Source organism: Quercus lobata, chromosome 2, assembly GCF_001633185.2.
Source record: "Quercus lobata isolate SW786 chromosome 2, ValleyOak3.0 Primary Assembly, whole genome shotgun sequence".
NCBI lineage: Eukaryota > Viridiplantae > Streptophyta > Magnoliopsida > Fagales > Fagaceae > Quercus > Quercus lobata.
The window spans coordinates 12,441,592-12,585,770 of NC_044905.1; the positions used below are offsets into that span (position 1 = coordinate 12,441,592).

At 34.8% G+C, this 144,179-nt stretch overlaps 9 protein-coding genes across 11 annotated transcripts; 3 read left to right on the top strand and 6 right to left on the bottom strand.

Moving 5' to 3' along the window:
* Positions 1-22,744: 22,744 nt before the first annotated feature.
* Positions 22,745-24,216, bottom strand: LOC115977967 (protein FD-like). The gene is made up of 3 exons (XM_031099998.1): positions 23,468-24,216; positions 23,167-23,244; positions 22,745-23,047 (listed from the first exon to the last, which is right to left on the bottom strand). The coding sequence occupies exons 1-3, from the start codon at positions 24,155-24,157 to the stop codon at positions 22,976-22,978; spliced, it is 840 nt and encodes a 279-aa protein (XP_030955858.1). The 5' UTR covers positions 24,158-24,216; the 3' UTR covers positions 22,745-22,975.
* Positions 24,217-32,026: 7,810 nt separating this feature from the next.
* On the bottom strand, positions 32,027-40,508 carry LOC115974534 (la-related protein 1C-like). The gene is made up of 6 exons (XM_031094934.1): positions 39,644-40,508; positions 38,627-39,233; positions 38,376-38,511; positions 38,142-38,232; positions 33,294-33,365; positions 32,027-33,045 (listed from the first exon to the last, which is right to left on the bottom strand). The coding sequence occupies exons 1-6, from the start codon at positions 40,106-40,108 to the stop codon at positions 32,758-32,760; spliced, it is 1,659 nt and encodes a 552-aa protein (XP_030950794.1). The 5' UTR covers positions 40,109-40,508; the 3' UTR covers positions 32,027-32,757.
* Positions 40,509-50,356: 9,848 nt separating this feature from the next.
* LOC115959503 lies at positions 50,357-50,872 on the bottom strand. Its single transcript, XM_031077925.1, has one exon. It carries the CDS (start codon positions 50,870-50,872, stop codon positions 50,357-50,359), a length of 516 nt encoding a protein of 171 aa, XP_030933785.1.
* Positions 50,873-65,022: 14,150 nt separating this feature from the next.
* On the top strand, positions 65,023-71,281 carry LOC115959513 (probable cinnamyl alcohol dehydrogenase 6). The gene is made up of 6 exons (XM_031077947.1): positions 65,023-65,117; positions 65,271-65,384; positions 65,492-65,719; positions 68,354-68,645; positions 70,840-70,993; positions 71,091-71,281. Exons 1-6 carry the CDS (start codon positions 65,023-65,025, stop codon positions 71,279-71,281), a joined length of 1,074 nt encoding a protein of 357 aa, XP_030933807.1.
* Positions 71,282-71,932: 651 nt separating this feature from the next.
* LOC115974535 (biotin carboxylase 1, chloroplastic) lies at positions 71,933-84,622 on the bottom strand. Its single transcript, XM_031094935.1, has 17 exons — positions 84,434-84,622; positions 84,284-84,355; positions 83,679-84,013; positions 82,576-82,717; positions 80,661-80,759; positions 80,493-80,549; positions 79,772-79,843; positions 78,242-78,331; positions 77,292-77,351; positions 76,779-76,964; positions 76,553-76,645; positions 76,294-76,375; positions 75,376-75,482; positions 74,539-74,614; positions 74,027-74,073; positions 73,800-73,862; positions 71,933-72,415 (listed from the first exon to the last, which is right to left on the bottom strand). The coding sequence occupies exons 2-17, from the start codon at positions 84,326-84,328 to the stop codon at positions 72,359-72,361; spliced, it is 1,611 nt and encodes a 536-aa protein (XP_030950795.1). The 5' UTR covers positions 84,329-84,355; positions 84,434-84,622; the 3' UTR covers positions 71,933-72,358.
* Positions 84,623-92,090: 7,468 nt separating this feature from the next.
* Positions 92,091-93,734, top strand: LOC115977783 (aquaporin PIP-type-like). Its single transcript, XM_031099801.1, has 4 exons — positions 92,091-92,530; positions 92,613-92,908; positions 93,113-93,253; positions 93,374-93,734. Exons 1-4 carry the CDS (start codon positions 92,242-92,244, stop codon positions 93,491-93,493), a joined length of 846 nt encoding a protein of 281 aa, XP_030955661.1. The 5' UTR covers positions 92,091-92,241; the 3' UTR covers positions 93,494-93,734.
* A 21,710-nt stretch (positions 93,735-115,444) lies between these two features.
* Positions 115,445-117,239, top strand: LOC115977945 (UPF0496 protein At1g20180). Of its 2 annotated transcripts, none has more exons than XM_031099979.1 (2): positions 115,445-115,562; positions 115,821-117,239. In XM_031099979.1, exons 1-2 carry the CDS (start codon positions 115,502-115,504, stop codon positions 116,879-116,881), a joined length of 1,122 nt encoding a protein of 373 aa, XP_030955839.1. In that variant the 5' UTR covers positions 115,445-115,501; the 3' UTR covers positions 116,882-117,239. The 2 variants fall into 2 exon arrangements, with proteins under 2 accessions (XP_030955839.1, XP_030955840.1); XM_031099980.1 differs by having other exon boundaries at positions 115,470-115,562; positions 115,825-117,239.
* An 829-nt stretch (positions 117,240-118,068) lies between these two features.
* On the bottom strand, positions 118,069-122,254 carry LOC115974536 (protein Abitram). 2 transcript variants are annotated; one of them, XM_031094937.1, is made up of 6 exons: positions 121,724-122,254; positions 121,531-121,579; positions 121,292-121,418; positions 120,680-120,750; positions 120,491-120,563; positions 118,069-118,386 (listed from the first exon to the last, which is right to left on the bottom strand). In XM_031094937.1, the coding sequence occupies exons 1-6, from the start codon at positions 121,878-121,880 to the stop codon at positions 118,291-118,293; spliced, it is 573 nt and encodes a 190-aa protein (XP_030950797.1). In that variant the 5' UTR covers positions 121,881-122,254; the 3' UTR covers positions 118,069-118,290. The 2 variants fall into 2 exon arrangements, with proteins under 2 accessions (XP_030950797.1, XP_030950796.1); XM_031094936.1 differs by having other exon boundaries at positions 118,069-118,390; positions 121,724-122,247.
* A 9,309-nt stretch (positions 122,255-131,563) lies between these two features.
* On the bottom strand, positions 131,564-134,117 carry LOC115974537 (peroxidase 64-like). The gene is made up of 4 exons (XM_031094938.1): positions 133,752-134,117; positions 132,896-133,084; positions 132,331-132,493; positions 131,564-132,210 (listed from the first exon to the last, which is right to left on the bottom strand). The coding sequence occupies exons 1-4, from the start codon at positions 133,950-133,952 to the stop codon at positions 131,816-131,818; spliced, it is 948 nt and encodes a 315-aa protein (XP_030950798.1). The 5' UTR covers positions 133,953-134,117; the 3' UTR covers positions 131,564-131,815.
* Between the last annotated feature and the right edge of the window lie 10,062 nt (positions 134,118-144,179).

Below are 144,179 nucleotides of genomic sequence, written 5' to 3' on the forward strand. Positions count from 1 at the left end.
TAAGTAAAATTCCAACCATAACTCCATTTTGAAGTTAGAAGGAAGATTCGTGATTTGTGAATAAGAAGACTAAGCATTATAAGGAGTCAATTCAACCTTCAAATCCACTGTTAAGTCGTTTTATGGAAGTTATGCATGCAAGTATAACGTATCAACGACTATAATATATAAAAGAACAACATATGTATCAAAACATGTTGATTGACAATATGGGATGATTACTTATTATCCATGCATTATGTGAGAGAGAGAGAGAGAGAGAGATCATGATAATGCATTAGATTAGTGAATTATCATTTTTTTTTTTTTTTTGCAAATTTATAATTATGTTTGTGCATTATAACATGTTGAGTGGATCAAGTGCATAACAAGTTCACTGTCATCAATTTCTTGAAGACCGATCTACAGTTTCGCGCAGGAGAAGGGGGGGGGGGGGGGTAGTTGATAGGTGCCTCCGCCTCTGTAACCTAGGCTGTGGATTCAAATTTCTAGTTTTGAAACCAATTCCTTATCATTTTTGCTTTATTTTCTAGATTGTTACTAGAAAATAAAACAGTTTAATTTTATGTTTTTTAGAATGTACTTAGGATCAAAAGCCTTGTGATTTTCTACTTTCTTAGAATGTTTCTAATAAAACCAAAGATTTTTTTTTTTTTTCCTTTTGATCCAATGATATACTTCAATTTAATATCAATAAATATGTATATTCAGTAATGGTGTTCTTATTTTTCCCTTAATAAAATAAGTCACATCTCCATCTACACAAACACATAACACACCCCTATGGATTTCCAAGACCATTTGGTTTAGCTTAAATTTAGTCAAACAATAGGATCCTTATAGTGATCCATAGGTTAACCCGACCCAACCGTTGTTACAGTGGGATGGGTTAGGAGCTGTTTGGATGGCCTATTTCCATAATTCAATTCTCAATTTCCATAACTCATAACTCAAAAATAGTGGGACCTATAACAAAAAGGTTGTTTGGGAAGTCCATAAATCTGTTTCTATCACTCAATTCTCTGTTTTTTGAGTTATGAGTTATGGAAACTGAAAACACATTTTGGCTGTTTTCAGTTTCCATAACTCATAACTCAATGACAATATTGTAATTACACACATATAAGGGACCCACAAACAATGCTCAACCGTACCTTTTGACTTTTTTTTTTCCTTTTTTCTCCTAGGTTGGCTGTTCGGTTCTTCTTCTCCTTTCACTCGTTCGGTCTATTCTGGGTTTCTTTTTTTTTTTTTTCTCTTTCACTGGTTCGATCTGTTTTGGGTTTTTTTTTTTTTTTTTTTCTTCTTCTTTCACTGGTTCGGTCTTCATGTTCTGGGTTTTTTTTTTTTTTTTTTTTTACTGGGTTCGGTGAGTTTGGGTACTGAAGAAAAAAAAATTGCACCGAGTGATAGGTATAGGACCCACAAATAGTGTGAAAAATATTGAGTGATGGAAAGTAAGTGATAGTGCCAAACAAACATGGTATTTTAGAGTAATAAATAATGAGTGATAAGTGATGACTAATGAATGATAAGTAACGAAAAATGAGTGACAAAAAAAAAATGCATCCAAACATGGGCTTAAGGTTGACATTTTTATTTTTTTTTTCATGCGTCTAAAAACAGTAAAAACGCTACCTGTACTCCTTTTTCTTTTTTTATATTTAATTATGACGTGTAAAAGGTCAATTATGGATCACTTGTCTTGTCATTTGTCAATACTAGAGGACTCTACCTTCAGTGCCGAAATTCAATCAAGACCATGTAGGTAGAGGTAGTCTCACAATTACAGGTAGAGGTAGTCTCATAATTATTAGGTAAAATTTCCACTTTCCAGGATAGTCTTACCATACGTTCATCAAAATAAAAAGGACAGTCTTACCATACTTCCATAAATAATATTATATAGTGAAGAGGATAAAATATGGGTTGATGGGCATAATGTAATGGGCCTGACGGATCCGATTCCATGGGTCAACGAGGAGCTGGCCCAATGTTCGCTAAAACCCATCGTTGGTAGATACAGTAAAAGCCCTGGATGCAGAGTCCTTGCTGCTTACGCCTGAGTCACCCTAAAATCCCAAAATAGGAATCATAGCACAAAGGGGATTCTAGGAGATATGCGCGCCGAAGGAAAATCTTCTCTACAAAGAAAGATCTTACTCACCACGTTTGAAAATATTTAAGTAGAGTCCTATAAGGAAAAGACTTCAACACCAAGGAAGAGAGGCTGACCTTCTACTACTATAAAATCCCCAATACCCTCACAAATCAAGGTACGCATAATTTACCCTCTCTAGCACTCTAGAGTTGTGAGAATAATTCTAACTTGACCTTCGGAGGGTATTTAGCCGGCACCACACCGGTGCTCTCTATGAGGTCTTCTATTATTTTGTTGTGCAGGTCTACTTTGAGCGTGCAAGTGCTGCGTGACCTATTGGTGATTTTTTCGGCATCATTATATAGTGTTTGTAATTGTATTCTCCAAGTTAATATGTTTTGATTAGAGAAATACAACTTAAATGAAAAATGCAAAAATCGGATCAGTTGCTAGAGTTGATTATAGTAGTTTGTTCTTTAGGTGTCATAATTTTAAAATTTTGGTGAGGTTATTGGATATAAGTCACTCGATCTCTCCGTACTTAGTGATATTTTTGCTTGAAACATATTTTTTTTATAATTATTTATATAGTTGTTTATGTCTAATTGTGAAATTTCAAGTTGTTTAGAGAAAAAAAAAATCAAATTTTAGAATACATATAAGAGATTGTTTTCTTTATTGAACAGTCATATATGATTTTACACATTAATATAGTAAAAGTGATTATATTTTGAGAATTGAATTGTTCTATTTTTTTTTTAATATAAGATAGAAATTTTACTTTAGTCTAATCTAAACGTACATGTGCGTGAAACTCCTTTTTAAAAACTTGAACCTTGGCTCTTACTCCCTACATCTAGCAAGCACTTATATTTTTGGAATGACCACCATAACAGAAGTGTGTGATAATATATTGTTCTAATTTAACTTTGCTTAAGTCACTGCAATGCCAAAAAAGTATACATTCACATATAAACTAGTTTTTTTTATAATAAAATAAATAAATTTACTGCTATCCTATGTATGGTTTTAGACTTAGGGTCTGTTTGGTTGAGAGGATGGAAATGTGAGAAGATAGAAAATTGTGGGAGGATAGAAAAGATTTAGTTTTCCCTCATTTGTGTTTGGTTGAAATGGTGGAAAAATGAAGAAATAGAAAACTTTTTTATTTGGTTGAGAAAAAAAATGAGAGGATGAAAAATAAAGTTGATATAAATTTGCTATTATGTCCTTACTAAATATATAAACAAAAAGTAACACATTTATTATTAAAAAAAAATTGTATGGACACTTTAATTTTTTAAAATATATAAAATAAGAAAATGCTAAAAGATTTAAAAAAAAAAACAAAAACAAAAAGAACCCACGTGTACTGTGCAAAATTTTATCCCAAAAAATAAAAAAAAATCCAAACCAATGCGAACGTACTGTGCAATGAAGAAGAAATTTTATCCAGGCAAAAAAAAAAAAAAAATAGGAAAGACAAAAAGTAGAAAAAGACAAAAGGTTGATTGTTGGATGGAGAAGGGCAATTTTGTCCAACACACATCTTCCTCATTTTCTCTCCTATTTTCTCTAGAAATTATAAGGTCCTTATGGTAGACAAGTGACGTGATCCACCATTCTACTAAAAGATTCACACTTGTTTAAAATTACTAAGTTAATTTTTTTTTTTTAAACAGAAATTGATTACTGATTCAGCAATTTTAAACAAATATAAGTTTTTTAGTAGAATGGTGGACAAATGACGTGGTCCACCAGAGGACTGTTTAATTTCTCCATTTTCTTCCCATTTTGAAGAGATTGAATTTTGGTGAGCCCAAAAATAAAACAGCTGGGCTCTACCACTTTTCTCTCCCACTCCCCTTCTCAACTAAACACCATTCCCACTCATTTTCTCTCGTATTTTCCACTATTTTTTTTCCATCCTCCCTAAAATCCACCCAACCAAACATACCCTTAGTCAGGGGTAAGGTTGGCCTTTCACTAGGCAACTTAGGTCATAACCTCAGGTCCTTAAGTGGAAGTAGCCCCCAGAAATTAGTTAATAAAATCTTTTTTTAAAACTTCAAAGTTCAAATATTAGCTAATAAAATCTTTAAAAAAATGCAATAGAAGATTAATTTGGGCTGTCAATTGCTAAGTCTAAAATATTTTCACAACAAATTCTATATGGCAAGTTGTTACAGTATTTAATCTGAATCCAACACTAAAATTACTATTTTACCCACTAGCAATAATTAATAACAATCTGTCATTTAGGATTTATTATGAAAGTAGTGAAAATATTGTGAACTTAACATTTCTTATTAATTATCTTGTAGGAGTATTATTATTAACTACATTCCAAAATTTAGCCAATCGATGAAATTCTCTATCTCACTAAGTTGTGCCTCCATTTGAATCTCTTCAAAATATTTGAATTCTTTTGTATGCGAGTGAATTTAAAAACTTAATCTTTGAGTCTACATACTAAAAATAAATAAAAATAGAACGTATTCTCTCTTTCTCTCTCCAAAAATTCAAATTTTAAATTAATTACCTAAATATTCTCTCTCTCTCTCTCTCTCTCTCTCTCCAAAATCCAAATTTTAAATTGATTACCTAAATATTCTCTCCTAACAACTCTCAATAGTCCCTTGTTTTTACTTCTACAAATTTTCTCTATTTGTTTGGAGATGGCATTATGGTGTGGAGGTCCCTTTTGTGTGTATGTGTGCACGCGCAGTCTTTTAACTTCAATTCTTACCTATAGAGTGGTTAGTGTTTACATTTTGATATCAGTAAAGTTAAAACTTGGAATTTACATTAACAAAGTAACGAAAGGACTCATTCTATTTGGTTTTATTAAACAAATATTATTTAATTTAAAAAATTAGAGACAAAATAAGAATGTCATAATAGGTTAATGGAATTTTACAAACAATACATGTTATAGTTGCTTTTGTGAACGGACAAAAAAAAAAAAAAAAAAAAAAAAAAGTTGAACTTGCACCTTTCAACAATGCTATCAATCTTTTTTTATAATATGAAAATCTCGAATTGTCGAGTTTCACCTTGACTGAAATCAACTTGTTGGAGCTAATTGTGGCATGCAATGATTTTTGTTGTCTTTTGTGAGATGTTTAGACAGAGGATTAGTTGATTTTTAGGTTGAGTTTAAGACCATGTTTGGTTTGACGAAAGAAAAGGGAAGGAAAGGGAAGAGAAGAGTAGAGAAGAGGAGAAATGTATAAGGGAATGGAAAGGAAAAATAAAATATGTGTTTGAATATAAAAGAGAAGAAAAGAGGAAAGAAAAAAATGAAATGTATTTTACACTTTTATCCTTTTAAATTATAAAGTAATTCCACAAAAAGTGTCAAAACTTTCCCATGGTATAACAGTAATTTTATGGATTTGGAAGGAAAGTAAAAAATAATATCCCCTTTTCCTTTCTCTTCTCGAGTCTATTCTCTTCTATTTCCTCTCATTCCATAGTGCAAGAGAAAGGAAGGGTAGAATATATTTTTTCCCCTTTTAAAAAAAAATTGACTTCTATAAGATAAGTTTCTCTATTCTTCTGGGAGTAGTTCTAGCATCATAAATTTTTTTAACTGCAACTCTAATGTGACAAGTTATAAGTGGTTGTATATTACTTTACCTACTATTTTTTCTTCATTACTCACAATCTTTCATATCATGGTCATGACAAAAATGTGGCAAAAAAATGGTGGTCCTAGATTTTCTATTTCTCTAAAGGCATTCCACATTCATTAATCATGTATTACTAGACTAATTTTAATATTATATGAAAAATCACAACTTTTTTTACGATTATAAACTATCTTACATGACAAGTGTAAGGACTCGATTCGTAAGGACCCCAAAATGATGTTAGGTTTGTACGTTAAAAGGCCCAAACAATATAATTTGTAGAGCGTGGGTTTGAAAGGCTAGGCTTTGGTCACCGGACGGTAGTTAATCAGGGTTTCCATAGCGATTTGTACAAGGATGAACCTGATGCGTTTAATAATAATCTATTCCGGTACGTCATGAGTAGCTCCGGTCCTTAGACCTCGTCCAAGGAGCCTCATGTCCTTCTTATTCTCCCTTTTTTAGGACTCCATGGTTTTGGAGCCCCCCTTCCTGGCGCATAAGTCTTCACATTATATAGTCTTTCTCGGTTGATCCTGACCCTCCACTTGTTTATCAGACAGGTACCTATTTAAATAGCTGTCCCATCAGCCGCCTCCCCCTGCCTTTTGTTAGTTACACTAACCGAAGCCACACTATTCAGGCGTCTTTTCTCATTAATATGGCTAGAACGTTTGTGGGCGCATTCAATACGGAGGTGACGTGTTTACCTTGAACCACTCCCACTACGTACCCCCATGCGAGTCCCATTATACTCGCTTCTTCCTCTGGGGGCGCCTCGGAGGTTGCCTTTGGCGACATGCCACTCTTCCTTTTGAAGTTTTGGGATGCCGAGGACAGGATCATCCTCGGCTACCTTTATAGGCTATTTGGTCTTTCCCTATTCGTCCTCGGCACGGGCCTTGGGCCCTAGTGGAAAGTGGGCCGGGTCGTAAGTTCTCTAGCCCCACAACAAGTTATAATTGGTTACTTATCAATTTCACATGGATCCATCATTTTTTCTTCACTACTTTCGATTTATCATGTGAACAGTTATAGCAAATTTTGTGATTTTTTTTTTTTAATGTTGTCCTGAATTTTCCTAACGAAGCTTTATATCGACCTACCACTGAAGTTTAGATAATGATGTAAAACGTTGTGATTTTTTATGTGATTTTATAGAATTTTTTGCCTCCTACTATTTTTAATACTGACCCATTAAATATTTTTAATAAAGATATAATTAAGCTGAGACAAAAGTTTTGTAATAAAGATATAATTAAGCTGAGACAAAAGTACAGACTGTTGTTATGTGTTATGTCTGGTTCAGCTAAAAACAAAGTAAATGTCTCTGTTTTTCTTTTTAATAATTAATTTAAATTTGACGTTGTTTTACAAAAGCCTTTAAAAAAAATAAAATTAAAAAAATTAACACATCACCGTGAGACATAGGATAATTGGGGGGGCCTGGGGAAATCGCTTCTGATTAGACATTGATTAGATTTGTAGAGATATGCGAGCTGCTAATTCACGTGGGTGGGCCCCATCCCACATCCTCGTACATGACCTTTTGACTTATAGGGCCCACAGATCAGTGGTGGCCCACGCGGATAGCAAGCACGCACAGGCACCCACGTTGGGCCCACCTTAGTTGAACTCAACCATCTGCACCCAAAAGATTGAAAGATTAGTTCGAAACTTCGAATACGACAAACAATTTTTTTTTCTATTTTTAAAATAATAATAATTTCGGATAAATTCTTTTTACTTGATTTGACTTCGGTTTATTTAGGTTTAAATATCATTTATGGTCCTAATTAGCTTAATTTATACTTTTATTTTGTACAAAAGAAGATTGCACTTAGCGCACTTATTAATGAACTATTTTAATAAAAAATAGATACAATTTTTATAGAAAATATAAAAAAAAATTTTAAAAAAAAGTCAGTTTTTTTTCTTTTTCTATAAAGAGTTTTTATAAATATTTTTTAAACTAATGCCCTTGGAACATTTGTTAACATTTCTTAAAAAGATTAAGTAGGTTTCAATTAGTAAAGTCTTCCGTAGATTCAAAATTTTCTTGCCTTCACTAAAAATCTACTGACTACTGGTATCTTGGACTAATGATTAATAGCAATCATAAGTTGAACTTCAAATCATACCTCCCTCTCTAAAGAAAAAAATCTTCAAATAAAAAACATTTATTTCATTTATGGCTTTATTTAAACTATTGCATATAATTTTTATAGAATTATTTTTGCACATGTGAAGAATATTCCAACTTTATTTTTTTAAATGGGTAACACTTTATCTAAAAATTTTCCTCAACATATACGTAGTCACGAAAATAATCAATAAGTAAATTTAGGCTTGTTTATCAAGTTTATTTGAAGCTTGTTTAATTTATTTAGGGATAATTACAATAAACTCACCTGTGGTATGACCCATTTTCACTTTACTTACCTGTGTTTCAATCATTTACACTTTACCCACCTAAACTTCAATCTGTTACCCACCTCACCATCAAACGTTAGAAAAACACATTTTTATTCAAAATCAGAACATAACACGGATAAAAAACACGAACCCATTCTTCTTTTCCTCATGAGCCCTAGAAACAAAAAAATCCTCGTAGACACCACATTCTACATCTGATATTGTAATAGTGCTACAAGTGTGAACTTAGATGAGCAACGAGTTGTTCGAGGGACTAAAATCCTGGTAAGAAATCAGTCACTGTTTGGGTTTTTACTTTGGGTTTGTGGTTGTTTATTGTTTTTTTAGTAATCAATCAATGGTCAATGTTACATGTAATGGAATGAGAATAGTGGTTGTGTTTGTTGATGTTTATGAAAAATGTGACCACCTATTCTTGGATTTGTGTTTGTTTATGGGCATTTTGTCTGTCGTGGTCATTGTGTCTCGCAGTGGACCCAAGTTTCTATTGGGTTTAAATTTTAATGTTTGCGTGTGCTATTTAGTAATACAGAATCAAAAGCAAAGTAGAAAATGTGGTCTTTGTGTGTGTGTTGCATCCTAAAAGCAAAACAGAAACATGCAAGTATTTACTCTTTTGTTGTTTATAATTCTTTAATTATTAATTGTATACGTGTTAAATGGTAATTTTTTATTGCAAATGGATGATGTGTAGAGGTACATTATGGAGGTGCTTTTCTGTGGAACCCTAGTTTAGAATACTTTAGTGGGAAAGTTGAAACAGTGTATAGGGATCCTGATAGGCTTAGTTATTTTGAAATACAAGGTATATGTTAGGAATTGGGGATTGATGAACTGTGTAGGGTTCATTATTTAGGTCCTGGGGGCAACTTGGAGCAAGACTTGAGGCTCATACAAGATGATCAAGATGTGGTGCCCATGTGCAAGCCTAATGAGGGAGGGCCAAGAGATACCATCATACTGTATGTGGAGAGTGGTAATGCTCCACTTGTAGTTGAAATTTCTGATGGTGCAGGGGTTGGTGCAGGAGCTGGTACAGGGGCTGCTATAGGGGGTGATGGTCTGAAGGAGGAGTTTGATTTGTTGAATGAAGGTCTAGAAGGAGAAGACTTTGCTGATGACATTTTTGGTGAGTCTTCTCCACCTTACACAATGCCATCTGAGCCTAATACTGTTCTAATCACTGATACACCTCATCCAACCACTGATACATCTCAGCCAAACACAGATACACCTGGCCCAAGCAATGTTCCTCCTCCAAACATAGATTTAGATGAAGAGTTTGCTAAACTAGCTTTAGAGGATGATATTGCAAGTGTGGATAGTTTTGATGATGAGCAGAGGCCTGGCAATTGGAGTTCAATGAGAGGACTGATATGGAATACGTTAGGTTGGTAAAAGGGATGAAGTTCCCAAACTCCAAGGTGTTTAGGAAGGTTTTAAGGGAGTATGTGATTTAGTATCACATTGATATCAAGTGGAAGTTAAATGAGAATAAGAAGATTTTTGTACATTGTAAGAACAATTGTGGATGGAGGTGTTATGCCTCAATGGTGACTAGAGAGTACACATTTGAGATCAAGACACTTTATACTGAGTGTGCCTGCCCCCTAACATTTTAAAAAGGACAAGTTACATCAGCCTATGTGGCAAACAAGTATTTGGAGGATTTTGGTAAGAATCCTAATTGTGAGGTCTTAGGTGTTAAGTACCATGTGATGCAGAAGATTTCAGTTGATTTAAGTATTAGTTAGGTGTATAGATCAAGGAAGGCAGCTAAAAGACTGATTACTGGGAATGAAGAGGCTCAGTATGGCCTACTTAGAGATTATGCAGAAATGATAAGGAGGACAAATGTAGGAAGCAAGGTTATTTTGCAAACAAAGATGGAAAATGAGGATGCAGAACCCAAGTTTAAAAGGAATTACATTAGGTACAATGCTCAGAAGGTTGGCTTTCTAGGTGGTTGTAGACCCTTTGTTGGGCTGGATGGATGCCACTTGAAGGGTAGGTTTGGTGGGCAATTATTGTCTGCCACTGCTAAGGATGGAAATGACAATATATTCCCAGTGGCAATGACTGTTGTTGAGCAAGAGAACAAGGACAATTGGATCTGGTTCTTGAAGCAGTTTGCAGATGACATTGGCAGGCTAGACGAGTTCAATCTGGTATTCATCAGTGACAGGCAAAAGGTATTATCATGCTTGTTTGCTTGCCTTACTTGAATGCTTACATGCTTACCTTTTTACATGTTTGTTTGCTGACATTGAATGCTTGCTTACTTGATTGCAGGGCCTTCTACCTACAATAAAGACTCTATTCCCAACTGTGGAGCACAAGTATTATGTGAAGCACATATACAACAACTTCAAGGTTAACCACAAGGGCATGGAGTTGAAGAGTGTACTGTGGATGTGTGCTAGCACAACATCAGCCAGAGAATTTGAGAGGGGGATGAACCATCTATAGAGTTTGGATGAAGAAGCTTGGAAGTACCTGGCTAATATAGAGTCTGCACAGTGGACCAGATCCCACTTCTCTACAAGAGTTTTGACAGATTGTCTGGTAAAAAATCTGAGTGAGAGTTTTAACTCTAATGATTGTGAAGGCTAGAGACAAGCCCATCTTATTAATGCTGGAGTGGATTAGAGTTAGGCTTATGACCAGGCTGTATACAAAGAAGATTGACATAGAAAAGTATCATGGCAAGTTGTGTCCAAGCATACAGGACAAGTTGGAGAAGTTAAAATTAGAGTCTAAGGGCTTCTGTACAATGCCATCTGGGAGGTTTGTGTATGAGGTTGACAATGAAAGGGAAAGGCATGTGGTGGACTTGGTAGGGAAGACATGCAATTGTAGAGCATGGGACTTAACAGGAATCCCCTGCAAGCATAGAGTTGCAGCCATTTTTGTGAATCGTGAGAAACTAGAAGACTACACTCATCTATGTTACTACAAGGATGTTTATGTGGAGACATACAAGACACCTATACCTCCCATACCTGGCTAGTCTGAGTGGATGTCAAGTGGCCAACCTAAGCCTGTTGCACATATTATCTATAAGCCACCAGGCAGGCCAACCATGAAGAGGAAGAGAGATGTTGATGAGCCAAGGAACCCCTATAAGGTGTCTAGAGCAAACAAGCTAGTGAGGTGTGGAAAGTGTCAAAAGGAAAGGCACAATGCAAGGGGATGCAAGGCTAATGTCACTAGTGAGACACCATGGGAGAGTAGGCAGAGATTGCAGAAAGGAAAATCTGTAAGTTTTTACAATTTTTTTTTTATTTAAAAGCAAAATGCCAATAACTAATACTGTAAAAAAACATGCTTATATATGGTTGCAAGGAAGTGGAAGGCCTTCTGCACGCAGACAAGGATTCCAGGCCCCAGCATCATCACAGCCCCCACCAACACATTAACCTTACATTAAGGCCTCATCCTCATCCAACTAGGCAGTAGGGTCACAGCCACCAGCTCCACAACCACAAGCTCCATGGTCACAGAACCCAAGTCAGTGGTACTCTTCAGACTTTAGGTACACAGTTAGAGGATCTCCTTGGTTCTCTTCAAGCCAGCCAGCACCACACACCCTTACAGAAACATAGGACAGTATAGCACCATCATCACAGGTACTGTCGTGTTAGGTTTGATGTTTTATTCATAAAACTGTGATACTTGTAGCAAACATGTAAATTCTTGTACTTTGTAGCCTACAAGACCACCTGCTACCAGAGGAGCTGCTTTGAGAGGAAGGGGTGATGCAGCTAGGACTAAAAAATGTAGAACAAGAGGTGGGAAGGTCAGCTGTGGTGGGAGAGGCAAGGGTAGGGGCAGTAAATGAAGACTAAGTCAAGACACTTTTGTTGCTATGTATTAGGGTTATGTAGTGTTAGGGTTATATGTTATTTGTAGACAATGGCATGACAGACAATGGCAAGACACTTTTTTGTATAGCTGTTCAAACACTTTTTGTATTTTTGTAAGTTTTGTAAACAATGGGCAGGTACAATTGTTTTGGTTGTTGTTGTACCAAATGCCTTATATTTACTGGTGGTTAATGAAAGGCTATTCAATACCACCTTACATATGTATACAATTTCCCAACTTAATGACAGGTGTTTAGAATTATTATTTTGATTATTGCAGTTGCCCATATATGAGTTTGTTTATGTGTGTAGGTGTATGTGTTGAATAGTAGGTTTGTGTGTGCATTTGTTGTCTTTTCTTGTAAGTTGACAGATAATTGTCATGCACTTTAAACTTTAATCAATTCACTTTCAGCGCATTTATCTTCACACAATGCACTTTATGCACAATCCAACACAGCTCATAACATCCAACAAAACACCAACACCAATAGCTCATAGCTCACAAGTAGCCAATTCACTTTAAACAAAACAAAAATACCAACAACATCTAACATAAATAACATTTTCTCTTAAAAAGACTTATATTATTAAGTGGCTTCAAGCCAACAACATCTACCATCTTACATAATTCTCATTCTTAAAAAAACCTTACATAGTTCTATTACAATACAATTGAGGACCAGCTTATATTACAACCCACTAGGCAGACTCAATCTCATCATTCCAACATTCTCACTTGAGCCAAAACATGAAAACAACATAACCAAAAAAAAAAAAAAAACCATGACAAAATTAGTGCAATTTTGTACTTTCTCTCTTACTCTAAAACTCTCACTACTATCTCTTTGACTTGAATAGAGGAAGCTCGAAACTTTCTCTCCCTCTCAGTGGTTTTTGCTGCCCTGTCTTGAGCAATTTCTGCCATTTGGGTAGCTTTTGCTGCTATCTGGGTAGCTGCTCTTTCCCTTTCATGTGCAAGTTGTAGCTCACTTCGCAGTAAATCCAACTTTTGTTGCACCAAATGGGTAGCTTCATTCCCACGCATACAAGTGGGATTATCAAGCCATTTAAAAAAATGGCACTTGGCACCAACCTGTTCATAAATTGAATTGAACACATCACATTCCAATCTCACATGAATCAACTAGATTAAGTAAAAAGTATACTTACCTTATATCGGCTACAACCCAGAAACCTTCTCCCCAAATTATCCATTGTCAGACTTGTTCTCAGCACACAAGTCTCATATGTATACATATGCCCACTTGAACCCGAATAATTTCCACTCGAAGAAGACATCGATTATCAACTTCTTGTGAATCAAAGCTACCATCAAAACTTTAAACCCCAAAACCCACATAAAGCAGAAATGTCGTACCCGGTGATGATCTATCTTCAAATATTCAATGCCTCAAGACAACCCAAAGTTAGAACCTCACCCTCACATGAAAGCATGATCAGAAAAATCAAAACCCCAGCTCAATACAAGGGATTTTCGTGTTTCTAGGGCTCGTAAGGAAAAGAAGAGTGGGTTCGTGTTTTTGATCCGTGTTGTGTTCTGATTTTGAATAAAAATGTGTTTTCCTAACGTCTAATGGTGAGGTGGGTAATGGATGGGTAACGAATTGAAGTTCAGGTGGGCAAAGTGTGAAACACAGGTAGGCAAAGTGAAAACAGGTCATATCATAGGTGGGTTTACTGTAATTATCCCATTTATTTAACTAATATATATATATATATATATATATTTTTTTTTTTAAAATTCACTTTGTCCAGGTTCAATTATATTTTTGTCAAACTTATTTTTTAAGCTCCATAAGCAATGAAATAAACTCTCCCAAAAGAGAAAAAATCAACTAGTATTATTATTATTAAATATGTTTGGATGAACTTATAATTCTTATTAGATAATATTTACGATTTAAAAAAAAAAAAAAATCCTTTTTTTCCCTCTTGCTTACAATAATTGAGGTTTGTGGGATTCAAGTCTAAATTCTTCCGATGACTAGAATTGGACAATGCCATTAAAGCGAAATATTTTTAACAATTTTTTTAATTGAACACTTGCATATTATATACCAAATATATTAAGGAAAATACAAATGTTACTACAAATTTTACTATAAAAGATTTACAAATTTACACGACAATGAATGTGATTTGTGTTACATCAAAATTCAATAATAGCTGTAGGGACACATTTTCCAGACCAAGCTCAGGATGCATGGATCCTTAGACTAGGGAGCCCGATACAATGAATTTGTAGAGAGTGGGCTAAAGAGTTGGGTTTGAATGTATGAACAACGACCAACACAGTATTTCTCATGGGCCGAGTTTAACAGAGAAAATCTGGTCCTCGGTAGGATCCAAGGAACTTTTTCTGGTACCTCCCCTCTGTTGGCCATCCCCCTCTTGTTCCTCTTTACTCCCCTTTTATAGTCGTTTTTCTCCTCCTGACTGGGGTCCCAAGGGTAGGTACTTATCCCATCCACCCTTATCTCCAGTTGTTGGGAGTGGTTGTAAGGACAAAGAAGTATGACTGTGTCAGGCACAAGGCGCTGAGTACAATCAAGGTTGCCTTCCCTTGTACGCTTTCGTTCTATCTGTCGTCTTTCTCCACTTTCGTGCTTTCCCTGCCCTGTGGAACAGTCTGGAGTTTTGCCATTGATGGTTTGTTACCTCTTTTGCCCTCGGCTTTATCCATCCGAGGAGGATTTTTCCATGGCCGAGGAGAGGTTTTTCCATGGACTGGGCCCCTGGCCCAGTATAGATATTCAAACGGGCTTATTAGTCTTTTTTCCCCCCACAATAGCCCCTCAAAATCCTGTTGTTCGGCTCCTTGGACGGACAGGAGGGTTTTGGTGACATTGAGCCCCTGTCACGGTTTCCCAAGCCTTGTCTTCCATTAATGCCAGAGTCTTTTCATTTGCTCGAGGCGCGTTCCTGACTATGAAACATTCTTTTAATCTATCCCCGACATATCCCTGTCGTTTCGGTACACGAGGCACGCTTTTAATTAGGGCTCTTTCACGAGGTGACATAAATTCAACGGCTGAAGATTACTTTGGAATTCGAGCGAGATTAATCTCGTTTGTAATTCCTTCCTGGGGTTTCGAAGAGAATTGATTGCTTCCAGATTCGTCCCCTATATAAGACGCGCGGTGGGAGATAGTCCATCTTTGTTAGCAGAGCCTTGAGTTTCTAGATTTCTAACTCCTCAAACGTTCCCAAAGTCCCTACTGTGAGAGTGACTGAGATCTTGGGAGTGGAATGATCATGGTTAGGATGAGGATGAAGGAACAACTCCCTATTTGGAAGCCTTGGGTATCTACGAGGTTCAGAATGGCCTAGTCAGGACAAGGGAGACACAGGCTCAAGGCCCTCCTTCTCCTGGACAGTGTAAGGGAGGAGCCTCTTTTTCCTTCAGCCAAAATCCGAAGCAGGTGGATGTCGCATCAGATTTTTGGTGCGACAACACTGAGATTTCCCATCGCCGGTACCATCTGCTCTCGCGCGGTTGTAGCTAATATGATACTTGCTCGACTGCCGTCGGAGCTGGTACTCTTCCCTCACTAGCGACACCTGGGTGCCTCTGCTTCTTCTTCTCTTCCATCACTAGTGCTGCCCAGACTTGCCCAGTCGTCGTTAGAGTAGAATTGAAGGGTCTGTCATCCCCGTGTATTTTTATGTTATAATTTTTTATTTCTAGTTAGCTTCTGATTTCGGGCTTGCCTAAGCTCCTTTATATATATTGTACAATCTCTTTATCTAATAAAAGATAATCTTACCGCATTTTACGTATCCTTTCTTTTTTGCAATAATTATCGTGTGAACGGATGTATTGGTGTTCTTCTCTTGAATCGTATTTAGAATCGATGACTTCAATGATATAGTTATTGACCAAAATCGACGAGCACAATAGTGCTGATTTTAAATAAGTTAACCATACAAGACTAACCGGGATAACAGCCGCACATTTCGTATTGCGAACAGAGTAACCGCCTAGGGATGTGTAATCTGAAATAAACTGTCCGAGAGGGTCGCCCGGCATTAGGGTCCTTCCTCTAGTTTCTGATGATATTCGTAACTTTAACTTGTTGTATATAGTCCGAGGACCATGCAAGGTCTTGATTCTGTCTAGTACTTAGGCTTTGTTTTCAGAGTGTCTAGTTTCCACATGAGCTTGAGTCCGAGGACCATGTAAGACCTTGGTTCTGTCTAGCATCTAGGCTTTGTTTTCAGAGTGTCTAGTTTCCCCATAGGCTTGAGTCCGAGGACCATGCAAGGCCTTGGTTCTGTCTAGCATCTAGGTTTTATTTTCAGAGTGTCTAGTTTCCCCATAGGCTTGAGTCCGAGGACCATGCAAGGCCTTGGTTCTGTCTAACCTCTAGGCTTTGTTTTCAAAGTGTTTCTCCGTAGGGGATTCAACAGACTGGACTACTAGGCCCACGAGAGTTAGTCTCTCGTCTGGTGTCCTGGGCAAATATCTGACGTCAGAAGCCCCTAGGATCACGTTTCACTCGACAATCTTTCTCGTGTAATCCACGCTTCGAAGTATGGGCCTAAGTGGAGGCTGAGTGACGACAACGACGATGTGTTTGAGGTAACAAGGGGGAGGCTTTCGTGCAGCTCGTACCACCGCCATGACGGTCTTTCTGATGGACTCCCAGTGGCAGGAGCTCGACCCCATCGTGATTGGTCGTTGCACTTGCTAACACACAAGCTCTTCCCACAGACGACGCCAATTGTAGGGACACATTTTCCAGGCCAAGCCCAGGATGCATGGATCCTTAGACCAGGGAGCCCAATACAATGAATTTGTAGAGAGTGGGCCAAAGAGTTGGGTTTGAATGTATGAACAACGACCAACACAGTATTTCTCATGGGCTGAGTTAACAGAGAAAATCTGGTCCTCGACAGGATCCAAGGAGCTTTTTCTGGTGCCTCCCCTCTGTTGGCCATCCCCCTCTTGTTCCTCTTTACTCCCCTTTTATAGTCGTTTTTCTCCTCCTGATTGGGGTCCCTAGGGTAGGTACTTGTCCCATCCGCCCTTATCTCCAGTTGTTGAGAATGGTTGTAAGGACAGAGAAGTATGGCTGTGTCAGGCACAAGACGCTGAGTACAATAAAGGTTGCCTTCCCTTGTACGCTTTCATTCTATTTGTCGTCTTTCTCCACTTTCGTGCTTTCCCTGCCTTGTGGAATGGTCTGGAGTTTTGCCATTGATGGTCTGTTACCTCTTTTGCCCTCAGCTTTATCCATCCAAGGAGGATTTTTCCGTGGCCGATAAGGGGTTTTTCCATGGACTGGACCCCTGACCCAGTATAAATATTCAAATTGGCCTATTAGTCTTTTTTCCCCCCCACAATAGCTTTTTTATGTTACTTTTATTTGTTTATTTGTGTTTAAACTTGACGCATCAGTTTGTCATATGTAATAAAATTTGTAAGATCTCCAGCATTATTTATATACAATTATGGAACCATGATTTGACTCCATGAACAATATATATATATATATATATATATATTCACACACATACACACATACAAGTGCACTCAAACACGTATTACTCGAGGCCAATATGAAGTATAAAAATCCATTCACCTATATATTTATGACATTTTAATGTAAAATTTTTACAAAATGATAGTATATCAATTATATTTTGTTTCTCTATTAGGAATTTTTTCCATGAATTAGTTGTTTTCTATATTTTTTTAAGTCAAAATTTCAATTATTAGTGAAAAGATTTTTTACACGAGATTAAATTCTATAAGGATGCAGTGTAAAATTCAAGTTTTACACCCACTAATCTAAATATACCACATCATTATATCACATATTAAACAATAGGTACAATCATATATAATCAATTTTAATACCCATTTGAAATCCAACCCAATTGGGAGTGTATTAAGATGTTATTAGGTGTGATAAGATGTATTGAGTTTTAAGTAAAAAAACTTATGTGACAATTTTTATTAGATGATGTAAAACATAGGTTTACAGTCACACCCCATACTTACTAAATTTGAACTCTTTTTATATTTAGATAAACAATAAGTACAAACTTGCGTAAATTTATATTGTTACGTATTTATCCCAAAATTAATTTTACTTATTATAGATATTTTTATAAAGGAGAATAAATTATGAGTAATGTTATAGACACAAATTATTTACAACATTTTTAAAAACTGCTGACATGGCTTTAGCATTTTTGAAATAATTATTGGTAAATAAAAATGTGATATTAGTAAGGATTTAGATTAGAACCAATAAGAATTTGTCACATCAATAGTTTGTAAAAATATTGTAAAATAATTTGTGACTGTAGCATTACTCATAAATTATTATATAAAAATATGAGATCTTATTAACATATTTTTTTTTTATATCACTTTATAACAATGATATTTTGAAGACATCTAAATTTATTATATTATATTTATTTTATTTCCTTAGTTTTCTTTTTATAATTTTTTAACCTTAAAAAGTTAAAAAGACATTGTTAAAATAGGAAATATTTCATTTTTATATTTTGAATAAATTTTAACATATAAAAGAGATAATACTCAAAATAGTGTGTAGTATGCTAAAAAATTACTCACTCTGTCTCAATTTATTTGCCTTTTTTCTCTATTCCATTTTAAGATGTCTCAAAATATAGTTCTCTGTGGAAGCATTAATAAATTAATTTTTTATTTAACGGGTGCCTTAAAACAATTGTTAATAAACTATTTTAGGAAAATTTTGACACAAATCTTATGAAAAATATAAAAAACTATCAAAAAAATTAATTATTATTTTTATTTTTCCATAAAAAATTTCTAAAAATATATCATAAATCAATACACTTAAATCATTCATTAAAATTTTTCCTTATTTATTTACTTTTATTATGTCTCAATGTAGTAGAATTGTCCTATTAAATTAGACTTTCAATAGTGTGTTAATTGCTATCCCTAATTCCCCCTATTCCCTATATAGTAGGACAAAAAGCGGCTTTCACTACCAAATAGATGCTAATTCATGTTTGCGTGTCGGGTTCGTGTTACGAATATCCGACTATATAAGTCAACACTAACCCGACATGTTTATTAAATGGGTCAATATTTTTCAAGCCTAACACGATCCATTTATTAAACTGGTTAATTGTATCGACCTGTTTATTAGATTTTATCAAAATGAAAAAAAAAATAATGAAAAAACAAACAAATATTTTTTTTAATATAAAATTCATAACTAACTAATAATTGCAACACAAATAATCATTTAAAACTATAACATATATCAATATCACAAATAATCAATCACAATATGTCAAAGAAAATAACCACAACAACTAATAAGTTTAAATACGTAGAGTTTGAAGGGTATATGTCAAACGAGTTTCATGGGTTGAATACTAACCCAACCTATTTATCAAACAAGTCAATTGTGTCAACCCAAATATGACACGAACTCATTAAACCTTAACCCATAACCTACTAATTTCATATTGTATCGTGTCGAGTTCGTAGGTTATGTCCAATTTTGCCAACCCCATTACCAAAGTAACCAGCCTAGCATTAATACTACCAACATGTAAAAATGTTTAAAATATTATAAAAATGTTTAAAATACTACCAACATGTAATACTAATTTCAAGTTTGAATCTCGTCTGCACAAAAATCTTATCATTTTAGACCTAATAATAAATAACAATCATTATAAAATAAATGTCATAAATTAAAAGTCTTATTTATTTATATATATATATATATAGGCTATATAAAATTAAATTTATAATATGATTAGCATTATCAACCGACCAATATTGGCTCAATTTATTATGGAATTGTAAAATTCGTAACCATTCACAATTATTGGTTTGCTTTAGGTTTTGTCATCTAAAGGAAATTAATTTTAAACAAATACTAAGAGCATTCTCATCAAGAATGCTATAAAATATAGCATTTAATATCTCAAAAAATTACTTTATTCATTTTAATATCTCACTTTACAATATACCCTACATCAAAGGTTCTATTATTTTACCACTTCATTTAAATATTCTTTTTTTTATTCTTTCTTTATGTTTTCAATCAACTACCATTAACTAACATGTTAATTGTGGGGTGGACTTGTCCCTAGCTAAAAATCTACATGCCCTGTTGTTCACATGCACCAAACTATACCCAGCAATAAACTGGACATTTTCAAACTCACACCCCCTAACAATAAATCAAACTTCAAAATAATAAAAATAAAAAAAAAGACATCAGTTTCAAAGTTCTGAACTCTTTCCTGGACTTTTCTCAGCAACCAAACAAGGCATGGCCATAAAAAAACCAATAAAAGAACAAATCTTTAATCCATCCAAATCAGTCCTAGAGCACCACAAACCAATCAAATTCACCTAAACCCAAATACAAACACACTGATTGTACTTCCAATATCACAGCAAAAAACATACACACAACTAAAAATTAAAAATTTCCTAGAAAACGAAAAACAAAATTGATCATAAAAGCATATATATTTATATAAATAAGCAAAAATCGAATAAAATTTTTGAATTTGGTGAAAGAAAAACACTGACCACTTCCAATGCTCTCCTTCTCTTCAACTTCATCTTTGAATCAAAAGCATTTCACGGCTCCAAAGCCTTTGTAGAAACCGATTAATTCCCCTAATATCCTGAGAATCGATCGCACAAATAGGAAAAGATGATGAAAAGGGTAGGGTTTTGAGTTGAAGTATTCACAATGATCGGATTGTACAAATAGAAATCTAATGGAATTCGAAGAAAGAGAGTGAGAATTTTCTTGAAATTTCAAGATTGGGAATTTTAGGGCTTTTGATTAGGATCAAATAGATAGAGAGATAGAGAGAGAAAGAAAGAGAGAGAGAGAGAGAGAGTTTTGGAGAAGAAACTTAGAGGAATGCTTGGGTTTGTTGTGGGTTCACTCAAAGGAAGAAGAGAAGAGGTTGTGTTTGTGATGGTGGGTTCGATCAGAGGGAGTAATGAAGTAGAGATGGGTTTGTCGGTGTGGGTTGAGGGAAGGGAAGCCCGGCATGGGTTGAGGAAAGGGAAGCGCGGCTTGGGTTGAGGGAGAACGAAGAAAATAAAAAAAGGAGTGGAGGCAGAGGCGCAGGCATGGGAGAGAAAAAAAAAAAAAGAAAAGAAAAAAGAGCCAAAACAAGAGGAGATAGGCGCGAAAAGGTAAAAAGGTGGAGCGTGTTAGAGGAAAAATGAAAAGGGAACACAAGTGTTTTATTAAACAAATCATTTATTTTTTACATCTTGCTACAGTGGGCTGCTATATGTCAAAATTAATAGCATTTAACATTTTTGATGAAGTGTATTTTTTACAAATTTGATATTAAAATTTAGCATTTATAGTATTTAGTATTCTTAATGAGAATGCTCTAACACTATTATTGATATTCATTAAAGATACGATGATGTGACAAAATCTGATCCATTAATAGTTATAAGTTTATCATCCACTTATTTTACCTCCTGTTTTACAGAATATCCACAAACCACAATTGATTAATTGTTTTCTTAAGAGCATTTTTATCAAGTGTGGGATAAATGCTAAAAGCTATTTTTAACAACAAAACCACTAAAAATGCTCCTATATCAATGGTGCTAAATTTTAAATTTTTTAGCCCCTTGATTACCTACTGATATTACTAACACTACTGTAGCCAGTTGCTACTTATTTTTTATTCCCCTTCTCTCTCTCCCCTCATATCTCACTCTTTGCTCTCTCAAAAAGAATAAAAAAGAATATATAAATAATATTCTAATGAAGTAATAAAAAAAATAGAAGTATTAATATTAGGTCTATTATATAAAATGATGTAATAAATGCTATAAAATTGGTTTTTTAGGTACTAAATGCTAAAGTTTTTATAACACTGGATGAAAATGCTCTAAAATTCACATTTTAAAAAGCGAAAAGAATCTACCCAAAAGATCAAAACAAAAAAAAAAAAAGGCAAAAAGAAAATACCTATATTCAAAACATGGATGTGAGAGAATCATTATGCTTTCAATAAACAGTCATATATAGAATTAGCCTTAAAGACCATTGGAGGATCTATTCTACAATTACATAAGAACCTAAAAAAACAAGTCCATAAAAGACTCACATAACTCATTAAAACATATTAGGAGGCGTTTGATACATGCACTTAAAAATATGTCTTATTATTTGAAAACATGTGTAAAATATGTCAGTAAAAATACGTGTAATGTAATTTAAAAACTAAAAATTGTTATTTGAAATGATGTATCAAAAATATATATTTTATTATTTGAAAACATGTGTAAAAATATATAGTTAAAAATACATGTAATGTTGTTTAAAAACTGAAAATTGTTATTTGAAATGATGTACCAAACACCTCCTAAATCGCGTAATAAGAGAAAGAAAGCTTTGGCCTTTAGACTGTAGGATGTGTTATCTTGTTGGCCAAACATGTCCCATCGTGTTCTTCTGCAGATCCTTTTATGGGCATGCAAATAAAATAGCTAATTAGGTTTTTCCTCCAGCGTTATCTCATACCCACCAACTTTTGTCCTCATTGGGCTAGAAAAAGTTATACGGACAAAATAGAAAGATTCATTCATGGAACGAAATATTAAAAGTAAAAGAATATCTACAATTGGTCCTGTAGCCGAGGATCCAAAGTTCCCGAACACCTTTTTTTTTTTTTTTTTTTTCCTTCTTTTTCCTCTTCTTTTTACACTTGATGGAATCTTGGAGATGAGTTTAACACAAACAATGAAACCCCATTTGACGCCTATTTTCAACCAATTCTCACTCTCTCTCTCACTCCATTTTCAAACAGAAATGTGGTAAAGCTTTGGTTATGGAAGAAAAGAAGGCATGAAAGATAACACTAGAATATTTAGCGCTTTTACATCATCATTCTTAAAAAGGTGCAGTTAAGGTTCTATAGATACCACGCTTTTTCGGGAGCTGAGCAGAGGCTGCCAAGCACAGCTGCAATCACCAAAACACCAAACATATATACATTATTGAATCCCCTTGATTTGGTATGCAACAAAAACCAGTTCTACAAACCCAAATAAGCAGAACAAAAACATAACTTTAATTTTTACCTTCTCTTGCTGCCTTCTTAGCTTAGCGTTCTCTTCCTGTAAATGTGCAACTTCAAGTTCCAACTCATTCGTGTAAGCCTGCAAAAGATTCAAAATAGGATGAGAGTGAGAGTGAAGATCACAGCTACACATCAGTCAATAAAAAAAAAAAAAAAGTTCACATACTGACTAAAAACGAAAATAGAAAAGTCAACAACACCACTTCATTCAGAAAATAAACCATATATGATATATACATGACTGTTTTAACTGTACCAAACACAGTGAGAGATAGAAAAAAGGTAAAAAGAGAGAGAGGTTCCTGTTTCCTTGCTCTAGAACGAGCGGCTGATTCTCTGTTTTTGATCATACGCTTATGTCTTCGATCGCTGGGACTATCATCATTCACTTGAGCCCTTTTGTTGCAATAAGAAGGGAATACTGAAGAAGAAGCTAAAACATCGAAGGTAGAGCTCATGAGTGAAGAAACAAACGAAGGTGTAGTAGCAGTGACAGTAGTACTGGCATGACTTTGAAATTGTGGGTTTGGCCTGATAGGAACAGTACAGGTTTCAAGGAAATCAGACCCTGAATTCAAGCTCAGTATAGTCGCTGGATGTGGAGCTAGAGAAGCCAAAAAAAGGGTCTTTTGGGCTGATGAAGGGTCATTGGGTAATGATGAGGGAGCTCTTGTTGGTGGGTCTTTGTTCAAAGGTTGAGCCAAGAAGTTTTGGAGGATCATACCACGATAAGAAGTGGTGGTGGAGGTGGTAGAATGGGAGAGGCTTTTGTTGTTATTGTTGTTGTTGTTGTTGGGATGGTTATGAAGAGAGGATAGGCCTATGTCTTTCCAAACCTCTTCCATACATTTTCTGGGTTGTGGGGTTGAAATAATGCTGGGTGAGGAAGGTGAAAAAGGTGAGGGAGAAGAGCATGTGGAGGATTTGGAGGGTGAGCTTGTAACTCTGTTGTTGTTGCTATTATGGTTGTTTCCCCCTGATGATGTCCACATGGTTCTGAGAGAGAGAGAGAGAGAGAGAGAGAGAGACGGAGAGATGGGAAACTGAGATGATAAAGACTACAGAGAGAGAGAGAGAGAGGCCTGTGTTTGTTTTGACTCTAAAGGGGTATGGTCTTTAATCTATGCAATGCTTAAGTCCCATGTGATTGTGTTTAGTTTTTTTTTTTTTTTTTTTGAGAATGATGTGATTGTGTCTATTTAATTATAAAATATTGACATTTTTGTGAGCTGCAACGTGTATGAACCGCCGTAGTGCTTTTACTCCCAAACACGTGTATGGAGAAGAAAAATATTTTTATTCTTTTTTGTTAAATATTACGTATATTTTTCTGCAAATAACTATAAATTGATGTAACTACTAACTACTAAAATGTTAAGTTACAACCAACAAAAGTTAGGAAAAAAAATGTCAAAAGGGCGCTCCTCCTCCTCGTAACCAGTTGATACCGAGTGGAGGTTCTCCTAAAGTTCCACCCGTTTCTCTCAAGTGGTGGGGGTTTATTGTGTCAGAGCACCTACACAGAATGCTAGTCGACGTTAAAATTTTATTGTATTACTGCGGTATCCTGCGTGATAGTCACTCCACAAATATAAGTATTTATGAAGTGTGAGAGGATAAGAAATGTGAGAAAATTTTCAAGAGGAAGTTTCACACATATATACACTTAGCTTAAATTAGAGTAAAATTTCTATATTGTACATATAAAAAAAAAAAATTCACTTGTATTCAGTAGCGGCTCCAGGAATATTTTGGGGCTCATTCAAATTCGTGTTAAAGAGGTTAATAAGGACCTCTTTGTAAATAATTTTTTTTTCATCTTGATCATTATGATAATATTAATGAGATCTTTTGTAACCTATGATCTAAAGGAAGACTTTTTTTTTTTTTTTTTTTAAGTCAACACGTGTTCTTTTAGATAATAAATATGAGGTAGGAGATAAATTTTGTGGTATATGTTTTCATAATATTAGCAAGAGAATTAAAAATAAATTATAAGTTCATTGGGTATATGTTTCCTTAGTATAATGAAGATATTAATTATTATTGCTAAGATTAAATCTTGTAAATTACATATTCTCTATTACTATAATAAAGTTATTAATTATTGTTATATTAAGTGAATTTTAATTATTATTACTTAGAATACTCTAATTCATTATTTATTAGTTTTTTTTTTACTCTTTTCAATTCTTTTTGTAAGGACTCGATTTATAACGATCCCAAACTGGTTTATTGGGTTCGAACGTAAATAGGCTCAAACAATATAATTTGTAAAGCGTGGGTGTTAAGAACTAGATTAACTTTTTTTTTTGGAATGAAAAGATTTACCCTCACGTATTTTGAAGGCTCAAAGCTGGCATAACAATCGGTTTTTTCCTGGTAATCGATACAGTTCTTTTGCTTTTCACGTTCTTCTTTTTCAGTCTATACTTTTTTCTTTCTCTTATGTTCCGATCCCCTTTCTGCATGTTCTTCTTTCAGTTTATATACTACCCTCTATGTTCCATTCTCATCACACACGTGTAGGTTGGGTTTGGAGGATTTCTTTCTGTCCTATCTAGCGCCTCCTGGAACTTCCTATGGGTAGCTGTAAGGCTGCTTCCTTACTGTTTAGGTATCACCTCCACATTAATGCGGCTCGAGAGTTGGTTGAGATGCAATTAATGCGGAGGCAACTGTAGTTATAGATATTTGTTTGCCTTTTCTTTCTTACCCTTGGTCTGTGATCCCATCTTTAATGGTGACATAATTCCAAGGCCCGGTTGTAACAAGACTGCATCCTGATCGTCCTCGGACACATACTGCCGAGGAGTATGGCATCCTCGGACGAATACGGAACTCTACCATCGTGATATTGACTACCACCCCCCCTCGGTAGTTACCCTTACGACCTGACTTAGGTCTCATCGGACGGATATGCATCCTCAGATGGGCCATAGGCCCAACGATCTTGACCTTAATGGGCCTGTTGATTAACTGGCCCCCACACTTTTATTTAACAATTCAACTCAATTGTGACAACTTACAGGTCTTTGTAATTCATTAAAGAGAATTTTGTTGTGTTTTTTTACATTATTCTATTAAGAATTCAACGCAACAATATAATCATTAAAAAAAAATGTCTTCATTCTCCAGTGTCTTACGCCCCACTTCCACTGCCTTACATTTACTTTTTTTTTAGTGTTTACACTTTGTAGGTCATTTAATTGTCTATTTCTGAGATTTAAGATCAACAAATTACTAATTTTTGTTGTTGGACTTACTATTTTTTTTTTCCTTAAATTGATTTGATGTTGGTTTTTTTTTTTTTTTTTGTTTAAGAACGCCAAGATAAATTTTAGTATTGAATTCATTTGTTCTTTGGACTTATTTTAGGGGGTTCAAAATTTTATTTTAAGGTATTCAAAACAAAAATATTTTAAAATTTTATATGTAAAAATAAATAAAAATCACAAGTCAGGGGGTTCATTTGAACCCCTGAAGTGGTGCCGCCATTGCTCATATCAATCATGCAAAGTTGTGTAAAAATGTATAGTTACAACAACAATTTTGTAAATTTATATTAACACTATTTATTTTGCATTTCATTTTTTTTATTCTTTTTTTACATGTTCTGAGAATTAAAAAAAAAAAAAAAAAAGAGTGAATGATAGTTATTGCTTGTGAAGAAAAATAAACAATTAAAAAAATTTGATAATTTAGTGAAATGTAGTGTAAAATAGATAATTTGATGTGAAGTGTTTTGAAAATGAGTATAAAAAAAAAAAAAAAAAAAATCTTATGTTAAAATGGATAGGAATTTTTGCACAAATTACTGCAAAAACTCTTAAACTCTTAGAGACTTACAATTGGGTCCGTTTGGATTGAACTTATTGTTGCTGAAACTGAAAACTGAAAATACTGTAGCAAAATAATTTTTAAATGTGTAAATAGTACTGTGGGATCATTTTTAATATTTTTTTTTAATGTGTAAACAGTGCAACTACAATGCATGAACAGTATTACTACAGTATGTGAACAGTGATTTTTGTCTCTATACAGTAACTTCATGTGATTTATGTGCTGAAAAAAAAAAAAAAAACGCTGAAACTGAAACGGGCAAAATGCGCAATCCAAACGGCCTCTACATATTGCTTCTCTTCCATTGAAACGGGTTTTGTGCATGTGAGGTCTACACCCATTGACAGTACCATTGGCATTATCTGAATCTGGTACACAAGATAATAAATCGAAAAATGGTGTGCACGCTTTTGAGCCTAGCTATACGTGGTAAGAATTGTAAACTGTTAAGTTGTGGCCTTCTTTATATAGATAAATAGTATGATATGCATTAGAGACTCTTGGCGTTTGCATCAGAGTCCATTTTGCAATTAAAATTGTGTTTTATTTTTAATCTAACAGAATATGGTGTTTAAGACATGATATTACATATTCTTTTAGATTTATAATATTTAATTTGAATCATGAAATAAATTCATTTTCAATAGAGAATATCATTTTTTTTCATTGGTGACTAAGGGACATTGCAACGACATAATGCTTAACCCAAGAGGTCATGACCAGGCTCCATTAGCACTGTCAAGAGCATTTCCCCAATAGTCTTTGCTTGTCTGTTAGGAAAATATGGCCCAATTTGTGTCAAATCAAATGTAACATTAAACTCCTTATGGGAACACCTAGGTGGTGGGTTTAATGTACTTGAAGTACATGTTGTAAATCCAAAGTTCGTAAATTTCATTTAGCACATTATTGGTCTATTGGGTTTTTTCAAGATCTCTCATGGTTAAGAGGTGGAATAATCTAACAACAAGTATGTGTATATATTTAAGTAACATTAGTATGTAAAGATTAAAGACCCAAAAATTGTGTACATCACATTGTTATTGTGTCACAAATCAAAATATCATAGTTCAATTTTAGGCTTTGTTTGTTTCGTTGTAAAAAATTGTTAAATTTTTTAGATATTTGTTTCATCATAAAGTCCGTCTAATTAAATATTTTTGGTTTACCAATAATGTAAAAGTTTGGAAAAATGTTTGGGTTTGATCATCAATTTTGGTAATGTTTTTTTGAGAAATTGAAAAAGCTGTTAAAACAGTTAATTAGTTTTTTTTTTTTTTCATAAAAAATTTTCAAAAATGATTTATTAATATATGTTCCAAGAGCACACCTTAGTAAAACCCAAAATGTTTTATGGCCAAATTTTTTGTAAAATATTCTCCAAAACATAAATGGACATAGAGCCCCCCGCTTCTTTCTTTCTCGCAGACAGAACTCCCCTCCCTTCCTTCTTTCTCACACACATGGATGTAAGTGGTGGTGAGCAATGGTTGTTGTTGCGATGGCATTGGTTTTGCGATCATTGACACGAGTAGAAATCATTGGCGCGTTGAGCTTCGTGGTCAAAGTTGAGGGATGGCATGAAGTATTCACAGTCAATGTTGCGAGGCGATGTGAAGGCTTGGTAGTTGACATAGAGTTTGCAGTCGATGGTGGTGGTATGGGGTGCTATCGCTACTAAAATTGATGGCAATTTGAGGATGGGTTTCTTAGTGTTGAGCCCAACTTGACTCAAGTTCAATCCTACAAGCCAGTTTTGCTTCAATCTACTGGGTTTCTGCTGGTGGATCTAGTGAGTTTTTGCCAATAATGGACTAGGTTGTGAGAAGAGATTTTTTTATTTTTTCATTTTACGTCACGCCAAACACTTGAATGTTTTTCTGAGCATTTTAAAGAATGCAATCAAACACCAACTAAAAACATTTTTACAAAGAAACAAGTAGAGCATTAGTTTTACTCATTCTGTCAATTGCATGCAGTGAAAACGTGGTGAAGAATGAAAGTGTTAGAATTATTGGTTGAATAATAAATTTACCATATCCTAACAGTTTAAACTCTTGAGACAATCGGTAATATAACATGGTATTAGAGCATGAGATCTTGAGTTCGATTCAAACATGTTGGATCTCACCTATTAAAATGTAGTTTCGGCCCATACATAAGAGAGAGTGTTAGAAGTATTCACGCTCACATAACCATTGTCAAAGGTTAGATAAAGTGCCAAATCAACGGTTCCTTGTAATATTTTTGTTTGAAATCTAGAACAAACGTACCAATCACTTTTGAAAGAATTTTGAGTATACGGATTTTGATCCCAATATAAGCATTCACAATTAGTTATGGCAAAATTCTCTATTTTAGACCACCAAAAATTCACATTTTCTACTTTACATAATCACTTGTACAACACATATTACATCTCATTCTTCAATTATTATTATTATTATTATTTTGAGTTCTATTACTTTGTTGGGTGAAAGATATTATATAAAAATGTTGCTTTATAAAAATTGCGAGGATAACTAAGAACACTGTTTATACCCACTTTTTATTTATTTATTGGAGCTTGATTTCTCCTTTTTACAAAACCGACTTTTCTCTCTTTTTCATATTTTGCTTGTTTTTGTTGACTCGAGATTTTCAACATGGCTACATATACCAAAATTGCTACCAACGACTAAGGTTTCTTCTTTTATTTTTATTTTTTCACTAAACATCAATGGCTAGGTTTCACTTTAAAAGTTAAGGGTTTCGTAACTGAATTGATACCTCCTCATGCACAAATAAGAATGGCAACAAATTGGGTTAGAGGCAGGTTTCTTTATGCCCAAACTTGACCCTTAAAACCCGAATTTGCCCCATTAACTAAACGAGTTTTTTTTTTTTTACCCCTTAAACTTGCCTCGTTAGGCCCCCGCGGGCCTTGCCATGCCACTTCAGGGCCTAATCTAAAGCCCCTAGTCCGTGGTCCAATCCATGACTCAATCTTTAAAAAAAAAAAAAAAAAAAAATCAATTTTATGTTTTCCTGATTTCTCTTCCAATAATTTCAGCTTTATGATTTTCACTTTCCAAATCACAAACACAAACATAAACAAAAACTCACATTTAACAATGAAATAAATTGTAAATAATAAACATTCATTAATGAAATTAAAATAAAAAAAGGTAAAACCTTGAGATTCATAGCCTTGAGAGAGGAAATGAACCCAATAAAAATAAAATAAAATGGAGAACTATTGGCCTAAGCTCTCCCTCTCTATTCTCCATCTCTTTCTCCTACTCGGCCTCTCTTTATCTCAGACCACCAAGTCTTTATCTTCGATCACTATCGCCATCATCGACGGTGATTGTAGCCATCAATCCAACCTTTAGGCCGAAGCCTAGGCCTAACCTCAATACGACCAAGAGCTCCTCTGATCATCATCAAAGTGTCTCTTATTGGCCTAAACCTCACACATCTCTCTCCGATCTAACCTCTGTGTTTCTTCGTGACAAACAGCAACCACCATGTGATGAGAATGGGGGTGAGGGTGGGTCGGTGAGTGAATGAAAGTGAGGGTAATTGGGTGAGGGGTGACTGAAAGAAAAAAATTGATAGAAAATAAGAGTGAGAGTGAGTTAGGGAAAGGTGAGGGGCAACTAAATGGGTTGAGAAAGAATTGATAAAGTTAGGGTTCGAGTTCAAGACAGGTATTACTAATACCCGCAACCTAATCCGAACCCACTTCAAGTTAGATAATTAAAACCCAAACTTGACCCTAATGTTTCGCAGGTCAAGTTTGGATGATTTTGACATCCCTACAAACAAAGTTCTTAGAGATTTAGGAGAGAAAAATATTTAAGTTGAAGGTTAATAGTATATTGTAATTATCTCTAACAAATGGTGCATTCATGAAAATAGAAGCACTTAGCTTATTCATAGCTAATTGCCCTCCATTACAAGAAGCCCGGACAGAAAGTACATTCATGGTCCACGTATCATTAAAGAGAAGCCATTTTCCTTGCTTATTTTTTGTTGTGCCCGCCTTCCATTATTTAAAAAATCCATTGGAGTCACCAAAGGAGTAATTTTGCATTTTATGCCTCTATCAAGTTATTTTCTGTTAACCATAGAAAAAGGGTTTTTGTTGAACAATGTCCAATAATTTTAGTTGCACCCAGCAATATTAAATACAAAAAGTTTCCATAAGAAACATAAGAAATTTCAATATTGAGAAGAAAAATTCTTAGATACTCCTGAAATATAATGAAATAACACTTATTCCTCTCACATTTATGATGAATCCCACAACGAATTTAATGAATAAACCCCACTATAAATGTAAAAGAAGAAAACATCATTCATCATACTCTAAGAGTACCTAAAAACACCTAAGAATTACTTTGTTGAGACTCGAGATACATGAGGACACACTAAACCAACCAACTTCATAAAAAATACATGAAGTGTGCATTTGCATAGTAAACGCGGCAAGCGTTTTGCTTTTTTTCCTGAGTCCCACATACGGACCAATAAGTCTGGAAAAATGCAAATATAACTTTAAAACTAAGTCCTATGAACACTATTCATAGTTTAAAAATTATTTTGCTATATATAGTGTTTTTAGTAATAAATTTTTAATTTTCAACAATAAGCAGTATTCAAACAGACTCAAAGTCCAAAACTTGTGAATTAGCTCTATATATCTCAAATGAGACTTTCCTGCTGAGAAAATTGTAATGTATTCAAAACCCACTGAATGCCTGTAACTTACCAGTAAAAAAAATTAATGCTCAAAACTTGAATAAAATACTCAAAGACCAGAGAACAAAACTACGCCTGAGCATAAGCATTATCACCTGCAAATACTTGATACGTTTTGTATACCAGAGAAGAAAAACGTGATAAGCTTTGACAATAATCATATAGCAACCATGGAACATAGGGCATGATACATCTAATTACTAATAAATACACTAAACAAACACGAATATTGCAGCCTGAAACAAACATCCAAGACCACTGACAATCACAACTTAAGCTAAAAAATTATCAAACCTTCCATGACAAATTTCAGCCTAAATGAAAAGCTTGGCAAAATTCCTAAAAAAAAAAAAAAAAAAAAAAAAGTTACATTAAAAAGGTAACAAAATGTAATTATGTATATGACAAGAAATAATAAATTAAAAAAAAAATGACAAAAAAAGAAGAAAAAAAAGAGTCAAAGTCTGGGAAAATACAGATAGGAGAAATTCAAGCAAGGTCCAACGACCCTGTTTCTGGCAACCAAAGTATGCACTGCAATTCAAATCCCCCCTTCCTCTGTTTCACTAGACAGTTGTTTTGATTGAATCCAGGACACGTTCATTGGGAAACATCTTAAATTTAGATATCCAGAATGTTTTACCCACCAATGCCACCGGAAAGCACCAGAAATTTAAAAGACAAACATCCACACCAAAACCAAGCTATACAACCCAGCAACCTCATCATTCTGCCTGAACCAATAATCTAAGTACTCTCTGTCTCACTCTCTTCTCATTCTTTATCTTTAGACAATAATTTATAGATAAATCTTATTCTGTATTCCTCTACTAGCCTCATCAAAATACTGCCAAAACCAGTCCAAGTGACTGAGTAACAAAAGAAAATATCCCACAACTTCATTAAAACCCTCACTCCCCATTTCCTCCCAAAGCTCTCCAAAAATAGAAGCGCACTACTCTGAAAAGATTTTTCTTGAATTTTTTTGGGGGACATATATTGATCAGTTCCCGCTTGAGTCGGTGTTTTGAGTATCCTCCCCATTGGGGAGTTGTGACTGGCCAATAGACTCTGTTATACAACTTCCTGCAACAGCGTCAGAGTTAGGGTCTGCTTTACCTGTCACACTACTTTGGTTTGTATCCACTTCCTCCACTGTGATCTTCTGCAAAGAAGTTGCCAGCATATCATAACTTGATTTATTAGGAGACACTGAGCCTGAGTCAGAGGGAATCCGAGAAGAAGCTGGTATCCATTTGTTCCACTCATTGAGCCTCCTCACCTTGTCATCCTACAGCAATTTCAATAAAGAGACAGAGCAGCAATTCAAAATGACTGTAATTCAGCAAATTGTTGCTTTTTGTTTGCCAAGATGGTGCAGTCTCTCTGTTGCATTGGTCCATATTCCAATAGATGAATTCTAGATTTTAATTGAATCAAAAACATGACTCCAACATTATTTTACAGACTGTAGAAATCCAATATGACAAATGGCAGAAGATGCAGTCAAAAGAAGTTTAAAATGATAAAGAAATTTACCTGTACTTCCACAATGGTTGAAGATCTCAAGGAATCCAATATTAACTGGACGTTAGTTGTCAAACTCCTTACCTGCATGAAGCCATAAAAACAAAATGTATCAATGCAAGGACAACTGAAACTGGGAAAAGAAATGGAAAGCCAAAGCTGGGAAATCTTTTTTTTTTCTTTTCTTTTTTTTTTGGGGGGGGGGGGGGGGTTGTTCCCCAAAACGGCAAGACTATCCATCTTTGAGACCATGGGCCTCAACGTTAACTACAATCAGAACCTTTTATTTCTGGCATAATGGCGGTGGACGGTAACAAAATATTACGGTCGTGTAACATGGGGGGGGGGGGGGTTTCAGGATGAGAGGCCTGCATGAAAAGTAGAAGGAAAGCATGACATTTCCTTCTATCTGATACAAAATCAACTTGTCCACTGGAAACTACATGGCCATTACCTAAAATAGGTCCTACCAAAAAGGGTCTTGGAAGATATCTAACTATGGCTGAATCTTTACTATCATCAATTAGATTTAAAATTTAAAAATTATTTGCAGTTAGGTCTAGCTTGAAACTTCTAATCCCTTACGTAGAGATATCATGTTAGGCCACATGAAAAGTTTGTCAAATGTAAGGGCAACTGATACTGGAAAAAAAACAATGTAAAGCCAAAGGTGGGAAATAAGTTGGATTCAAAGGTAAAACAGGAAGCATGGGAGAAATGTTACAATTTAGACTGAGAGGGCTGCATGAAAAGTAAAAGGAGAGCAAAAATAAAATTAATGACATTTCCTTATATCTGATATATGATCAGATCGTCCACTGGAAACTACATGGCCATTAGCAAAAATTGGTCCTGCCAAAAAGGGGCTTGGAAGATATCTAATCATGGCCCTGACTCCTTACCATCATCAATTAGATTTAAATTAAAAAATTATTTGCAGTTATATCTAGTTTAAAACCTCTAATCCCCTAAGTAGAGGATATCATGTGAGGCCACATGAAAAGTTCGTCAACAAGTGCAGGACACCATTACATAACCCTGCACAAGTTTATACACCAAATTTTCAAGATGCCTGCACAAATCTTCAACTTAGATCATTCAGACCAATACTAAAGTGTTCACAGAAACTAATATAGTGTCTGTCCTTTGGAAACCACCATCAAAGGGTTCAACTATAGGGATTGTCTAAGATCATCATCGCATAAAAGTTATCCTTTACAATATTGCCATCAAATCTACACATACAAAGCAAAACCACTGTAATTGATACAAAAACAAATTACAAGATAAATGGAGACATGACACAAGATTTTTTTTTTTTTTAAAAAAAAAAAAAGAGAGAGAACAAGAGATTATATCATGTAACTTGCTACCACCTCAGACAATTTTAAACAATTTTGGTACCCAGTAAGTGGTGTCAAGTCAAGAGTTCAAACTGTCAAATGAATTGTGGCCTGGTGGGAGGACTTTTGTTAATAAAGCTACTTTCTCTCATAATGGGCATGGCAAAATGTGCCATATATAACTGTAAAAAATGTCTCTTACGTTGAAACAAGCAATGATAAGAAAAATGCCAAATTCATACAGTTTCAGCATAATCAACTATAATGTAAATTACACAAATTATCTCAAAATTCTTGTTCAAGAAATAGTTTTTCAAACAAGCTGATCAAGACATACAAGGGAAAACTAGTTTGCACAACACAGAGTTCCAACCTGTAATTTTATTTACAGGAAAGAAAACTATCAGGCAAAACCTAAATTTTCAAACTAAGAAATTCACTGCAAGACAACCTCCACCCCCCACCCCCCCCCCCCCCCCCAAAAAAAAAAAGAAAAGAGAGAGACCCAATTAAAAAATGACCCAAATAAGGCATGTACCAAGAATTAAACCAATTTACATTCTTCGGATCCTGAACTAGAGGTTTTTCCATGTGTCCAAAGCACAACATGAAAAGAAAATTTTAAAAATAAAAATGTCACGGTTTTGCACCAGTATTAAAACTTTAATAATGAAGTGTGCAAAAGGGCTAGGATTTAATTTTAATTAGGATTTATAAGGCAGAAAAGTGGGTTTTGGGTTGTATGCATATCATTAATATTCAAACTGTGAAATTTTATTCAGAATGAAGGTTATTTTTATTGTTTTCCCTAGCTGTCTTGCATGGGAGACCAGTCCTTTGGCTGTGTTTTGATTTCTATTACTTCCTCCTTGATTTTAATAGGCTAAAATATTGTGTCCCTAAAGTTTTAAAGTTTTTGAATTGAAGATTGGTAAGTGCAATATTTACAATGGTTTAGAGACGAAAAAGGAAAAAACAAATTTTTTAAAGTTCGGTGATGAAAAGAGAAATTCTTGTAAAATTTAGGGATGAAAGCAATATTTTATCCATTTTAATATCTCTCATACCGATCAGATATTTTTTGTCATTTTTTCCAGCATTAAAGAGGCTGGGGGAGCATTGATGGATTTAAACTACAGATGCTAAAAAATTACATTGCCATATAGGTAAGGTGCTTGAAATTGAGAAAGAAATTAATAACTAACCATTACGATCAAAAAGTATAAACATGCTCTGTGGTTACAAACATAGCAAAATCATAATTGCAACGTCAGTAACATAAGAATAACTAAATCCAAAAACATTAAAGCTCTGTTTATTTCAGCAATAATGTTTTCTAAAAAATGAGTCATTTTCCAAAAAATATTTTCTATAAAACTACCTCATTTTCCTATGTTTGATAGCAACATTAAATGAGTTAAAAAGCAATATCTTAACTTCCCTTATTTAGCTTGCCATGAGATAGAGTTGTTTTCCAAAAAAAAATTAGTGAAAAACAATCTCTAAAATTAAGTCATACCTTTTCTATTGATCAAAGATAGTTTTCCCCTTTTTTTTTTTTGATGATGATGCTACCAAACATCCAAAAACATGAAAAACTATCACTCTGTTTGTTTCAGCATTAATGTTTTCTAAAAAATGGTTCATTTTATAGAAAGTATTTTTTGAAAAACTATCTCATTTTCCGGTGTTTGGTAACAACCTTGAAAATAAGCTTGAGAACATTTTATAGTGTTTGGTATGCACAAATTTTTATAACATTTCTTGTATAATTTAAAAGATGTATATATAGCATGTGTATTGTGTAAAACCACCTAATGTAATCAATATAAATATATAAAAAACCAAGAATGAATTTGGCTGCAAACTAAAATTTTGACAACAGATACTATCATAACTAGTTGTCCAGCTTTTATGATCTCAAACACTTATCTTGCTCAAATATATGAATGAGAACGTAAATAATATACATATAAATATATAAATCAACCATAATTCTCATAATTCAAAATAAACAAGAACTCCATTTTAAATAGTTCAAAATGCCACATAGGCCAAATAGTTTAACTGGCAAAATAATCTAGTACAAATAGTTTGATAAATACCAAAATGCCAAATTGTTATAGAACTGTTAACCGATTTATGAGGGAAAAAAAAAAAAACCTTATCAAAGTACGGTGTTATAGAGGGAAGAGACTAGAGGGGGTGATAGTGAGTCAATGAGGGTGTGAGAAGAGAGAAAAAACAAAGGGAAGAGAAAAAGTGAGAGAACTTATTGTGAAAAAGACTAAAGGCGTAAAAGAAAATATTTTTTCCTGGGCCAGAAGAAGATAATATTTATAAGAGTTATGTGCTGCCTAAGAGAGATTGTTTTCCAAAAAAAAAAAAAAAATGGAAAACAACCTATAGAGAATAAGCCTTATTTAATTACGGTTTTCCGTTGACTAAAGATAGTTCCGTTGACCCTTAACACTGAAAAATATGGAAAACTATTTTTATAAAAGGTTTTCCAACGAAACAAACAAAGCGTATCTTTACACAAGATTTTCCCTCGAAACAAACGGAGCATAATAGAAAGTCTTATCAACTCATCTCACTCTCTCTCCAAATCAAAAGCAGCATTTTAAATAAGCTTGTAACCAGATTAGAGCAACATCATTAAGGGTAAATGGTTGAGCCACTAAAGAATTTTAAAATTTAATAAAAGCAAAAGAATTAGTTTTCATTTTTAGGAAAACCAAACCCTTTACATCTTTTTCTATACATACCATTATTAATACCAATTTATTTCCTGCGTCACAGTTACCTTTTTATAGCTTTTTTTTGGATAAGTTAACTTTTATAGCTTTCTCAAACTTTCTCAATTTCATTAGTTTATAATAATTTAAGAGCTCTTATTCTCACTACTTAAAGTGCAATTCAATGGCTCAAAAAATACCTGATAACAAGATTGGATCTTAACATAAAGCATAATGATTGTTGAAACAAGCGGATTTCAGCAATTGAAAAGGAGACAAATTCTCCATACCAACATTGGGGTCTTTGCATCTTGACTGGAGAGAGCATTATACTTTTAAGGGTCCTGACATGTTACTAAATATATCAAGTAAAGGCTCTTCTTTAGTTTAACAGATAAAGCCAATCTCTGCAACTACCAAACATAATCAATTACTCAGACCAGGTCTCCTAGAGTGAACTATCATGGTATTCTTTGTATGTTTCTTGTAACTAAAAACATAAGCCTCTAAATGAACCTCTTACACCAGTTCAAATAAAGACATAAAATTATAAAAAAGAACTGATGCATTAGCTTCAAAAAAGACCTTTTAAATTCCAATACTTAAGAAGCAGTTATATACCTTTGATAGTTGACATGCTCAACTACCACCAAAATTGATAATTAATCAGAATAAAGTCAATATCCTTAAGAGATGTGGCACACAAAAATGATCAGCACAAACACAAGAACAAGACAGTCATAAAAATATTGGAATTGCTCAACCATAAGAAAACTTACTCGAGGAAAGCTCGCTATTAAAGCAATTGGTACCCAGCCCTGATCATCCATGTTTGACCTCAAATAGTCATCTTTTACCAAATTAGCATCACTGTAATGAACAAACCACACTGGTACATTAATTAATTTCCAAACAGACTAAAGAAGAGAAGTTAAAGTACATAGATAAGGTAAACTAATCATCAATGGAAAAAGGCTGACAGTGCCTATCTGGTTAACTAGATTCATAAGTACCTGAAATAATAATCTATCTGCTTGAGTAGCAAAACGGGCAGAGGTTCTGTAACAGAGATATATAATGGCGGTGGATGAGGAATTATTGGTCTATGGCTGTAGGGTTCCACTGGCAGTTGAGGTATATAGTAGAACTCTGAAAAAGAGTAGAGATGTTAGTTACACATTTACAAATAATAAAAACAGATTTATCAAACAAAAAAAAAACCTCCTAGCATGAAGGTTTTAGGAACAAAAGAAAGTAAACTCACCCGTATAACCCATGGGGTTGACAAAGGGTCTCATTGGGGGAGGCGTAACATATGCAGTTGTGTTAGGTGGTGTTGGCCTAACATAGGGCCTTAAAGGAGCTCTCTGTGGCTGCAAGTGAGCATCTCTGGTATTTGAATAATTCCCACGCTCTTGATCCCGCCTACCTCCATGATTGTTATGGTAGGAGCCATCCCCACGTTGATGATTCCCAAAGTTTCCCCTACGGGAGGGATTCCGATGATCATTCACGGAATGTGATGGAGACACATATCCTCCAGCTGGTCTGTTCTCCCAATTACTACCCCGATAAGGAAACTCCCTATGAGAAGGATCAGGCACTGCTTGCACCATATTAGGATAGCCATTCTGAGGTATCGAATATACAGGAAACGGTGGTGGCGGTGGTGGTGGTGGAGGATGAGGATGAGTAAAGCCGCTCTGTGAAGGCCCACTCCTGTTGTTGCCACCACCACCACCACCTCGCTTCATAGATCTTTGTCGAGTTGGCAATGGATGGTGTGCATTAGAATTAGAATTAGAATTCCCAGCAGCATTAGTAGTAGTAGTAGTAACTTGTTTCTTCGGCGAATGTGGAACAACAGGTCCCTAGTTCAAAACAACAAGATGTCATTCTCGGAAATGTGAAATGACTGTTTAACTAAACCTCAATCTTTAAAACTTACACTCTTTTTATAGGAACAATATCAAGTTGCAAAGTAAAATTCTAATTCTGAAAATCTAATATATGTACATTTGCCTTGTCTAATTCCTTATTAACCTAAAACGTCCCCAACAATTATTTTCCTTAATTAGGTAAACTTTTTATTACTGAAAACCCCAGAATAGGAAAAAAAAAATATTTATGCATAATATTCAATATTCCGTTACCTTTCCTTTTCCTTTGGTTTCTGGGGAACCAAACATCAAAAAAACAAAACATAATAATATTCAAGATTCTATTTTTTTTTTTTTCTCTCAGATTTCTCGGGAGCCAAACATTGATTGGAAATCCAAACCTGAGAAGTAGAGAGTGGTGAATCGGAGAGAGTCTTCGAAGTCGAATCGGCAGACGATTTAGGCGAAGCCTTAGTGGACTCAGACAGAGCGGGCCAAGAACACGCGCCCATTACAGGACTGACCTCAAAGACGCCGCCGTTTGAGGGCGCGTTTGAGGGTTTGTTCCAAGCGAGCTTCTTTGGGCGAGCCGCATTGCCATCATTACCACCATCGGAGCCCTCGCCGGCATCCGGTGGTGGTGACGGTGAAGTCATCTTCGGAGGAGAGGAATCGGAGAGCGGAGCCACTAGTTCCGGTTGAGAAACCGAAAGCTGAGTTTGATGATGATGAACGGCCGATATTGATTCCGATTCGCCTCGTACAACTTGTGCCCACGCATTTTTTCGCCGGAACTGTGGACTGTTAATACTTTCACCGCCGCCGGGAATTTGAGGACTTGACGGAGAATCGGCGGTGGTAGCCATTAGGGTTTGAAAGTTAAAAATACAACAAAATTGCAAAGAAAATATTGATTTAGTATATAACAAGGAAAAAAAAAATAGTTTAACAAAAAAACCAATTAACTGATTAATTAACTAATTAATCAAATTAGAGAGAGAGAGCGAAAGAGAAAGAACTAGGGCTCTTATAATATAAGAATGCACAATATTTGATAGACTTATGACGGATCTTGCACGTGATACGCACGAGCTTCAGCCGTCTAAACAAAAAGAAAAGGCAGCGATCTCTCTGTTTTCTCTCTCTCTCTCTCTCTTTCTCTATCTCTTTCTCTTTCTCTCTGGGTGGGGGTGTATTTGTTGGTGATGTTTGTTTTGGGAAGCAGGTTTTTGTTGTAAAAACTTCAATTTACGAAAAGAGGCTATAGGTTTTGGTTTTCATACTGTTATGGACCACTCTATTTATATATACCACACCCCATTGGTTTCAAGGGCTTTGTACGAACCACAATTACAATATCACCCTTTTTTTTTTTTTTTTTTTTTACGCGTTTAGGAATTTGCTTATGTTTTCTTTTCTAATTTTGAAAAAAGAAAAAAAAGTCACTCTAATATCTCTAACTCTTATGTAGTTCCAATACTTCAAGTTCTTTCCTTCTTAGCAATGTGAAATGAAATCTATGAATTTTTAGAGACCTAATGATAATTTTTTTAATAATTAATCTTAACAAAGTAAATAATTTATGTTTATAAAAAATGAGAACTGATTGACAAAATAGAGTTGGTACTAGAGTTTGTCCGGGTGTTTTTTGCAAAAACTATATTGAAGATAGGAATTATTTATTGTTTAAGTTCTCGTTTGTTCTTAGCAATGTGAAATAACATTTATGAAGATTTAGAAGACCTAATGGTAAGTTTTTTTTTTTTACTAATGAATCTTAACAAAGTAAATAATTTATGTCTATAAAAGATGAGTATTGATTGGCAAAATAGGGTTACACTGTAGTTTGTTTGTGTGTTTGCTGCAGAAACTGTCTTGAAGATATGAATCACTTATTGTTTGAGTATACATTTGGTAAAAGAATTTAGGGTAGTGTTATGAATTTCTACCTTATATCAGATTCTAAAATTGAATGGGATGACCTGGTAGCACGAAAACTTGCTCACGTAAAAGGCAAAAGCTTGACAGTCTCTGTTTTTAAATTGGCTTCGTGGTTTTTGCTCACGTAAAATCAAAATTTATTTCCTTCTTGGCAATATGAAATGACATCTATGAAGATTTAGGAGACCTAATAATAATAATTTGTTTGCTAATTAATCTCAACTAAGTAAAAAATTTATATTTATAAAAGATAAGAACCGATTGGCAAAATAGGGTTACACCGAATTCTGTCTATGTGTTTTCTGCATAAATTGTCTTGGAGATAGGAATCACTTATTGTTTGAGTACCCATTTGCTAAAAGAATTTGGGATAGTGTAATAAATTTCTACCTTGTATCGATTCCGAATTTGAATGGGATGACCTTGTAGCATGGGAAATTGCTCACGTAAAAGGCAAAAGCTCAATCTTTGTTTTTAAATTGGCTTGGTGGTTTTCTCTCATGTAAAAGCAAAAGTTAGTTCCTTCTTGGCAATGTGAAATGACATCTATGAAGATTAAGGAGACCTAATAATAATATTTTTTTTTCTAATTAATCTTAACAAAATAAATAATTTATATTTATAAAATATGAGAATTGATTGGCAAATAGTGTTACAGTAGAGTTCGTCTGTGTGTTTTCTACATAAACTATCTTGAAGAGAGGAATCACTTATTGTTTGAGTACTCATTTGCTAAAAGAATTTAGGATAGTGTTATGAATTTTTGCCCTATTTCATATTCTGAATTTGAATGGGATGACTTGGTAGCGCGAGAACTTGCTCACGTAAAAGGAAAAAACTTGATGTTCTCTGCTTTTAAATTGGCTTGGTGGATTTCTCTCACATAAAAGCAAAAGTTATTTCCTTCTTCGTAATGTGAATTGACATCTATGAAGATTCAAGAGAACTAAAGATAATATTTTCTTTACCAACTAATCTTTAAAAAGTAAAAATTTTATATTTATAAAAAAAATGAGATTTGATTGGCAAAATAGGGTTACATTGGTAATTGTCTGTGTTTTCTGCGTAAATTGCCTTAAATTTATGAATCACCCAGTGTTTGAGTACCCATTTGCTAAAGAATTTGGGATAGTGTTATGAATTTCTACCTTGTATTACATCCTGAATTTGAATGGGATGAGCTAGTAGCATGGGAGCTTGCTCAAGTAAAAGGCAAAAGCTTGATAGTCTCTGTTTTTAAATTCCTATATGGTTGCAAAGGAATGCCATTATGCATGCTAGTATAGTTTGGTTAGATGAGCAAATTCTTAAAAGCTTTAGGAGAGATATTAGAGCTCAACTAGACTTCAAATCAAAGTTCCAATATCTGCAATAAACTGCATTATCTGCAAAAAGTGTTATTGGTGTAGTGGTGCTGGTGTTTTGTTTATGTTGTACTTTTGTTTAGGAATGGTCAATGATTGGACTATTGCTAATATGTACTAGACCCGTTAGGATTATGGTATGTGTTCACTTTGGGCCATGTGTCATGATCTCGACGAGTCTAGTATACAAGAGTACTAAACCTAAGCCAAGTCCATTTAGAAATTTAAGTATTTAGGGTTTTCCTTTTTTACTAAATTAATTTTGGAAAAAATAAGAGTCACTCCAAGTCTCTAACTCTTATGTAGTTCCAATACTTAAAGTTATTTCCTTCTTGGCAATGTGAAATGATGACTATGAAGATTTAGAAATTATGAGACCTGGTAATAAATTTTGTTACTAATTAATCTAAACAAAGTAAATAATTTATATTTATAAAAAATGAGAACTAATTGGCAAAATAGGGTTTCATTGAAGATTGCTTTTGTGTGTTTTTTGCATAATCTGTGTTGAAGGTAGGAATAAGTTATTGTTTGGGTATCCATTTTCTAAAAGATTTTAGGATAGTGTTATGAATTTCTACCTTCTACAATATCCCAAATTTGAATGGGATGACCTAGTAGCACGGGTGCTTACTCACGTCAAAGGAAAAAACTTGAATCTCTTTTTAAATTGGTTTGGTGGTTATCTCTACCATATATGGCTCCAAAGGAATGTCATTGTGCATGCTAGCACAGTCCGGTAAGATAAGCAAAATCTAAAATGCATTGGAAGAGATATTAGAGCTCAAATAGATTCCTAGTTTTTTGCAATGAACTATACTATTTGCAAAAAGTGTTATTGGTACAATGGTGCTAGTGTTTTGCTTATGACACGTGTCTACTTTGGATCATGTGCAATGATTTTGATGGGTTCAGTGTATAGGAGTGCTGGATCCAAGCCAAATCCGTTTAGAAACATAGTAATTTGTTCTTTGTATTGATTTGGTGTAGAGATTTGTCTTTAATGCAGGGGGGAGAGAAAGATCTGATTACTATTCTCTTGTAAAATTCATTTGGTCTTTTTATCAGTAAGTTTCATTAATATTTAAACTATTCTTTTAATTTTATTTTGCATCATAATCTTACAAGAAGAAAAAAAGTATTATCAAACTATAATTAGATGCATTTGAATACCAAAAAAAAATCCAAAGATGTTATGTTAAATGGTGATTAACAAGATAAACTATTATAATTTTGTTATATCTTCTTGGCATTGTGAAATGACATCTATGAATCTCAGGAGACCTAATAGTAATTTTTCTTTTGCTAATTAAACTTAAAAAAATTATATTATTTATATTTATAAAAAAAGGAGAACTGATTGCTTATAATTATATCTCATAAAATTATTTGATTTTTTTTGGTACGTTATATAACATTAAAACAATTGAGCTTATAATTTTATTTTTCCTTCATATTCTTATGAGAAGGAAAAATGTTATCAAGTCCGTTTGTTTCAATGAAAAACTTTATGTGAAGATAGATTCCTTTTTTGTGTTTGGTAGTATCGGGAAAAAAAAAAGTCAAAGGAAATCTATCTATTGACTTACCATATTTAGCTTGGTATGAGATAAAGTTGTTTTGAAAAAGAAATTCTTGAAAACAACTCTATCTCACTCTAAGCTATATAAGGAAAGTAAATGGTAGTTTTTCAACTCATTTTAAAATTATTACCAAATATAGCAAAATGCAATAAATTTAATGCTTTTTGGAAAATAATTCTTTTTTTCAGTGGAGCAATACCTTTGAATACCAAAAAAAAAAATAAATAAATAAAAATCAAAAGTATATTAAATGGTGATTAACATGTATTATGATTGTAAGGGTGCCCAGTAGTATATATTTATGTATATATTGGGTCAGAGGTCCAATCCAAGTACATTAAGTAGTCCAAGGATTAGTAAACACTGTCATAAAAATCCGTATTAGTGAGTGAAGAGGAGAGGTCTGATCATGATTGTCCAAGAGGGTGGTCCGAGGATGAATGCTTCCTCGGCTGAGCAAACCTGAGGTTAGAAGGTGTGGTCTGCCATCAAGAGTAACGTTCCGGACAATTCCACTGGTGAGGATAAGTATTAGGAAGGAACAAAATAGAGGGAGGTTATGAAATATCTAAGGGAAAACTGCTACCACCGCATTGAATACTCTGCAGTTAACTCTTTGGCCGCATTAATGAGGAAGTGATACCTGAATAATAGTTTTCAGCCTTACAGCTACTCTCCAAAGACTTCAGGAAGGTGCTGATGTGACATAGATCAACACTAACAATCTAATCTACACGTGAAAGACAGAGATGAAAGGAGGAAGATAGTATAAAATAGAAGGGAGGCTCTGAGAGAAAGGGATCGGAGAATTGAGAGAGAAATACTGTAGCAATAAGAGCTGTACTTGTAATCAATTTCAAGAATTATATACAAAAACTGATCTCCTCGGACTATGCCGATGACGATTTTCTTTAGATAAAACCAGTCTATTTTTACTTTATTGTCATTTGGATCCACTATAATTGTTACCCAACTCATTAGAGCCTAGTTTTCCAACCCACTCTCTACAAATTCATTGTATTAGGTTTTTTGGACCTAGATCCTTTTACCTTTTGGGCTTAGGACTCAAATTGCGTCTTTACAATAATCTTGTTATAACACCTTGTTATCTTCTTTTTCTTTTTAATTTTTATTTATTTAAAGAATCAACATCTTGTTATCGTGATCCTTCTGTGAAGAATACTTTTCATTTTCATCATTCACGTAGCAAATATTAGTTCAGAATTTTGTGTCGTAGATATTAGTAATTTACTTTAGAAATAACACATGAGTTCGCTTAAACAAAGTTAATTATATAACTCGCAAAGATGTGTGTATATAAATTTTTTTTTTTTTTGAGAAATGTGTGTATTTAATTTGTTACACATTTTTTTTTGGTGCTCCTTAATTCCCTGTACATAATTTTTAAATGTCAGTGGCCATATGATTATTCTGTCTTCGTGATCTCTCTAATTCTTAGGTCAAAGAAGTACACGGGTTGAGGTTGACTAAAAAATTTCTTTTACATTAAATTGATGCCATTTTTAAAAACAATGTATAGAAGGGTACAAATAAATAAAATACAACAATTTTTGGGATTGAATACAACTCATAACGTAATTGGTAGATGAGTCATTGTCAATGGAAAATGGTGGAATGGACAAAGGCATATATAAACTATTCTTCTCTCCTGAATTGATGATAATTTTATACTCTGAATCTTGTAGATTATTATTATTTTTCTCTGCTATGTTGATTTTGGCTTTATCCTTCTTTTATCTCACTTTCAACTTTTGCCTCACTCCATACGTGTTTTATGTCATTTGCAAAATATTGACTTATTATTATAATTATTATAGATAGATAGTGATGGAGGAGAAGTTGAGATTTAAATTACAGATATGAAACATTACCAAAAATGTCATTGTCGTTGGTCTATTATTTAAACCACAACTTTTCCATTAGTTACATATCAAATTTTGTAATTTTATACTGATAGATTTTTTTTTTATAGATTGACTATCACAATTCACCTGTAGACTATTTATAATCCATTTTGAGGCTTATGCTTGGGCGAAAAAGAGAAGATGTTAATGCTAATATTGATGAAAAGAAACACAATTCATCCCTGTTGTCATCTTCTTCATTTGTTACAAATGAGATTTTGTAATTTACTTTATAGATTTCTTATAGATTGACCATCACCATTCTTACGCAGTGAACATGTTTGGGGGCCTCAGGCACTGTTGTTAATTTTTTCAATATTCAAAAGGAATTCATATTGTATATTAAATTATATTAAGGGGTTTTGTGAAGATTAACATGTGCTTGGATAAGTTGGATCATATTAAATAAATAAAAATGGACAAAATGAGGTTTTTGGTGTTTGCATAGCTAGGAGTTAAACACCTATTTTTGGTGTTTGACAGCAATTTATCTATACAGCCTGTAAACTGTTGTTCAAGTATTCAAGATCAAAGTGTGTATAAGCATCTTGAGAAGACATTTTCGTGAGGAAGTCTACAGACACTCAATTGAGGCTTGATCGATCAAAGTTCAAAATTCAACAAATGTTCTATCGATTGAAAGTAAGGTTTTGAAAGTTACTTGATCAATCAAAAATCATACTTAGTGATGTATTTTAAATTCAAAGTCGGTGCTCCGGTTTTTTATACTTTACAGTTCGTTTGGGATCTGCTTATTTTGCTGAAATTGAAAACTTTTTACTGAAAGTACTGTAGACAAAGGTAAAAGTTAATTGAAATAGTAAAGTGAGACCCTTGAAATACTAAAAAGTACAATAGGACTTATGAATAATAGCAAAAATAAGTTAAATAGTAAAATAAATTGGCAAACATAATCTTACCAAATGGACACTGCATTAGTCAACTATATATAAGGACATATAATAGACAAAAACTGAGAACTAGACAGTAGAGAGAATATTGTTGCCTTCATTTTGGTGAACCGGTGAGTATGAAAGAACATATTTATATCAGTTTGCCCCAAACTTGTGATCAAAGAGCTTGAAATTATATCCCCTTGAAGTTCATTGTGGTTTCAAATCTTCAAAAAGAGGCGCGTTGGAGTCGATTTGAGGTTATGGTTGTTAACACAGACAGATTGTTTGTGAAGGGGTCCATATATAATAAGTTCTAAGGTTCTAAAACTGCTGTCACCCTCGTAGTAGTTTTTCCTTCAGATGATCTCTATCAGTTTTTCACTACATCACCAAATCTTATGCTTATTGTTCTATTGCTTTGCTTATTGATTTAATGCTTGTTATTTTGTGGCTACTAATATTAATATTGTTGATCACATAATTGGTTTGATTGCTATTAATTGATGATATATCTGCTGCATATTAGTTTTGGAGTCTAAACCAGTCTTCACAAGCCTAAACGTGATGAGTAAGTTTCATATTTACCATAGAAATGGATGAATGAGTTGATAATTCTATATTGCCCTACATAGTTTTTGATACATAAAAACTAAACAGTTTGTTACTACTGGCTTAAGAGCTTTGAATCTACCTAGAAAATGAGTTTTGTTTACAAGACAAATAAAACTTATCATGCATAATGACGTGCATTTACAATGGTGGTTGAGATCTTATTTGAAGATAAAAATTTTCTTCCATCTTCAATTTGGTGTCATCTAAAAAGTATAATTGAATACATGACTACAACTTGCTGAAGTAGTCAACTATGATTGATGGTCAATCACTTTCAATTGAACCCATCATCTTTTCCACCATTCACAATCGACCACTTTAATAAGTTGTGGCAAAAGTTGTGTCCTTAGACTTTCTCATAATTGAATCTAAACAATATTTGGCATATTTCCTAGTATATATTGTCAAGTCATATTTTTATTCATCTTCCTTCTTGAGTATTTTTTGGGGTTAAAATTAATTGTTGAGTGCTTCTCTAGTGTCTCAACTTTGGATTAGGTAGCTTGAAATCTTAATCCTTGAGCTAAGACTTAGGCTTGGTTACATTCCTAGGTTAATGAAACTCAATTATAGCAAACATTGTAATAGTTATGAATTTTTGTTACATCTTTCAGTTTAAGGTAATCCGTTTTCCAATCTTCTTGGATCTAGAGGCTTACTGCTTAGACCCGTACAACATGGTTACTTCCTATATAGAAGGGTATACCTCTAGACTTTGAGGACATGTTGAGTTTTTTGCTGTGTTAAAGTGTGCCCCTAACGGTTATTGACGGTAATAAGGTTATGCATTGCCGCAGCAGCAATTATTATGGAACAAAAACAAAAGCTATGACAATGGACTCTCAAGAGAACACGGTAATAAGCTTTTGTTTGCCATTGTCATAGTATTTTTGGGCAAATTGGAAGATGTATCCTGATGAAATAAACTTTATAAGGTGTGTGAGCTCTTTACTTCTAATTTCCATTCTGGTGCTACTTCAGAAATTATTTATTTACTATGACAACAATAAAATGGTAATTGTGTTACCAAATATATGTATGTGATATATGTGTATATTAGTATATATATGGTCATATGTCCATCTTCTGATTCGTTACACTTGCGAAGTCAAGGTTAATATGCATGGACTCCCATCAAACAATAAATTGACTTTCCTCTTTCTCTTGTAATCTAAATTTGAACTATTAAATTATAACTTGCACTATGAGCACCCCAAACCCGCTTGGGAGTCGTCACCTGTTTAGATTTAAGAATATTTGAACTCCTATATAGAGGTCTAACAAACCAAATGTGAGTCCGTAATTAGGATATGTCATATGTATTATGTACAACCCAATCAACTTCCTTAGGATCAAGGATTCAAACCGGGCTAGATAATAGAAATCGATGCATACAGATCTCAACTACAAAGTACGAACTCATGGGGTGAGGCACGCTGGATCGTTTCGCAGCATCTTCTTCTTGGAAGCTTATACACAAAAACTTTTAACATTCCCACTAAATCGTACTCCAAAACATCACCAGCATTACCTCCAATTGGTGCAACCAAACTGTAATTTGAATTTACAGAAAGTTAATGTCCCATATAATATGTACTAGATGATGTATATGAACCAAAAAATTGAACATATGGTTTGATGGAACAGGATCTTAACTGTGAAATGGAGAGAATTCTTTTCAATCTCTTGGCTTTGGCTTCATCCATTTGCATTTATTGACAAGCAGACCAAAACAATTGTTTGAGATAACTCAGTTGTGCTACATGTCTTATTATAGGCTGAGTGAATGTGGTACCCCAAATTGTGTGGTCTGGATTGTTTCAATATGTGTTGAGTGTTGTGTGTGTGTGTGCCGAGTCTCACATCGGGTGTTTATTAGGTGTAACTTCGGTTTATAAGTGATTGAGAGGAGTTCTAATTATAAGTAGTCCTTTTGAGGTAGTATAACATAGGTGTGGCATGTACTTTTCCTTGGATCATTACAAATGGTATTCCATTTTCATTTTCAGGCTATCATAGGCTCATTGCCATCAATTGTGTCTTTATCTTCAAATTCCACTTGCACAAACAATCCCTTATCAATGTTTCCACCTATAGCTACAAGCCTTCAACTACAAGTTTACAACTATATATTTTGGAGGCATCAGATAACTTCAATCCTCGTGACTTACTTCATGAAGAACACCTTGATGGTTAAATCCCCTGCCCTTCTCCTTTTTTTAAAGATAATGAAGGACTGAGATGAATCCAGAGTATCATACTTAGTAGATTAGGGATCTGACACTTGTTACCATTGATCAATTCAACACGTTCACCTTCAGTAGTATCTGTTGTAGTGAGAGTTGATTCAATATTGGACTTTGGAGGTCTGGTGAACTCTTGAAAAGATATTCACCTCATTTTTCCGGTCAAATATTCTAAATCTCAGGATTGAACTACACAGTATCAAGGAGAAGAATGACTATGTGACACATATATACGGAAAATCAAAGAAGGAAGAGACAAACACAAAGCTGTTGAAGTGATTTTTTTTTTAAAAATAAATAAATAAATAAAGATTTGCTACATATGGTTCTCAAGGAACTACCCAAGGAATACAATGCTCTTTGTTTCGTTATACACTCCAGGAGTGAACATCTTTTATTTGATGAATTACATGCATTACTTTAGGCAGAGGATAAACAAATTTGAGATACCATTGACTATGGAAAAGAAAATTTTAGTACATGTCCATGTGATATGTGTTTTTGTTAGAGCTTTTTTTTTTTTTGAGAAAGAAATGCTTCCATAATATTAAACCAAAAAGGCTATATCAGCTAGAACTACATGAAGTATATCTAGTGGCATATTATCCATCCAGACATTTTGATTCGGCGAGTTGATTGCCCTCCTAGCCAAAGCGTGGGCGACACCATTTCCTTGTCTACGTGTATGAGAGAAGAGAAAACAGGAAAAATAAGAGGCTAACAGTTTAACATCATGTATAATATGACCGTGGGGCGTAAGGGATGGATCTGTGCTTGACAAGTCCTTATACACGATGTCAGAGTCTCCTTCCAAAACTGCCATGGTGATGCCAAGTTCAACTGCAAAAACGGCAGCCCTCCTTGCTGCCAAAGCTTCGACTTGAGTAATGGTCGCTGGTAACGGAATCTGCTCAGAAAGAGAGGCAATGACAACGCCCTCTGAATTGTGGCAGACAACTCCCAGGCCGACACGTCCTTCCTCTGAGAAAATTGCACCGTCATAGTTGATCTTCACCACATCGCCCGCAGGTGGTCTCCAACGTACATGGTTATGGTGAACCATTTTTTGGGTGAGTGATCTAGTGCCCCTGAATTCAGCAAGCCTTCCCTTCGACAGTTTGAGGATTTGGTCCAGTGGGCATGCAGCTTCCTTGAGCCGGACCTGATTTCGACGATTCTAGATTGCCCATCCCGTGAAGGCCAGAAGCTCTACATCTCTCTTTCCCGAAATGGCATAGTTGAATAAATCTTTCATTGGTTGACCATCCAAGGCAAGGAGCCAATTCCATCGAGGATCGGACCGCCACAAAACCTGCACCAAAGGACAAAAGAAAATAGAATGTGAGCCATCCTCAATCTGCACCTTGCAATTGTCACAGAGGGCATCTTGGGCGATCTTCCTGCGAAACAAGTTAGCTTTAGTTGGGAGAGCTTCCCTTCACGCTTGCCAGACAAAGTTTTTCACTTTGTTAGGAACTTCTAGACCCCAAATCTTTTTCCAAAACAAAGGATCATCAGCTGAAGCTTGGATTGTTGTATTGCCTTCGTACAAGAACCGGTATCCCGACTTCACAGTATATTGGCCATTTGGGGTGAAAGGCCAAATGAGCTTATCTCTTTGGCTAAAGGAAGGCAGAGGGATACTCTTGATGACTGCAGCTTCTGCTGGTTCGAATACATGCTCAATTACATCGGTGCGCCAGCTTCTAGTAGACTCATTAATCAGTACTGCCACTGAAGAGTTCACCTGCCCCTGTAACTGAGGAGATGAGACTTTGGCTAAGCCCTTTAAGGGTAGCCAATTATCCTTCCAAATTCTAATTTGCTGCCCATCACCCACTCTCCAAAGTGCCCCCTTTTGGATGACATCGCGGCCCTTTAGAATACTCCTCCATGCATATGAGGCCGAAACAGAATCCTTGGCTTCAAGAATGGTGCCAGAGGGGAAAAAACGAGCCTTGAAGACCCTAAAGAAGAGGGAGTTATCGTCATGAAGGAGTCTCCAAGCAAGTTTGGCAAGCATGGCCTCGTTAAATAGAGTGAGGTCCTTAAACCCCATTCCCCCGTCATTTTTATGGTGACAAAGGTCATCCCATCTTACCCAATGGATTTTCCGTCTCTCTCCTCTTTGACCCCACCAAAATTTCCTAACCATTACCTCAATCTCATGGCACAAAGTAGAAGGGAGTTTGAAACAACTCATCATGTACGTGGGAATAGCTTGAATCACAGATTTGATTAGGACTTCTCGACCCGCTTGAGACAAAAGCTTCCCTTCCCAACCTTGCATTCTCTTCCAGACCCTTTGTTTTATTTTGCCAAAGCTAGCTTTTTTATTTCTTCCCACCAAAGCAGGTAAACCCAAGTAATCTTCATACTGTTTCAACTCTGACACCCCAAGTTCCTCCATAATCTGAGCCTGATGGTCCAGGGACGTGGACTTGCTAAAGAAAAGGGTCGTCTTCTCTCTATTCAATCTTTGCCCCGAAACCTCCTCATATGCAGCTAGTATACCCATAATCTTTCGACATTCTTGGACGGTAGCCCTACAAAATAGAAGGCTATCGTCGGCGAAAAATAAATGGGTCAACTTTGGGCCATTGCGACAAATAGATACACCTTTGATATCCCCATTGCAAGCCGCTCTTTGAATCATCCTATGAAGACCCTTGGAACACACCAAAAATAGATAAGGTGAAAGTGGGTCACCCTACCGAATACCCCTACTCGGCTTAATGTTACCCATAGGTTCACCGTTAATCAAGATGAAGTATGTCACCGTAGTGATACATTCCATAACAAGAGCCACCCAACGCTCATCAAAGCCCATATGTAGCATAACATTTTTCAGGAAAGACCATTCGACCCTATTGTAGGCTTTGCTCATATCTAATTTGAGGGCCATAAAGCCCGAACTCCCTGAATTATGGTTCTTCATGTAATGCAGTGTCTCATAGGCCACTAGGATATTGTCCGTGATCAAACGACCTTTAATGAAAGCACTCTGATGTTCAGAAATGATATGAGGAAGTACTCTTTTCAATCTATTTGCTAAAACTTTGGAGAATATTTTATATAGCACATTACAGAGGCTAATGGGTCTAAATTCGAATACCCGCTCAGGATTTTTTGTTTTTGGAATCAATGTAATAAATGTATGATTTAAAGGATTAGGCAGAGAACCAGAATTCAAAAAATGCAGAACAGATTGGGTAACATCACCTTTAACCAGATGCCAGAAGTTCTGATAAAACAGGGGAGGCATTCCATCGGGTCCTGGAGCTTTGAGAGGGGCCATCTGGTTCAGAGCTGCTTCAACCTCCCAAGCTTGGAACTCACCAACCAGAATCTCATTCATCTCTCCAGTCACAACCTGCGGGATAGAGTCAAGGTCTTCTGAATTAACATCTGGAGTTAAGGAAGTGAATAATTTTTTTATAAAATTCCACAAAAGTATCAGCAATCTGCTCTTGGCCAGTGCACATCTCATCAGCTTGGTTACAGATGTTTTTTATACAATTTCTTCGCTTTCTCAGTGTGGTGCTGCTGTGGAAAAAGCGGGTGTTCCGATCACCCTCTTTGATGTAGGTGAACCTCGACCTCTGTCTCCACATAGAGAATTAATCTCCTTCTTTAGAGCACAACCCGAAATGAGTACCTAGTCCTCACAGCTTGTTGTTCTGCCCGGTTTAGCTCTCTTCTTTTTTTAACCAGCTCCCTCCGGACGTTACCAAAATTATTACGACTCCAAAAAGTCAGCTCTTTCCCACATTTCTCAATTTTCCTGATCACCTTCAAATTCTCAGACCCCTCATAACTGGCTTGCCACACCCCTTCAACTGTTTCGCCACAACCTTTATCCGCTAACCACATTTCTTCGAACCTGAAGATCTTCTTTTTTAACTGAAAGTCCAGGAATGAAGGATCAATCCACAAAAATTTATGGTCCGATGTTGAACTGTCCACGTGGTGGACATGAGAGCCCGGGAATCTAATAAACCAATCATGCGAAGCCACTGCCCTGTCCAGCCTTTCCCATATTGAAGCTCCACTCCTATAATGTTTGCTCCACGTGAATGGAGAACCTATGTAACCCAAATCCATTAGCCCACATTCGTCCAAAGCCTCCTTAAAATTCTGCATTTGAGAGAAGGGCCTCAATCTACCACCCACTTTTTCCGACTGTTTAGTTATCTCATTAAAATCGCCAACGCAAAGCCACGGCATAGAACTCTGTCTGTGAAGATACTTGAGAAGATCCCAAGACTCATGTCTCATGTGTGTTTCTGGTTCACCATAGAACCCAGTGAAACGCCAGGCAGCCTCAGAGTTTTTGTTGATTGTAACGTCAATGTGGTTCACCGAAGATGATTCAACCTCGACCCCAATATCAGATTTCCACAGCAATGCTAAACCACCCCCTCTATTCACTCTTTTCACCGTGAACATTTTGTCAAACCGTATCCTATCCTTAACATATTCAAGCCTTGCCTTGTCTGCCAATGTTTCGGCTAAGAACACGACAGTGGGAGCTTTCGCCTGCACCACTTCCACAAGCTCCTGAACTGCCAGTTGGTTCCCAAGCCCCCTGCAGTTCCAGATTATGCAACTTATTGCTCCTGGCGAGGCTGGGAGCCAGCCTGCGCCATTGCAAAATGATTTTCTTTTTCCGAATGAGAAACCAGAATTTTTTTGCTTGGTAACTCATTAAGATCCGAAACCATGTCTGTGGGACGTTTAGAACCAGCAAGACCAACACTAATAGAAGATGTGCCCGTCTCCATGCGGGGAAGACGTTTCCACTTAGCCTGCACCGTGCCATTTTTGTTCTCAGAGACCAGAACTAGATTAGAAGAGTCGTGGAGGTCTTGTATGTTGGTGTCTAAGACCTGTAGAGGGGTTGGGCCCTCTTTTTTTAATTCCAGAGGCCATTTTCCATCATTATTAGACTTGGGCCTTGCATCCCTTGCTTGCCTATTCCATTCTTTTTTTGATGGGCCTGGAGTCTCCACAATCCCGCCTTGCCTATCGGTGTGGCTCTTAGGGGAAAGGCCCAAGTCTTGGCCCACAGGAGTTTGACCCATCACATTTTCATCAGGTTTTTTAGTTGGCGCCAAAGCACCCACGTGATCTTCATCCAAATCCTGAAGGTGAGCTGTCTCCCAATGCATTCCAACTAAAGGAGTAGCTTGGACTGTAGTCTGCACATTGATCTGACAGCCCGAAGAAGTTTCCGATCCCCCTAGCTTTCCTTCCCACTCTTTGAGATTGCCATTCTCATGCAAATCTTCTGACAGTGGAGTATGGGGACTTGAACCATCTCCATCAAGCCTCGGGTTGCTGTCCTTCATCGGGTTGCTGTCCTTCATCGGGTTGCTGACTTTCAGAGCTGTCTTTTCAGACCCGTGATTTCCGCCACTCTTTGGATCCTTACTCGGTTCCTGCGTCACAGTCGGATTCCTCACCATCCTACCTTCCGTTTTACCGGAGCCACTACCACCTTCAGTTCTAGACCCCGGTTTGAAAATCTCATATCCACTCCGTCGTATCAGGTCACCCCTCAACCAGGACCCGTACTGGAGGATGTTCGTCTCTGTTCCTTTGGTAGTGTCAAGCTCCTCACTACAATCTTTCAGGGCATGATCAAGAAGGCCGCATCTATAGCAGAAATTGGGGAGCCTCTCAAATTTGAAGCTCACCCACCTACTCTCGCCTCCCTCAATGGTTACTTTCTTGCCTCTCAACAAACGTTTTGTCGTATCAATACGCACCCGAACTCGAAGACATTTGCCCCATTGAACACCGGATTTTGGAACATCAACATCCATTACCGTCCCTAAGCTTGAGCCAATAGCCCACCCAATTTCCTTAGTTCTGCATTTCAATGGGAGGTTATAGATTTGGATCCAGAAAGGAGCCCACTTGATGTCGATCTCCTTTGGGGTAAGTTCACCTTCAAAGTCTTGAATAAGAATTAACTATTTTTCATAGCTCTAAGGGCACATCTCAATCACTCTATTTTTGTCTTTCCCATCCCCAAATTCCACCAAAAAGAGTTCTTCATTGATTTCAGAAATCTGGACCCCTTTGTTTGGCTTTCACAACATTCGTAGGTTTTTCCTCAATGCATCCAAACTTATGCATCTTTGGGTCAGTATCTTCATCAAAACGCAGCATTTTCCTACTTCTTTCGCTGCTCTTGTGCTACTACTATCTAGTACTATGCCTACGTCTTCTTCCTCAGTAAAAGTAAGTTTTTTCCATAGCACTTCTAGTTCCTTTGCCATCAACACCACTTCCGGTGGGGGTCAGCCCACTAGTGGACGAGGTGAAAGAGGGGTACGAGCCACGACCTCACTCCGGGAGCCACCACACTTCTTGCAAGCAAAGCTGCAAGACTGAAACTGCTCTACGTGCCTAAGCCCGAGAGCACTAAGACTTGTGTTTTTGTTAGAGCTAATAATGATAACTTTGTAGTTTCTGATTGATCCATAAATGGGTCTTAGCTTGAAATTTTCTAGTATTAATTGCTTTTTCTTGAAATTTGTGTGTGTGTTTTTTTCCAAATTGAGCTACTGTCTTTGTATGAAAGTGGTGCTCATTGATTTTAGATAAACTCTTTTCGTGCTACGTGTACATGCCAACTACTGAATGATTCGTAATTTTTCCAGAAGAATGAGAATTGATGGAACAATTTAAATTGGAGAATAGGAAATGTTATTCTGTGGAGATGCAAATTACTCAAAATTTTGACCCTAATCTCAATTTCAATGGGAATTTAAACAAAAATTATAACCTTTTCTAATTGGATAACACCTAGATTATTATAAACAATTGGATTTGAACCACAATTAGAAAGAGAGCTAACCGTCATTATTGCTGGATGTTCTGGAAGTTGAACGTTCAAGCCACCCAATGAGCTCTAGCTCAACTGACGCCCTCCTTGCATAAGAATGAGATAGAAGGTGAGGACATGAATTCAAAACTCATTACGGTACTTAAAAAAAAAAAAAAAAGGAATGAACTTTACTAATGATTTAGACAAGAAATTTCTAGTTGCTGCTCCGTCTTTTTAAATGATACTTTGACGTCTTTAATCAACGTTACCGTGTTTAGAACCTTTAAAATCTGAGGCTATAGTAATTCAGTGGAGTGATTAGTTGGCTTTAATTGCTATAGTAATTTAGTGCGTTGGCATGGCTACTAATAGTTCCTTGTGTTTATAAGCTTGAGGACCTTGTGTCGATACTGATAGAAATGTGACCAATTCTATTACTCTTAAAACTGATTATCTTGTTCTTTTAACTTCTCTTATATGTTTCCCTTTGTCTAAAATAATTTTAGATGCTTGAACTCAAATCACTTTGATAGGTTGTCCTGAATACTTTAGGAACTTTACTTTCGTCGAACCCTAGATGTCAATCACACCTTCTTTGACCTTCACAGTAATGGGCCAAGGTATGGTCTAGTGATTTTGAATGTCTCATGCAGTTTGAATGGCTAGGGAATTTCTTGATTAAATTGTTAATACTATAAAGCCAGAGGTAAATTTCTGAGGTTGTAACACAAAGGATTGTTGATTTAGTTTTCCTTAAATTGTATACTTCAGAAACCTAAGGAGGCCTAACACGCCTGTTGAGATAGTTTTATGTGTTCATTGTAAAGGATGTAAAGTGGTGCTAAAAGATGAGGTAAGTTGAGGATAGACTCTGTAGTGAGAGTGGGAAAGTAAAATGACATTTGTATATTGATCTGTGGAATCTAGTCATTATCATCGAATTGGATATATAAAGATTACTAAATTGATGGAGTAATCTTTTACCGTTAGCTGCTGACATAGAGAAGATTGAGAAGAATTTTTTGATACTAGTTCAATCAACCTGTTTTAAGATAATAATTTGAAATGTCCGATCACTATGATTACACATTTCTTAAGGTTTGATTTCCTACCCTACTTGTTTTTCGAAAATCCAATTCTTTCATTGTTGACATGTTTTTGAATGTTGTTACTCCATGGTTCGCCTATGCCATAATGAAATGGCCTTGTTGTGTTCCCAGAGTATTTAATTACACAATAACAAAAGAAGAAGAAGAAGAAGATCATGCTTCCAGATTATTTCATTTTGTTGACAGCTCAACATTTGCCACTGGAAACTGTTTGTAATTCTAAGCTTTTATTGATTTGGTCAGCAATTTGGTTTTAGCCATATCAACCTTTTTATTAAAGCTTCTTTATGCAGCTCAGCTCCCTCTACTGCTCTGCATTTGCATTATAGCATATATATTCATATAGCAAACTTTCCCTCAATAAATTTGGTGCATAGCTTATTCTCATTACGGATACATTGATGATTTATGTAAATAACTTATGTTCGTCTTCTGTTACCTTTTAATGTGATAGGGTGCTACTGTGGCTTCAAGGTTGATGTATGACTGTATGCCATGGAGTTCCTTTTTTCATTTTGAATTTGGCACTTGAATATTGTCATATTTCAGGATTTTCTTTTACAAGGCATGTCAGGAAATCTGCTGGGGCCATCACTGCTGAATGTACATATTCACGATACCGTTGCCAGAATGGGTTGTCTACCTAGGTTGATTCAAGAAGAGGGAAAAATTACACCACAGGAGGGAAACTCCAGTCACAAAAGCTTAAAGAGACTCCAAGGATGATGGAATTATTTTCAGCTAAAAGAACTCTTTGGTTTGGGGAAAGAAACATAGAATATGCTAGAGGGCAAGCCAGATAACCAAGCTGAAGGTTGCAGGGCAGCAAAGCAGTGTAACCAAGGGGGAATATGATCTACACTAGAAAGGAAAGAAAGGAATAGACGTATATATAGTTCATGCCTTGAAAAAGTTAATAGTCTACAGAAACATTAAAATACTTACTGCAAATTTCTTTTAGCACTGTCATTTGATGCTAAAGGGTTTCTTTTCCTATCGATTGATACACCAGAAAGGTTATAAAATAATAATATGAATAATCATATTTTTAATGACAAAAAAAAAAAAAAAGCTGTTTCTGCTTATTGTACAGAATCTAGTGATATCGTGTTTTACTATCGAATTTACTTCGTGCAAAATGTCTTTTGATTATGTGTACCTTTGCCCCCATAAGAATGGGATGTTGGGTAAGGTTACGGGTTCAAGTCGCATGGGGTGTGCGAGTTTCATAGCCATCAAAATATGTTGTTGTTAGGTGGTTTTGTTTTGTGCCTTACGGCCTCTAATTTGGTTATCTCCTATGGTTATTAATACAGACAATTTACTTAATTAAGTGAAACCACAATTAGGCTAGAATCTCCCCTAATTCCCCTATGCTCTTGGAAATGCATATAATTGTTCTTTTATGTCACATTTATGCCAGATTATCGTCTCCCAAATTCCCCTATTCTCTTGGAAATATATGTAAATGTTATTTTGTGTGCCTCATACCAGGATTAGATTGATGCTAAATGGCTAGCATGATCATTTTGGCTCTTGTAGCGAATTTTTTTGGTAATTCATTATTCTAGGGATGAGTTAAGCAAGAGATTAAAAAAAGAAAAGAAAAGACATTTCAAATATTCTGAGTTATAAGTTATAACTGCACTGGTGCAAACTGCAAAGCTTACAATGCAACTTGTAGCACCCTTTAAGTAATTATTTGCAAGGACGAACCTAGAATTTCAAGTTAAGGATGTCGAAGTATAAGCAAAAAAAAAAAAAAAAAAAAATTAAAATAGGCGAATTAACAAATTGTATCAATATATATATATATATAAATATATATATTATAGTATTAACAAACTATAATATACAAAATTATTATTTCTTAATACATTAAGATACAATCATCTATCAACAAAGACAAAAAAAAAAAACATAAAATAAATTTTTTTTTTTTTTAATGCTAGGTTTGCTAGGATTTTTTTTATTTTTTTATTTTTAAGTTATTGTTTTTGTTAAGTTTTTGAATTGGATAGTTGTTAATTGGGCTAGACTAATTAGAGAAGAGATGACCTAAAGTTTTGGAAGAAGGTGACTCAACTACAAAAAAAAAAAAAATTGGGCCAGAAGGGCTGGGCCCCCTTGGGCCCGTCCCTGCTTATTTGTGTGGCAGCGAAAAGGAAAAAAGAAATACTTATGGGTACAAATGCTTACAATATGTACATATGACGTTGAAATGGTGTTGGATTTTAATTATCAAGAATTCTCTCATGAGGGAGAAAAGGAAATAAAAGGAACAAAAATAATTCATTTCGGATCTATCTGCCTTAGTTTAAAATCCAAATGTTATTAGCAATAGAGTTTCATAAGAATTCTCCTAAAACTTATTCAATTTGTGAGTGTAAATATATGGTCGTTAATCCTGTATTCGGTTTTTATTTATTTTTTATTTTATCTAGATGATGATTTATTTCCGGCTTAAAAACATTGTTGGTCCATGAAATTTACTAATTGAGCGCTTTTAATAAGAAGGTTTTTATTTTTTTATTTTTATACAATATAGAAATTCTATTATAGTGTAATATAAGTGTATATATGTGTGAAACTTCCTCTTAAAGATTTGAACCCCGCTCCTTACTCTCCTACACCCCACAAACATTTATATATATATATATATATATATATATTTTTTTTTTCTTCAGAATACTAAGGGTATGTTTAGTAACTATTTTTTCCTCTTATTTTTTGTTTCCAAAAATAATTTACTATTTTTGAGATTAAAAAACTTGTTTGACACCCAAAATAGACAGAAAATAAAAACTGTTTTCAGTTTCTAATTTTCAAAAGTTAATAAAAACATACATTTAATTTAATAAATCTGTCTTATTTAATGAGTTAGTATTAGAGTTCAAATCCTAATAGCAACATATTTTAGTATTTTCTAATTTTTTTTCTTCAAAAAACTATCTTTTTAATTTCAACCAACCAAACATGTTTTTAATTTAAAAAATACAAAAAAAAAAATCTTTTTTTCTTTATATTCCCAAAAACAAGTTTTTGAAAATAGAAAACAAAAACTATTACCAAACATAACCTAAGTATTTAACACACACACACGGGGAGAGAGGAGAAGGTCTTAAAGAAATTGACAGTGGTGTATATCTAAAATGACCTAACTTTTGGATACACAACATAGACTTTAAACCTCTTCACAAGCACTTATACTTGTGGAATAATAATCGCGCTAGTTTTAAATGAGAATTATTAGTTCCTAAAATTTCAAAGCTAAGCGCTATTAATCCCTTTGGTCACAAAATAAAATTGCTATTAATCCCTCAATTAACTTCCATTACCTAAATGTCTAATGGAGCGATAAGATAACTTTGAACAATGCTAGTACCACAAAAAATAACACTTTTGCCACAATTTGCCATGTAATGAGTTATGAGTGGCAAAAGTTGTGTTATTTTTTGTGATCCTAACATTTTTTTATAACATTTTTTTTTAATTATTGCATGACAACATATTTTATATTAAAAAAGTCTCACATAAGCATTTGACCTAATTTTAACTTCTAACCCAAACTTGATTTCCATTCAAACATCCCCAAATCTCCTAGATCCACGTAACGTCTTTCTCACATGAATTTTACATTTGTTTAACAACGGCTTAATTTAGGTAAAATTTTATCATTTAAATTTCAACAAATTTAAATTCTATTCAAACTAAAAGCTATTATAAAAAATTATGCTAAAATCCAAAATTGCCCCTCTAAGTTTCACATTTTGTCATTTCAGTCCTCTAAATTTCAGTTTAGTCATTTCAGTCCTCTAAATTTTAAATTTTGTTAATTCAGTTCTTCATTATCCTTCTGTTGCTACTGTTTACTAAACCAAAACGATGCCATTTTGGATGATTTAAAAAAAAAAAAAAAAAATTCTTAATTGAACTTTACTGAGAAATGTTAATTAAAAAAAAAAAAAAAATGAAACTAAGGGAACGACGTACAACAACGCTATCTAGTTTCTCTGTCTCTAAGACAATCAAATCAACCTAATGGGTCAAGGAACTCCGAGCGGTCTTAACCGGCAAGGCTTACCAAGTGATTGAAAACCCAATGGATCCAACAAGAAGGAGAAGAAATTCGAGCCGGCGGCGCCACAAGCTTGAGTGGGTCGCAAACAAAGAAAATAGAAAGGCCTAGATGCCGATTCTCTACTGTCAGGCGTTAACCCACACACAAAGTGCCGTCTCTAACTCCTAAAGCTTGAGTGTGTCAAAGAATATCTGTTAAGGAAGGAAGAGTTAGTAAGCAACCAAGAAAGACACAAACCCCAAGAGGAAAAAGCCGAGGAAGACAAATCTAAAGTCAATGATCTCAAAGGCTCACCTATGAGTGTTGGAAATCTGGAAGAACTCATAGATGAGAATCACATGATTGTTTCATAGTCGGTGGGGTCGGAATAATATGTGGGGATTTTGTCTTTTGTGGATAAGGATCAGCTGGAGCCTGGTTATGCAATATTAATGCATAACAAGGTGCTTTATGTTCTAGGGTTGTTGCAAGATGAGGTTGATCCTATGTGATGAAAGTTGAGAAAGCTCCCATGGAATCGTATGCAGATATTGTTGGTTTGGATGCACAGATTCAGGAGATTAAGGAGGCTGTTGTTGAATTGCCATTAACACATCCTTAGTTATTATTATTATTATTATTATTTAACTTTTTCAGTAAAATTAAATTAAAATATTAAAAAAAAAATCATCCAAAATGGCGTCGTTTTGATTTAGTAAAAGACAAACTTAACAGAAAGGTAATGGAGGACTAAATTGATAAAATTTGAAACTTAGAGAACTGAAATGACAAAACTGAAACTTAGAGAGCTAAAATGACAAAAAAATGAAACTTAGAGTATTAGTTTTGCATTTTAGCAAAAAAATTATAAACTTAAACCCCAAAAGCACATATAACAACCCACGTTTTCTTTCCAAAAAAAAAAAAAAAAAAACCAATGTTTTGACTTTTACTCCAACTAAAAGTCCATCATCAATAATTTAACAACTGTTTAATTTAGGTAAAATTTTATCATTTAAATTTTAACAAATTTAAATTATATTCAAACTAAAAGTCTATTATAAAAAATTCTAAACTTAAACCTCAAACAACAACCCACATTTTCTTTCTTAAAAAAAAAAAAAAAAATCCACATTTTGACTTTTCCTCCAACTAAAAGTCTATTATCAATATTTTAAGAACAACTAATTAGTAAATTAATTTTATGCATTTAAAATTCAGCAAATTTAAATTCTATCCAAACTAAAAGTCAATCATAAAAATATTCTAAACTTCAATCCCAGAAAACAAGCTATGTTTTCTTTCCCAAAAAAAAAAAAAAAAAAACTTTTTGACTTCTACTCTAATTAAAAGTCTATTATCAACATTTTAAGAATAATTAATTAGAAAATTAATTTTATATTATTTTTTATGATATATTTCATCAAATTAAGGGATAACATTTACCAATTGTTTAATTTAAATAAAACTAAAAGTCTATCATCAAAATTTTCTAAACTTAAATCCAACACAACTCACATTTTTATTTTTTATTTTTCCCTTAAGTTGTATCTTATTAAATTAATATTTTATTAGGATATAAACTACGAGACTCTTTACTAAGGGATAAGATTTAACAATAATTTAATTTAGATAAACCTTTATCAACTAAGTTTTAGAAATTTAAATTCTACTTCAACTAATAGTCTATTATTAATATATATATATATATATTAAGCCATATATGGCTTTTTGAATTAATCTCTCTTAACCAACAGAATCATCCTATAATTATATCCCACACAATGCACCCCATGCTGTTTTATTTTATCTTTTTTCACTTTTTTCTCCCAAGATGCAACTGACGCTTATGTTTTAATCTAATAAATTCATCTTATTTATTGTTCTTTGCTTTTGAATTTGGGCGTAGAATATTATGCTAAAAGAAGTTTATTTAAGTTATTGGTTTATGTAAGTTTTTTAAATTTTTTTATGTTCTCATATTTTGAACTCTTTTGTGTATATTTTTATTTTGGGTGGTTATTATATTTAATTTGTGAGTGTGTTGATTTTTTAAATTAGACTATCACTAGGAAAAAATTTGTATTGAGGAACTATATATTTTGTTTATTATTGTTTAAGCTAGCTAGAGCATAAATTAAACTTTACTCAAATAGGAATCACCAAATTCATTCCATATCTCATATTAAGAAATTAACACAAAGCACAAAGAGAATTTTCAAATATAAAAATAGATAAACACTGATAAAGTCTAAACTCTAAACAATTAGAACTTGAAAGCAAATTTTTTATTAAAATTATTAACTTATTTTATAATTTATATTACTATTTATATGTAATTATTTTTCTTTTATTATTATTATTATTTTTTTAAAAAAATTTAGCGTACATATGATAACGACAATGATAATGACGGCGAAGAAAGAAGAACAGAAAAGAAAGAATGTGCGTACTAGGAAAGATTCTTTTATATAATATATTTGCATGTGAACTATTGAGTCTATAAAAGAAATAGTATTGGACCCAATGAACTATACCAACAAAATAATTAAGGTAATTCAAGATGTTGGTCTAGTGAAGAGAGATTCTTTCATATAATTACTTGGAATATGTGGGATGAAATAATATAGATAATCATTCAATGAGAGATTCTCTTGTTTTCACTTAAAATAAAATGAATATAACTGATTTTCCAATTAAGATTTTTTATTTTGTGGGGGGTGTTTGGTGTCTGCAATGAATTGAACCATTTGAAATATAGATAAATTATTTTCCTAACAATATACATGTTTTTTTTTAGATTCTTATAATAAACGGAAAGAGAAAGAGATATTATCAATACTTCTTGATTATGCCATGAGTTCGTATTCCCATTCCCCACTTGTTATAAAATATACATAGTAGTTATTTATACAAACAAATAAACAAACCGTTTCTCCAAAAAAAAAAACTTTCTTCCACGAGTTCCTATTTTTTTAATTCTCCCCCCTTTTTTTTTGCTTTTGCCAAATGATTCTCCATGTGAATTGGAATCCTCACTTGTACTAAAACATTTGAAAAGACCATGCTCCAAATTAATTAATGTTCAAACCAATCCTCCCATCGCAATGAGGCTTTTAAATACAGGAGAGCCAGGAGAGAGTCGGTCATCACCTCAAGTCAAGTTAATCAATCTCTCTCTCTCTCTCTCTCTCTCTCTCTCTCTAATGGCTCAAACTACTCCAAACCACACACAAACTGTGTCCGGTTGGGCAGCACATGACACCTCGGGCAAGATCACCCCTTACATCTTCAAACGAAGGTATAACAAAGTGATCTCCAAAAGAAAAAAAAGAGAATTCATTCATTTTCGTCCATTAATTAACCACAAATTTCCATATATTCTCAGTCTTCTCAATGTTCATAAGGTTTAAGATACACATAAAACATGAGGTTAACCTTTTTTGCCATACAGAGAAAACGGCGTAAACGATGTTACCATAGAAATCTTGTACTGTGGGATTTGCCACACTGATCTCCACCAAGTCAGGAATGACTGGGGCATCACCATGTATCCTATTGTACCCGGGTATGTAACATCTCTACCTTCCATTTCTATCACATTAATAATTGTTTGTTTGCCCAAAAGTGTAGACTTTTATTTTTATTTTTTTGACAATTATTTATGTATGCTAGGCATGAGATTACTGGGCTGATAACGAAGGTGGGAAGCAATGTAAAGGGGTTCAAAGTAGGAGATAAAGTAGGGGTAGGGTGCTTGGCAGCATCGTGTTTGGATTGTGAGTTTTGCAACAGCTCTCAGGAGAATTACTGTGACCAAGTTCAGTTCACTTACAATGGCATCTTCTGGGATGGTACTATCACTTATGGTGGCTACTCAAAAATGTTGGTTGCAGATCACAGGTTAGTGTGGTCTAATCTAACCCCAAATATCCCAAAATCACATTTTACTGTTTAAAGAATAAATAAAACCAACGTGGTTCTTCCACTTCTGAATTGCCCTTCAGTCATCCTTTCCTTTCTTCTACTTTCTACTTTTTGTTTAAATTCTAGGACCTATCTTAACCAAAAAAAGAAAAGAAAAACTGAAGAAATTAATAATTTATTGGGACAAAAAATGTTGGAGGGACCAGCCCATCTACATCTACATCTTCCACCTCCACGTTCAAGTCTTAATCTTTTTTTTTTTTTTTTTTTGATACAAGATAGAATTCTACTCTAACCTAATCTAAGTGTATATGTGTGTGAAACTTCCTCCTTGAGATTTGAACCCCGGCCCTTGCCCCCACACCCCACAAGCACTTATACCTGTGGAGTGACTATCACACCAAGGGTGTGCGGTGGTAAGTCTTAATCTTTAACATCAAATATAAGATGTGGAACCCAATTAATGCCAATATCATGTGCATTAATTTTCGGATTGTAATAATTGCATCTTACAATGGAGTTGTAACTTTTAATTTGGAGGTATAGGTTGAAAGGTAAAAAAAAAAAAAATTAATCCAAAAGCTAAGATTAAAAGTGAAAATTTTATTTTCAATCACGTTCATTGAATTAGATTTGGAACCTCTATTTACGTACATATATAATCAATTTTTTAATTATAAAAACAATAGAATCACTCGGGAATGATTCATTTCAAATGAATATTATCATCTACTTTCAAGTTTATACCATCTATTATATGAAAATTTAAAAACCAATGATATTTTATTATAGTACCAGAGTTAAGTGTTTTGAGTTTGAACTCTATTTTTACTAGGGGTGACCATGGGTCAATCCGGGTCGAGTTTGTGCCCAACCCGCGATTGACTCGACCAAGTCGAGTTAAAAATTTTCAGACCCGTCGTCGATCGGTCAAAGAATCGGGTCGGATTGGACGGTTCTTCATCGAAAGGTGGTTGGGTCTCGATTGAGGTCGGATCTGGCCAAAACTCGCCAGATCTGGCCGTAAGTGGGGCAGATCTGGTCGAAATCCGATGAATTTGGCTCAAAAATGGACTTTTATGGTAAGATCTCGACGAGATCTTTCCGGATCTCGACGAGAACATGCCAGATCTAAACGAGATCTCGCTAGATTTGGCAAGAATCGACTAAGAAAATGTATAGGCAGTGGAGATCGGCGGCCTTTTTGGTGGTAGAATTGGTCGGGTCGATTGAAATTGTGTTTAAATGCAAGTACCTGCCAATTGACTCGTCAGAATCGGGTTGGGTATCTCAAAAACCGTCTCCAACCCATCATCGGAGTCGGATTGGGTGGTTTCCGAATCGGGTCGGTCGGAATTTCGAGTGGGTCAAGTTACCGGGTTATCTTGGACAGGCCCAATCTTTACTATACTTTAATTTAAAATTTAAAAATTCCACGTATTTTACTTCACCTAGTTTTTAGTATTTTCTATCACGGAACACTTGAATTCATGGATGTCAATACCGTACCGTACCGACCGTACCGGCCAGCAATCCGGTACACTCGACCTCCTTGTTTCGTACCGGAAAAAATACCGGCCGTACCGGTCTCGTACCGGCCAATTTCGGGCAATACCGGCCGGTACCGGGCGTACCGGCCGGTACAGAAAAAAGATTTTTATTTTTATTTTTTTTTATTTTTAAGTTTTGTAATTTTTGAATTTTTGTTAGGACAAAATGGTAACTTATTTGTATTAACTTATTAGTATTATTTGTTTTCTTAGTATGCAATGGTAACTTTTAAGCTTTCTATTTTATTTTTTTATTTTTTTTCCCTTTTAATTGATACTAAAGTCTAAAACCATGAATAACTAGTTCTAAATTGAGGAAATGTTTTATGGTAAACTTTTGTATTTATTATAATATATATATATACACAAACACATACATACACACACACACACACACACACACACACACACATATATATATATTTATATTTATAAATATAAAAAATAGCGGTAAACCCGAAACGGTACACCGGTATTGACCGGTATCCGAAATATATCGTACCAGTGGCCAAACTGGTACGGCCTCCGGTACGGTATTGACATCCTTGCTTGAATTAATCCTATAGGCGTCATATTAATAATATTATTATTATTTTATAAATTTTGAAGTCCGATTTATATATATATATATATATATATATGTACGTACATACGCGCATGCTGCTACTTGTCGAGGTAAATCTAAAAGATTAACTAAATACTCGAGGAAAGAGTTTCTCAACAAAACAGAGAACAAAAACTCGTGGAAAGATTCGAATTGTAAGATAAATTGTAACTTCAAGGATATCTTAAGGTTAAATTAATTTTGATTGACAATGATGGTACTAAAGGAGGAAAATTGGTTGGGGTCAGCAAAAATTTTAAATATTTCTTTTTGTAGGGCAATAGACAACAACAGTCTCCAACTCTCCAATCCATTGCGCATTATATTAGAATAATAGGACGTGTGCTTCAATATATTCGTACTATCACTTTTATTTTTACCTAAAAGGTCTTTTATTTTTATTTATTTCTAGTTGGCAATGACATGCATTTAACTATGGGAATCTTTGCTATGAAGATACGTGGTGCACATACCAGAAAATCTGGCAATGGACGCCGCAGCACCGCTACTATGTGCGGGAATAACAGTGTTCTGCCCCATGAAAGACAATAACTTGGTCGGTGGAGCAATGGGGAAGAAGGTGGGGATAGTGGGTTTGGGAGGACTTGGACATGTGGCTGTCAAATTTGCCAAGGCATTTGGTCATCATGTTACTGTTATCAGTACCTCTCCATCCAAACAAAATGAAGCCAAAGCTCGTTTGGGCTCCGATGATTTCATAGTCAGCACCGACGATCAGCAAATGCAGGTGGGTGCTCATCTCTATCTCTATCTCTTAGTTGTGCAATGTGCATGCATGACTGGCTGTGAATTATTGCGTCCATAAAAGTATATATATATATATATATATATTTTTTTTTTTTCTGAGAATCGCATTCCTTCTGATCGGCACCGGACAATGAATTTGTACTTACTATGCTCTCTCTCTCTTTTTCTCACAGACCCAAAAGAAACAAAACAAGACAAAACAAAAACAAAGACTTTCTCCTAGTTTTGCGTGTGCCATGCCCATGCTGGCTCAAGGCCTATAGGCTATAGCCTTAGGCCTCTATTAATTAGTCCCAATTTTTTTCTAAAGCACCAATATTAAACAAATAAAAGATCTCAAAATTGTACAATTATTTTCAAAATTGTAGAATGATAGCTGATTTTTTTAAGAGAGAAAAAAAATATAAGTTTTACTTCTTTTTTTTCCTTCTTCAAGAAGGCCCAAAATATTAAATCAATAGAAATCTAACATAATTGAAAATTTAATTTTTTAAAAATGACGTGATACTAAAATTTATTTTTAAATTTATAATATTTAATTTACATTATAAAATTGAACCATTTGTGATAGAGATAAACATTTTCAAGGTTTTGGTGTTTGGAATGAATGAATTAGGAGTGAGGGCATACCCCCACAGCAGCATCCTATGTTTTATCTTGTATATGTGCTCGTTTAGTTAGCTTTTTATTTTTGAGTTTAAAAAAAAAAGTTTGGTTTTATTTTTAGTTTCTCATTTTTAAGTACAAATACACATTTTGAGTTTGGAATGAATGAATTAGGAGTGAGGGTATACCCCCACCACAGCGTCCTATGTTTTATCTTGTATATGTAATATGTGCTTTGTTTTGTTTTGTTTTTTTTTTTTTTTTTTTTATTTTTTTTTTTAAAAGTATGATTTTTATTTTTAGTTTCTCATTTTTAAGTACATCTACACATTTCTTATAAAAATATTTCCAAAACCAACGCTCTTGGAACATTTGTTAACATTTCTCTTTAGGTTTCGTTTTGGAGTTCAAAAGGGAATAGAATGAAATAGAATGATCATAAGAGAATGAAAATGAATGGATGTATTTAAGCAAGGAAAAGGAATGGAAAAAAATGGAATTAAGTAACCTTGATTGGATGTTTTAAAATAAAAGAATGAAAATGAATGATAAATGAATGGAATGTAAGTAATTTTGTTTGAGAGTAACATAGAGGGAATGAAATAGAATCATTTTATGACAATATTACTATTAGACCCTTATTTTAAAATAAATGGGTATTTTGGGAGTTTTAGTAAAAAATTCATTAAATCTAATTTCATTCCCTCCCATTCCTCTCAATTTTGAGGGGAATGACAATTTGAGGTTTTAAGGGAATAGAGAGAAATGAGTGTTCCCTTTTACCCATTACATTTCCTCCCACTTAACTTCCAAATAATGGAATAAATTTTTCATTCCCTCTATTAAAAGTCCCAAACAAGGGAAGGGAATAATATTTTAAATTTTAATGATAGATAATAGTGAATCAAAATAAGAACTAATAAATATTTTTCATCTTAAACTGTTGTGAAAAAATTATTGTATTGATAGCATTACTTACTCCATTACGTTTGATCTAAGATTCCTATTTGTGTTGGTGTCTTATTTCAATGGGATATGGTCAATAATGTTTTTTTGAAAAATGTCATATTTTAAATCATATATTAGGTATTAGGGTTATAAATTAAAACTTGTATAGTTTCACAAATTACAAAACGACTCGCTCACTGGACGTCATGAATTTGTGGAGTTCGACAAAAATAGAGTAACAAAATGCATCATTCTATTCTGACCAATACGAAATGACCTTTTGGCTGTTGCAAACAATACCAAAAAAAAAAAAAAATCAACGCAATAAAACACAATATATTCAAAACGATAGTTAGGGATGAATCACAATGTCACAGTATTGTGCCATTTTTTGTTTTGTCTGGTGTAGGCGAATTCAAATGGAGATTCCTTAAGCAAAGGATAAGAGATTTTTATTATAAGCTGAACTAGTTAGAACCTAATAAATAGACCCTTTAAGTAGTTTGATTAAAAAAAAAAATTTCATAATCTAGCAAATCATGTGGAAAAGTAAGGCCAAACCAGACCAATGACTCTTTTCGTCGATATTGATGAACTTTTTTGTAATTGTGTGGTAACAGAAAGCCAGGAGGAGCCTAGATTTCATTTTGGATACAGTATCAGCTAACCACTCCCTCGGTCCCATCTTGGAATTGCTCAAAGTGAATGGGACTTTGGTGTTTGTTGGTGCACCAGAGAAGCCAATTGAATTGCCTTCTTTTCCTTTGATATTTGGTAACATTTGAAGTTCTGCATTGATAAATAAATACTCCTATACAATATTCATATTGCTCCAAAATAAGCAAGACCCCCCATATGTAAATTTTTACAGGAAAGCGAGTTGTGAAGGGCAGTATGATAGGAGGAATGAGAGAGACACAAGAGATGATGGACATTTGTGCCAAGCATAACATTACTTGTGACATCGAGGTGATCAAACCGGACAATATTAACGAGGCCATGGATCGCCTTGTTAGGAATGATGTTCGGTATCGTTTTGTCATAGACATTGCAGCTCTTTAATTAGATGCATAGGAGTCTTGCATCTTCTCTATTTCCTTGTGTTCTTGTTTGTTTATTTTTGTGGGTTTGTCCTTCTATTATCATCTGATTTATGCATTGGATCAGTATGCCTTCCTGAGTTGAAGACTGCTCCTAGTTCTTTATCTGACCTTTTTTGGGTTCTTAGAGATGTTAATTTTTTAGAACATAATTTGGTCCATTGGGCTGCAAGTTGTATCTAAGATAGGCCCGTGGGCATCTTCTATCTTCTCTCTTGAGTTTTCTTCACGGAAGATTGGGATGGATTTGAACCATCCTCTGTTTATTTTATTTTCTTTATATGAAATATATCATCATCATTATTCAATTGTCAAAAATATTTCTTTTATTTTGTGTTTGATAGGGGTGTTATCTTGAAATCATAGTTTTTGATAATTCAATTATTGTAATTATAAGTGGGGAAAAGAATATTCAAACTATGATTTTTCTTATAGAGAAAACTAGACAGTATAATTGTGCTATAAGATTCTTGGCATCTGTAATCATAATTAGTAACATAAGAAAGACATATATATCAGACTCAACCAAGATGAGTCTGATATAAAATAAATAAATAAACAAAAGGACTCAGAAGAGAGACTGCTCATGTGGAGGTTTGAACTCATAGCCTCATATCATGTGCCAAAAAGACAAGTCGAGGTGTATTGAATATTTGCTCATATTATTGAACACTAATGCGGCTCTATAAAGTGTTGCTGCCTTTATAATTTCCTTTCATTCTCAAAAACAAAACGTTAATAATTAAATTTGGTATGAAGCTAAACATTGGAGGATACAAGTCGAGTTATAGCCAAAGCTGGCAAGAAGCACACCAAGTTTACATGCTTTTCCTGTCAGAAAAGGTGCATTAGATCCCAAAAAACAAGGACCTTTGCACTCAGGATGCTCAATGGAAAAAATTCAACATCTAGCATTAGGCTTTTGCATCATCATGACAACACTCGGTATTTCCTCCTTCCACCAATACCAATAGCAACCATTTTGATTTGTTAGAACTGGAACTGAGAAAAGACTGAAATACCAGAGCAAACAATCCATCTAAGCAGCTGTGCCAGCTAGTTCTTTGCCTGAAGTTGTTGGCACCAGGTTCTGGGGCTGCAGGCACACAAACCAATGTCCAAGTATATAAATTATTTCACAAAAAACTAACCCAACACACAAACACACACACAACCTAGCTGAAGGAGAATATCTATCAAATGTAGAAACACGGAAATGACCCATCTATATGCAGTGTTGATTTCTTATCCCTCACAAAGTTTTAGGGGCTGCTTAATCTCTCTCTCTCTTTTCCTCTAATGCGGGTGTCCAGCCTTCTTTGAGCACTTGACTAATAGCCAGTTGTGTACCCCTGTCCCACGTATTAGGTAAATTATAGGGAGGATTCCCTGGGGGCAGCCTCAAGATGTTAGCTAGGAGTTTTTAATCCAGGACCCATGGATCTTATGAGACCTTGAGAACCACTTGGGCTGCGTAATATCTCCAGTTTGTCCCTAGTAGGTTTTAGTTATATATTTATAACAGCATGTGTGCTTACTAATTCAGTAATCCAACAGTAATTGTATTTGTGTCTTCATCTAAATCATGGCTAATTTCTTCTGGTGGCATCAGTTTATTGGAGGGATGGTCAATATTCTGATATCTGTATATCTAATTGGAATATGACTCTTTGGTGTTCGCTTTTCACTGTTTCCAAAACTACCCTTATTTTGTTGAAATTGATCTTCCCAAAAACATAAATTAAGGACAAAAAAGTATTTTAACAAATGGTTAAAGAACAAATTGGAATAAAATAAAACGATAAGGCGTAAAACAGTCAAATTGAAAAAATATATTTAACTTCATACCCCATATTTTCTCCATAGTTATAACAAACGAAACTTTCACAACTCTTTCACATCCAGACAATTACTTATTTTGAACAGAGAGTATTACATAATGGAATTATAAATATATATATATATTTTTAAAAAAATTAAGCACGCATGTGACACATGCATTGGTGCATGAAATCAATTAAAAACTGAAATTCATGGCAAAATGCATTTTCTCACATTTTTCTTATGAAATTTTATTTGTAATAATTTGGAGTTTGAATTTGAACAAAGTACATAAATCAAGGGCAGCCGAGGAATTCGTTTTAACAGCATACACTTGTTGTGAAACATTTGAAAGCAAAGAACCAAACAGGAGTTGATTTAATGAGATTTTTTTAAACCTAAAGTAGTAAATGTGGCCTGAGCCAAATGCATGCCATTAAGTCTAGGAGAGATAAGGGGGAAGAAGGACGGGAGGGGGAGGGGGGGAGGGGAGAATGTTATTGTTTACTGCACTACATGTATAACATACCAAACAGTCCAGATAAAAGTGATAGTGTGTATGCATGAGTGAATATATATATATATGGATGGAAAGTAGATGTATATGTATATGTACATCTATATGTATACATGTATATTCAGGGTAATCAGCTTCTTACCGCTGCTAATTCCTGCTCGTGCTTCGGGATAAAAGCAGTATCAACTTTGCCATTTTTGAAATCCTATGATAAACCAGAAAAACTTGCAAATTAGATTTTAAAAAAAAATTGAATTTCTTCGAGTTCATATCACTGAGAGAGAATAGTAACATAAACATACAGAGACACAAACAAAGACAACTTAAATAAAGATGTTAAAAGAAAAGATCCATATTCAGGTTGCCTACCTCCACTTCAAGTATAAGTTTATGGTATTCAATGGTTGTTGGAACCCCTGTGGAACAGCGTTCAGAATTAAAATAATTAAATTAATTAAGAATCCCAAGAGAGGATTAATCAAGAAATCCTATAGATTTCAAGCACAGAACAATTACAATCAAAGGGTCTATGAATGAAAATGCAATAGAGAAAAGTATGGACACCTCTCAACTACAAGATCTCAACTAAAGTGCGATCAAATTAGATCATACCAAATAAAGGCAAAAGCCAGGGGAAAACCCTCTACAAAAAGTACCTAACCCATTAACTAGTAAAAGAAAATTTGAAGACTTAGTCCTTATAAAAGCTCAAAATTGGCAACACAAACTGTTAAAGGATAATATTCTGGGTCCGTACCACCCTCCCACACTCAATAAACTGAATACTTAGCATGCACTACACTCAGAAATTGCAGTGTAAAGTGAAAAAAAAAAGGGTAGGAGAGAGAGAGAGAATCTTAATCCAGAACTAGTACAATTACCTGTAATGATAGTGTCATCAAGAGCTCTTTTCATGCGCTCAATTGCCTTTTCTCTAGTTGGAGCCCATACAATAAGCTGCAATATAGTGCCAAAGTTGCCAAACTAATTAGAACAACAATTTGTAGCAAAAACTTCCAATTTAGATGAGCAGCCCCAAGAATATTGAATGCTTATAATATCATGTTCAACATAAGCATAAGCTGTCCATCACCTACACCAATGCTCAGGTGACAGGAAAATATTAATGAATACTAACATTCTTTATTTTGAACTATATACATGATAAAGACGGAAACTCTCAGACCTGAAGCCATAATGTGTGCTTTTTATTCCTTTATTCAACAATCTTTTTTCTTATTACTTATGTAGTTCCATTATTCATTAGCAAGTCCAAATGAAACTTATTAAGAAGTTTAAATTAATAATTAAAATGTTACTTGCATAATTTAGGAAACTTCTCTGTTCACAAGCCAGTTCCTGGCCTAGAGAAGAAAGGATTTGCCAAACAAGTTTTGTAAACTTCACCAAGTATCCACACTCCATAAGCCTGGGTACCCCACCATCAATGAACTAAAACTCTATAGAAATTTGAGGGTTAGCCAGGGAGAAGAAGGCCCTCATTTGCAACTGTTTTATTAACTTCTGCATGATTTGAGCCATATTGAATACCGATACACAAATAATTTTCAGACATAGAATACACAGACACAACAGCATCTCATACATCCCTACAAATCAGCCACATGCATGTTAATGCTTGGTGGCATCAACTGTTCATATTTACAACACATTTCATAGGACAAACATATTCTAACAAAAGGAGAAGTGTGGCATACCTTTCCAAGAAGGGAATCATAGCTCGGAGGAACCACATAGTCAGGATAAACATGGCTATCCATTCTAACAAATGGGCCTCCAGATGGCAAATATGCTGTTATTCTCCCTGTTGCCCAAACAAAGATTGGGAGCACTTAGAAAAGATTGATAACAATTATATATTACTTAGAAGATATTGAAATCTGGAGGGTAGTCATCTATTGTGTGGTGTACTTGGAGAACGGAAAGTGCAGAATTTTGAAGGGAGTGAATTTACCCATCCTCTTGCTCCAAATGATTGGATGGAAGCTACAAGTTGTTTGTCTAAATTGTAAGAGGTTATTGATTTTTTAAAATTTTATATGTTAGTTGTTCCTTTTGAGGGTTTCCCTTGTATACTTCCATGTATGAGGTTTGTGTCCCTTTTCTGCATATATTTTTTAATTAATTAAGAGGTCATACCCAGTGCACAAAGCTCCTACTTTCTAGGAGAAGTGATTGGTAGGCATTCTTACCCCCAATGTTTTTTGGAGGGGCATATTCCTGGACTCAAACCTGCAACCTATCGGTTTTGGTGGAAGGCACTTGCCATCACACCAAGGCCCAACCTTGTGTATGTGTGTGTGTGTGTGTGTATATTATATAAATAACTTATCAAAAAAGGTGATTGAAAACCATGATGCTAACTGTCTTCATTTAATATTCTGACTCAGTATGCGCTGAACTATAAACCTCCTACTGATAAGGGGTTAACTATGTTATAATACAGAAAAATAAAGGAAAATTTAGTGCAGTAACTGAAAGGTCCAGCTGTATGCAAATGAGGCTAGTTAGGTAATCTAACAAACTTGAGAAGACAGTATCAGAATGGTTTGGTGCATCATCTAATTTTCACATGCATGCAAGAAATAGTTCACAGGCACATTATCTGAACATACCTGGTCCAGGTCGGAATCCTTTAAAGGCATCTTCTGCATTGATACGGCATTCAATTGAGTGTCCTCTGAGCACAATATCTTCCTGTAGAAGAAATCCAAGTCATAAATTAAATACACAGTATTTTATGATTAGAACCTTTTTTTTTTGGGGGGGGGGGGGGGAGGGGGGGTGTTTAAGTATTTTATGTTTAAGGCTAAGGTATCACTTAAAAAAATAAAAATAAAGAGACCTATAATTAAGGTACCCCTTTTTCATTACCTGTTTGTACCGGAGTTTTTCTCCCATAGCTACACGAATTTGTTCCTCAATCAAGTCCACAGAGGAGATCATTTCTGTCACAGGATGCTCAACCTGAATCCCACCACCAAAAAAAAATCCAAAAAGGGGGAAAAAATTATACAGCATAACTTGCAATTAGTGCAACCTAAAACAGGTAAGCTTTTAGACACTTATGTAAATCCACATTTTCGAGAAATATTTCTACCTGGATACGAGTGTTCATTTCCATAAAGTAGAAGGAACCTCTTTCATCCAAAAGGAACTCAACTGTTCCAACACCAATGTATCCTATAGATGCTGCTGCTGCAACCGCTGCATCACCCATGGCTTTCCGCAACTCTGGGGTCAATGCAGGAGAGGGTGCTTCTTCCAGCAGCTTTTGATTCCGTCTCTGTACAAAAGCCACAGTCAAGAGAGCTTATTACTTTGTTTTACTTGCATTTCAAAAGTGGTTGAAAGAGACTTTATTAACAAAAATCCTTTCAAAACAGCCTAAGAAATTTGTTGTACAACCATAAGAAAACAAAAGCCAATATGTGGATAAGAGTTGGACATAAGTCCTCTATCTAAAATTTCCATTTGCCTATAGATCTTTTACTTGGTTCTTCATTTTTAATTATGAAACAAAATCCATTTTCATAGCTGAATTCAGAGAACACTCCAAAACCATTTTGACAAACTGTCCTAAAAATAAAAGAAATGAGGGGGCTTCTGGTACCTGGATGCTGCAATCACGCTCTCCAAAGTGGACGACATTACCAAATTTATCTGCAAGAACCTGTAGAACCATATAGCATGCCAGGGATGAAGCAAAAGTTGCATATAGTAGGTAGGCCAATATTATTTTACTAAACCATATGTCAACAAGATAATATGTAATGATGTTTAGCAAACAACTCAATATATGCATCAATAGTAGTGAGAGTTTTCTTTTTCTTCTTTTTTTTGGGGAGTGGGGAAGTGGCAGCAATAGTAGTGAGAGTTAGGTACATGATTTCTGCACTCACCCAAAAAAAATTTCTCAGACCCAGAATAACCTATCCATGTTGACTCAGATTTCAAACACCTTTATGGTATTGAAAAATTGGTCCTGAATCAACAACCCAGAATTTATTTGAACTCTCATAGTTGTACACATAAGACTGGCATGAAAAGGGCTAATCAGACTTATCTTTATACTCATTTAAATATAAAATGAAATTTCTCACTGTGACTCCTAGTCCTTGAAACTATTTATATGTGCATCTATCTTTATTGAATGGATAACTGTTATGTACTGCTTACACAAATGTGAATCATCTGCAATAAAATGTTAGGAATTTGGAACATTTTACTATTTGAATTTATGATTATAACTGACTCTAAAGTAGCACAGACTAAAGTTCACATAGAGCCTAGTGGGCATATCTAGAGCACTCAGGATGCTCCTACTGGTCCATGAATCAATTAGTTTTCTCCAACTGAGCTTAAAGAACAGAAATGCCAAGTATAATTTTTTCAATAAAAGAACACTCAACTAATTGGGTCTTCCATTAAGTATAAACTTATTTTCCTCAGGATGGCCTTTCTTGAGTTACTTGCTATGACATAGTTAAATGAAATTCCTTGAGAACTTCAGGAGATCATAGATTTGAAAAGACATCAAAACACCCAGCACCCAGCAGTTACCTGGAACTCAATGTGCCTTGGATTTTGAATGTACTTCTCCAAATAAACTCCATCATTTCCAAATGCAGCTGCTGCCTCACTCTTGGCTTGCTGCAAATCAAATCAGACCCCATTTAATACAAATTTCAAAGGAACTATAAAATTCTTTGTAGCAAATATTTGTTAATATTTGTTAAGATTAAATTGTGCTATTTAGTTTTCAGTACACAATTCAAACCAAATATGATATAAAAATCAAGCATCTAAGAGAAAGCAGACAATCATCATGGAAAATGCGTAAATCATATCTCATGAAATAGATTGATTAAATTTAATCAAAAGAAAATGTCATAAACTAACGCATGTAAGTGAAAATGTTAGAAGAAGAATGGCATATTCATTATACAGAAATATGACCAATTTCAAGTGATGCAACAGCCTCAGCAGCGGCAGCGGCAACAGGATAGTTATGGAGAGACAGAATCAAGACATTAACCAAAGATTTACGGTACTTCTGAATGTACAAGATGCTAAAATGCCATTTAGGAATTTAAATTTATATATGTGAAGTATTGAGCAGTGGAACATTAACAAAAGTTATGCAAGGTGGAACTTAAACCTAACCCATATATATGGACTAGTCTCACACTCAAATATAGTCTGTGGGTGTCAAGCCAGTTAATATCCTTCTTGATTCTTTAAATATGTCCATGGTAACGTTTGGGTCTTTAGGTAGTACACACTCCAGGTTAACATAATAGCTTATGTTCACTGTATTATCACAAGTTAGCAAAACAGACACTGTATTCTTTTTACTGTCGTTCTAATTTCTATTGATGGTTCCAATTTGTTAATCAGATTTAATGTCAGTAATTTGAGATTTATTTGTCATGAATGTCAAGTCTAAGTAATAATACAATTGAGATCTCAGCTTTAAACTTTGCATCAAGCTAGTGCTACGTGTCTCTCTTTTTTTCTTTTTTATTTATTTACATTGTATTCTCCTTGTTACTACTGTCTATAAGCTTTTATAAAATTGAACTATTACCTATTGTGTTTCTTTTCCAATTTAGGTTAAGATTTTCAAACATGTTGCATTGTGGACAAGTATCTTTTTATTATAAGTACCCAAAAAAAAAAAAACAAATTTGATAAGTAAAAGTACCAAACAAAATAGTAGTAACTAGCAAATACCAGAGATGTCAGAAAAAATTGTTTATTTTATATTCCATCAGTCAAAAGAGGAAGAGCTATAGGAATCTATTACGCCAATACAAAAATATAATTTCATAATCTACTACAATTTTTTTTTTTTTTTCTAATTTTTAAAATCATACAAGCACCAAGAGGATTCAGAGCCCATGCCTTCACCCTCCACACCATTCTTATGTAGGGAGGAGGTGCTAACATAACATTATTAGTATAATTTGCAAGAGATAGATCAGGAAGACGTGACTAAAATTTTACAGAAGTTCAAACATCAAACACTTTTTAACATAGCAGTCATCCCCCTTTTAACATTACAGGAAATACGTGCATTTGGGGCAATACCTGTAGCAACTTCACAAATTCCTCAGGTTCTTTAGCTAGACGCATGCCACGGCCACCACCACCAGCTGTTGCCTTGAAAGTATAAATGTTTATCAGTTCACAGAAAATTCAATAAGAAATAAAGATAAGATTTTAGTAAGATACCCAGAAAGAATGAACTGACTATGAGCTTGTAACCTTCAATCTAAAATAATAGTTTTAAATGCAAAGAAAAAGAAACTTAACAGTTAACACTATGAAAGCACTGAAACACACTATCAAACTTTAGTCTTTGAAGCCTCTAACTCATAGGAGTAAGGTCTTCCACAATCATCCTTCCACAGTAAACTTCAATATTTTCCAAGGAGGTGATCACACATTGAAGTGTTTTGCGACATTATTATTCTCTTGATAAGAAAAACGACTTAAAATTTCTATCTCATGAGTAGCTTTACATGTATTTGGTCATGTAATATCATTATTTATAACCAAATTAGTATAGAAATAAATGGCAAAAAATAACATGTAATTCTCATTTTGGTTACTCATCAAGCCACAGAAAATTAGAGCAGATGTTTTCTAGTCAGGACCAGGTCAAAATTTCTAATACTCTTAAGTTAATCAGTAAAAGGTAGAAATAGGTGTGCATTGCAATTCCAGCAGCCACATAAGGCAGAGTGTTATAACTACTAGGCAGTGTTTTATAACTACTATAAAAAAAATACTAAGAAAGATTATTTACCTTGATCATAACAGGATATCCAATCTCATTGGCAAGCTTGATTGCTTCTTCCGTACTCTGATAACAATTAATTTTTTTTAAAAAAATTGGCCAAAAGATATAAAAACTGATATCACAACTTTTTCCCAAGATGTAAAATAGTATAGCACCATGAGTCACACACGATACCTGCAACAATCCATCACTTCCTGGTACAGTTGGAACACCTGCTTTCTTCATTGTTTCTCTAGCAGTTGACTTGTCACCCATAACACGGATACTGTCAGGCTGCAAAATGTAACCGAGAATTTAAATTTCTTGCCCAAACTTTTGGAACTCAAGAAATGGCTTCAACCATGGACTCCCCCTATAATATCTACGTATAAACCAGAACTTTATCCATCTGTTTCAACAGTAAAAATCATACATAAAACAAATTAAATTTTGGGTCTTTTATAAGAGAAAACCCTTATAAGTTATAACTGGGGAAGAAAAACAGATACACCAATCTCTAAAGTTGGTGCATATTTGAGTATTGATGTAAGGCTGCCCAGTGCTCTCTCTCCCTCTCTTTGCAGACTTACCGACTTAATGTTCACAGGCAATGATCACAAGTGGAGAACAGCACCTTGAACATACCCTTTCTTCCCATCCAAACAATCCCAAACCATACCCCTATGCCTTGCCTTTTTTAATCCCTAAAACCCCCAAGTTATCTTTGAAGATTTAGCATCCATTATCCCATCAAATCAGCCTCTAAAAGAACCACTTATCTGCTGTGTACAGAAAATCCAGCCATATTTTATCAACTTCATCCTCTATTTTCCTTTCAATCCTATCCTTCCGCACCCTAATTATTACATACCCTATGTATTCTCCCCATGTACTAGGGTTGCACCCATTTTCGCACTTTTAATTGACTATTATTACTTACAAAAAAAAAAAATATTATTATCACATACCCTAAACCTTCTCCTCCATCTTTCTAAGCCCTAACATCATAAGTAGGAAGAAATTTTTTTTCTAATTTCGGAAGTCAATTGTATTTTTATCGGTCACTTGGATTATATTTTAGGACTTATTAGTTAATTAGGTTAATTATTATCTTATTTAATTTCCTAGAGTAAAAGGTCTTTTTGTAATTCAATCAATGGGATTTTCCAAGTCGATTATAATTAGAATTATGGTTAAGTCATGGTAGTCTATATACAGAATATTGTTTTACTATGGAGACAGCTTACAATTTGATTGATTAATGAAATTTCTGTTGGAATTTTTCAAATGGTCTAGTGTTCACTCCAGCCAACCCTAGATGCACCTAGACTCTGATGCCTAGGTTTATTCTCTCTTGCTTGGTGCTAACTCCAAGCAAGCCTAGGGGCTTGCTCCTAGATTTATGTCTTTTTTTTTTAATGTTTTGTTCTACAATTTTGTTGCCACATCTGTTTTGTTTTTGTCGTACATTACATACAGGAAGAATTTTGCTTAAAAATCTAGATAGAAGCATCGGTGTAGAACATCAGGGACAAAGCCTCAATTTCTAGATCAATAAGCCAAAAGCAATTCATGTTTCCTAATGGGGTTTGATGAAGACCACTCAAACAGAATATCAATCAACTTTAGGTGCACAGGTTTAACAGGGCACATGGTATCCTTTTCCCTGAGCTCAATATTAATATACACTAAAAAAATTCTGATTTAAAGTTGTTCCTATAAGCTGATTGCAATCTGCATCACCTTGTATCAATCTGCATACGTACTGAACCAGTGTGGTTTTACAGTAAAATATTAAATTCTGTTGGAAGTTCAAATTTATTGTCAATTAAATGTATTATTGAAATGCCATGGATCCATGGAAAGACACACTTTGGATTTATTACATAAACCCCACAAACCCTCTTATGCGCCCCAGCTATGGATATGTCCCTGTCTGGTTTTGTTCTTAGAAAGACAGGTGCCTTTAAGTCTCCTGTTCAGTTTATGTGAAATTTTGACAAGAAATGCCAAATTAATTAAAATATTCTGACCCATTAAAAGATAGGTTATTGGGATTTAGTGGATGAACTTCATATCCTTTCTATGAGGAAACATTTGCACTACTTACATTAGGCCCGATAAAGTTGATTCGATGTTCTCTGCACATTTCAACAAATACTGCATTCTCAGCAAGGAAGCCATATCCAGGATGCAGCATTGTACACTTACGGCTGATAGCAGCGGATAGAACATTTTGAATTAATAAATACCTGTAAAAAGGCCAAACAGCATGCATGTTACACCACTATCAACCATACCAAGAACTAAAGAGGAGAAAAAAACAAACAAAAATTTGGACAGATATTGATGAAATATACAACAAAAACCAAGCCTTAGCCCCAAATTTTTGGGGTCAGCTAATATTGATGATGATGATGTGTGTGTGTGTGTGTGTGTGTGTATGCTCATAAAAAAATAAATGAAATATATATGTGTGTGTGTAAGTAGAGAGAGAGAGAGAGAGAGAGAGAGAGAGAGAGATTCCTAAAAAAAAAGAAACATCTCAATTTTCATTCAATGTCATTATTTTCCATCATAATCTATGGTAGCACAATCAGTTGCAGTCTTGCAGACTACGCCCCATGAAATAGAGGCCACTAGTTCAAATCTCCTCTTCCCCATTAGGGCCAAATTTACTTATTAAAAATAAATAATTAAATAACAAACTTTATGTTTTATCCTTTAAATCCAACACTCCATACCAGCTTGAAATCCAAAAATTTTTTTTGAAAAGAAAACTTTTTTTATTCTTATTACTTTTTCACTAAGCTTCATCATTTCTCCCAATAAGATTTCCCATTCCCTTAACAAATGAAATAAAAAAGTTACAAGGAGTTGATGACATGCATAATGATAAATAGGGGTGTGCATCAAACCCACCAACCTGAATTAGTTTGATAAATTTGGAATATAACTTAAACATATTATATGAATTGTAGTCTTATTGAAAAAAAATGTTTGAATAATTGATGAAATTCCAATTTTTCACAAGGCATAAAATATGTACAACCCACCAACCTAACCCAACCCAACCATGTGGGTTGGGTCGGGTTGAAAAAACCCTCCAACCCGACCCATGCACACCCCTAAATTGAAAGATAAATATCTATAATGGCAGCAAATGATTAAGAAAGAAGAACAAGAAAAGCAATCATGTCATAGAGCACTTACGACTGATTGCTTGGTGCTTCACCAATGCAAACCGATTCATCAGCCAATTTCACATGGAGTGCATCCTTGTCAATGGTTGAGTAAACAGCCACACAAGGTATCCCCATCTCATGAGCAGTTCTAATGACCCGAACGGCAATCTCTCCTCTATTCGCAATCAGAATTTTCTCAGCACGACATGTAGCATGGAGAGCTCCTCCACGCTTCTTAGCTTTGTAACTTCCAACTTGTGCACCCTCAGCTCTTTGCCTTGGAAAGTTCACTCTACTATTTCCCACCATAAAGCTACATTGGGAAGCAGCTCTGATTCCTCTACTCGTCCCCACAAATAAACCCTTCCATTGCATTCACAAAACCCAAAAGAAAATTAAATATAATAATCACAACGATAATAACAATTAAAGATCCATTTGTGACCCAATTCAAGATTCACTTATTTAAGCAAAACCCAACACGTAGAACCAGGAATATCATTCAAACAAAATGAGTTATAACAATTGAAGATCCAATTGCGACCCATTTAAAGATTCACTAATTTGATCAGAACCCAACACTTGGAACAAAAAACTGCATTCGAATATAAAATGTATCATAGAGAGTCTTACAGGAGTTGAGGTGACAGATTTGCAAAAAGGCAGTGTGGCATCCATTGTTTCCAGAGCAAAAGGAGAAAATGCCTAAAACAAAACAAGCCCATTTTGAAATAAACACAAAATTAACATCAATTTTATTCAAGTGTTAAGTGTGAAAATTACCTCCGGAATGGGAACAACAATGGACGTGTTCTGATCCAAAATCAAGGGAGATTTCGGAGAGAATGTGAGCTGGAGAGAGAGAGAGAGAGAGAGAGTTGGAGAAAGAAGTGTGAGAGTTGAGGAGGTTTTTGAAGGTGAGTGTACGATAAAAACGAGGGAAATGGGCCAAATGGCAGGTTGCAAGCTCCGCCAAAGTGGTTGGGAAAGGGTTGAGAAATCTTTTTAATCTCAGCCGTTGATATCATCTAATGGCCGATGCAATGACATGCTTGCACTACATAGTTAAATAATACACTAATTATATATACACATGGAAACAAGAGGTGCTCTTAATTCAAAGTTGTCTTTTCCCATAATGTAAGTGCACACCGGACTGAAATGGACCAAAAGTAACTGAATAAGGTCGAAGTAAACTGAATAGGACCAAAATGGACCGAAGTGAACCGAATAGGATCAAAGTGAATTGATGTAGATGGAATAGGTTCGAATAAGACCACAGTGGGATGGACTGAATATAACCAAGGTGGACCAAATAAGACCAAAGTGGACCAAGTACGCCCAAATAGGACTGAAGTGGATGGAATGAATCGAATATGACCGAATAGAACCAAAGTGGAACAAATAGGACCGAGTGGACCGAATATAACCAAAGTGGACAGAATAAGACCGATAGGACTAAAGTGAACCAAATGGACCAAGGTAAACCGAATAAGACCGAATGGACTGAATAGGACCAAAGTGGACCGATTATGACCGAATTGAACCAATATGGACCAAATAGAACCAAATATGACCGAATAGAACCAAAGTGGAACTAAAATGACCAAAGTGGACGGAAAAGACCGATAGGACTAAAGTGACCCATATGGACCAAGGTGGACCAAATAAGACCGAAGTGAATCGAATTGGGCGAAATGCAAGGCTGTTGTGGCTCGATAGAGGCTTAGCAACAATAAATGCTACACTTAAACTTCTAGATATGGTAGTTATTGCCCTGTGCCTTGTATAATTTTTTTTAAAAAAAAAGTTATAAGTATTAGTCTTTAGACACCTAAAGTATTTGTTTATATGTATTTCCTAAGAAATATAAAAAGTATTATCAAAGGATTTGGATTTTATTGCTGCTTTTTTTTATTTTATTTTATTACTAATATGTCATGTGCATGACACTAGTGCAATATGCTAGATTTTTATTTATAAGTAAATTATATCATATAATAAACTATAAAAAGTTAATCTATAGTCTTCAATATTTTAAAACCAAATGGGTTGAAAAAGAACCACTCAACTTTGTCAATAGTCTTCTGTATTAAATTTTAGCTCTATAATACATTTTTTAGAATTTTTTTTTATCAACATAATTTCACAATTTTCATATGAAAAAATATTTTGTCAACACTTCTAAAATGCTCAAATCCGCAAAAGGTACCTTCCAAAATTTGAGAGGAAAAAAAAGGAGAGCTAGTAATAATCAATAATTGCATCAATCAATAAACAACTTTAGTAAAATTTATTGAAAATATTCACCTATAAATTGGAAAGAAGTACCATTAGGAGATTTTCTTAGAATATCATGACTAAATGAAGCTTTGGTATTGTTGTTGCAAATATATATATGGGTTCAAAATTATACACACAAGTTAGGCAGAAACTATTTTGGTACGTGAAAGACTAATAAATAGTAAACTCAACTGGGGTTAAATTTTCTTATGTTGTTTAAAATTTAACTTGAGTTTTTGACACATTTTCAAGATATTAATTTTCGCACTTTGAATTCTTTAATTTTTGTATTGGCGGAAAATTGATGTAACGAGATGTAGGTATAAGGCTTGAAGAGTCTTTGAGTGCAGAACAGCTGAAGGTGTCCAATCTGTTATCGCCTTGGATAAATGATAGAGATTTGGATTAAGTATAAAGTTTATTGATAAAATAAATAATCTTAAGTTTATTGATAGGCTTAAAATAAAAATAAAAAGCTTTATATCATAAATAATCTTATAATTGGGCATAGCACTAGCATTAAGGGTGTGAAATGTCAACATTTGGCATTTGGCACACCAAAGACCAAAAAACCTCACATGTCAAATATTCTAAATACTAAAAAATTTGACATTGATAAATAGGGAAAAAATTGGCTTTTGCCCCTTTCAAAAAAACAATCCAGCATTTTGCCCTCTTTCCCAAATTAATTAGGGAAATACCCCTCTTTTGAAACTCGATTTTCTCAAAATCAAGTTAAGTCCTATAGTGACATTTTTAAGGAGCCTATAGTGACGTTTTAAGGACCTATAGTAGTGTTTTGAAATCCGATATCCATGAAGTCGAGTTATAGGTAAAAAAAAGAAAAAAAAAATTGCAAGTAACTCGACTTCATAGAGATCAAATTATAAAACGCCACTATAGGTCCTTAAAACGTCACTATAAGCTCCTTAAAATGCCACTATAGGGCTCCAGGATTTTTTTTTTAATTTTTTAATTTTTTTTTTATTATTTTTTTTTATAACTCGATTTTGAGAAAATCGAGTTTCAAAAGAGGGGCATTTCCCTAATTAGTTTGGGAAAGAGGGCAAAATGCTAGATTTTTTTTTTTGAAATGGACATTTGCCCATTTTCTCCTGATAAATAGTGTAATGCCATGTTTGGAACTATACTAGCAGAAAATGTTATATGTGCTTGTGGGAAGAAATTGTGACCCTGGCCCAGTTTACCTTAGGGCCTAAGGCCCAAGCCGAGATGGGATATAGCCGAGGATATATAATAAAAGTCCAAGTAACCTTGAGACATAGCCGAAGATGACTCTGTCCTCGGCACCCCCGAGGCTCTCTTGAAAGAAATGGCAAGAACGGTATAGGAACAGTTTTGGGAAAAACCTAAAATATCTGCATTGATAGAAAAAGGACCCCTGGACAGTATGCCGACAAAGGACAAAGGGAAAGCTGCCATTACTGCCATTGAATACTCTGCACCTAACAGAACCATACTCTTCAGCTTTTACAACCACCCCCAACCACTTTGGGCATGGGTTGATGGGACAAATATCAGTCTTGGAAAGTCGAACCTACACGTGGACATAGGATAAGGGATACAGGCTAATATAAAAGAAGAAGCAAGCAATTCAGAAAAAGGGGCTGGGAAAAAAGGCTAAAAACCAGAGCCTCCTAAGCTGAACCGAGGAGAAAGACTTCTCGAGCAAGCATGGTTTATTTCCGTATGAACACCACGACTAGCCATCGTCCGGTGACCAAGGTCTAGCCTTTCAAATCCACGCTCTACAAATTATATTGTTTGGGTCTTCTAACGTACGAACCCAATATCGTTTTGGGGTCGTTACAAACTGAGTCCTTACAGTGCTAAACATATTTTGGTGTTTTTTATTCCATTTTCTCTTTCCCACGATACATTCCTAGGTCCTCTCTATCTTTTTCTCTCTCTGCCTCTCTCTTTGTCAGATGGGACCACATGATAAAATATATTTGTTTTGTTAATTTTTTTTAATTTAGATAAGGTTTATTTTAAATTATTTTAATTTGTTGTAATCTTAAAATAGAAAATGTGATATAGAATAAATTATAAAATGGTGTGTTAAAATAGATAAATTAATTTTTTAGTACGTCAAATGTTAAATTTTTTAAAAGAGCTGATGCTGGTGCTCAGTTTATTTTTAGCTGAGTTGAGAAGCACTGTATTAAATTAGTAAGGAATGAATAAGAAATCAACTAGAAGTCTAGAATTACAATCCAAAGTTCCTCTCTTTCTCGTATTCTTTGAGGCTAGTCACTTCTAACCATTTATACAACCGGTTTATATCACCAATCTAATTGATAAGTACATGAGATAATAGCATCAGCACCCACATGAGTTTTTAGAACATATCAGTAAATTTTGTGCATATAGCGAGTAATTCACTCACAAATTGCATCATCTCGACGTGTAAAATTTTTTAATTTCAGCAAATATGAAGTCATACAATCAAGTCCCCTGCCCCATTGAAAATAAAAACAATGGCCTTGTCCAAATTGAATTTCTTAATAAGCTCATTTCAGCCAAGAACCCGTACGGAGCGATTTCGTTGATAATTACTCTGTGGCAAAAATGCAAGACATGCAATGAACATCAAAACACTATGCAATGCAAGGGTAGGAATGTCTAGGCAAATGCAAGTGTGTGAGATGGCCTAAGCCAAGCACAAATTATGCAATGCAATTGAGGGAGACACACTTTGGGCTAACATGCACAAATTGTGTTCACCACCGCGAGCTGAAGCTGCAGCTGTGCTCTGCGCAATCCAGCTAGCTCTGACTGAAAATTGGGAGCAAAACATCATTGAGGGAGATGCAAAGTCCTGTTTTGACCCCCTAACCATAGCTGAAATTCAATCTGACTGGTCCATTGCTACTACTGTTAATAATATACTTGAACTTCGTAACTTCTTTTTGAATTGTAATTTTTATTGGGTTAGAAGATGTTTCAATACTGCTGCACATGAGGCTGCAAAGTATGCAGTCAAGCTTAGGTCTTTCTGTCTCAATAAGTGTAGTCTCCCTGTAGAAATTGCTGATGCTTGTATGGCTGATTGCTAGCTCTTTGGCTAGTTGAATAATATTGCTGTTTAGCAAAAAAAAAAAAAAAAAAAAAACCTTGACATAGTCCAAAACGAAATCATGCCACGCCGGCAGTGATTACATGACAAAATTGTCACTTGGACATTTTGATTTTGTGTAACACTTGATGTGCATAGTCAACACAACCAAGGACTAAGCAATAGGTTAACCATGAAAATGGCCAAAAAATTCACATACAAATGCCTTCATGGCAACAAAGGGGAACAAAGCCCATGATTTAATTCATTGGGCACAATAAATTTCGAAATTTAAGCAAAAATCCTGCCATATGTCGAAAACCCCAATGTTGCATACCTTAATATGAAACTACATATATGTTGGAGAAGATTAAATGGGATTGAAGAAAATTACCTCAAACACACTTGAAAAACTTGAATTTCGAAAATTTGAGAGAGAAGTTTCAATTTACCAAGAGTGTTTTGAAAGTGAGAGGCAAACTTCAAAAGTCATGAAAAAGACAAAAACTTAAATCTATGAACCCACATAATGAATATGACCTAAGAAAAAGCCTTAATCATATTTGCTTTATATCCCAAAATGACTAATCTAAGCACAATTGAGACTATTACTAGTAGTTGTTTATAAAATGCAATATATGCCGGATGTGAAATTGAGAACAAACTCGCATAACATACATTCAACTAATATTCAATCAATATGGGACATCACAAATTCTAACAAATGTTCCACATAGTTTAGAAAACAGATCTCCTGAAATTTCATAGAATTAATATCATAATGTTTACTTTGAAAGAGGCCACACGGCCCACCATATTCTATATCTCTATCTTCTGGGTATCAATTATTAAAGTTAGTCATACCAACTTGGAAATAAATATTAGACGAGATAATTAAGCATATTGTAGAAGAGAATATGCCGATTGGAAATAGGAATATCTTTTGCTTCTTTCGTTCAGAAATCTATGTTAGCCACATAACATTTGTGCTATGTTCTCAGAGATTATGACCATACAATTGTGTGAGATTAGCGGGAACCATCCAATTGAATAAAAAGTCTGCTTTGACTTTAATCCATTGACAAACCCTTTTTAGTTGAAAATTTTCTTATCAAGAAGAAATAAGGAATAAACTAAATAAATGTGAGCGGACTTATAATCTTTTTCGGCCTTTGAATGTGTGTCCATTGTAGGCGTATCAACCACGTCATCCAACTTCTCAAAAAAAAAAAAACCACGTCATCCATATCAAATTTCAATAAACGAGAGACATGTGTGCAAAAAAAAACTACCCACTAACACATGTCTTTCAATTGTCAGTGAGTTAATTATTTTTTGCTGACATGTCTCACATTTATTAGATTTTGATACCACTAATATGGTATCATTTGATACCAAATACCTTCACATATATGTATCAGTAGATTCTAGGTCTCCATGCATCATGCATGTAGTTTCTTAAGAGAATCTAAAGGGTTTTTAGTATTGTATGTGAAAGAGAGAAAAAAAAAATTGTTGAGAAATGTGAAAGAGAGAAATTGAAAGTGGAAGTAAAATTAATATGGTCCGACTTAATCAAGAGCTTTATAGCTTAATTGGTATCTCATAGTATTTCCAATAAAGATGTTCTTAGTTCAAATCCCTCTGGCCTAACAATAGACAATAGCTAAAGGATGGCTACACCAGTGGTTTGAACGATAACATCAGTAAATGAAAGTGTGGATGGCTAGATAATGGCCAAGATGATGACATCCGATATGAACAAGGTAAATGAATGAATGGTTGTGTGGAGGCTTGTTCAGGCTCCATGATAGGACCAGCAGTGCCAAATGAAGGGTAATTTTTTGACTGTTCTTATGATACATTGTAGATTTGCTTCTAAGTGAGTGAATTTGGTGGTTGGTAATGGAAATCAACATTTGGAAGTCGTACATCTACACTGAAAAAGAAAATTGTTGAAAAATCAAGGAACATCAATAAGCTATATATTACAATGAGGTCAAAGAACATTCACAGTGTCAAAATTGTTGAAACATAGTTTCAATACTATGTTTGAAATGTTGTTCGGGTTGTCAGTGAGAGAATTACAGAAGAGAAGTGTAATTAACATGACCCGACTTGATGGCCTAAATTCACCGTAGAAAGTCTTAACAAATACATCTTCACTATAATAAACTTGTTTATTATATTGAGTAATGACATTAAAGGATAAATATAGTAGACCAAACCTAAGGTTAACCTCAGACCATTAACCATAGCATTACTTTACTTGCATTACAAGTAAGGCTACTATATATAAATATGAATTGTGCTACAATTAGGTCCTAGAATAATGAACCTAGATTAGGATAATGAACTCTGTCCTCGACTAATAAGATTGATCTTTGATATCTTAATTGAAAAAAAAAATTTGAAAGATGATGTTGTGTAAATCATATAGTTCACTTTCCAACAACAAATTTTGAGGTCAATTACGAGTTTTCAACAAATTATTCGGGATAGATCGATCACCTGTATTTTCTGAATTTGCATCTTTAAAGATTCATTCATAGTAAAGAAATTAAAGTGAATAAAATCTTATTCTTCCCATCAATTTATCGCAATTCTCCAACTGTTTTACTTGGGATCGTTTGAGCAAAGTATACCAGACTAAACACAAAAACAAATTCGTTCATTTTTCATCATTAGAAAGATAAATAAATAAAAGCACATCAAAGTTATATTTGGATAATAACAGTCAACAGTAGGTCCATCAGCACAGTCTCATTCACTGTGGTGCCTATAAAAGGATTAGCACAATCGATTGGTGAGTTTTAATCACCAAAAATGAACAATGTTCTTTTAGATTATTTCAGGCTCCTTTCACGATCAAACAGTCGGATTAATTTAGTAGTGGGTTGATCGTCATTATCATTTGATAAAGGATAAAATTCTTAGATAAGATATATAAAAAAAAAAAAAAAAAAGTTGATGCTTTATCATCATTGGAGAAGAGAGAGCGTACGAGGGACACTACAGATTGCCATTAATCACGCTCACAAGACAGAAAAGACCTGAGACTCGAATAAAAGATTCCTTTGTCTTCTCAGCATAATTTCCATTATATTCTATAGCATATGCTCTCTCTTGCACGCACATAAATTCATACTCTAGTCTCACTCTCTCAAGTTCTCTCAGTGTCTTTACCAGTAAAAAAAACGAAGAGAAGTGAAGAAGAACACTAACTAAGATGTCGAAGGAAGTGAGTGAAGAAGCTCAGGCTTCTGAGCCAGTGAGAGACTATGTTGACCCACCACCGGCACCACTTTTTGATGCTGAAGAGCTTAGTCTCTGGTCCTTTTATAGGGCAGTTATTGCTGAGTTCGTTGCTACCCTACTCTTTCTCTACATCACTGTCCTCACAGTTATTGGCTACAAGAAGCAAACTGATCCATGCGAAACAGTTGGTCTTCTCGGCGTTGCTTGGGCTTTTGGGGGCATGATTTTCATCCTTGTTTACAGCACTGCTGGAATATCAGGTTCATATATATGTTCTTTACTTACTTTGTATCCTTTTTTTTTGGGTTAACAATATGTTTAATTCTATTGTTTTGGATATAGGTGGTCATATTAATCCAGCTGTGACTTTCGGTTTGTTCCTGGCAAGGAAGGTTTCATTAATAAGAGCTATTGCTTACATAGTGGCTCAGCTCTTGGGAGCAATATGTGGAGTAGGGATAGTGAAAGGCATCGCGAAAGACTACTATGATAATTTTGGAGGTGGTACAAACACTGTTTCACCTACTTACTCCAAAGGAACCGCTTTAGCAGCTGAGATTATTGGCACGTTTGTACTTGTTTATACAGTCTTCTCCGCCACAGATCCTAAGCGAAATGCTCGCGATTCCCATGTCCCAGTGAGTAGCTATTAATTGGGAGATGAGAGATTTAAACCTTAAACGACTCTATTACCAAAACTAGCTAGGAATTGTCAGTTGAGCTACAAGCTCTTGGTGCTGACTAGTTTCTAATTAAGTCTTCTAAATTTTACAAGTTAATGCCTATTGTGCTGGCTAGTGGCTACAACCTACAACTAACTAACATGTCTGTGGAAATTATAGGTTTTGGCTCCCCTGCCAATTGGGTTTGCGGTATTTTTGGTGCACTTGGCCACTATTCCCATCACAGGCACAGGAATAAACCCAGCTCGGAGCTTTGGAGCTGCTGTAATATACAATAAACAACCAGTTTGGGATGATCAAGTCAGTTTAATTAATTGTAGCTTAATTTAATTGAGGCTTTAGTGACTAATTAATTAATTATTTGTATTTGTTTATTGTTTGACTGTTGTTGACTCATGAGGTGGTGATGGTGATTTACAGTGGATTTTCTGGGTTGGACCTTTTCTGGGAGCACTCGCTGCAGCAATATATCATGAATATATTCTTAGAGCCACAGCTCTCAAAGCTTTGGGATCCTTCTCCACTAACCCCGCAGACTAAGCCAACTCTCCACTTTTCAGTGTGTTCCTCTCATTGTTTCGATGTACACAAGTGTATGGGATTCGGTTTTTTTGTTTTGTTTTTAGCCTTTTGCTTGTCCTCTCATGTGCATACGGTCATCCTCGTATCATTGCTTGATTACTAGTTATGATGTACATATAGTCTCTGTCTGGCTACTATTCCTGCGATGTACTTCCACTACTTAGATATTAGATTATTGTGCATCTTATTTGTATGTATTTAATTCTCTGTTTTGTCTAACATCGGAGAAATTGGATGAATATGTATTCTGTGTCAAACGTCTGAATTATGTGGCAAGATCATCATATTCTCTTCCAAGTTGTTTATTAACACCTAGGTTTTTTTTTTTTTTTTTAATTTTATTTATTTTTATACAATTTATCTTTTAGGTATATGTTGTATGACTTGTATCCCAATTTTCTACGGATACAGTTTAGTTACAAAATTAGTTGTAGTCTAAGGCTACAACATTACTCAATATCTTTTTATTGGAGGTGAATTTTGACAAATTCACCATTGAATGAAATCTTCTTCTTATATTCTCTATACTTGCAAAATTTCTAGAAAATTAAAGATCAATAGCTATGTCATCAATAAATTGTTTAAATTGAAAGTTTTTATATTTTAAAATTATGCATAAAATATAAGCTTATAGATCATATGGTAAATAATATCCGATTGACACAAAATTTGACATATGTATTAAGAGCGTAAAGAACATGCAATTCAATGGTTAGATTTTTTAAAATATGTAGTAATGTTTATTTTATTGAGTAAGGTTGTAGTCTTAGGCTACAACTAATTTTGTAACTAAATTTTGTCCATTTTCTACCCAAGATAATATTTTCTACTACTTGATAACGTGGATGTATGGACATGCGGATTGTCATGTATGGATTAAGGATGCCATGCAAGTGAAAACTGCTAAATATATTGATATTTTTGCAAATATTTCTTAAGGGGTGGTAAACATCCTATAAATTTTACTATATAAAACTTACACATTAATTGATATTTTGCAATTGTGGGAGCCAGTTACTCAAGAAGTATTGTTAAAAGCGGTATTAACTAGGCCTATGGCCCTATCTGAGGATGTTGGACCATCCGAGGAGACCCAAATAAGGCTATGAGTAGAATAAAGTTAAGAGAGGAGTAGAGGCAATGTGAGATGGGTCCAATAAGAGTCCGAGGACAAAAGTATCCTTGGCAACATGTGTCCGAGATGAATCTGAGTACCTTATCATCACGAACTTACTTTGGGGCTACGTCACAACTGAGAGTGGGACATTGGACCAGGGATAAGAATAAAAAGGCAGACAAAAATCTTCAAAGGCTGCGACCTCCGCATTAATTGTCTCTCAACCAACTTTCTGGCCGCATTAATGTGGAAGTGATGCCTGAACAGTGATCAAGCAGCTTTATAGCTACTAGTTGATGGTTCTAGGAAGTGTTGGATGGGACAGGAAGGAATCCCCCTAATCTAGCATACACGTGTGTGGTAAATATGATAAGAAGATTGCAGTATATAACCTGGAAGAATGTACTAAAAGCGTGATTGAAACTCTGATACAAAGGACTTCTAGAAGAAAACCATATGAAACGAAATAACATAGTTGGTTCCGAGGATAAATTCGATAATTTAATATGTGTCATATCATCTTGAATCGTTAAGTTTAATCATTTTTCCTCTGGGATAAATCTAGTTCTTCTATCCACGCTCTACAAATTTATTGTTTGGGTCGTTAACGTTTGAGCTCAATCCGGTTTTGGGATCAATACAATTTCAGTCCCTACAGCAATCATATATAAATAATTCAAATATTCACTTTATTAGGTTGCTGAAGTATGTACATCAATCAAATTCCTTGTCACATTACTTTGTAATTATTTTGTAGAAACTTTAGTATTTTTCATATTTTTTAAGTTGTGATTTGCTTGAATCCAATGTGAGACTTATGGAATGTATTTTTGTTATATTAATGACCACATTTTTATAAAATATTAATGGCTTCTGATGATAACGTAAAATCACCAGTGAGCTACACGATCCTCGCACGCTTGAAATAGCGACTTGCAAGAAGAAAGAAGTGATCTAACAGAGGGCACCGGTGTGGTGCCGGCCAAATACCCTCCGAATGTCAAGTTAGAACTATTCTCAACTCTAGAGTGCTAGAGAGGGGTAAATTATGCGTACCTTGATTTGTGAAGGTATTGGGACTTTTATAGTAGTAGAAGGTTGGCCTCCCTTCCTTGATGTAGAAGTCTTTTCCTTATAGGAATCCTCTTGAGCAATCCAAAATGTGATGGACAAGACATTTCCTTGTAGAGATGGATTTGCATTAATACGCGTATCTTTCGGAGTTCTCCTTGCACTAGGATTCCAATTTCCTTTGGGATTCTACTACAGTTAAGTGTGCGCAACAAGTATTTTAAGTTAGGGTTCTTGCTATGCCCTGGGCTTACCCATTCTCGGCCCATGGGCTAAGATCCGTCAAGCCCATCATGGTGAAGGTCCGTTAACCCAATTTTTACCCCTTCAGCTGCCCCCTTCACCCTATGGTTTGTCATGCTTGGATGGATGGACTAATAGGGTGACGGTTCAATATTCAATATTCTTTGGGTTTGACGGTTTAGGGATCTATGATAGTTGAAATTTCTTTGACGGTTGAAGGTTCTTGGAGTAGACGGTTTTTCAGGAGGACGACAGCAACTGCGACCATTTGTTGACAGATTGTCAAGCATTTATGAGGTGCGACACGTGTCACGTTTTGATTGGATTTTGTCCTAGATCGAAGCTTCGCTTCGTCTTCCGTGCATTTCACATATATATATATATATATATATATTACACTTCTCCTCCCTCATTTCTCCACTTTTTAGCTAAAACATATTGTCAGAGCGCCATCGTCAACCTTGTCAGAGAGCTTTTCGTCGAATATCTGTACCCGTCATCTATACAACCGTCGACCTTCAATTACTCAGATTTGGTGAGTATTATTATCATTTTTACAAGTCTTTCATTTGTGCTTTTCATTTTGTTAGACTTTCATACACACTCGTCAACACTCCTAGATCTGTCAGTCTTAGGTTTTGTCGTCACTTATAGGCAATGTCTAGTACGTCAAGTAATCAGTCAGTAGTTCGTGACGGGGCGGATTACAAGGAAATATACCCGTCTGGTCATAAAGACCAAGGGAGTCCGTCTGCCTCTTCCTCGTCCTCAACAAATGAGGATATAGAGATGGCTAAGCTAGAGGATATTTTTTATGACGGCAAGGATCAACCATTGAGATCTGTCATTGGTACTGATGGACTTAGGGAGTTCATCATACTACCAGAGTGGACGGTGCATAAATTCACATCCGTCATCAAGGAGAAACACTTCAGCACATTTAGGGCCATTTTTCAAATTCCAAACTACATTACAATCCGTCTATCCTACGTATCAGGGAAATGTTATTATGAGAGGGTAGACGGTGTCGGAGTGTAGGAGCAGATGCTGAAGGCGGGACTTAGGTTTCCTTTAAGTACCTTGCATAGAGAACTTCTAAAGTATTTGGGTCTGTCCATCACCCAGATTTCCCTGAACACCTGGAGGGTCTTCATTGCAATGGATTTCTCTATGGTGCTATGAGAGACGGTGCCAAGAGGCTGACGGTGCGTGAATTTCTTCATTGCTACTGTCCAGACGAAATTGACAGGTCAAGGGGAATGTATAGTTTTGCCAGTAGGAGTCCATTGTTGAAGGTCATCTTTGAAACACCTGACTCAAATAAAGACTGGAAGAGTCGTTACTTCTTCTTAGAGGGCGACGGGTGGATGGGTTGTCCAGGGGAGACGGAATATATGCCCGTCAACACGACCTAGGGAGTGTTAGATCCATCTCGTATGCATCCGTCCTAATTTGTAAACTCTTTTATATTCTCTTCGTTAGTATGACTTCTCTTTTGACCGTCCGTTTTTTGCAGGTAGACGGCGTCCTCAAGTTAGTGTCGAGGAGTTTGGTTTCCTTGAGAAGATTTTTCAAAAGACCAAGTCGGAGGAAAGGACTTGGGCGAAGTTGGTAAATCCCAACACTATCCACTGGTATTGTGACGGTCCTGAACCCACTCCTGAAGCCGTCAGATATAACAAAAGAATTCACAGACGTAAGTCCGTCAACCTTTATTTTCCATAAATGGCTTCAACTCAGTTAATAACTTTTACCCGTCCTTCTTTGCAGAGATGGACGATGCTAAGAGGAGGGCGCTGATAAAATCACAGGCTGCCAAAAGAAAGGAGTCCGGCGAGGTTCCTAAGGGGACGACTCCGTCGATAAAAAGAAAGCCTCCGTCCAAATTTGACCGTCCACTAAAGCAGCCAAAGGTCTCTCTGGAACCCGTCGTAAGGTTGATGGCTGAGGGTGTGAAGACCGTCACCCCCGTAAAGCATGGGTTAGGCAAAGGTTTAATGAAGGCCCCTTCCACAAGCCAAGAGAAGTCTCCTCCTCTCCTTCGTGACAACTCTAAGTATGCCCTGGAGAAGCTTTCATCTATCATTTTGTCGGAGGACTACAAGGATTTGGGCAATCACTCGATGGAGGCAATAGGGGAGACGGGCCTCTTTGCTGTTGCACAAGTAATTTTTGTCCGTCAATTTTCGCCCGTCTACTCCACTTAGTTTTTGTCTAACACCCTTAACTTATTTGTTCCAGTCCCTTGTCATGATGAAGGGCCTAATGGATCGGTGTCTTAACTGTGAAGCGGCCCTGGAACGTGTGCGAGTAAAGATAGAGCAAACGGAGGACAAGCTGGGTCAACTCAACAAGTGGAAGTCTACCATGGAGAAGAAATTTGAACTTTCTGAGCAGGTTAGGAAAGAGCTTGAGCAGAAGACGGATGAGGCAGGGAAGGCCTTGGAGGTTAAAGAAAAGGAGATCCAAGACCTGAAGGAAAAGCTCCGTCAGGCTAAGGAGGTGGCGGTCCGTCAATACCGTGACTTCGACACTTTATTGACCGAGCTAGGGGACTCATTCCTGCAAGGTTTTGATGACGCCCTCCGTCAAGTTAAGAAAGCCTACCCTGAACTAGATGTGTCCATGATAGTTGTTGAAGATCAAGGTCAGACGTCTACTTTGCCCGTCGCCTCAGAGAACACAGACAACCTATTTGATGAGGAGGCGGCTCAAGGCGACGGAGAGTCAGCTCTAGCAAAGAATGCCCAAGATGCCGACCCTAAAAAGTAGATGGCCATCCGTCCTATATATATATATATATATATATATATTTTTTTTTTTCTTTTCTTTTTGAGAACAATCCGTCCTTAATTTTGTGTATTAAACAATTACCCTCTGAGGGTTTTATCCATCAATGTTTTATTTCACAATTTTTATGCCTGCTTTATTTATTATTTGAAAGTTGCATAAATATCCGTCCTCTTAAGTAGTTCGGAGAACTGGCCATCTTTATGGACTTGCATGGTTTTTAATTTTTGGACGAACCGTCCTTGTAGTTTATCCCGTCTTTTGTTGTGGATTTTGAAATTTTCACCTGGTGGGGTGATCCGTGTAGTTGACGGGCTTGTATCCGTTTTATGTGCCAGTCGTCACCCTCTCGAGACTACCCGTCGTAGTTTATGGTTTTTTACCCGTCTATTTTTTGGGGTTAGTTTATAAATTTCTCCTATTTATGACCCATCCATTTCGTGGACTTGGCGATTATATCCGCCTTAAGGGTGGTCCGTCTATTTTGTGGACTACAAATATTTCCACCCTATGATCCGTCCACTTTGTGGACTTTGCAAATACTCTCACCCTATAGGTGATCCGTCCACTTTGTGGACTTTGTAAATACTTTCACGTTGTGGGTGATCCGTCCACTTTGTGGACTTTGTAAATATTCTCACCTTATGAGTGATCCGTCCACTTTGTGGGCTTTGTAATTATTCTCACCATGTGGGTGATCCGTCCACTTTATGGATTTCGTAAATATTCTCACCCTTATGGGTGATCCGTCCACTTTGTGGAGATTGTAAATATTCTCACCATGTGGGTGATCTGTCCACTTTGTGGACTTTGTAAATATTCTCACCCTGTAGGTGATCCGTCCACTTTGTGGGCTTTGGTAGTCATCTGCACCCACGGTTATCCGTCTTTTTTTTTTTTTTTTTTTTGAGAATTTAAGTAGAAAAACACGATTGTCTAAATAATTCCTCTTTAAAAAGAAAATGGGTTTGTAGGAAAAGTATTTGCCCCCTTGGGCTTAAAAGGCACAAAATATTGTAGCAAAAATTATTAAAGGGAAACTAGTAATTGTAGCTAAAATTAAATAAATTGGGAAATTGGGGATAATCGCTGTTTTTCATATTATCTCTACTGGTAGTATTTCCGTAGATGCTCCGTGTTCCATGGGTGCTGCAGCTTTTGTCCGTCCATTGTCTTGAGGTGGTAAGTGCCCTTCCTTTGCCATGACGCGATCCTGTAGGGTCCTTCCCAGTTGGGGCCGAGCTTTCCTTGCGAAGGATCTCTAGCGGCACCCATTACTTTCTGTAGTACAAGATCATCGACCTGAAAGTCCCTATGCCTCACTTTGGTATTGTAGTGTTTTGCCATGAGATTCTGATAACGCGCCAACCTCTGCTTTACTGCTGCTCTGACTTCGTCCACTAGGTCGAGCTGGAGGCGCATGGCCTCTTTGTTCTTATCTTCGTCGTAGCTCTCCACCCGGTAGCTCGTGAGCCCCACTTCTGCGGGAATGACAGCTTCAATTCTATATGCAAGTCGAAATGTTGTCTCTCCAGTAAGTGTTCTTGCCGTGGTCCGGTATGCCCATAGGACGCTCGGTAGTTCGTCCAGCCAGATACCCTTTGCCCCCTCGAGCTGGGTCTTAATTATCTTGAGCAAGGACCGGTTCGTGACTTCGACTTGCCCATTTGCCTGCGGATGTACGGGCGACGAGTAGTGATTCTTGATCCCTAGCTCCGAGCAGAAGTCTTTGAACGCGCTGTTGTCGAATTGCTTACCGTTGTCAAAGACTAGCACTCTAGGTATCTCGTACCTGCATATGATATTCCTCCAGACAAAACTTCGGATGTTCCTCTCCGTGATGGTGGCTAAGGCTTCCGCTTCTACCCATTTAGTGAAGTAATCTGTGCCAACAATCAGGAATTTTAGCTGCCTGATCGCTGTCGGGAATGGGCCCATGATATCAAGTCCCTATTATGCAAACGGCCAGGGTGTCGTCATAGGGGTCAGTTCTTCGGACGGTTGTCTGATGAAATTGGTGAACCTCTGGCACTTGTCGCAGGACTTGACATAAGCTTGCGCATCCTTCAGCATTGTAGGTTAGTAGTATCCTGCTCGGATCAACTTGTGTACTAATAATCACGTGCCTGAGTGGTTTCCGCAGATACCCTCGTGTACTTCTTTCTCGTCCAGTAACACGCCGGTTTTTAGGTAGGATATCAATGGCGTAATCCAATTGCATTCAGAGTCTACTACCTACATACTTATTCTGTCATCGATAAGTGAGGAGAGTTGAACGAATGATAATACCTGTTCGGGGACAAGCATAAACTCGACTGATGCAGCTTTTGCTAGATGGTCGGCACATTCGTTTTCTTCCCTTGGGATTTGGACGAATTTGACTTTGAGGTCACCCATTAGGTATTTTACTTCTTCTAGATACCTCTTCATTCTATCGTTCTTGCACTCGTAGTCCCCATTGATCTGACTCGTCACCACCTATGAGTCGTAGTGTACGACTATGTTTTCTGCACCCGTAGCCTTTGCGAGGTCTAGCCCTGCCACCAAAGTTTCGTATTCTGCTTCATTGTTGGTTGTGGGGAAATCCAGTCGGATCATACATTGGATCTTATCTCCCTCTGGGGTTTGGATCACTATGCCGGCTCCTCCGGCTCGTCTATTCGAAGATCCGTCTGTATAGATATTCCACTGTCTTTTCTCCCCCGCCACCTGGCCGGCTCCAAGAGTGAATTCGGCGATGAAGTTAGCTATTACCTGCCCTTTTACGGCCGTCCGCGGGCGGTATTGGATGTCAAACTTGCTCAGCTCTACTACCCACAAAGCCATTCTTCCTGCTGCTTCTGAGCTACTCATGGCTTTTCTCAATGGCTTGTCCGTTAAGACAACGATGGTATGCGCTTGGAAGTATGGCTTAAGTCTTCGCGCCGTGATTATCAACGCAAAAGCCAAATTTTCCATCTGAGGGTACCTCTCTTCTGCCCCTCGGAGTGCTCGGCTAGTAAAGTAGACCGGTTTCTGGGATCCATCCTCCTCTCGTACCTAAGCTGCACTTACAGCAGCTTGTGAAACAGCTAAATATAGGTAAAGCTCTTCTCCTGGCATGGATGGACTGAGCAACGGTGGAGATGAGAGATATGTCTTTAAGTTGTTGAATGTCGTCTGGCATTCATCCGTCCATTCGAATGATTTCCTTAGAGTGTGAAAGAAGGGTAGACACCTGTCCGTTGCTCTTGAGACGAACCTGTTTAGGGCTGCAATCTTTCCGTTCAAACTTTGGACCTCCTTAACCGTCCTTGGTGGAGGGAACTAATCTTTCCCCAATCAGGTATTGTTTGCTTTGGGAATGTGCCGAGGAGGCCGATGCCACCCACATGAATTTGCTCAATCCCACATCGGGGAGAGATGCCTCCCACCCGCAGCTTATAAGCATGAGCTCACAAGTGGGGTGTACCCATCAAGTAGATCCAACTGAAGAGGAAAAATTATGCATGACGGAGCTATCTGGATGGAGGTGGCACGGACAGACGTGGCATGTACAGACCGAATGGCCACGTGGCATCCAGCCCATTATTATGTGGTCTCCAAGGAACCTTAAATGGAAAATACTTGCGACACACGATTAGCCCTAGTTTGTAGAATCCCAACATGAGTAGAATTCTAGAATATACACACATTAATGAGTATCTTCTCCATAAGGAAATGACTTGTTTCGCAAGTAAAGGAGTCTGGCCCTACGCGACTATAAAAACCCAAAAACCCTCAAGAAAAAGGTACACACAATTTCTCTAAAGCTCTTACTTTCTAACATTGTTAGAGCTCTCTTTTGACTTAACCTTCGGAGGGTCTTTGGCCGGTACCACACCGGTACTTTCTGTAAGGTTTTTTTCTGTGTTGGGCAGGTCTGGTATCGAGCATGTTGGAACCGTGTGGCTCACTGGTGATTTTTTCGGCATCATCAGTTGGTGTCATTTGTGGGGAATACAAGTAATCAGTCATTGCTTTATCCCTGAGAAAAAAGGCCATACGATCCAAACTCGATCGATGGCATCAGCCAACCAAGAAACTGGAAATCCCCCTACTGTTGTAGAATGACAACTGCAGACACTCTCAGCTACAATCAAGTGACTTACTCAACAAAATAAAGCTCTTATGCTACAAAACCAAGCGTTGAAAGTGCAAATTAAGCATCCGCAAGAATATCAAGTCTTATCGCATGACCAACATAGAAGTGGTCATAATCACTATCCACCCCTTCGAAATATTACAAAAGGGAACAACAAATAGAAGAGAAGACTGATGACTACAATACTGTAGGACGACGAACGATTGGCCAAAGAGAAGGTAAGAGGCCTAGACACTCTAACAGCCGACCCGTTCGCTCCACCCCACTAAACGCTCCTATCAACCATATACTTACGCTTATCAAAGACGACCCCATGTTGGAATGGCCAAGGAGGATGAATGGGGATCCAAGCAAGCGATCAAAGCACCAAATATTGACATTACCACCATGAACATAGACATGACACAAAGGAGTGTTATGATCTGAAACAACAAATAGAGATCCTTGTAGGCCAAGGGAAGTTACAGCGAACTACAACAACCCAGCAAGATAGAAGACCAATTCTCCACAAAAATTTGTTGGGGAGGATTTTGTTCCATGCCCCGCAAGCTGTTTATCCTCTTTGGGGAGCCAAGCCTACAAGGTTTTGTTCTCAATACCAAGTGTGGGGTTTGGGATTTTTGGGGTGCTTTTGACCCTGTGACACCCTAGTCCCACATCGGCAAGAGATGCGCCCCTCTCATGGTTTATAAGCCCTTGGAGCGACCATGAGTGTACCACTACGTGTATTGTAGGTACTCAAGAATTTTTGCCTTTGGCTTTGGCTTTTTTGGCTTGATTGCCTTGGCTTGGCTTGGCTTGAATTCTTTTGTCCCACATTGGAAAGATAGCTTCCAATGTGGGACAAAAGAATTCAAGCCAAGCCAAGCCAAGGCAATCAAGCCAAAAAAGCCAAAGCCAAAGGCAAAAATTCTTGAGTACCTACAGGCTCTATCCAAATGTGTATGTGTATATATATATATATATATATATATATATTTGGAGCTTGGTAGAGGTAAAGTATAGCCCACTTTAACCATTATTGCTAAAGTATTTTATTTGTTTATGCTTTTTTTGGAAAACTTATTTTATTGATTTATTAATTGGAATCTATAAGGACCAGCTTTGAAATCCTAGCCCAAAGTGTGAATGGACTTAGGCCCAAAAAACCCCAAAACAATGATTTTTTAAAGAATGGGTTAGAAAATTGGGTTTTAGTTAATCAAACAACAAGTTAAGTAAGCTGGAGACAAAAGAGTGAAAACATACAAGTTGAGACTTGAAGAAAAAATGTCCTCGGCAAAGTTCGAGGAGACTGGTTCTTATATAATGCTCTTAAGTATGGTTATAAGTCTAATTTTAGATTGTTACAGTATTTCTTTCTTGATTTTTCGATCCCCTTGTCTTATTGCCTCCTCCTTCTTTTATACTGTCTCACCATCTCATCTCCGCTTTCCACATGCATGCCCGATGGTTGGTGTTGATACTTGTTCCATCAGCCCTTCCCAAAAGTCTTCATGTAGCAGCTGTAAGACTAATAATCACTGTTCAGATATCACATCCACATTAATGTGGCTAGAGAGTTAGCTGTAGTGCATTTAATACGGTGGCAGTAGCTTTCCCCTTAAATATTTTAGGATTTCTCCTATGTCTCTACCGTGCCGATCTATACTGACCAAACTTCCTGGAACGTTCCCCTGAACAATGGATCACTCCTGTTGACCTCGGCCTCTATTAGCCGAGGAGGCATTCATCCTTGGACAATCCTCCTGAGCCATTATGACCAAAACCAACTTCTTCATTTACTAACACAGTCTTTTCTGTCAAAGATTTTTCCTCCTCGGATGACTCTTAGTACTCGGCTTGGGCCACAGGCCCAATATACAAATAGATAATGGACCCCTAGGTCCAATGTCCCTACAGAATCAATCTATGGCAAGCAAGCACTTCAGAGTTCAGACAATATTCTATTTTATACGAAATTTCAAATCAGGTATAGCCTGCATGGGCTTATAAGCCAATCTAGGGAAGGCTCTATCTCGTCCACTTGCTGCAACCACACACAAAATCTGAAAAGGAAAATTGGGAGACAAACATGAAGGATAAAAAACGTGGCGTCCTCCTTTTAATGACATACTTTTGATAAAGGAATGATTCAATTTCATGCATCCTATTGGAGCATTTTAAATTAAATTTAATAAAAAAGTCAGAAAATTATTAATTTTGTTCAAATCCTTATTAATTTTTAAGTGTTTTAATTTATTGGGCTTAAGAGACAAATTAGTCGAGAACACAAGCATGAGAAAGTGTAGAGGAGGAGTTTGAAATAGAACAAAATTTTCCCACCTCAATCCAACTGTATTTAAGATAATTCAACCGTATATATTTGTGATTTTTATACTATTTAACATATTCACCAACACATTCTAACGTACATGGGACTACTGACTATATGTATTCTTTAACCTAATATGTACATGTGATTGTGGTCTATTATAAACAATATATTTCTAAAGTTTTTATATCTTACACTCGTATATGACTCCTATTTGAACTACCAATGATTTTTATGTTTAATATATTAAGCTACGTCTTGATTTCTTCTATTCTTTTTAAATATATATAATAGAAGCCAAAAACCTTGTAACTAAATTGGCACCTCCCTATGCACAAAATGCTTGGCGGTCTAGAGGGAAAGGGTTCGAGCTGACATTTATGATAAATCTCACTAATTAATTATTAGAGAAGCAAACTTCTCATCACTGTACTCTGGAAGTATTTAATAATTTTTCTGTCATCATGCAAAATGATTACATTAAAAAAAAAAAAAAAAAAAAAGTTATCTTAAGAGACAATGTCGTGTCTCACAATAAGTAAGATTTTACATGTTTTGATAAATATGTCTTGTAAGATAAGTTGATAAGATACTACTGTATTTCATATTAGAGGGTTGTCCTTTGCTAGATATATAATTCACGTCATAATCATGAGTACAATTGTTTCGTCGTTTTGTAGGAAGTTAAGGCTAAGGGGCACTAGGCATTTCTCATTAGTGTTAACGTGGGCTTGTGGCAAAGAAAACTGCGTTGTATCTTATTTAAACAGCCGCCATTGGGATCCCAATTATACCAAAGTATCTTTGTATTTTTCTTCTTTTTGTGCATCTTGCAAGCATCTCGTTGCAAAGTATCACGTAATATTGATTTCGTTAAGAGATCAAATGACCAATTATGCATGTTTTCTATGACCATGCATCCAATAATTTGGTCTTTAAAATCAACTTAGTCTCTGAACATTATTTTAAAAACAATGACTAACTGACCTAATAGTGATTTGAGACTATGCTGATTTCAGGGATCAAATAGGTCAGTTTTGAAAAGTCTTAGATCTGATTGGTATTAACTTACATATACCACATCGTATGTTAAAGAAAATTCGAACTCTTAAACACAATTAGAATTCTACACCTACATTAATTATTAGAATGATATTAAGAAAACTACGTAGTAAGTATGTGAGATATATGCGCATGTATGCAGCATGCGCATGGGTATATTAAAGACTAATGATCAATTATCATCCTAAGAAGTGGATTGCACCAAAAAATAAATAAATAAATACTAGTAAATCGTTATGATCATTTTAAATGACAAAATTTAAATTTTTTTTTCAAAAAAAAAATTAACAAGATAAAAAATTATTAGAGCATGCAAATTTCTCGTATTAAATTGTTTTATTTATTTAGTGATATATATTGATTTTTTTTTCTTTTTACTTGTAGAGTTTGTTTGAAAATATTCTATAATTTGTCAATAAGGTTTAGTAAAAGCTGAAAAAAAATACCCGAGGGTTGCATTTTTTGATGGAAAGAGTTGGGGAGGTTAGAAATTTGAACTTTGAATATCTTTGTTAAAAATATTAAGAAGTATCAGTTGAGCTGCAAAACTCTTAATCCAAGGATTATTTTTAACTCTTGCTTAAGTTGTCTAATAAAATATCTCCATCATTCTATACTTCCATTTAATATGTAAGGATTTGTCTACTTTGTTAAGGCTCAAACTCTTAAAGATAAAATCAAATTAAAGAAATAACTGATTTTTTTTTTTTTTTGAGGTCTTTATGGCAATGGTGGCTTCACATGCAAGCCACATGCAAGCCAGGGTGGTCATAGGATCACCTAACTTGAAAAAAAAAAAGTATAAATACACTTGTCAAAAAAAAAAAATTTATATGCTAAACTAACCAATTGTGACTACCCTAATAAAAATGTTGAACACTTTGACCTAAGAATTACAAAATTTTGGGTTCGACAAAAATAAGAGTAATACTACATTTACAACATTTTCACAATAATATCACAACAAATCCAATGTGATAAGCTGTTACTAATTCTAATTTAAGTCAAATACTAATATTATTTTTTACCCACCAATAACAGCTTTTTGCATAAGTTTATTATAAAAATGTTGTGGACATAGCATTACTCCAAAATTAATTCGGCCTCCAAACATAATCCTTAATCCTTTTTTTTTTTTTAATATCTTAAATAACAACAATAAATATTAGCCCAAATAACAACAAAAATAAACCAAACAATAATAAGACAAGTTCAAACAACAACAAGTGAGCAAATTATTCAACAAAAAGCATATTATAAAACAAAATGATAAAATTTATAACTCGTTCAACCTATTCAATAAAAATAATCTCTAATCTCATTTTTTCTTAAAAAATTGTACAAAGAAAAATATTGTGGCGGAGTGTTCTTCTTGGTGGTGACGTGACAATTATACATGTAAGGACTAAAATTGGATTGGACCCAATATATGATTGAGTTTTAGCCCAAGAAGCCTAAACAATAAATTTGTAAAGCGTGGATGAAAAAATTAGATCTACTCCAGAAGAAAAAACGATAAAATTTGCTAATTTAAGGCTATTAAACACAAGTAAGATCAGAAAGCCCGTCCTCGGAGTGGCCAGAGGAGCTTATATTATATTGTCTTGTTGATCAACAAAGTTTTAAAAGAGTTCATAGTCTTATCGTAAAAATTGCTTGATTTCTTCCTCCTCCTTTTTAGTACATCTTCCCATGCTATATACTACAACCTTGATATCATCCCTACCATACACGTGTATGTTAGATTCTGGGAACTTCTTCCTGTCCCATCCAACACCTCCCAGAACTATCAACTAGTAGCTGTAACGCTGCTTGACCACTGTTCAGGCATCAGCTCCATATTAATGCGGCCAGAAAGTTGGTTGGGAGGCATTTAATGCGGATATAGCAGTTTTTTGAAGATATTTGTTGCCCTTCTCCTTTTTTACCCCTTGTCCAACGTCCAACTCTTAGTTGTGATGTAACTTCGAAGAAAGTCCATGATGATATGGCACTCTTACTGACCTTGGACCATTGTTGCCGAGATGACTTTTCTCCTCGGACATTCGTTGGACTTATCTCATATTATCTCTACCCTTCTCTTTACTCCGTTCCCCTTATAATCTTATCTGGACATCCTCGAATGGTCTAATGTCCTCGGATTGGGCCATAGACCCAGTTAGTACAATCTTAACAATACCTCTTGATTAACTGGCCCCCACAATACTTTTTTTGGCTTTGTGGTCGCAATAATTTTGCTCTCCTTAGCGACTTGAAGCAAATATTTAAGCTATCGCTTTATTAAATTTTGTATAATTTAAATTTTTTAGTAATGACCCTAAAAAAAAAATTCACAGAGCTGCCACTAGGGGCGTCAATGTTCGACCCAACCCGCGAACACGACATGAACCCGACACGGGTTTTTTCGGGTTAGGGTTGGACCTTAATGGGTTTGGGTCATAATCGGGTCGACTCGAAAGCGACACGATAAGAAACGTGTCATAAGTGGGTCAACCTGCATAACCCGCAATAAACACGTTTGACACGCCAATTTATTTGTGTCAACCCGAAATGACCCACTTAACACAACTCGTTTAACTCATTTAACAAATAAATATTTATTTTATTTTAGATTTGTCAAATACCTTTTATATCCAACATATATTTTAAATTTAAAAAGAAAAGTGAGTAATTATAAAAATTTACAAGAGATATAATTGGAAATTGAAACTTTACGGACCCTAGAACTACTAATACTTTTTTTTTTTTTTTTTGGCATAGAACATTAGAACTTGCACAAATAAAATTGGATGAGCTTGTGGAAGATGTTATGAATTTGAACATTAACAAAGAATCTATGGATGATAATCGTGGTCATAGTCAAGATTAATCTACTGTTTTTAATCAAATTTTTTAAATATTGATAATTAGCATTTAACGAGTTTCAAGGATATTATATATATATATATATTTTTTTTTTAACTATGTTATTTTATTTTTGTTAAACTTAGTTATTTTGAATTTGGGTTGAAGTGTATGCACTTCTTTTAGAGTGTAAAGAACTTATTTTCTAGATGAATATTATATTATTTTGAATGTGAGTTGAAGACTTGAAGTGTATGCACTGTTTTTTGAGATGTAAAAAAAATTATTTCTAAATGAATTTATATTTAATATTATGCAGGTTGAAATGGGTTGTGTTACATTCGTGTCAACCCAACACGACTCGTTTATTAAGCGTGTCAAATGGGTTGGGTCAGGTTAACCCGCCTTATTAACAGGTCGGGTTAGGGTTGAAGAATCATGACACGATTATTAAATGGGTCGGGTTAGGGTTGAGTCATTTAGTTGAATACCCTTACCTTGACACGACACGAACCCGACACACTAACCCAAATTGACACCCCTAGCTGCCACTGCTTTATGGGCACACAAAATTTTACAACAAACTAAAATGTCAACCCACCATTGGTCAAAATTAAATTAAATAAATTAACAAAATATTATACTTAAACCCGCTGCAATTAAAAAAAAAAATTGTGAAAATGTTATAATATTTTGCTATGTTATTAGACTTCCTTATTTTTCTTCGTATGCACAGCAAAACAATCCGAAATTTGAGAAACATAAGCTAAAAGGATTTCATATGCCAGATGGCGGGGAAAAAGTTGACTCGTTCAATCGTTACATATTATAGTGTTCAAAATGAATATGAAACCGTAATAGGTGGCTTTTGACCCTGAGCGTCATCAAGAGCTCACTGTTGATGCGTGATGAATGTGGACCGTGGAGTGAAAAAAAGACCCTATTAGCTGTAGAGACTAGAGAAATGCACCGCTAGAGCCACACTGATTATAGAAAAAGAAAAATGAAAAAAAGAAAAACCAACTGTTAACCAGGAATAATGGTATACCCTTATATAACGTGGCTAAATCATAGTCCCAGACTAAATTTTGTCCAACTTAAAGAGATCAAAGAGTGGAAGCAAGGATCTCTCACATTTCAAGAGCTAACTTTGGGCCCGAAAGCAATCATATTTTATGCTAACAAAGAAAGCTATAGAGAGAGAGGGTTACCACTCCAAAATTTAGGATAATTTAGCATGCAAGACAATCTAGCTATTAATGAATCATGATTTGATTTTGATTTCAAAATTTATAGAACTAATCAAACTAAAGTTAAAAACGTGGCCGAGTGTTTAACAATGAAATTTTCAATAACATTAATTGACTCAGGTGGATTTTGATCCTTAATTATCTAGTTTCTGTTATTTTTTAATGTGGACCATATTTAGTATGAACAAGGTGATAATAAGAAGTTAAGAACTAAGAAGTAGTTTCCTATCCAAAAATAAAAGAGAAGTGCTTTATATTTTCTCTTGACAAATGTGAGAAAATTTGGGAGAACTTTTCTTCAAAAATATTTGGACTGCCCCCAAAAATAATCATAGCGCAAAATATTAAAATCCAGTTTCTCTGCCGACAAATCCTATTGATATTTTTCAGATGTTGCTTGATAGAAAAAAATTTAGTAGTAGAGTAGCTAGGAGTTTTTTTTTTTTTTTTTTTTTTTTTTGGGTAAGAAAGGGAGATAATAAGATTAACAACAAACAAGTCTATTACAACAAAAGCCAGCCTCATCAAGGGCTAGCAAGCTAACCACCATAGGCGGTGGTTCAACAAAAACAACAAAAGAGGAAACAACACTTGATCCCAATCTAGCTAGTGCATCAGCACATTGATTTGCTTCCCGATATACATGCTGTATCCGTTTGTTAGGAATTGTTCTGTATAGGCTCCCGGAGAATGGCATGGATTTCTTGTTCTGTGGTCGCCAGCGCCTCCACCTGCACCAAATCTAAACGCCACAAAAGCCATATTCCACCAGCAAAGCCAATAGTGTCAGAGACCACCGCACCATCAAAAGGAAGGGTTTCAATGATTTCAGTGGCTCTCGCACCACTCAGCCTAGTAGAGTAGCTAGGAGTTAGAATATACAGTAGTTGGATTCAACTATTAAAACTTTTGTTTAATGGTGCTTAATTACCAAAATACAATAGTGCTACTTATAAAAATGGTAATGTATTGTCAAGAGGCAAGAGCTTTTTAGCCTACAGTGCAATTGAAAACCAAGATTTAAATTAATTTTGGACTTCTTTTTTCAAATAATTTAATTTTTATTTTTTTAATTAAATGAGCTAAATTTTAGTTTTTTCATTTTTATCACACATTTAACATTTTTCTTTTCTTATTTGGGAGGAAAGCAATCTATTCAATAGTCAATTTTTTTTTCTATAAAAAAAATTGTTTGGAGTTGACTCATTAAACTCATAGACCAGGGGGTGATACTTCCTTGGCAATTCATACATAGATCCAACTACTTTTACAAAGTTTGGCACTATATATTTTTTTTTATAAACACTATACAAATAAATTACCGAAAATTGAAGACTCTTAGATAACTTGGCAATTCACACATAGATCTAACAAATTTTACTAGATTCGACACTATATTTTTATTTAGAATAATGCTAGAGATACAAAAAATTTTACAAATTGCTAATGTGGTAAGTGATTATTGGTAAGAAAAAGTGATATTAATGATGGGCTTAAATGAAAACCAATAAAAGGGTGGCCACATCAATATTTTGTAAAAATGTTGTAAAATAGTTTATGGCTGTAGTATTACTCTTCTATACTATTATTTAAGGGACTTCCTCTATTTGGATTCCTCATTTTTTTTTAGTTCAAAAATAAGTAGAGACAAAACTAAATGACAATTCGGTAATGTGGGGATCGTTCGATCAATAGGCCCATAAAATTCAGAATTGATTCAGGATTGTTGGGCCCGTGGCCCATCCGAGGATGCATGTCCGTCCGAGGATACCATACTTCTCGGCAGTATGCGTCCGAGGACAATCAGGACGTGGTCTTATTGCAACCAGATCTCAGAATTAGGTCACCGTAAAGGATAGAATAACCGACCAAGGATGAAAGAGATAAGGCAAACAAATATCTATAACTACAGCTGCCTCCGCATTAATGACTTCTCAACCAACTCTCTGGCCGCATTAATGTGGAGGTGATACCTGAACAGTAAAGAAGCAGCTTTACAGCTACCCATAGGAAGTTCCAGGAGGTGCGAGAGGAGACAGAAAGAAATCCTCCGGACCCAACCTACACGTGTGTGGTGAGGATGGAACACAAAGGGGGGTATATAAACTAAAAGAAGAGCATGAAGAAAAAAAAAAAGAAAAACAAAAAAAGAAAAGGGAGAAGAACACAGACAAAAAGGAAGAGAGAAAAAGTAGAGAAAAAGAATTGTACTAATTGCAAGAGAAAACGATCGTTGTACCAACTTTAGAACTTTAATCTATGTGAGAGTGAATCTTTTTAAGAGAGAACACAGTTAACCTAGTTCTTTACACCCACGCTCTACAAATCATATTGTCTGGGCCTTTTTACGTGCGAACCCAACACTGTTCAGGTTCGTTGCAAATCGTGTCCTTACAGGTAAAAATGCAACTCTAACTCACATTAAAACATTACCTAAAAAATAAGACCACTCTCCTATTAATTTTCAAATTGATTTATTTACTTATAAATTAGATTTTCAAAATAAAAATTATATATATATATATATATAAAATAAATAAAAAACACAGTTTTTTTCCCTACAAAATAGGACCACTAACAAAAAAAAAAAAAAACTCATTGCACGTGCGAAGCAAAGCACATGTGATGAGGCTAATCTATATCTATATATTACTAAAAGCTGAAGCGTAGCATTTAATACTGTTGTGCTCACGTTGAGCCATGTCAGCGTCCACATCATCATCTTTTCTCTTTCCATTTTCTTATAATTATTTATAATATTTTTTTATTTCATATTTACACTTCTCCAACATTTCTCCCTCTCTTACCTTTTCATCTCCCCACTACTTCTCCAACCTTTCTCCTTCTCTCATTCTCTCACATTCTCATCTCCCCACTATCCTCTACATTAATATCATTCTTCATATTTGCCTTCATCTTCCTCTTTTTTTGTCTCTTCTTATTCACACTCTCTTACTCTAAATCTGTCACTATCTCTTTCATTCTATGCATAGTTTTCTCTTACAAAAAAAAGGTTCTCTCTCTATCTATCTATCTCTCTCTCTCTCACACACAAACAATTTTTGAGTGGATTTTTATTTTTTATTTTCCTTGCATCTTCGTTTTAGGTTGATAATTTTTTATATTCTTTAATCTACTTTAGGTTAATGTGATTTAGTTTTTTTTTTTTTTTTTTTTCTATCTCTCTTTGATTGTTAAATGTTATCATATTGCGTTATAAAGGATTAAATATAAAAAATATAATATTATTCTACTACATAGCATGATTTGGATAATTTAATTTGGTAGTTACTGTAATTTGATAGCATAATTTTTATAGTGCTCAATTTAGATGTTAAACTATGAGACTTTAATCATTTTTGTTTATTTTTTAATCCTTTGTGGTGGACAAAGTACTCTTAATAGTATTAGAAGTACTCTATAATACAATTTATTTAGAGAAAAGTAAAGGTTGGCTAAACAAAAGTTATTGGATGAGAGACAAATTTTATCTTTTGCAATTTTACTTTAATTATTATTATTATTATTTTATAACAATGCATATATAGAAATTTAATTCTTAGATTTTGCTAATAATTGATTATTTGATAATATGTTTTGGGTGGACGAAATTACAATTTCCACAAAGAAAATAACCTTAGTAGATTATAAATAACAAATTGTTTTCCTAATTGGTCCAATTAATCATAGTTAAGTTTTATTAATTTTTTAGTTACTTTTTTTAGTGTTTTGGATTGTAGGCAGAAAAAATAAGTTTGAGAAAGTTTGTTTAAAACTAAAAGAATAATTTCCAAATTTTATATTCTTTTTAATGATTCACAAAATGTTATAAATAACTTTTATTAAAAAATAAATATTTTCGTTAAATTGCCTTTTGAGTTTCTGAGAAAAATTGTATTTTTTTTTTCATTTTAGTACAACAAAAATTATTAAATTTATGATTTATGACTGTTCCTATATTACATTTATGATTATTCTTATAATAAATAAAAATATAATTACAAAATACATTACTCTTTATTAAATTAGTTTAAATTGTATAAAAAAATTTAATAAAACCACCATAAGAATGATTATCATGTGTAACGCACAGGTTCGCGGTTAGTTTATTTATAAAGACTATGCAAATGAGCAACCGAAAATCGAATACTTTTAATGATAACTGAATACTCTGCTGAGTGACAGCTATTCAGCCATGTTAAACAAAGTTACGTGAATGCAATGAGAGCTTGTGTACTTACGCATTCTTCCCCCCGAGCTTAACTTGGCTGATAATTTCTGATTTCGTTTGCTTAGTAGACCCACATATATGACCACCTCATCCCTTGGGAGCATATGATTCAAATACTTCACGCAAAATGCGTGGAGTTATCAATCATTATCTAACTAACTTCTATTACCAATAATTTTCTTCTTAATTTGAAAATAAGAATAAAATCCATTAAGCACCTAAATACGGAGAAATTATATGATCTTTGTCGTAGATCATGTCACTTATCTACTATTCTACTAAAAGACATCCAACTATTTAAAATGGCTAAGTCAGTTTATGATAAAAAATAAATAAATAAATAAATAAAAACAGATTTATGAAACTTGACTCAACAATTTTAAATAGTTGGGAGCTTTTAGTGAAATTATGAACAGGTAACGTAGTCCGTCATGCTGGATGATATAATTTCTCACAAACATGAAGGTCTATCCCCATGATTCATTGATTCTATCTTCAAAATTTTCGTTCAGTTGTAAACTTGTAATGTAAAATACACGGTACAGAACTCAAGAAGACCAAGGAAAATTTCTAATATTTATCTCAAGCTTAAGAGGAACTTCAAATTTACAAAACTCATTACCTACTGTTTTTTCCTACAAACTCCATGAAAAAACATCAGCCTCTGTTTCGGAGCAGATTACACGTAGAGACTAGAGAACACGACGTGTGAGGGACGCTAACGTGTGACAAAAGTCATAAACAATTTGAGGCGGTGCTATAACTATGCCAACTGGCCTTCTCTTTTTCTTCTTAGCTTCTCTTCAAGCCGTGAAAGCTAGTTATATATATATTCCCCAACATACCTATCCTGCAATTTTTAATCCATTTTTTTTCAAGATACGATCCAGCTTACACTTTTTATTTTAATCTTTCAACAACATGTCCCAGATGAGAAAGAGTATTCGTTGGCCCAAGTTGAAATCTCCCTTCAGAAGGGCTGGTTAGTTTTCAACATATCTATCTTTCTCTTCACTCTTTTTCGTAAAGTTGATGGCATATTTCTACCAATTCCTTCATGGGTTTGAAAGATCTTGGAATTATGTATATTGGGTTAAGACTATTTTTTATGTTAAGTTTGGTTGGTTTTATTTCTTCATGGTTATAGTTTTGAATTTAACACTGAGAAAAAGTTTTGAGATCCTATATTCATGTTTAAAAGTGATTGATTGTTGTTGTTGTTTTTAATGTTTGGTCTCAGGCAGATCACCGATAGAAGATGCCGATAGCTTGTCAAGCGTAAATGATGAATACATGGAAGCTTTCAGAACAAAATCTTATACAGATATGTGGGACAAAGTTCATGACCAGCTAGAAAGTACAAGCATGAAGAGACCTTCTTCATCGACTTCTCTTTCACTTCACACGCATCTCTCCGAAAGCTTACTTGAACCACGGCAAGAAACCCTAGCAGAAATGATACAAGGCATGGATCTTCATCACCTTCTAATTGACTATTTTAAAGCCAGCTTAGAAGCATGTAAGATTTGTGAGATACTCCTTCAAAGTGTACATCAAACGCATGCTAATTATCGAAAAATCAAAAGAGTTATCAAGCTAAGTAGAAGTGTGCACGATTCTGAAGATTACACTGATGACCAATGTAAGGTTATTTTTGGAAAGCTTGCTGCATTTGCATCAATGAAAAACCCGTTATCGATTATTAGCCCGGAACAATTTCGTGAAACTCGTGATGGCTACATGGTGTTGCTCCAAAGGCTTACATCAAAACATAGAAAGATTAAAAGGAATGTAAGATTTGGTAAAATATGGAAGAAAGTTGGCGGGGTTGCTCTTGTTATGTCTCATACTGCAATTCTGATTCTGTTGCTACTCTTTGCATTGCATAGCATTGTGGGAATTGTTGCTGCACCAGCGCTTCTTGCTTGTTCCTTGGGTCTATGTACGAAGAAAATGAAGGGAGCTTGGGGAGGGCTCAAGGCAAAATTGCCTGGAAAACTTGATGAGCAAATTGATGTTGCTGCCAAAGGGGTTTATATATTAGTCAATGATTTTGATACGATGAGTCGGATGGTTAAGAGATTACATGACGAAGTAGAACACCGAAAAGCTGTGGCGGATATATGTGTTAAGAGCGGAAAATTTGAGATATTGAAGGAGGTTGTGAGGGACTTTCATGTCCATGAGTCAAGCTTCCAGGAACAATTAGAAGAGCTTGAAGAACATATCTACTTGTGCTTTCTCACAATAAACAGATCTAGGAGGCTTGTAATTCAAGAGATAATGGTAGCCCACCATTGACACACACATATTTACATACTTTTGTGATCATGTTTGTGAAGGTAGGTACTAATCATCTGCAAATAGATAGTGACAGTACATGTTGAATCATAAGAGTCTTGTTTGAGATGAAATTCCTCACGATTGTTTTGTTGTGGGATAGATTTTGTCAATCAACAAAGAAGAGACCTTTTACGGTGAAGACTAATTGCGGATGTTTTAAACTTTTTTTTGGACAATTCAGATAGTACAGATGTTTATAATTTACTCAAGTTCTTTTGAAACATGATTTGTAATTTATTTATGCCTATACATGGCTTTAACAGTACTATGTCAAATTATGAAATTCGATTAGTATTCTCCCTTTTCGGGCTCCTCATTGCAGATTGAGTGACTGTTCTCATGGTCCTATAATCCTATTGCTTTCTACCAAAAACAAAATCCTATTGCACAAAATGACAGCCCCAGTCATTTAATACTTTGTAACGATAGAAAGAACATTTTATCAAGAATTTTGTAGCACAATTGGTGCTTTTTGTGTTTTCAAGAAAGACATCCATGATTCAAATTCCCGTTCCCCGAATTATCCAAGTAAGTAAAAAAGAAGTAGAAATCACATGATTATTGCCAATTAACAGTCTAATTAGTTTTTTTTTTTTTTTGTGTGGACAAATTGTAAAAATTCAGTCCATCAGACCATCACCAATCATTCAATCTACCCATGCCTTTATTTTTCAATTTCGCTACTTAGGAAGGAAGCTTTTCTTTTTTGATTGTGAAGTATTTAGGAAGTAAGGAGGTTATTTGATAAAAAAAAAATATCTTCAATTTATAAGAAATTAATAACAATAGGAAGCTTTTTTACATTTCAAATAAAGTTAAGAGATTTAGCAGACATCATAAAGCAAGTGATAGTTTAAGGTGGGGTTTTTTTTTTTTTGGATGACATAAGTGTCCCTAACCCGATAAACTTCCATTAATTTCACATTAACAACATACTTAACCGAAAAGAGGAGAACCATAAGACTTCCATGAAAGAGGTTTGGAGTAGAAATCTGGGAAAGAGAAACTTAAAAGTTAATACTAAGAGAAAAGACTTATTTTTATTATTTTAATTCTAATCATGCAAAAATTATTTCATGACAAAATAATTAAACAGAATACATTCTACAAAAAAAAAATAATAATAATACAGAATACTGAGGAACAAGATGAATATTTCCAATGAAGGTTTAAAATGTGAGAAGCATTAATATCATCAAGTTCGTCACCAGTAGTGAGGTTAACCTGGGAGGGCCATCAAATGAACCGGTGAAGGGGAACACAAATGCACTGCCATGGGGAGCAACACTTCTCTCAGTTCCTTTTTACTCTCAAGCCCAGACCTGTGTAAAATTGTAAATAACACATACCAATGATTTAACATTCTCTCAATTTCTTATACTCTTCAAGGCCCAGTAACGATCCCTTGACTTTGAGCCAATCTGCTGGTTTTGGCATGATAATGGCAATGTATCCTTCTCTATCTGCCTGGACAAAAAAAAGGCAGATGAACTAGAATTATGAACAATAAGTACAGGATACAAATGACAGCTGAAAAATAAAGAACCATAATCACTATCATTAATCATATCACAATTTTTTAATTACCAGTTATACATGCACCTAACATAATAGATCTTGAACTCACACCACACATTCCATCCTTTTATTATGGGAGGAGATGATATTTTAGCTAGAGCTCATTGGCAAAAATCACTTTCACATAACATGAACTCAAACTAAAGGTAAATCAATGCCATGGTTCCTGAGGAGGTCCTCAAATGCGGGAGACTCGGTCTGGAATTAGATAAGAAGACTTCAAAAACGTATTCATGCATTTAGAAGTAAGATGCTTGAAAAATCACCCTCTCTTTTTTGATAAAGTAGTAAGCAGTTTATTGAAAAATCATGAAATGCTAGGGAAATCACCATCCCACCATTTTTTAGGTAGATCAATTGCATACAACCTGTGTACAGGTTCTCTCTTTTCTATTAAAAAACTTTAATTACTTCTATAAACCTCAAGGGGTTGGCTTAGTGGTTCTTAAGGCCTCATGATATCTATGAGATCCTGGGTCTGAAAGAGGGAATAGTCGGATACTCAAAGAGGTATGGATACCCTAGTTTGTCAATAATAATAATAAAATTACCATCTTCATGCGTCATCACTGCCATTAATTGCAACAGTATGAGAACAAACTAATTCTACATGGCCACCACCACACTTCTCATCCCTTTCGTATAATAATTCTTATTTCCTTGGGTGTCAATCAACTGATTTTCTATACACTAAGACATCTCAAAAAATTGTCTTATAAGTCTCCTTGATAATTTTCTAGACAGCTGAACCTACCAATACATTCTACTTCATTGGATTAGTATAGGGTTAGATTAACTTCATAGAACTGCAACCACATGTTTGTTGAAACACCAATGATGAAGTTCATGAAGAAACTATAAAAAAACAAAAAAAAAAAATTGCAACTAAAATAGAAATTCAAGATTCCTCATTTCTTTGCATAACAATTAAGTGCACCTGGGAGGTGTTTAACCCATAAAAAAAGCATATGTAACCTACAAACACAACACCAAGCATGCACAGATGCACATACAGAGATTGTATATTTTCCCCAAGTACCCTATAGAAAGCCATCTTCTAGACGCAAACTAGTACTAATTTGTATTCTAGAATATGACAGAGCATTTACTACAGCTTTAAGCTTCTATTCTCACTATTCTCTCACCCTTTTTCTTATTAATTCTATTTTTTACATTAATTTCAACGCTTAAGGTTGTCATATCTTGCATAATTAGTTGGGCTGCATCTTCTAAGTATATTTTCCAATAAACTTTCTCGCTTGTATAGAGATAACGCAGGAGTGCATAATCTTTATTTTTTTTTGGAAAACGTATGCCAAAGCAAATGCCTTGCCAGCACTGGATATACCCTTTTCTAAAACTAATATTGGTAAGACCCATCTTGTTATGTTATGCATGCTGGGTACTAAAATTAAAGCTACATGCATCCAGGGTCTTGATTCCACAACCTTACCTTCCATCACATTTTTATGGGGTAGTAAATGACATTTGGGCTAGAGCTCAATGGCCTACCACAGAATCGAACTTGACAAATAAATAAATTGCTAAGGAATCTAATAGCTATAGATCATGAAATATTCAATTATACCCCAAGGGATAGCACAATCAATTAGAGACCACTCCTTGTGAAGCAGAGGTCACTAGTTTGAACCTCGCCTTACCCCTCCCCCTAGGGGCCAAAACTTATAAATTAAAATTTAAAAAAATTATGAAATATTCAATTATACAAAGAGCTAAATGGCAATTGAACTTATGGCTAATGTTTCTTTTATTTAAAATATAAAGAAGGAGACAGTCAAGAGCACAATGCTCCAATTTCTAAAAATTTGAAAATTGCCCAGTGAAAAAGCTAATGTAAACATGTAATATGAAAAAAGATTATAAACCAGAGGAGGACTTGAAGTGCAGCAAAAATTCAAGACAGATATATTATACAACTAATTATACTATATGAACTTTGAGTTAGTATAAAAGGTTAATTATTCTCACCGATGAATTAAGCAATCCCGGCTGCTTGATTAACCTATCATTGACTTCTAATAGAGAGCCTTTCACACAACATCTGTCAAGCCACTACAACCTTTTAACTTTATATCAAAAGAATTTAGAAGCAAATACAAATAAAACACCCCCCAAAAGGGAAAGGAGAGTTAAGGAAGAACTGAAGAAGATACCTACCTCACAATATAAGAAGCATCATCTGTGTTAACTTTACACAAAGCTGAGTTGGACTCAAAGTGCTGTGCATTCTGCAAAAGAACATCTCCGATTTTAATCAAGTATAGGCTTGAAAGCGGACGTGAAAGTATGAAACAAATCATCTTGAAAAGAAGGAAAATGAGTACTCATGAAAAAGTAATTTATACACATTTGAAGCTATATAATAGGCTATATACTCCAAAGAGCACAATAGTTTCAGCCTCTAAAAATACAATAGTAGAAGCATACTTTATATCACAAAACAACTTAATATGATGCACCAAGTCGTGCTGAAAACTGATTTATATAGACTTATACCCAAATGACTCTTTTCATCTTGAGATTAGAATTGCACAGCAGTATTTTTCTAAAATCTGCAGCAGAGAATGTTATGTAATTTAAATAATATTTTAGAATTACCTTCCAAACATTAATTTGATTTCTGAATTCCATGCATTAAAAGATTAAAAAATATAAATAAAAATCTCTTATCTTAATGTTAGAACTTAGAAACTTAAAACACTAACATGAATTCAAATGATAATAATAGTAAACTAATTTCTTCAAATAATGGATGCATTGCTTTAGTACCTTCTTGCGCTTTCCGGTGACCTTGATGCCGCTGCGATCAGACTTCCCAACGTTGAAATCAACGGCCGTGATACCACTTGTATCTTTAAACGCCACATGCGTCCGAGCCAATCCAATCACACACAATCTATTATTTAAAATTTTTTTAAAAAAAAAATCAATTATCAAGATTATGAAATTTCTCCAATTTAACATACAATACTAAAAAAAAAGAAAAAGAAGCAAGATAGGTAATGTACCCATTGGCATGGCGATAAACGTACTGATCGTGTCCTGGCTTCGTGAAATCTAAGAATTTCAAAAAATCGAAATCAGTGAAACTTCGTGAAATCAGTTGAGTGGAACATTTAGTTAGGTAATCGATTTTGATTTCTCAGCAATAACACCACAATAGAATAAACTAATATGTGTGTGTGTGTGGTTATGTCGTACCTGGAGCGAAATAGGAGACGAAATTGGATTCAATGGCAGAGGGAGGAGTGAGAGGGAGATCGCGTACGTCAGGTACGAGAATCCTATGTAATGAGTCTTGTTCTTGTTCCTGTTCGTGTTCAAGATTTATTGTGTGGTCGACGCTGTGGTCCTTCATTGAAATCTAAACAAGATTTTGTTTGAATAGGATCGAGGCCGGTCCGTACAATTTCAACAAAGCTTGGCTCCTTTCAGTTTCAGTTTCAGTTTCAGTTTCAATGCGTGAGCTTGAGCTTGAGTCAAAGGTAGTTATGGCGGCTGTAGGTTCGGTTCTGTGTTGTGTTGTGTTGTGTTCGGTTCGCCCGAGTAGTCGGGTTTTGGGCTAAGCTGGTTTTAGTAATTGGGCTTGAAATTAGCGACCCTTTTATGCGTTTCAAATGGCAGAATAATGGGCCGGGCTTAGACTAAACATCGGCCCTGAATTCAACAATCAGGCCTGGCCGGCTATAAAGCCCGTTAAGAAGTGTATGCGAGAGAACGACTTGTATGTTTTCTTCTTCTTCTTCTTCTTCTTTTTTCCTAATTATCCACTGGTAGGGTAGCACAGTTTTATACAGAAATGACACGTAGCTTTATATTATTATTATTATTATTGAATGACGATTTATAATTTTAGCGTAGCTATTTTGGAACGGACTCGGCTGGCACTGGACCTTTGTGATGGCGACATAAAATGGGCATCTATCATCATTATGAAAACGGATTTAATACGCTAGAAAACTGGACCAATATTTGCTCATTTTGAAATGACAGGTACTTTTGTTCTTATCATATGAAATTTGTGAATGTTTGCTTTTGCTATTATTTTATTTCCTTATTATGAAGGGATAAAGTTGGAACTTGCTAATAGGCTTTTTTCTTTTTTCTTTTTTTTAGTCTTTTTGCTAAATATTGCAATAAACGGAGTTTATTGGTGTTATAGGTATTGTTCAAAATTATTTGGCAAAATGAGAAAAGAGACTGAATTTCAACAACACCATTGCCGAAACCGTAAGAAAAAGTATGAGAGAGAAGAAAGATAAGTGATGTGATAGGGAGGGAGAAAAAATTGAATTTCGATAATGAGATTACCGAAATTTTTGTCCTGCCCATGGAGTGCAAGCTCCTGTCCGTGAAGTGCCCAAAATGCATGCTAGGGGGAGTACCTAAAAGGGAAACCAATTGTGGCAACCAAGTTGTTGAAATTGTAGGGAATGGAGGAGAGAGAAAATATGAATTGTGGCAACCAAGTTGCCGAAATCTTGGGGAGGAATTTTTTTTTAAAAAAAAATTGTGGTTGATTTGTGGCAATGGCACTGATGAAATAGAAGAAAAAAAAAATTGTGGCAATTGATTTGTGGAATGGCATTGTCGAAATAGAAGGAAAAAAAAAATGGTGGCAATTGATTTGTGGCAATGACATTGCCAAAATAGAGGGGAAAAAAAATGGTGGCAATGGCATTGCCAAAAAAGAAGGAAAAAAAAAAAATTGTGGGAATGGATTTGTGGCAATGGCATTACCGAAATAGAAGGGGAAAAAAACTGTTGCAATTGATTTGCCAAAAGTTGGAGGAGAGAGAGAGTTGTCTGAATAAAAAATATATATAGTACACATATTCTTATTCTCCAGTAGTTTTTTTTTTTTTTTTTTTACTAAAGTAGTTTGGTTTGTGTGTATGTCATGTTCTTTGATTTTGTATTATAAAAGTACCCTATAAAACAAATAATGATAGATTCAAGTACATTGAGTACATTGATTCTTATTCTAAAAAAAAGTACATAGATTTTTATTCAGATTCCTGTCCATGCATGAAAGAAAGTTATGGAAGAAAAAAATGATTGATGTACATACTATAAACAAATAAAAAACAAAGAAACTGAGATTTTTGCAGAGATTCTTTGCAGTGAATATATATTTATAGTTAAGTAATTTGTTTGTATCAGAGTCTCTCATCTTGTTGTGTGGCAATTGATTTGTGACAATAGCATTGCCGAAATAGAAGGGAAAAAAAATTTGTTGCAATTGATTTGCCGAAAATTGGGGGAGAGAGAGAGAGAGTTGTCTGAATAAAAAAAAATACTTTGAATTCTTATTCTAAAAAGTACACATATTCTTATTCTTCAGTAGTTTTTTTGACCAAAATAGTTTGGTTTGTGTGTATGTCATGTTCTTTCATTTCGTATTGTAAAAGTACCCTATGAAACAAATAATGATAGATTCAAGTACATTGAGTACATTGATTCTTATTCTAAAAATAAAAAAGGTACATAGATTCTTATTCAGATTCATGTCCACACAAGAAAGAAAGTTATGGAAGAAAAAAATGATTGATGTGCAAACAAAAAAGAAAACAAAGAAACTAAGATTTTTGCAGAGATTTGTTGCAGAGATTCTTTACAGTGAATATATGTATATAGTTAAGTAACTTATTTGTATCAGAGTGTCCCATCTTGATCTGTGTTGTGTTGTATTTGGTCAATTGGCGTATCTAGTTATACATTTTAAAATCTAAGAATTTAACTTGTATGAAACTTGCATCCTATTTAAATAGCACTAATGTTACTGAAGTTTCTACGGATCTTATTTTCTACTCTTTTTCCCCTAAAAGTTCCATCAACATTTTTCTCCACTCTTATTCCCCCCAAAATTCTACCAACCATTTTCAATTCATGCGTGTCATACATTCTATAAACAACTATAAGGAACAACACTTGCAAATATCTATTCGTTCTTTATCTCTTACAAGGTGAGTTAAATCTCTTAAGTAGTTACTTTTTTTTTATATATATAATATTCATGTTGATATGTTTTAGGGGCATAACTAAGCATGAAAATCTTGTTTTTGTTAAATTATTTGTTCACGCAAATCTTGTTTTTGTATTATATGTTTTGCAACATGAACTGATTTGTATGATATGTTCTTGCCTAAAATTTCATATAGCAAAAATATGTTTCAAAATTGACATATATTTCCTTAAAGAAATACTTAGTTTGTTAGCGTATAATATACACGTATGCTATAAGAAAACCAAAAAAAAAAAAAAAAAGGTTAATATATATATGCTCATAAACCTTAATATCTAAGTTTTAGGTATAATAATAATAAAGAAAATTGTACGATATTAGAAATACTTATCTATTATCGTATGGATGCATGAGAACATTTGCTTCCATCAATAACTTCACTTGACTAAGGCCCTTTACTATTGCTGGAAGGACTTGTTGTGCAGTGAGATCATTCCTTTGTTGGTTTGTAACAGCCAAATTTAACATATTATTGATCTCAGTTTGCTGCCACAAAAAAAAAAAAAAACATTTATTAGTGCAGTATTATTGAAAAAACTAAAATAATAATTTATTATCAATATTAGTGCAGTATTTTGTTTGTGTAAATAATTTGTTATCAATATTAGTGCAGTATTATTGAAAAAGCTAAAATAATAACTTGGTACATATGGGCAGCTGCCTTTGGTGTCGTAAATAGGTGACTGATAATGCCTTAAAATGTATACTTGTTATATATTTATATGGGCGTTATCTCCTTATTATTATGCTTAATTTATATAATTAAGCCATGATTTGCATTAGTCCCTATTATTTATCTTTACATAATTTCTTGAATAAGATGCTATTCATTCTGTGTAATTTTCTACTTTCAAGAAATCATGTGAGAAAGATGAGTTTACAAGAATTTATGAGAGAATAGAGGCCAAACTAGAATTAAAGTGGAGCTAAATGACCATGCTTAAATGTCTAAGGAGGTGCAGCTGGAGTGCTTGGATCGTCTACCATGATTAGAAGTTTCAAATAAGGAAAGAAATCAAAGAAGCAGAATCTGAAAAGGAAAAATCTGATTTGAGCACTGATCAGTGTTTTGGGCGTATCTCTCTCCTCAAAAATCCAATTGACACAAGGCTAGATGGGTTGGAACCGTGACTTAAATATCTACAACTTTCCAGTTTTGAGTTTTTTGAAATTCTCAATTTTTGAAGGCCGAAATTAACTCACAAGTTACCGCTGTAAACCTGGACGGAAATTAAAACAGTAAATGTTTTATTTTCTTTGGACACTTAGACATTATGGTTTTGAAGGGAGGCTGGTAGAACGAATTTTGGCAGAGAAAACCTTGTATTTTCCTTTCTCTAATGGCAACCTAAACTCTTTGCTAGGGCTAGGGGTTATGTTTCTTTTATACGGTATGAATATTTGATTGTTCAATTAGATTTCTTTTGATGTATTAGTTCTTCCATGCTTTTAATAAGTTCAATCATGTTTTTCTTATTGTTTAGATGAATTTCTAATAGTTTCAAATAGAAATAAGGTTTTAAAGTGAATTGGTTTTTCTAAAAAAATTTTTAACCGCATTATTAATCGAGGTTATCATGCGTTCTTGAATTGTCTCAGTTCAACCGAATCATAAGTTTTTAATTGTATAAGAACAATCAATTATGAAATAGATATTTTCTTAGATCACAATGAATTTCATATCGATATAGGGAAACACCCTGATGCCCTAGTATTTACATTATTGATTTAAATAAGTTATCATTGTTATTCTTGTTTACAATTACCAGACAAAAATTATTCTTCATCTTCACCAAAAGTTTTTTTAATTACATTGTCTTTGAATTTACCCCGCTCCTTGTGGTTCGACCTCGGTACTCCGAGAATTATATTGCTACGATCTCCTGCACTTGAGAGTGAGCAAGCAGTGACCATGTTGATGGTACCATGTTGTGTAATCCACACCTAAATGGAAATTGTCATCCCCAACTACATGTTCAACTCGCTCGTTCCAAAGCCGGTAGTATTGTACATACTGCCTACACCAATTAACACTGGATTTTCCTGTCAACTTTACACAATGCACATATTTATTGAAATTGTCAATAGACCACTTTGGACATCTTTGCAACAACCCAAATTGTCACATGACTCTTTCTAGATGGTAATACTCCACAATTTGGAAGCATAGCAATGGCGCTGTTGTAGTCCATATATGTTTTTCTGCAAGACACCATGGATGCAAATAATTATTATACAATGTCCAAACAACCAGCAATTCCAATTACAATAACTATGTTATGATCAACCAAGACAATAATATAACTAGTAAATTAACCATTGATGCATTATGATATATTACCTGTTCATTATTATGTGTGTTGTGATTAGAACGATACGCACGCAGAACATGCATTGGTGTGTGAGTAAACCTTTTCTTGGTATCCCACCTATACACAATTAATGATTGCCACTGATTTTAGGGTTTGGAAGTATCAAGGATAAACGCTATGATATACAATATTGTATAGAAATAGAAAGTAAATATTATACCTGCAACCGTATGGGTCGTCATTATTTAAATTTGTTGGATTTATTGGAATTAGGGGTCAGATATGGAAGATGCTCCCACGCCTATAATTGTAATATGAAAACAGAACCTGCAACCTTCATGCTTTTTTTAATAGCAGCAGTACACAGTTCTTTATAAAGGAAAGCAAGTGTGGCACTACCCCAGCTACACCAAAGTCCTCTAACAGCTGGAGAAAGCAACAACGCAACCTACTTTGGCTCTTATTTCCAAATAGTAAAGCCAAAACTTGGAACATGTATGCCCTAGCATACTGTTGGGTTGTTACAGCATTGGCACCCTCTGGTAGGTTTGAGAATGTATTCCTTACCCATGTTATTTTAAGGCCACCATATGCCAATGTTGTTGTAGGTGGTGTCACCCCAAGTGAATTCTCACAAACTGTTCCCTGATCCAAATTAGTGAGCCCGCACACTGCATTGCCACCAATAGGCAATCCTATAATGATTGCTATATCCTATAGAGTGATCAACATTTTACAAGTAGGTAGGTGAAATGTATAGATCGCCACCGCTCCACCAAAAAAGTGATAAGACCCCAGTCAATATCTATATGTGGTAAGCGGGTAACATAATATAGTCTACATTGATGCAAATATAGGGTGATACGCTCGCCTAACTCCGTGCGGCGGGGGGGGGGGTTGTGCAAACGATTAGGGTCGCACTCGTAAGGTGAAAACCTGATTTTTTTTTAAATGTACAATGTTATATTGCTAATGTTGAAATTATTTTCATGTAAATTGAATAATTGTAGATATTATTAAAACATTAATAAATTTTGATCTCACAACATACATTGCCTTCCATTGCATCATTAGAGATATGATATTGTTGTTGGGTTAGCAGAGAATGATCGAATGGCCCAGGCTCCATTTCAAATATATCTTACATTAAATGTTACAATGAGTTAAACCATGCAACATCTATCTGAAGGTATATTTTTTACAAACCATCTATATAAAAAATTACAAATTATGAAAATAATTTTCAATTAAATTAGGGGGCCGAGAAGCTTACTACAATTGCGATATGAAGTGAAGGAATGTAGGAATTATAGAGTGATACTTGCAAGAAAAAAAAAAAAAAAAAAAAAAAAAAAAAAAAAAACACTCACACAAACACACAAAATCAGATAATCATAAATATCTTCTAAAAAAATATAATCCTAAATAAAAACAAAAGAACAATAATAAAATTAATATATAGTGACTACTACAATTTTTTATGCTAAATATTAAATTTAACTTACTGTGGGGCCCAATAATTTGTGGCCCTATCCCATTTTTACATTGGGGCCCAAGGCCCGAGCCGAAGAAGGATATAGCCGAGGATGGGTAATAAAAGTCCAAATAGTCTTGAGATACAGCCGAAGATGATTCTGTCCTCGGCATATCCGAGGTCCCCCTGGAAGAAAGGGCAAAAACGGTATAGGAACAGTTTGGGAAAAAAATCTAAAATATCTATGTCAATAGAGAAGGAGACGCTGGATAGTATAATGACTAAAGACAAGGGGAAAGCTGCCATTACTGCCATTCAATACTCTGTACCTGACAGAGCCATGCTCTTCAACCTTTACAACCACCCCCAACCACTCTAGGTATGGGCTGACAGGACAAGTCATAAGTCCTGGGAAATTGGGCTTGTACGTGGACGCTGGTGAGAGGATAAATGCCAGTATAAAAGGATAAGAGAGGCAGTGTGAGAAGGGGGGGGACAACCCGTCCTCCCAGCCATGGTGTCCTAGAAACAAGGAGAATAAGAAGAGCATAGAGCTCCTCAGACTCCTCGGACGAGATTCACTGACCGGAGCCAACCCGAACTACCGTCCGGTGATCAAGACCTAGCCTTTCAAACCCACGCTCTACAAATGATATTGTTTGGGCCTTTTTACGTGCGAACCCAATATCATTTTGAGGCGTTACGAATTGAGTCCTTACACTTACAATGCTTGTAGTTCATAATAAAATTGAAAGAAACTCAAATAAAGGATTTATGAAGCAAAATTTTTAATAATAATAATAATAGTTTTAGCAAAAATAATCATACACACAATAATTAGTATTAACTATAATATAACCATATATAATATTTACAATATATTAGCGTATAATATTTATAAAGCATATAATTAATTTTCATTTCCCAACCTATAACCACCTTAAAAAGTAAAGATTCAAGAAACTTAATAAATTTTTATGCCAATTAAACTTTAAAGAAAAAGAAACACAAATGTATGATTTATTGTACTAAATAAAATAATAATAATAATACACATACATATCTTTAATATAAACTGTAGGGTCTCGTTTTTCAGCCCAATACCACACGGTGGGTCGGATCTTGGACCAACGGGCCCAATACAATGAATTTGTAGAGAGTGGGCTAAAAGGCTAGGCCTTGGTGAACAAATAGTCATTAGTCATGGTGTTCATGATGATCGCACAAAGGTGAACTGAGCTTATCCAAGAAGACTTTCTCCTGGGCACGGCCTGAGTGGCTCCGATTCTTGGACCTGGTCCCAGTCCCCTTTCTGGACTGCTTCTTCCTCCTTTTATACTAGCTTTTCCCCTTTCTCGAACGTCCACGTGTAGGTTCAGCTTTATAGGGCTGATACTTGTCCCATCAATCCATACCCAAAGTGGTTGGGGGTGGTTGTAAAAACTGAAAAGCATGGCTCTGTCAGGTGCAGAGTACTTAATTGCAGTAATGGCAGCCTTTCCCTTGTTCTTTGTCGTTTTAGTACTTTTCCTGTTCAGCGAAATGACCCGGAATGTCATCACTAGGACTGAGTTGCTCCCTTTGCCCTCGGCTACATTTATGGCGGAGGAGGGTCCTTCCCATGGCCAAGGGATAGGCCTTCCTTGGATCAGGCCTTGGGCCCAACGCAGATATTAACATGGGTTTCCCGATTTTATACCCCCCCTACATAAACCAACAAACATATTATGCAATATATTTTTTCCAAGTAATAGATGTAATAATTGATAATAAAAAAGTAAAATTGATTACAAAAAGATCACAATAATACAATTTATTACAATTTTTGTGGTCATATACTAATAATAACAATAAATAATATTAAATAATTTCAAAATTAACAAAACACATACATAAATTTAATTAGAGAGTTGAGATGCTTACTACAATTGTGATACCAACTGAAAGAGTGAGAATTATAGAGTGATACTTGCAAAAAAAAAAAAAAAAAACACAATCAGATAATAATAAATAAACACAAAATAACAACAATACTGAAAATGCTTGTAGTCCTAACCATAAAAAATTCATTAATCTAAAATTTGAATAATAACAACAACATCAACAATAATCATTATCATAGGCATACAAACAATATTAACTACAACAATACATAATATTTTACAATGTATTAGCTTCTAATATTTACAAAGCATATATTTATACCATAATAATAAATTTGTTAATTTCTAGAGCTGTAAGTTAATAAGCAAAGCAAAAAAACTTACATTAACCCAAAACTTACAACTCTTAGTTGTGCACACTGAAGCAAAGCAGAAGAGTAACTGAACAATCGGAGGATGTAACTTTGTGACGTAGTTGTGCACACTGAAGCAAAGCAGAAGAGTAACTAAACAATCGAAGGATGTAACTTTGTGGGGAGATGCAATCCTTTAGTCAGGGTACTTGCCTTTTATTACGAAGAGGAGAAATGAAAAGACAAAAAAGAATTTCTGACATAGATTTTAGGCGTGATATCAGTAGGTTAAGTTTTATTGGGAATGATCAATGAATATATTTCAAGTAGAGAATAAGAATCAGAGGAAGAGGTGAGTTGATTGGCTGATTGACTCCTCCAATTTTCGGTGCCACAAATTTATTTTTCCTCCTATTTCAGCAATTCCATTGCCACAAATCAATTGTCATAATTTTTTCCCCTCTATTTCGACAATGCCATTGCCACAATTGGTTTCCCTTTGGGCACTCCACCTAGCACTAGCACTTCGGGCATTTCATACTCACTTGTGCAACAGCTTTGAGCAACAGGAATTTCAATAATGAGATTACCAAAATTCAAAATTTTCTCTCTCTTACTTTTTCCTCTTCTCTCTCATACTTTTGTTAGAATTTCGGCAACACTATTGCCGAAATTCACTATCTTTTCTCATTTTCTTAAATAACTTTGAACAGCACCCATAACGCAAATAAACTCGAGATTCTACAATATTCAGCCAAAAGACTCTTTACTTTGATGTCTGGTTTATATTGCGAGAAAGTACATAAAGAAAGCTGCTCATTCCAAATTTCAGTCTCTATGCTATTTAAGCCTTAACTAGGGTGCATCTGGATTAGGTTTCTTATTTTCTTTTTTAAATGAAAATTATTACCATTTAGCCTTAAAAGGATAGGACACATGCCTGATAGTACGGTTGGTCAAAACGACCTAACATCAACCAAATTATAATAATTGAAAACCAAACACATGTTTATTAATATTAAGCATGCTTGTACATAAGTAATTTTAATTCTAACATCGTCGACTTTGACGGTGGCATAAACAACACAAACTTGCATGCAAAGACACTTGCACATTGTCCACATTTATTACTTTGATCCCTAAAGAAGAAAAAAAAAATACTATCCAATTGTACTAGAAGAGACACAATAATTTTTAGCTAGGACCGCCTAGCTCACTCACGATAATTAAATCTACTCGGCTAAAATCATCTAACTTTTCTGCAATCCAGCCTAATCTCTTGCCCACCAGGGATGCTACTCATCTTGATCATGGACTTCACAAAAGCATTATCAAACTCTTCTTGGGAGCTAGCAAACTTAGAAACCAATGCTTTAGTTTTTGGGGTACTGAGTAGAGCTTCATCTGAAGAAAATATACTCTTCCCTTTGAGAAGTAACTTGTAGTATGCATTGTCAAATGCTGTGGTGGTTGAATCCAGTGTGATGCCAGCACTTCTCACCTTGTTGTGCTCCGGGCAAATGCTTCTTAAGGTGGCTGCGAAGGTTGACTTCAGTGACGGGTCGATGTCAACGGAGCCATTGAAATTGTGAATTCTGTTCTGGAATGATGAGCAATGAGCAAACCCAAGTGTGTGTCCCCCTACAAATTTGCATCAACAAGATAGTCATTTATATATAAATCAATTTTCATGCAAGTACTATATATATATATATATATATATATATGCACAAGATCATAAATATATAGAAATATATATACCTGAGAGAGCCACAAGATCGTTCAAGTTCAGGCCTCTTTGGGAGAAGCTTTGCTGTAATTGAGTGATGTTGAAAACTGGAGCTGGTAATTGGCTGGTGTCGGCTGCTTTTGAGATTCTTCCATCTTTTCTTCCTTTTGGTACTTGCCAAGTGGGACCTCCAGACTAATACATCAAACCAGACCAAAAAAGTACTACCATCAGCTTAGAAATCGAAGGGCTGTTATTATTAGTTTATTACTATTATTATTGATTTATTGTGGACACAAATTTTCTCTAGATTGACCAGATTAGATGAGATGGCAATTCATAGTACGATACCAGTCACATGTATTTTAATAAAACGTCTAATCATTAAGTCGTTTTAACAAATCACATCACTATTAAATAAGTTGTATGATAAAAACTATATCTCAATTGTCGTTAGAGTTGTTAAGTAGTGTTTCATTCAAACTTGTATATTATTATTATGATTAGATTCTCCAAAACAAAAACATAAAATAGAATTCAAAAAAAAAAAAAAAACAAAAACATAAAATATATATTATTATTATGACGACGACTAACCAGAGCAACGGCATCACGAGCCGCCAGAGCCAAGATATCAGCACAAGAGACGACGCCGGGGCACAACTCTTCCACTGCTTTCTTTGCGTTGTTAATGACATAAAATGCATGCAATGAAATGTTAGGAGGTCCGTCCTTTTCTGCCTTTTGATTTCCCTTTGATTCCAGCAGCACAGAAGCATCACAACCCTTAAACACAAAACATAGGTACCAAGTAAATTTTACATAGGAACAACAACATCAAACCTTGTCAGAAGTTTATGCAATGAATGATAATGTTCGGAAAAAGTATTTATGTATAATACATATTTAAGTAGAATTTGTTTCAAAATATCAACCCCTAATTTAATTAGAATTAATTTGCTTGGTGTTGGGAATGTTTTATTAAAAAAGTGTGAGTCATAATTAGTTCAAACTAATTTGTTTAACACTATTTATAACTATATATGTAAAAACAAATTAAAAAATGGTTCGGAAAAAGTATTTATATATAATAAGTATTTAAGTAGAATTTGTTTCAAAATATCAACCCCTAATTTAATTAGAATTTGTTTGGTATTGGGAATGTTTTATTAGAAAAGTGTGAGTCATAATTAGTTCAAACTAATTTGTTTAACACTATTTATAACTATGAAAAAAAAATTAAAAAATGTATTAAAATGATGATATGGGAAAATATGGACTACTTTCAAAAACTTATGTGCATGAAAGCATTGAAGAAAGTCAACGAAAAAGTTAATTTTGTTAAATATTATTGTATATAAAGTTATATAGACATGGATAAAGATACAAACATATGCTTGTTTGTGTGTGTGTGTGTGTGTGGATTGGAGCTATAGATATATAAGATGATTACTCTTATGAAGCAATCGTGAAAGTGCATCCGAAGCAGAGCAGCTGGAACTGTTTTGTCATTTACAATGCCATTCTTGACAGCATCGGTGACAGCGGACTCAAGATGTGGGCATGTTTTGTCATAATAGTTCAAGCTCAGTGCATTCACTGAAGAAGAAATGAAAAGGATTGAAAGGGCTAGTGAAACAAGTGTGGCTGCCATTGTTGAAACCAGTCGATTGAGCTATATTTGTATTATTGGCTAGTTTTTGTCGGTGAAAACTCAGATCGGTGGATGGTATTTATAGTAGAGGCAGAAAATGAGAACACTCAATAAAACACTTGGAGTGGTTAAGGAGAATATGGTGGTTAGCAAATTTGGTGATCAAGAATATTGTTATCGATTCAGCAATAAAATAAAATAAAGAATATTGTTATTGGAGCAGTATTATTGAAGCAAGCTCAAAATAAGTGGACAAGCCATGTTACTTTTGATATTGATTTATTAATTTAGAAAGTGATGTTTCAAGTGTTTTTTTGTTTTGACCTTAAGAAAAATGACATTATTCAAATGAAGACAAAGTAAGAAAAAAAAAAATTACAGTTTTAAAAGACCAGCCGGTTCATTGCCCAAAAGGCTAAAATGAAGGTCAAAACTCAAAACAGGTGACTACTGCGTCCAAAATGTCCAATACATGATAATGGATTTATTTTTGTAAGCTAAAATTTTTATCAAGTAGATCTACTTCCCACCCTTTTGGAGGATAAGGTGAAAACCAAAACGAGTGCGAAAGATTAACCTTGGTGGATAGTAAAATGACTAAAGGAAAACGAAATAATTGCTGGAGATGAAATGGAATAATGCTACGTACTTAAAAAATTTGGCTACTTTAATCACACCTATTAAGTATCTGTTTAGAATCTACTTATTTTACTAAAACTGAAAATTTTTTGTTAAAAATACTGTAAATAAATGTAAAAGTTAGCTGAAATAGTACAATGTGGCCTATAAATAGTACAAAAAGTACAATAGATCCCATAAATAATAGCAAAAATAAGCTGAATAGTAAAATAAACTAGTTTTTTAATCCGGTGCCAAACGCACACTAAATTGGTAGGTTGTTGTTGTTGTTGTTGTTGTTGTTGTTTTTTTTTTTTTTTTTTTTTTTTTTCCCAACTCACCACTGACATCATTTTTAATCTACAACATTTGTAGATATCAAATTAAATCTTTTTTTATGTCTCTAGATTTTCTCAGTGAGACCTAGGATCTGTTTAGATACTACTTATTACTGAAAATTAAAAATTTATTGCTGAAAAGACTGTAATAAAATAATTTTTAATTGACAAAAATACTGTAGCAAAAATTCTTCGCACATTTTTAGTGTTTGGCCGGTGGACAGTGCCATGGACCAGCCAAACACAAACGCAAAAGGCAGAATCTTCACAAAACAAACGCACGCCTAGTGTACTTGATCAACTTTTTCTTGCCAGAAAGTAAGCAAAGGGATGTCCTTTCCATTAGACCAGCTCAGTGACCTAAAAGATTAAAGACCGTAAATACAGAGAAGAATGTGTTTGGTGAAGAAGGTTGAACAAATAAAGGCAACTTTGCGTAATCTTCAAATAGTCAACAGCTATGCTGGTGTTATTATCAACAGGCAACGGCTAATAAAAAATTGTGTAACTACATTGTAAGTTGTAACTACTCATAACTAACAACTTTTTGGGAGCATCATAATTAGCTTTCACAAAATCGTAAAAAATGAAAAGGTCTATTGCATTTTATTTTACGTAGTGCTAATTATTGATAAAATTTTTGAAGTAAAATAAATCATACAGTGCTGAAGGAACCATAACAAACCTTTTTTATTTATTTATTGTTTTCTTATATTTTGGTTGGCATGAGCCATAAAATAAATTCGGGATTTAACAAGCACAATCAATGGTGGAGTTAATCCTTTCTTTTAGGGGTAAAAAATCAATGTTAGTCCCATTAAATTTATGTTGGTCTTCAGAATAATTGTATCAATTCAATCCTTGATTTTTTTTTTTTTCACATCATTTCAATTTGGTCTTCAGAATTTACTTACGTGTTAAACAAAATACTAATGTATCATACTTAAAATTAATGTGGCATATTAATTTTAGAATAATGTTTATTTCACACAAATTATTTTACATGGTTTTATGCACGCATCTAAAAACAACTGAAATGATAACTTGAAGTTTTAATTGTTTTTAGAAACGTGCATAAAACTATGTAAAACAGTTTAATACACAACAAGTTTAAACCTTAACTTTATAAATCTGAATTGTGTTAACAGATTGTGACAAATCATTGGCTTATGTCGCATAAATTGCCACGCCAACGACCATGTTGGTATTTATGCCAAATCCCTTTCTTTGCCATCTTTTCATTTCTCTCCCAATCAATGACCAGCTCCTCTCCCACTCGCAATAAGACCTTGCCAAAATCGATGTCGTCCCAGCTGCAAAGTGGTTTTGGAGTAGGGTCAATTGATTAATATGATTATGGGTATTGGGTATTTTGGATGAGTGAGGTGGCACGGGTTTTGGATTTTGTTATGAGTATGGGAGCGTGTTTTGAGGATGTGTTTGTATCGATAAAGATGGTGACTTGGACTGGTCTGCATTAGGGGTATCTAGTGGTTTCGTTGTCATTGTTGAATTTGAGTGGTTCGAATGTCGTGAAAAAAAAAAAAAAAAAAAAAAAAAAAAAAAAAAAAAAAAAAAAAAAAAAAAAAAAAAAAAAAGATACTCGCATTATCAGAGGAGAGAGAAAATGAAAGTTTAGTTACAGGTAAAATCTCTAATGATTGAATAAGAAATCTGGGATTCAATTCTCTGCTTATACCAAAAATTGATTAGTATCTTAGTTTGATGATAAATAGCAGAATCATAAAAAACGGACATAATAAGTTGAAACTCTATAAAAATAAATAAAAAATAAAAAGATCGCCGCACACCCTTAGTACAATGGTCACTTCACAACTATAAGTGTTTTTAGAGTGTGAAAGATGAAAGTTAAGGTTCAAGTTTTCAGAATAAAGTTTCACACGCACACAAGCAGAGCCCCGAGGGGGGGGGGGGGTAGGCCCCCTGAGTTTTGAAAAACTCTCTTAATAATAGTACTAAAATGAAATAAAATAAAAAATTTAGAAAAACTTAGTGTGCGTTTGGATACAGCTTATTTTGCTGAAAATTAAAAACAATAAAAAATAATAATAAATTACTGTTCATGCTTGAAAGTACTGTGCATTTGACTGTTTGTACTATTCATGTCCCATGAGCAATGCAAGAGGTGCTGGACTTAAAAATTTTTAAAAAAAAAAAAAAGCCAAATACGCAAAAGAGAGAAAACGCAGATGTGAACAAACCAAACGGACATTTAGTATACGTTTGGATAGGAATTATTTTCCTACGTCTGACGTTTTGCGTTTTGCGTTTTCCATTTTTTTTTTTTTTTTAATATGGACGCGTATCAGCTTTTAGGAGACAAGTGCACTGTTCATGTATTGTTTACAAGACCCACAACCACTTTATTCAGAAAAAAAAATATATTAAAAATGGGTCCCACGACATTATTTACACATTTAAAAATTATTTTACTACAGTATTTTTAGTTTTCAATTTTCAATAAAATAAGTTGTATCCAAACGGACCTTTAATGATTGATTAATTTTGTATATTTTTCTATCTATTAATATATATATATATATATACTCTCCCCAAAGAAGTTTTTTTTATCGATCACTCTCTCTCTCTCTCTCTCTCTCTCTCTCTCTCTCTCTCTCTCTCTCTCTCTCTCTCACACACACACCACGACTGCTACTCTGCATACCACTGACACCGCTACAGCCACCGCCTCAGGAAAACACCACGGCTGCTACTCCGCACACCACTGACACCGCTACAGCCACTGCCTCAGGAAAACACCACGGTTGCTGCTCCGCCGCCGCCGCCACAGGAAATCCCTGTTCCAAAGACGGAGACGAAACGCTGGGGTGACGAAGAAGACAACGAGCCTTTGGAGGACACAGCTACTTCATCAACGTAGAGGCCTTGACCATCGACAACACCAAAACGCTCATCACTGCGGTACCATCAATCTCTCACATCACCAAGATTTGAATTTCTTTATTTGCCTGTTCTAATTAGGGTTTCGATCAACTCAATACCTTTGCTGCTACTTTTGGTTAAAATATAATAAAGTACTAATTTTGATTATAGTTTGAGATCCTAATTAGGGTTTTGAATCTTTATCATTGATATTACTTTTTATTTTGATGCTTATACAATTTGGTAATAGATATAGTGTTCTATAGTTTTAATTCCTATTATTATGTTACTTGGAACATGAATGCAGAAACACACATGTATAGTTGAGTCTAATAGATATGTTTTGTTCAGTTTTCAATTTTGGGTTTTGATATATTAGGGGGTTAATTTGATGTAGGTTACTGTGAATGATACCCTGTATACATCGGTGAGTACTTTCGAGGACTTGAATCTGTCAAAAGAACTGCTAAAGGGTTTATATATTGAGATGAAATTCCAGAAACTAGGTAAAATTCAAGCTATTAGTTTGCCCATGATTTTGACTCCTCCCCATAAGGATTTGATTGCCCATGCGCATAATGGTTTTTCTGTCAATTTAAGGATTTCGTTTTTAATTAGGTTTTTCTATCAATTTAGGGATTTCAATTCCTAACCCCTTTTTCTCTCTATTCATTTTTGTTGAAGTCAAGAAAACACTCATAGAAAATCAAATTCTACAGGTTTTGTAAGAAAGTGGAGATGGTATTGAAAAGCCTCTCAATCGTCAAAATCTAACAACAATCCTACAGGTTTTGCTTTACCTTCAAGTTTTGCTTTATTTTGCTATCTAGGTTTTTTAGCACATCTGATTTAGCTTAGCTTAATCATTTGTTTGATTAAATAATTATTTGGGCACCTAAAACGTTAGCCTTCTTTGTCTCCACACAGTCCCCTGTTTTTTTTTTGTTTTTTCAAACCTTCTACCTCTTCTGTACAAGTTCATGTATTTTTCATTTTGGTCTGTCTCTGATTGTAAAATTTAGGAAGAAATTTAATCTTCTCAATTGGGTTGTAGCTGTTGTTTTGTTTTATAGTAGAATTGTAGTGAAACTCCATCAATTATTCTTTTTAAGCTATTCTAGCAAATGAAACACATAAAATCTTAATTAAAGAGATATGTGATAAGTGATTGCAAAGGGAACAAATTAGCACAACTTATTTGTCAACATTAGATTTGTTGTTTTGTATATTTTTCTGCTCTATTGTTGGTGACACAAATTGGAGACATATGGCCATTAATGATTGATTCATAATGTGATTGTTTTGTGTAGATTTATTGCTTTGTGATTGTTTTGTGCAGATTCAATTTCTGAGAAGAACATTAATCTAGGATTTGGCTACTTTTGTCAAGCAATAGGTGTCTGTTGGGTATTTGGAGTGCAGTTTAATTGTGGAATAACAAGATGTCCATATTTTGGAGGGTTTAATTTGAGAGATTATATAAGTTTACCGCATTATGCATGTTCATTGTGCATGATTTAATATTAGTAGGTTGTGTACTTTTGGTTTCTAAGGTTTTGCTCTCAAAATCTATTTATGAATTCAAAGTTATGGTGTTATGATCTATTTTAAAGTAATGAAACTATTGATTTTCATATAAATGTTTTGTGGTCTTTGGTGAGCTTCATTGGATTAGTGATGTCAAATTTAGTTAATTAATACCCATTTGGTGTCAAAGCATATAAGAAAGTGATTATTGGTATATGGATGCATTTACAGTTTCTTATGGCATTATTCATGATAAATCAAAAGGCATATATTACACCTTTATACAAAGTTTTTTTGTGTGCAGTTGACTTTATACTTAAAGCTTCAAGTTCTGTCTTGAAACCTCGTATTTTTAGAATTGTGATCTTGGATTTAGAACAATTAGATTTTCCCCAGGAGGAACTTCACTTCAAATCAAATTGAATTGCATATTTGAGATTTGAACTTGAAGTAACAAAATTAGTCAAGATTAATAGATAAATTTTGAAGACAAGATAAAAATCAGATTATATTCAAAAAATTTATTTGTTAAGCTTGCATTAGATTGGCTGTTTTAGGACAGTGCTTTGAGATTCTTTTATGTGGTGGTTTGTGCAAAATGAGTCTCCACAACTTATAGGGTAGTGGAAGTGTTAATTAAACTACAAGACATTTGGCTGCCTTTATATTTTAAAATGCTCTGTGTTTTCTATCCCTTTTTATTTTTCTTTCCTATCCATCAAGTGCCCATGAATATTGAGAGTTCACAATAAACCTTAAGCTAGAGAGAAAAAGAAAAAGAAAAATAGGAGGCTGTAGGTTATTAGCAACAAATAACAAAGAAGTTGTGCTTGAATTTGTATACAGGGAGTTTCACTCTATTTAATTTGATCATGTTCAATTGAGTTATCAATCATAATGGCCATGCTCTTTTGTTTTGTTTTGTTTTTTTTTTTTTTTTTTTTTTAATGTACCTATATGAATTAATTAGATTGCTCTGCCCGTTTGTAAGAAATTAGCCATTTGAGTTTTTCATAGATACATGTTTGGAAATGAGTTTATTTAATTTTATATTTCTGTCTAATTTATTGGTCTTTGTGATGTTTCCAGCAAGATGGTTTTCCTTTTTTGGTGATTTTTATTGGCTTTACTTACTCTAAGTGATGTTTGTATTTTTGTTAATCAAATAGTTTGATGAAAGCAATAGACAATTGTGGGGGCCGGTCGGTCATTAAAATTATTAAAGTCAAGTTAATTGGGCCTGTGGCCCATTCGAGGATGCAAACCTGTCCGAGGAGGCCCATATCAGATTGAAGGGGTAACCAAACGAAAGGAAGAGTGAATATCACGAAATGTGAGTTTAGTATTCGTCCGAGGACAAAATCCTTCTCAGCAATATGAGTCCGAGGACGATCAGGACGCCATCTTGTTACAAACATACTTCGAAGCTACGTCACCACTAAAGGTGGGATAAGGGACCAAAGGTAAGAGAGAGAAGGCAAACAAATATCTATGGCAACAGCTGCCTCCGCATTAATTGCCTCTTAACCAACTCTCTGGCCGCATTAATGTGGAAGTGATGCCTGAACAATGATGAAGCAGCCTTACAGCTACTAGAAGGAGATTCCAGAAGGTGTTAGATGGGACAGAAAGAGATCCCCTGAACCCAACCTATACATGTGTGGTGAAGATGGTATGAAGAGAGCGGTATATAACATGAAAGAAAAGCATGCAGAGAAAAAGGGGAACATAGAGAAAAACACAAAGAACACTCAGGAAAAAAGCTTGAAAGCCAAAGAACTGATTTTGTTTCAAAGGAAAACAGATTGTTATATCGGTTCTAGTCCATCTATAAACGTGAGGTTGAATCTTTTTACTTTTAAAGAAGTTAATCTAGTTCTTGAATACCCACGCTCTACAAATTTTATTGTTTGGACCTTTTAACATACGAACCCAAGACCGGTTTGGGATCATTACAAATTGAGTCCTTACAACAATTAAAGTAGAATTTCATAGTGGGTTTGTGTGATTGTGTTTGAAATTGTAATTTTAAGATAGATTTGCTTGATTTTGATTGCTTGAATATATTTGTCCTAAAGTAAATGTATTACAACAATACTTTTTGGGTTATTGATATTGTTGGGTTCCTTAGAATAATGGTTAGAACTCTGAAGGATAGAAGGATGCAAACCGTAATGAAAAGAATCCCGTCACCTTGCAAATGACAGAGGATTGTAGATCTATTTAGCATTGGCTTTGTAAACAAATTGATGAATGCTAATGTAAGTTCTTTAAGATTTTCAAATTTTAAAGCATTTGATTTGTTGAAATCTTATAGTTACTAAAAATTTTCCCGTGCATCGCACGGGTTAGCAACTAGTTTACAAATATTCCTCTTATACCCCTACTTTATTTTCAAAACTATTTGAAAAGAAAACTAACAAATATTTAAAAGGCACCTTTTTAGTTGCCTTATTAAGAATAACCCTTTAAAAAAAAAAAAAAAACTGATAAATTTATTTAAAGGTATTTTTGTAAACTTATTCATTTTTATAAGGTAGGCAAAACAATAAATGATGTTCCCTTAAAAAGTTTAGCTTTTCAAACAAGACAAAAAAATTGGGACAGAGGGAGTAATATTTTATTCCACACAACCTAACAAAACAAATAAAAAAAAAAAATCTATTTTCTTTGATTTCACAACTACAAATTAAAAACAAGAGTCAAATAAAAATAACTTTCAATTGCTCCTTGAAAAACAAAAACAAAACAAAACAAAACTTCAATTTTGAGCCTATCATACAGTAAACAAGCAAACCTCCCACCTTTTCATCACCAAGCAATTGAAATTTTGAAAGGTAGACCTTCTAGACTTGCTGCTTCAACGCAGTCTTACCAAAAAAGAAAGAAAAAAAAATCATATATCACACCATATAATAATTGTGTAGGCTTGTTAAAAATTTTAATTATGTAAATGTTTTTTGTTTTTCTTTGTTTGTTTGTTTTTTTTTTTTAATTTTTTGTAACTTTTGTAGAGTTACAGCTTATAAACATGAGCTCACAAGTGGGGTGTACCCCCACCTTCCCCCTTCGTCAGATGCCAGGCCTTACCCATCAAGTAGTACACTCCACTTGTGAGCTCATGCTTATAAGCTGCGAGTGGAAGACGTCTCTTCCCGATATGGGATTGAGCAAATTCGTACAGGTGGCATCGATCTCCTCTGCCCATTTTCAAAGCGAACAATACCTTCTAAGAGAGATTCATTCCTCCACATTTATATTAATATAAATATATATATATATATATATATATATATATAGGAATGGCAACGGGTCGGGTTCGGGCCGGGTTTTTTCATACCCGGGCCCGACCCGCGGGCCAAGACCCGTAACCCGGACCCGGCCCGTTTAGGGTACCGGGTTTTTTCCCGGGGCCCGGACCCGCCCCATCCGGGCCCCGCGGGCCCCGCGGGCCCCGTTTAGGAATTGGGCCGAATTCATGGCCCAATCAAAAAAAAAAAAAAATTAAACCCAAATTTATTTTTACCTACATTAAGCCTGCATTTTTGGGCCCAAATTTATTTTTGCCTACATTAAGCCTGCATTTTTGGGTCCAATCAAAAAAAAAAATTTAAGCCCAAATTTATTTTTGCCTACATTAAGCCTGCATTTTTGGGCCCAATCCAAAAAAAAAAAAAAATTTAAGCACAAATTTATCTTTGCCTATATTAAGCCTGCATATTCTAATGCAATTCAAGCCCAAATAATATGGCCCAAATGCCAATAAATAACATGGCTCAAATGCCACATGGCCCACATCATAAGCTACTAATAATAAATCAATAAACCACCTGTTAATTATAAATCAATAAACCAATAAACTATAACTAATATCATAATCACTAGCTAAACATAAAAATAAAATAAATCCAACAAGTTTAAGAAATAAGTATCAAAAGTTCAACGAGTCCAAGAAATTAAAAAGCTACAAAATAAATCCCACAAGGTCACAAGTTTAGAATAATTACATACCAACAAATTAATTCAACAAGTCCAAGAAATTAAAAAAACTACTAAATTAATACAAAATATTTAATCTTCATCAATTGTGATGCAACTCCCATCAATTGTGGCACAACTCCCATCATCTTCATTTGGCTCCCCATCATTAAGAATGGATTGAAATGTACCATCTCCTGGTATAATTGAAGAACCTACAACAACAATGAATTAAAAAATGTAATAAATCTCATCAAATTATAACTAGCAAATATAAAAACACAATTTTGATTTTATAAATAAAAATTAGACAATTACTAACCGTTGATTTCACTCCATAACCAATTCTGAGCACACATCATTGCCTCTATAGTCTTGGGATGTAGTCTACTGCGGTGTGGACTTAAAAGTCTCCCACTAGTGCTAAAAGCAGCTTCTGAAGCAACAGTTGTGACGGGAATGGCTAAAACATCTTTTGCAATCCTTTGTAAAGTAGGATACTTGAGACCATTATTTTTCCACCATGCCAAAATATCGAAGTCTTCACTCCTCTTCAACACTCCCTCATCAATGAAATGATCAAATTCCATTCTACCACTCCCATGTTTCTTTGAACTACTTGAACTATTGTTCACAAACCCATCAAACCTTGACATTGACCCAATCAACCTAAATTTTATTTGTGCCCCTTGATTTGAAGTACTTGCAGGCATATGAGAACTTCCTTCATTATCTACAGGAGACTCATCTACATCTCCATACTCATCAAGCAAATCATAACAAAGATTCTTAATTTTTTCAATCTCCAAATCAGAATTAACACCATAAATGCTAGGATAATAAAACTCCAATAATTTCATCT

Bases quoted from the DNA above. Each gene is read 5' to 3' on its own strand.
- LOC115977967 (XM_031099998.1), bottom strand. From the start codon at position 24,157: ATGTGGACATCATCAGGGGGAAACAACCATAATAGCAACAACAACAGA. The intron at 23,245-23,467 runs GAACCTCTCTCT...AATCTTTTGCAG, and splicing joins GTTCTAGAGCAAGGAAACAG to GCTTACACGAATGAGTTGGA. The intron at 23,048-23,166 runs GTAAAAATTAAA...TGGTGATTGCAG, and splicing joins TAAGAAGGCAGCAAGAGAAG to CTGTGCTTGGCAGCCTCTGC.
- LOC115974534 (XM_031094934.1), bottom strand. From the start codon at position 40,108: ATGGCTACCACCGCCGATTCTCCGTCAAGTCCTCAAATTCCCGGCGGC. The intron at 33,366-38,141 runs GTAAGTTTTCTT...GGCTTCATGCAG, and splicing joins TAATAGCGAGCTTTCCTCGA to GTAAGGAGTTTGACAACTAA. The intron at 33,046-33,293 runs GTAAATTTCTTT...AAATTGCTGTAG, and splicing joins CAACCATTGTGGAAGTACAG to GATGACAAGGTGAGGAGGCT.
- LOC115959503 (XM_031077925.1), bottom strand. From the start codon at position 50,872: ATGGTTCACCATAACCATGTACGTTGGAGACCACCTGCGGGCGATGTG.
- LOC115959513 (XM_031077947.1), top strand. From the start codon at position 65,023: ATGGCTCAAACTACTCCAAACCACACACAAACTGTGTCCGGTTGGGCA. The intron at 65,118-65,270 runs GTATAACAAAGT...TTTGCCATACAG, and splicing joins CCTTACATCTTCAAACGAAG to AGAAAACGGCGTAAACGATG. The intron at 65,720-68,353 runs GTTAGTGTGGTC...TTTGCTATGAAG, and splicing joins ATGTTGGTTGCAGATCACAG to ATACGTGGTGCACATACCAG.
- LOC115974535 (XM_031094935.1), bottom strand. From the start codon at position 84,328: ATGGATGCCACACTGCCTTTTTGCAAATCTGTCACCTCAACTCCT. The intron at 80,760-82,575 runs GTAAGTAGTGCA...TACATTTTGCAG, and splicing joins TCAACTTTATCGGGCCTAAT to CCTGACAGTATCCGTGTTAT. The intron at 75,483-76,293 runs GTATGTTCAGAT...TTTGGGCAACAG, and splicing joins AGGATTCCGACCTGGACCAG to GGAGAATAACAGCATATTTG.
- LOC115977783 (XM_031099801.1), top strand. From the start codon at position 92,242: ATGTCGAAGGAAGTGAGTGAAGAAGCTCAGGCTTCTGAGCCAGTGAGA. The intron at 92,909-93,112 runs GTGAGTAGCTAT...TGGAAATTATAG, and splicing joins CTCGCGATTCCCATGTCCCA to GTTTTGGCTCCCCTGCCAAT. The intron at 93,254-93,373 runs GTCAGTTTAATT...GGTGATTTACAG, and splicing joins AACCAGTTTGGGATGATCAA to TGGATTTTCTGGGTTGGACC.
- LOC115977945 (XM_031099979.1), top strand. From the start codon at position 115,502: ATGTCCCAGATGAGAAAGAGTATTCGTTGGCCCAAGTTGAAATCTCCC. The intron at 115,563-115,820 runs GTTAGTTTTCAA...GTTTGGTCTCAG, and splicing joins ATCTCCCTTCAGAAGGGCTG to GCAGATCACCGATAGAAGAT.
- LOC115974536 (XM_031094936.1), bottom strand. From the start codon at position 121,880: ATGAAGGACCACAGCGTCGACCACACAATAAATCTTGAACACGAACAG. The intron at 121,580-121,723 runs GTACGACATAAC...TGAAATTCTTAG, and splicing joins CGTCTCCTATTTCGCTCCAG to ATTTCACGAAGCCAGGACAC. The intron at 120,751-121,291 runs GTACTAAAGCAA...GTTCTTTTGCAG, and splicing joins TCACCGGAAAGCGCAAGAAG to AATGCACAGCACTTTGAGTC.
- LOC115974537 (XM_031094938.1), bottom strand. From the start codon at position 133,952: ATGGCAGCCACACTTGTTTCACTAGCCCTTTCAATCCTTTTCATTTCT. The intron at 132,494-132,895 runs GTTAGTCGTCGT...TTGATGTATTAG, and splicing joins CTCGTGATGCCGTTGCTCTG to TCTGGAGGTCCCACTTGGCA. The intron at 132,211-132,330 runs GTATATATATTT...GCAAATTTGTAG, and splicing joins CGATCTTGTGGCTCTCTCAG to GGGGACACACACTTGGGTTT.